General features: G+C 36.0%; 4 protein-coding genes, 1 non-coding gene and 1 pseudogene across 5 annotated transcripts; 5 read left to right on the top strand and 1 right to left on the bottom strand.

Moving 5' to 3' along the window:
* The first annotated feature begins 3,225 nt into the window (after nt 1–3,225).
* On the top strand, nt 3,226–3,332 carry LOC141676175 (small nucleolar RNA R71). Its single transcript, XR_012556779.1, has one exon. It is a non-coding gene; the product is annotated as a small nucleolar RNA R71 (small nucleolar RNA).
* A 4,602-nt stretch (nt 3,333–7,934) lies between these two features.
* On the top strand, nt 7,935–16,705 carry LOC141675020 (subtilisin-like protease SBT2.3). Its single transcript, XM_074481728.1, has 10 exons — nt 7,935–8,473; nt 9,094–9,247; nt 9,444–9,841; nt 10,966–11,061; nt 11,624–11,696; nt 12,331–12,613; nt 14,646–14,974; nt 15,136–15,406; nt 15,530–15,811; nt 16,192–16,705. Exons 1-10 carry the CDS (start codon nt 8,265–8,267, stop codon nt 16,611–16,613), a joined length of 2,517 nt encoding a protein of 838 aa, XP_074337829.1. The 5' UTR covers nt 7,935–8,264; the 3' UTR covers nt 16,614–16,705.
* An 8,209-nt stretch (nt 16,706–24,914) lies between these two features.
* LOC141671709 (gamma-soluble NSF attachment protein) lies at nt 24,915–40,039 on the top strand. The gene is made up of 9 exons (XM_074478025.1): nt 24,915–25,071; nt 26,131–26,198; nt 26,352–26,436; nt 26,526–26,684; nt 27,442–27,579; nt 28,030–28,108; nt 28,716–28,795; nt 36,904–37,033; nt 39,700–40,039. Exons 1-9 carry the CDS (start codon nt 25,025–25,027, stop codon nt 39,802–39,804), a joined length of 891 nt encoding a protein of 296 aa, XP_074334126.1. The 5' UTR covers nt 24,915–25,024; the 3' UTR covers nt 39,805–40,039.
* Nucleotides 40,040–40,792: 753 nt separating this feature from the next.
* Nucleotides 40,793–42,139, top strand: LOC141673840 (limonoid 1-O-acetyltransferse-like). Its single transcript, XM_074480572.1, has one exon. It carries the CDS (start codon nt 40,793–40,795, stop codon nt 42,137–42,139), a length of 1,347 nt encoding a protein of 448 aa, XP_074336673.1.
* Nucleotides 42,140–42,967: 828 nt separating this feature from the next.
* On the bottom strand, nt 42,968–80,109 carry LOC141673839 (lysine-specific demethylase JMJ18-like; annotated as a pseudogene).
* Nucleotides 80,110–86,563: 6,454 nt separating this feature from the next.
* Nucleotides 86,564–87,397, top strand: LOC141673838 (uncharacterized). Its single transcript, XM_074480571.1, has one exon. The coding sequence runs from the start codon at nt 86,564–86,566 to the stop codon at nt 87,395–87,397; it is 834 nt and encodes a 277-aa protein (XP_074336672.1).
* The last annotated feature ends 56,711 nt before the right edge of the window (nt 87,398–144,108 follow it).

Genomic DNA, 144,108 nt, shown 5'->3' with positions numbered 1-144,108 from the left:
ATGTCAGCCATGGAAGCATCTTTAACAGCCATTCATCTTCATCAAGTTCAACAGACAGATTTACTTCAAAAATTGGTGGCTGCTCAAACCCCCTCCTCTACTCAACTTGATGATAACAAAAAGGGGGAGAAAGGACCAAGTGAGGGGGAGAGGCTTCAAATTTAAATCAGCAAAGTAATTGTGCCTTCAATTACTATCTCAAAGCCACTAGTTACAGATAGTATAGATCTGATCAATGCAGCAACATCCAACATTAGAGCAGTTGATAAGGAGAAGTTGAGCTTAGTCAACTGGGAGAAGATTGATGAGGAAATACAAAAGAAGTTTGAACTTGTCAAGGAGCCAGTTAAGTCAGCCATCTATCACTCTCAAGTCAAGCAAATTAGTGTGAATGAGATGAGCATGAACTATTTGGAAAGAGGACAGCCATCCTGCATCAAATCTTCAAAGGCTGAAACAATTCTGAAACCAAGGGTAAACTACTCAAAATCATCATTGAAGAACCCTTTGGATACTGTGTATGAGACACCTAAGCCTGATGAAAAGAAGCTTCTGTCAAGATCAATTGCTTTCTACAAAGATCCGGCTGATTCAACTTCTAAAAGAAGAATTGCCAAAATTTTCAGGAATGGGAAATAAATTTGTGTGGTGGCTGGACATCCTCAATTTGCTCAAGCAAAGAGAGAAGAAAAGGCTAGATTGAAGCAGGAAAAGAAGCAAACTGCTCTGGATGCTAAAAAGACTAAACAAAAGAAAGAGCAAATTGCTATCTTGGCCAAGCTACAAGCTGTAAATTCATCACAACAAATTCCTTCTCAGCCATCTGAAGTTATTGAATCAAAGAAGCAAGTTGAACAACAGAAGAAATCTCCAAGAATCAAGAAATTGGCTAAAAGAACTAAAAGGAAACTGGACATTATTGATAAGGAATTGGAGAATCAGTTTCCCAAGGAATCCACTCAAACTACAACTCAAGCATCAAAACCCTCTGTGGTATTTGAAGATATCAAAGTGGTGGATCCTTACAGGAACATCCATGGTGAACCTATTGTGCCTAAGGATGAACCAGTAGAATGGGAGAACATACCAATTCCTGACTTCTATTTGCCAATCCTTAATAAGCCAAAGAGAACAAAGTCAAGAGCAGTCAAGAAAGTGAAGATGTCACCTCTCAAATCCAAATCAGTAGTCAAAGCTCAATCCAAAGTGAATAGGGGAGATTACATGTACTTGTGTGACATCAAAGAATTTTCTGATCTAAACCTCTATCTAGATGAACTAGATGAAGTGAAAGGAATTGATGCATACATAAACCTACCTGAAAGGTTAGTGTTCAAGTACAAAGGAGGAAAGGAGATTTAGTGGCCACTTCACAGGATCCTTCAAGAAAGCCAAGATGTACTGATTAAAGTCTATTCATCCTTCAAGAAGAACTTTGGGTTCAATATTACTGCAAGAAGATTGGTACTGAGGAAGATTGAAGAGCTAAAGATGCACTCCCAAAGACTCTAATCATCGCTTACATAGGGAGAAGAGTGCATCTAACGCCCTATTGGCTGATGGAGTTCATGGATGACAAAGGAGTGAGAAGATTTTTCAGATTAAAAGACCAATTGAGCATCTCTAGCAATGAGACTCTTTTGGAAATGCAAGGAAAGCTAAATCTCTCAGAATCTGATGAACTGGAATTCCACAGGCAGCTCCAAAATCAGATTGAGGAAAACAACAGAAAGCTTGGAAAGAGATCCAGACCTTCAAGGAACTAGATAAATCTGCTCAGGCTAGAGGAGCATCTTGAAAATGATTGTGAGCAAAACTTTGTACATTGAATCACTTCTCAGTATTATCTACTGTCTTTTAAAAGTTGTATTTTTAAGGTGTTTTGTTATCATCAAGTGTCTCTTAATTTATGGCTACAATTCCAGTAGACATAAATTGGGGGAGATTGTTGTGTATATGTTGTGTACTTGATGATTTCATGAACAAAACACCTTGGTAGATTTTACTTAGTGAAATTATGTAGCACTCGACGGATAAAGTTTATAGTCCCGACGGATGACTTAATATAGTCCCGACGGATGATGATTTATTATCCATCGAGTAAGTAGCTTATATAACAATAAGTCTGTAGCACATTTCTGCATACACATTGTTTAGAATCTGTAGTAGTATTTGAGTCATATTTGACTTTAACTAGATATGCAGAATAGGTTGATTAATTGTACATAGATGATGTCTTATAATTCTACATAAGTGAAATAAAGTCAAGTGCCTGATTGTTACCCGACGGATAAACTACAATGAATTCGACGGATGATCAACAACCCGATGGATGATCAATAACTCGACGGATGATCATGAACCCGACGGATAAAGAATTCAAATATCTGTTGACAGTGACAACACAGTCACACGCGTCGAGTGGATGCAAATGGAATGTGGTAGCCTATTCAACTAGATTTTCGAGAACAAGGAAACATTGCCATTTCCATGCTATTATGAAGATATTCAAAGAAGCTGGAATAGAGTAATGAAGTAGCATTGTAATAGACTAGATAGTTTTTGTTTTATTATCCTGTCTCATTACTTTGTAATCTTGGTGATATATAAACCAAGAAGTAGCAACTAAGGAATCATCTGAGACACAAGCAGAGAAACATTTGTAAGCAGAATTCTTAGTATTTCTCTGTATTCTTAGTTGTTCAATATTTGTAAGCAGCTGTGAGCTTTTTGCACACAGGGTTCTCTCGATATATATTATATATCTCTGGTGGAATTATTCAAATCCACCAGAAAGTTTTTAAAGACTCTTATTTTTAATTACTTGTGTTTTGATTCATTTAAGTAACTATTCCGCATTGTTCTAATCAATTCACACACACACACACACACATATATATATATATATATTCGAGTTAGAACATTTTTCAATCAAGAAAAAGTTTCAAGAATTCCATTCAACCCCCCTTCTGTAATTCTTGTTATATTGTTAAGGGACTAACAGTGATAGTCGTAGCTGTATCCACTTGAAGAACTCGTGCTACCTTTCCCTGTGGTAATCTCAGAGTTGGATACTAATATTTATTAGCAGCCATCAGTTCAATTAGATCTTAAGCTTCATCGTAGCTCTTAGCCCATAAGGCTCCACCTGATGCTGCATCGAGCATGGGTCTGGACTGTGCCCCCAAACCATTATAGAAGTAATTGATGATCATCCAATCAGGAATTCCATGATGAGGACACTTCCTAAGCATCTCCTTGTAGCGCTCCCAAGCTTCATATAAAGATTCTCCTGATTGTTGCACAAATGGAGTAAGAGTATTCCTGATTGCAACTGTCTTTGCCATAGGAAAGAATTTAGTGAGAAACTTTTAAGAAATATCTTCCCAAGTAGTAATCGCACCAGCTGGTAGAGAGTGTAACTAGCTCTTAGCCTTGTCCCTAAGAGAGAATGGGAACAGTCTCAGCTTCACAGCATCTTCAGAAACACCGTTGAACTTGAAGGTGTCGCATATCTCAATGAAATCCCTATTGTGCATATTGGGATCTTCCGCTGGAGAACCCCCAAACTGGATTGAATTCTGCACCCATTAAATTATGCCAGGCTTGATCTCAAAGGTATTAGCTGTGATAGCTGGCCTAACAATGCTAGATTGAATGTCATTGAATCTGGGTTGAGAAAAATCCATCAAGACTTTCGTTCGTACTGCTGGATCTCCCATTGTAATGAGTACCTGAAACACAAACAAATAAACCGTGAAAGTAAAAGAATCTGAGTTAGTAAACTTTAACAACCACTGATGACAAGCACATAAACTAAACAATTAACAACACCGAGTCCCCGGCAGCGGTGCCAAAAACTTGTTAGGGCTAAACAATTCATGCAAGTATACGCGTTCGCAACTAATATAGAATCTTTTCTAGTTCGTTCCCACAGAGACTAGCATTGGCTAACTTTGTAATTTATGCACCTATGCACTGATAATATGGTTATTATCCAATGCTAAGACGATAGCAATTTGAGTTCTTTATACTACGAATTAAACTAATGATTATAAGTAAGAGAGTAAAGAGAGTTGTATATTATATGAGACAAACATGTGATTCTAACTTCATTAAATACTTCATTCAATAGCCTTATTGTTCTTAACCTTAGCATGCAATGGTGATGACACTAATCAGATAACACGAAACTGCTAAACACCAACTTTTGTTGCACGAATAACATACTATCAGACATCCACAAAAGAGATGGAAGCCGAATAGACACCAATTATATTGAGACCCTATATATATAGAGAATTTGACAACATAACGGTTTAAAGCACAAGTTATCTATCATGATTACACAGGGCAAGTAAGATGAGTAAAATTACCTACGAATCATGCATAACAATAATACATGAACCTATGCTAGCATGGCAAGTTCTAAATCCTTAAATTCACTGTCGCTTCATTAAGAATTAACACTCTATCTTACAAGTTCGCGACTCTTATAAGATGAATAAGCACAGCCTATACTAGGTTATCATTCAATCACCACACACTAAGGCATATAAACAATTTAACTAAAGAAATCCATAAATAAATCCGTTAGATACCCACGATAACGATTACCCCATAATCGGACTCATCATCAATGTGGGTTCCGATAAAAGCATGGTATAATAAACGTAGTCTTTATACTTAAATAACAAAACCAAGTTGAAACAAGAGTAAAGGTTCACAAGTAAGAAAACTAGCATCCAAGTTACAACTTAGAACAAAGATTCACAAGTAAAAAACAAGATCTTCTTCGTCTTCGTTGAATCTGTGCTAAAACCGTCTTCTTACGGCTCTCCTTGCGCTCTGGTACGTCTCTCTTATGAAAACATTCTTATTTGAATATATATATATATATATATATAGCAGCCCTAATCAATCTGGAAGTCTCCCAATTAGAATTACATTAGAATCAGGATTCAAAGCTTTCGCACCGCGCGGGCGCGCGCTATCACAGCGCGGGCGCTCTGTCATTCTGGAATCCTGGCGCGGGCGCGCTGTCATTTTGGGAAAAACTCAGATTTCATTTTTTTCCTTGCTGCTTCGAACCGGCTTTTCACGAGCTTTTATTCTAACACCACCTTGACACCAAATTAGCACCAAAACAATGCTAATTCACCTGATTACCTAGCAAAAACATTAGAAAACACATTAAAACACTTAACAACTTGAGTACAAATGCATTAGTTCAAAGTTTATTAGAGCATAATAAAGTGTCATAAATGTCACTCAACATTTACATGTAGAAATGACTTGTCGATATCTCTAAGATCTCTATATGAGGAATTGACTTGTCGATATCTCCAGTTCTCTACATCTTCATTTGACTTGTCGATATCTCTGAGATCTCTACATGCAGAAATGACTTGTAGATATCTCCAGTTCTCTAAATCTTCATTTGACTTGTTGATATCTCGGAGATTTCTAAATGCAGAAATGAGTTGTTGATATCTCCAGTTCTCTACATCTTCATTTGATTTGTCGATATCTCTGAGACTTCTCTACAAGTCACTTTGGACTTCTCGAATACCTTCTCGATATAACTTGATATGTGACTTGTCGATATCTTGACTTAGAATATTTTTCATAAAATAACTTCATTCTACTCCAAACTTCTATATCTTTTCTCTGAGACATGATCATGACTTGATCTTTTTCCAGAGTTTATTCCTTAGCTTTAAACTGTTCACAAAAAAATCCCTCAGTCTAATCTAATAACCATTTTTACAGACTCAATAAATACAATTACAGAATACAGAATTGATTATCAAACAACTTAATCTTATGGTTGTCAATGTGACTTAGTCTTGTTATCATACAAGCATGTCTTGCACAACATTTATATTTAAAATATAGATACATTTGGAAACCTTTTTGAAAATATTTTGCTAAAGATGTCTTTTCACTTTTGATTGTGTTAATTAAATTCATGCCTATTTAGTATTTGGAGATGATATACGTGTTTTAAATTTTATGTTAAATTATGCAAATATCAAAATAAATAATTAATCATAGATGTTCTTTCGTAGTACTCAAATCCGGATTCGCTCTTCCTTCTCCATAACTCTCCTTGACTGCCAGGGTTTTGTATTTTTATCTAATAAAACGTTGTCCTCTTAATAAGCTTCAGGTGAATATATACATGAGAGAAAAAACGAATCATAACCTTAATCTTAATTAAAGTTATATAATGACTGAATTCCTAATTAAGTCTCACTTAATCATCCAACAACTGAATTTTAAATTTAATATTTATAAATTTGAAATTTCATTTATTCTATTAATTTAGTCTAACTTTTTTAATAATTAAGTCTAACTTAATTAATAATAAATATTTTGAATTACTTATTTAATTCAAATCTTAATTTAAATTAAATATTCATCCAAACATTATTTGTGTGACCTTTTATGTTATTATCACGTTTGCAATAATTTTGACATCTCATATTAAGAAGTAATACATTAATGTTACTCATGTAATAATAATTAAATCAGTTATTCAATTAAACTTTTCATGAATAATTTATAATGTTAACAATCTCTTTAACCAGATATTATAGATTAATCTCGAGGCACACAATGTGTCATTATTTTCATAATTTTAATCTGAATTTTCTTGATCGATAAATAGACTATCTTTTCAGACCAACATTTCAGTATGATGATACATTTCTTTACACTTTTTTTTATAAATGTAAATTTTAATTTTTTACATTTCAAATTTTCAAAAGTATTAACATTTTGTAATATAATTTTTTTTCAACATACATTACTTTTCTCCGTTATACTTATTTTATATGTTAAATATTTATTGATTCACTTTTATTACTTTCTTTCAGTAATTTAATTTTTTTTATTATCAATGCGAATGGACTAGGTCATTGTAGTTAGTTATTTAGGTCGAAAAATGGGCTTGCTCTGAGCCTAACAAAACTGAACCACCATTTCGGTGCTTAACCTAACGAACCTGGTTGCCTTACATTACATCTATATATACAGCAGCTCAACAAGAAAGTTAAAGAATGAAACCAAAGTGCATTTGTCACGTGACTCTTCAGTGCCCACCAATATTCAGGTCTCACCTGGCCTGCAGTGCACACATATTCACAGCAATATATCACCACAAAAACAAATAAATTCACGGGTCAAAGCAAATCAACCCTTGTACACAACTCACAACATCACACCTGTGACCTGTCTGCTCTTGTTTGCTTGCAACCTTTTTTTAAAAGAGATCTGGAGAGGTTGAAACTTTAAATATAAATTAAATTTATTACCTTTTTCTCGTTGGAGTATATTTTTGCAAAGGGAAAAATATCAAGTCGATCACTTGTTTCGTCAAAATATATCAAGTATGTCATTACTTTCCAGTTTGACTCAATTTGATCATTAATTTGAAATTTTGTATCAAATAAATCATCTTCCGATGACTAAATCGATACAAAATTTTAACTTTTAAATAACTAAATTGATAAAAAATTTCAAACCGGTAACCAAATTGAGTCAAACCGGAAAGTAATGACCTATTTGATACATTTGGATAAAATGAGTGATCAGTTTGATATTTTTCTCATTTTGCAAAACACTGGTTTATTTCATTTTATAATTTTTTTAACTATGGTATGACCATGGAAGAGACAATAGTGTTATGAATTGACCTACATTTAATACCCAACTGTCACAGACGAAGAATGTACATCAAATATGAGTAGAAGTATTTACAGTAGCAGATTTGTAAGAAATTAAAGTAAGGATACCACAGTTGTTTCAGTCTTCTTCTCTAAGGTAACAATAGTAAACAATGCATTAATGTGCACAACATTCAAGACACTGCTACACTTTTTCTTTACAATTTAATATTAATATATGCACTCTATAGAGAATGCATCTTCTATTTACTCCTCCTCTTTCTGCAAAGTGACAAAAGGAGTCTTCTTTTTATTCACCTAAACAAAACCCCATCATCACTTGCATATTTATTTAATGGCCTTTCTGCACTTTTGTTTTCTTACAAGAATTAGATAGCTTTCTTTGGCTTCTACAGCTGTTGGGTACTTGTCAAACTACTTCAACAATAATATTAAACTACATTGTGTTGTTCATTACTAGTTCTTTTGTCATCTTTTTGTCTGGCTGATTAGGTATTTCTTTCTTGAGAAAATAGTGAAATTCTAACTTGGGTTTTTTTAGTTATATATATATATATATGTATGTTTTGAAAAATGGGGAGGATTGATGGTATGCATTTAGCAGTGGTGCTTTGTTTGGGGATGTTAGTGGGATTGGTCTGGTGTCAAGATAATGTTAGTGCTGTGTATATTGTGACTCTGAAGCAAGCTCCTGGTGCTATTTACAATGCTGAGTTTTTATTAAAGACTAAACCTTTCAAGCAAGATGGAAAAGTAAATAGACTGGACAAGCCATTGGCCAGGTACAATTTTATATATTTATCGTTCTTGCTGGATTAGTATTTCTACCAATATTTTTTTGGATAATCATTATTTTAATCATGCAAGCTATTATTCTCTGGTGTAGGTGTTAGTATACTGCTGTTTTTGTTAGTCCTTGTTTGTAAATACTTATAAACAATACATGTGATATATGTACTACTAATTAGTAGAACAGAAGAAGTGGAATGTACTTGAGTAATTGAATCTTGGTATTTACATTAGATTTTCTGCTACTTAGTTTCTCAGTTTTTTTTTTTGAATTGAAGGTTTGTTTGTGATATTTAGTTTCTATTGCTGATATTTATTTAGTTCCATTGGGGGCGGGGGGGGGGGTGGTTGGCAATATAATATCTATTGTACTTGGCTACTTGCTGTCTGTAAAACAATCCTTTTCTTTGTAGGTGATTTGTAGCTTAGTTCCTTTCGCATGTTCTTTCTGGGTGGAGTTGCAGCATGTATCTATATCACATTTAATTCATATAAATGCTACAACTATGCACTTTGGTCGCTGAGTTTTTAAACTATGTTTGCCTACCTTGCTCTGAATATTAATATATTTATATATCATAATTTTAATAATATAATTATATATTTGATTCAGCAATGTCTCAAGAAAGGGTTGGTATAATGGCCATAACATTTCCCGGTACCACGATTCTATTTTGAGAAAGGTTCTGAAAGGGGAAAATTACCTGAAATTGTATAGCTATCACTACTTGATCAATGGATTTGCAGTTCTTGTTACACCTCCACAGGTACATACTTAAGTTTGGCTTCTTGTTGTTTGTAGTAGACCATGCATTGCTTTCATCAATAACCAACTCTATTACACTTCTAAATTTTAGTCAAAAGATAAGAGCAGTATGTTTACTCTTTGTAGATTTGTCATTTTCTGTTGAAGATTAGTTACTTCACTGTAAGTTACTAATCGGCAATGAATTCAATATGAAGGCAGTGAAACTTTCGCAGAGGAGAGAAATCGCAAATGTGGTATTGGATTTCTCAGTCAGGACTGCAACCACTTATACTCCACAATTTTTGGGCCTACCACAAGGGGCTTGGCCCCAAAATGGCGGATTTGAGACTGCTGGAGAAGGAGTTGTGATTGGGTTTGTTGACACTGGTATTGATCCAAAACACCCTAGCTTTTCTGATAATACTTCCAGAATTCCATATCCGATTCCAAAGCACTTCTCGGGGATCTGTGAAATTACTCGAGATTTCCCTTCTGGTTCATGCAACAGAAAGCTTGTTGGAGCTCGGCATTTTGCAGCATCTGCTGTAACACGTGGTATATTTAATGCATCTAAGGACTATGCATCACCTTCTGATGGTGATGGTCATGGAACGTGAGTATACTTATTAATTATGCCATGCTTGTCAATCTTCTTTATATTAGGTACTGAAGTAATATTATATTGTCAGTAATTAAGAAGAGCTAAATTTGTATAGAGTTCCAGAAAATTTCACCAAGGAGGAATATTTACTAAAATGTTACATATAGGAAAATAATAGAGTAGATAAAAAAAGAAGCAATAAATTAATAATGAGAAGTAAATGAAATGAGGTTTGGTAATTCTGAGATTTTGGATGCATTTTAAAAAAATATAAATACAATACACTTAAAACTTATATATTCATACGGAACACTTGTTTATTATATTTACGTCCAGTTGAAATGAGTTATCGCCTACTGGTTCTGTCAACACTTCATTAAAGAAATAACTCAATTATGTAGTTCTGTACACTCTGCTAATTGATTGGTCTATCTGGAACAACTTCATTCCCTTTTTGACTGCCATGCAGTATTACGTAGAAAAATTTCTCGGTTTCACGTATTAATAATACATTCTCTGGCATACTTGAGGTTGAGGGTTCACAGCTCAGTAGTGTGTATGTGTATGTAACTTTTTGCAAATGACCGTTTTTTAGACAACATTTCCGTGCTTTGTTTAACTCGCGGCACAAAGCAATCCAATTACTTTTTTTAGTACGAAATATAAAACTCTGGGTCAAAATTATCTAGAATTTCTTTTCTTGTCTCAATTCTGCTCCTTGACATATAAGTACAAGTAGTTCTCATTCTTGCAGCATATTGACGGTTGAGTCACAAGGAAAATCCTCCTACTGTTACTCATCGATCTGTTGTTTGCGAACCAACAACTTCATGTTTTGAATGATATTGAGAACTTCAGAAATTTTTATTACAGAAATCTGATACTGAACCCTCTTGGCTACATATCTCTTCTTACTAAAAAGCTTACAAGTGTTCCAATTAAATATCCTATTTAATAGTTTTATGCTACACAGAGAGTACAGATTTAGTTGTTCGTAGCCAAACTTGACCCACTCTGTCAACTTTAGTATCAAAACTTTACCGTGGTTCTGTTAGTACAAATTTGACAAATAAGACTCTTTTATTAGTAAAGGGTGGGTCATATCTTATTTCTGAAATATATAAATAATAATGCAGGCACACTGCTGCAACTGCAGCTGGGAACCACGGGGTACCAGTTATAGTTTCTGGGCATCACTATGGCGATGCCAGTGGGATGGCTCCTCGTTCACAGTAAGTCCCCAATACTCCTTATGTCACTTCATCGGTGGTGTACCAGAACCAACATTTTAAATTATTTTTTGAAGATTATCCTTGCATGATATAATCAGCCCAAACTAGCATAAATTTCATTGGGTACAGACCTCCCTTTGATATTAGATTTTGAGATATAGAATATTTAATATCTTGCTGCCACCTTTATTCTGAAGCTATGTTACTTGGACTCGGCTAAACGTGTCCGACATGGATACCTGTCCAAGTATCAAGTGTAGCATTATTTTTAAAAATGTGCATGTTTTTAGCATAAAGTGTCCAAGTCCGAGTGTCCATGTCAGGCATGGGTACTCAGATGTAAATAAAGATCCGAGAACATAGTTCTGAAGTTGACTCCGTATGCGAAAGAGAGTTAAAATTATTATTATGTTCTAGTAATCATGGATAGGAACCTGTAAAAAAATATCATTTATTTCTTGATGCTCTGATTAGTAATGCAAAAATGAGTATTTTTGTAATATTGTCCCACTTCTTATCTAATATGTATTCTTAGTTGAACTAAATTTCACCTTTTCTGTAGCATTGCTGTTTACAAAGCACTATATAAGAGTTTTGGAGGGTTTGCTGCAGATGTGGTTGCTGCCATAGACCAGGTATTGGCTGACATACTTCTTTGGACTTTCCTTTTTGGTTGCGTGCTATTCGGATAGCTTAATTTTGTCCTCTGTATTATGTTGAAATGCTCTGCTGCATGCACTAGTATAAATACTGGTAATAATATTACAAATGCATGATGTGTTGGACTTTCCTTTTTGGTTGTGTGCTATTCGGATAGCTTAATTTTGTCCTCTGTATTATGTTGAAATGCTCTGCTGCTTGCCCTAGTATAAATACTGGTAATAATATTACAAATGCATGATGTGTTTTTACTTTTTAGAAGTCAAAAAGCTCTGCTACCAGGAGGTCCAAGACAATAAATATGAAGTGCTGGAAGATTCACAAGTGTGTCATGTCGTATGCTAATCACCAGTCAAAGATTTTAGGTACATTATAACAATCTGTGTATAGGAGTCCTAGAAACTAGTAGCAAGCCATATCTTAGAGTCCACTAGAAATATCTGCAAAGGCTACCCAGGCATCAAATAGTCCTGCATAGGACACCACAAAGTTACAATCCACATCTGTGGACCTTTTCTAGTGAATTAGACCCCTGTATCTGTCACAATGTTGGTAATAAAATACCTAGGCGACATGTTTCTAAGTAGCTAATCTAATTTTTGTACACAGGCGGCAGAAGACGGAGTGGACATTATAAGCTTGTCAATCACCCCCAACAGGCGCCCTCCAGGCATTGCAACTTACTTTAACCCAATAGACATGGCTTTGCTAGCAGCTGTAAAAGTAGGTATATTTGTTGTACAAGCAGCTGGAAATACTGGACCATCACCTAAAAGTGTTTCTTCTTTCAGTCCATGGATCTTTACTGTTGGTGCGGCAGCCCATGGTAGGGTCTATAGTAACTCTATTCTTCTTGGAAATAACATCACCATTCCTGGAGTTGGGCTTGCACGTAAGTTGGTGTGCCTAGTAGTTATATAATCTTTACCTTTTATATGGCATACAGTAACTACTGAACTTCTATCTACAGAATACAAGTCTAAAAAAATAATACTTTTGTTTTGTTTGTAACCTTTTTCATTTTTAATACATTTTTTTGTCAGATTTAAAATGAATGTTAGACCTTTGACTCTTTGAGTTACCTGCATTTTCAGGAAACAGCTTTAACAACCCACTTATATCTCATAATAAAAGAAGAAACCCACATCGCTAATAAGGGTGAAAGTGAATGTCTTATGTATGCAAAAAAAAATTTTTGCAAGAGAGTCTTTCTATAAGGGTATGGGGATGGCATTTGCTTGGTGATTTATAGGTTGGTCAATATCGGTGCCAACTGGCCATTTATCTTTCTTTTTTTTCGTTTCTTAATCTGGATAAGTGGCCACTTATCTTTTCGTGCATTGTCTTGTAAGTGTATGTGTATATTAAACTCCCTGAGTTCTACTGACCAAACACAAAGTCTTTCTGATGTTTCTGAATCTTGATAGATGTTTCGGACTTGTTTCTGATTTTCTTAGTGGTTGGTTCATCTGAACATCTATGTTTCCCCCTTGATAAAAAAGACACAATTAGTAGCTGACAGCCACTAGAAGAGCATAGACAAACTTCTGTGCCTTCAAATACCTTCTCAGAAAGATTGATCAATGATACAAAAATCAATTCATTTATCTTTGACTAGATTGGTATCTAGTTTATGCTTATTAACAAATCTAACAACCCATATTATTTAGTTCTCCGGTAACTAAGACAAGCTATTAACTAAATCTCTTATTAAGAAACAGTCATAATAAAATCTCCCAGGATTTAATTTACTAATAGCATTGATCAGTTAGAAATTACATCGACCTTCTAGTCAACAAACACAGAGCTTAGTTTCTTTAGAGTAGGTCAAATATCTTCATAATACAAACTGAAAATATTATATATCTACTTGCGATAGCATATAAACAAACATTTTATGTTGTTACTACTAAAAAATTTAAAGAGTTATGTAAGTTTTAAATAGCAATATGAAGATATCTATTTTATGGTTGTTAACAAGTTGTAACAACCAATTTTTATTTAGTTCTTCGGTACCTAGTACATGCTGTTAACTATATCTCTTACTAAGAAACAGTCATAGAAAAAGCTGCCAGGATTTAATTTACTAATAGCATTGATAAGTTAGAAATTAGATCGACTTTTTAGTCAACAAACACAGAGCTTTGTTCCTTCAGAGTAGGTCAAATATCTTCATAATGCGAATTGAAAATATTATATTATCTACTTGCGGTAGCATATAAACCAACATTTTATTTCATTACTACCAGAAAATTTAAAGAATTATTTAAGTTCTAAATAGCAATATATAATATTGATTAGTAACGGTAACTCATGGGCAGTTGAATTAACCAAGCAAGAAAATAATAATTAATATGTAGCATTTAAGAAATGCAAATAAAACAGGAGAACTGGAGAAGGAAAGAAACTGGGAGTCTGCAGAATTTCCCTTTCTGTAGAGCCTAGACAATTTGGTTCTACTACAGGAAATTTCTTTGCTCTTTGAGTCAGTTTCCCGCACAAATAAGAATCCAAACTGTTATTGCAGCTCATTTACTTTAGGTTACTAACAAGGATGATCCGGATTAATTACTGAACATCCTCTTCTGACTTGCCCCAATTTGATTAAACATAGTTTCTCCTGAATTGCCTAAATTTTAAGATACTGTCTTCTACGATTTTTTCCTTTTTGATCGATTCCATCAACCTACTCGACAAGGTACAGCATTTTATTATACTATTGTCGAAATAGCTAATCAAAATATATCTTTCATATATCTCTTATAACAGGATTGGTGTTCTTATGCTTACACATTTTGTACTTGTTCAGTTGTCATCGTCTTTATTTGTTGGTGATTTTGTTTTTTATATATTTTTATCTGTTTATTATAGAGATACAAGTATCAAGTATGTAAATATATTCTAACATACTTTTATCTGTTTAGCGGGAACAAAAAATGCTTCAATGTACACAATGGTTTCTGCAGTTCATGCTTTAAATGACACAGCAGCTGCCGATAACATGTATGTGGGGGAATGTCAGGACCCCAATAGCCTGAACCAGGACATTATTCAAGGGAATCTCTTAATTTGTAGCTACTCAATAAGGTTTGTTCTAGGGATGTCTAGCATCAAACAGGCCTTATCTACAGCTAAAAATCTCTCCGCGGTTGGTGTTGTGTTCTACCTGGATCCTTTTGTCATAGGTTATCAGCTTAATCCTGTTCCAATGGCGATACCTGGGATTATACTTTCATCTCCTGATGATTCTAAGGTGTGCGTGCATCTGCCAATCATAATTACTTTGTATGTCTGCTGAATCTGTTTAGTTTTTTTTTGTTTTACAATTCTGCAGTTCAAATTAAATTCAGACAACCTTGGGTTGATCATTCTTCTTTATATTTAATTTACTAATTTTTTTTACCAATATTGCAGATCTTACTTCAATACTACAATTCGTCCTTAAACAGAGATGCCCTTACACAGAAGATTATCAAATTTGGGGCTGTTGCATCCATTTCAGGCGGAGTAAAGGCAACTTTTAGCAATTCTGTCCCAAAGGTTATGTTTTATTCTGCTAGAGGACCAGATCCAGAAGACAAATTTCTTGATGATGCTGACATACTAAAACCTAACTTAGTTGCACCGGGGAACTTGATTTGGTCCGCTTGGAGTTCTCATGGCACTGACTCTGCCGAATTCCTGGGTATGTTTATTAAAATTATTTAAAACCTTTCACTATAAATTTCATAAAATATAGGAGTAAATTATCTATAATCTGCTTCTGGAAGATGAACTAATTTGTTACAATTACTGTATTACATCTTAGGAGAAGAATTTGCAATGTTGTCTGGGACAAGCATGGCTGCTCCTCATGTTGCGGGGCTTGCAGCTTTGATTAAAATGAAATTTCCTAGTTTCAGTCCTTCAGCTATCGGATCTGCATTATCAACAACAGCTTCCTTGAATGACAAAAATGGTCAGCTCATGATGGCCCAACGTGCTTATTCTAACCCAGATTTGAATCAGTCTCCTGCAACACCCTTCGACATGGGGAGTGGTTTCGTAAATGCAACTGCAGCACTAAATCCAGGACTTATTTTTGATTTAGGTCAGTTATTTAGTCTTATAAAAGCATCCGTGTCAATGTATTATTATGGTCATGAATTTAAATAAGCATTTACGTTTCCATCATGCAAATATTCTGAAATACCTTGACTCTTGGCCAAAATTGGAGTAGTACAGAAAATAGTCACGTTGTTTTTGCCTTGCTCTACAAGAAAAAGGCAGTGAAGGATAGGGTACCATAGTCATAAAATTGAATGTATTGTACATGCATAGACTTACTGTAATAGTGTGATGTGTTTATGAAAAACAAGCATGCGATGGGAGGACTTCTAAAACTTAAAACATTTTTGATCAAGTATATATATAATTTGTCACTCAGTTACTTGTATCTTAACCAATTCAGACATGCTTTCTGTATTGCAGCTTATGACGACTACATGTCATTCCTCTGCAGCATAAATGGGTCATCACCAGTAGTTCTAAACTACACCGGTTTGAGCTGCAACACATCTACCATTAGTGGCGCAGACCTAAACTTGCCTTCTATCACAATTGCAAAACTTAACCAGTCAAGAACAGTTCAGAGAACGGTGATGAACATTGCCACCAACGAGACATACAGAGTGGGCTGGACTGCTCCCTTGGGAGCTTCTTTGATGGCAGAACCAATGCACTTTTTCATTGCTAGTGGAGAGAAGCAGGTCTTGACCATTTCTATTAATGCCACAGCGAACAGCCCCGTTGTAAGCTTTGGAAAAATCGGAGTCTTTGGGGATAAAGGTCACACTATTCACATACCTGTATCAATCATTTCAAAAAATTATTCTAACAAAACAAACACCTGACAAATTTCCAACTGCTTGTTCTTTGAGTCCCCTGTGCTTCTGTTTTGTAATTATTCAATCATGTATTTATCCTACCTCTGTTATATTTTGTATGTTTTGGAATTAACCATCGGCCTGCAGTGACAACAACAAAAATTGACATTTATTTCGGACAGGACGGAGAACAGACATTTCAAACAACTTCTATGGCAAAAATAGACCAATGATTTTTAGATCACTTTTCAAATAACTTTTCTACCAGTCAAATGCCATAAACAAGAAGATATCCCGTTTGCTTGTTTCTGCAAATGTGTTAATTTCTAGAAGAAGAATGCTAAGAAAGTAACTTCTTTGCTGTGATCAATTCTTTTAATTCATTTACTAATATTATGAATTCAAATGAAAATATGAAACATTTCAATATTCTCGAAAGGGTATTAAGCATTCAAACAGTTATTTGTAGCAAGTCCAACAGTGTCTTAAAATAAAATTTTTACCTAAAATTATAAATGAGAATTCGAACAATATTCTAATGGTGAGTTAAAACGGTAAGACAAGACTTATTTTTAAGCGGGGGCATGTATTTGCAACCGAATAGAAATAACAATTAATAAAGAAACCTATACAAAGCTCTATTCTTACTAAATTTTGTCCTTTTTAACTGAAAACTGAATAAAAAATCTGAAACAAGATCGAAGGAATATCAATGAAGATGTGACGTCTCAATTTGACAGGATACATCATTCTTCAAACATTAAGCAATTAAGTTGACTAATATGCAAATTATATGTAAAACATGTTGTTGGCATGCAAATTCCCCGTTTATCACATGAAATATGTAAAGCTAGTAACATAAAAGTATTAACTTAATCAACAAAACAAACATAATGGGGCCTGAATGGAGACAAAATGTTAAAATGTTAGTTGTCTAATTGCTGAGATTATCTGGAAAGGAAGCAATTTGAAACAAAATAAATATGCAAATTGCGAGATTGGGGGCTGCACACCACAATGGAAAAAATTTCATCAACCGTAACGAAGATGAGGCGAAACTTTATAGTTTAGACAATTATGCGACTTGCGAGACGACTGACTAAATAGGCCATGTTTGCATTATGAAATAAACTCAGGGGTCAACAAACAGGGAAGTCATCCAGAGAAGTATGACATATTAGATTTCGGGCTCAACTCTTTCTTTTTCTTTTTATTATTATTATTTTTCCAATTATATACGAGACGAATCACACATAATTTCAGATCAAATTACGGCAAATCACATCCATCCATGATTTATATAAAAATTTGGTTGTCCAATAAAGTTCTCACTCTACTTTAACTCTGTATTGAATTTATTCTCGCTCGTTCCTGATTTTTGATTCATTCTAGATTCGATTCTCGTTCATGTTGATAATTTATTAGAATAAATGTTTATTTATAAGATTATAACTTAAGTCATCTTTGTCAAACAAAAACTATGTATCGTAGCTAAAAGATCTTTGTGAACATGTGAATGTGAAGTGTATATAGAGATGCACAAAAGGACTACGAGGCCGGATTTTTGACCGGGCCTTAAAAACTCCGGACTTTAACCAGACCGAATTTTTCGGATTTTGACTTTAACCGGGCCGGGCCGATCCGGACTTTCCGAAAATGTTAGAGTCCGTTTGGGCCCTCGAGACAAGCCTAGCCGGGCTTTTCTTCGGGCCGAGCTTTTTTTCTAATTTAAATCGGATAGAGTTTTATTAGAAATTCTGAAGGCTACATACGTTAGCAATTTGATCATCGTAAAAATGTATTAGTTTGGATGAAATATTTTATGAAAACATTTAAGTTTGGCAAAAAATAAATATGTTTATAGGATAATATGTTTTATCAATGTTATCAAAATATATATAGTGTACTTACTATATCTTATTTCATTATTCCTGCAAAAACTTATATAAATAATATTATTAATCACGAATATGTAAATATATATGTGTTTAAAGTATTATTTATATTTATAGTAAATGTAAATTCATAAATATATAAGAAAATATATTAAAATAATCAGATTTTAACCATATTTTTTCGGGATTTTAATCGGGCCGGTCCAAAGACCGGGTCGGGCCGAAACCCGGTTTTTTAACCGGGTCGGGCCGTGCTTTGCCTAAAAATATATGGCCCGTTGAGGTCCTAAGCCCGATCCGGGACCGAGCTGGGCTTTGATTGGGCCGGGACTGGCCAGACTTGACCTAATTTTGACCGGAGCGGGCCGGGACAGATTTTCAGACCCGTGTTTATTGTGCATCTCAGGGTGTACACGATCCACTTGGTACTACCAATTAGAACACATCCCATTTTATTTGTTTAGTTTAATTTTTACACAGTAATTTAAAATAGATTGGTCACATACTTTTGCTAATCATTTTTCAAATTTTTGAATAAAATTTTAATACACAAAAAGATATTGAAAATGGTGAACAAAAATATACCATCTAAGCACTTTAAAATATGCGTAAAAATTAAAATGAATAAGTAATTTGAGACGGAGGAATATTTATTTGATGATACCCTTTCACTTTATATTCCTTATAAATGTATGAATGTAGGTCACTGATCTACATGTAATTGTTATAGTAAAAACTCTATATAGTAATGTCGTTGAAACTGAGAAAAAATATTATTATATAGAAGTTACTTTTTTATTAATAATATTTTTTTTCGGTCCCAACGATATATTATTTTTATATAATAATATTTTAAATATTATTATAGAGAGGTTATTTTTTCACAATAAAACTATTATTATTGTGGGTAGTTTTATGTCTAACATTTTTATATTATAAATTAAACCGGAACATATATTATAGGAAAAAAAGTACTGGTATTTACTTGAAATCGTTAGAAGACAATGAAAAAGTAGTATATGTAAATATAATTTATTTTATAATAAGTATAATGTTTACTTTATTTAAACTAAGTACATACCAATGTAATAAATACATCTACCATATCTGTAATAAAATTTCAAATTTTTACCATTATATTTAGAAATTATTATTGTGAATTGCAAAAGAAAAAAAGAAGAACTTATCAAAATACATTATTTTTTTTTCTAAATTTGATTGTGAATTTATTATCTTTTAAAAATATTTGTCAAAGTTCAGTTTGTAACCAAAAATTATTATAACTTCTTTTACATTATTTGAAAAATAACTGAATTTTTTTGGATTGCGTTCGAAATTACATGTGACTATATTATGTTGCAAAACTATATATTTGCAATTCTTTTTGGAAAATCATGTTTTTCCAAATAAAATCTGAAAATACGTATATTTGCAAATATTACTTTAAATATTTTATTTTTAAATAATGCCCAAGAAAAAAATAGTCACATACATTGTGCTAAAAATTCCCGATTCAACCGATTAAACCACAATTAATTCTCTGCAAGGTACCCAACTGATTCGATTTTTGAAATCTTATTAATCATTATGTAATTTTCTTTATTGGAGTATATGTTTAAAACTAAAATACTATATTCATTTAAATATGAATAATTATAAAAATTGTGATATAATAAATGTATTTGTTAATGAATAATTAATTACAATAATAATAATATATTAAAAATAATAATATTATAATATATCCTATTTTTACTCCGATTAATTTCTGGCTTTTAATTAATTCCAGACTCGACATATTTTTTCCAATTTCCGATTTTTATGGGGAGAAATTATATCCTATATATAATTAGTGTAAAGGAGTTTAGGTGGTACCCTAATATGGTATGGTTATTAGGATCAATATTGTAAATTCCTCGTGTTAATATAGTCTTTCTTGTTTAATAAAAAACAAAAATATTCTAAATGTACTGAGTTGCAAAACTAGAAAAGGTACAAATACAATAAATTACAAAACAAACACTAAATAAAAATTTAAAAAGAAGCAAACATAGCACAAAAATTAGTTTTCTTATAATATATAGAAAAATTCACATTTAATTGGACACCCCAAAATTTACCTATATATTTTCTATTAAAAGTTTTTAATAGAGTTGCAAAACAGAAAAGGTACAAATATAATAAATCACAAAACAAACACTAAATAAAAATATAAAAAGAAGCAAACATAGCACAAAAATTAGTTTTCTTATAATATATAGAAAAATTCACATTTAATTGGACGCACCAAAATTTACCCATATATTTTCTATTAAAAGTTTCTAATATAAAAAAATAGACAAAGTAAATTGAAATTCAAAATATTCACCATTTGAAAATAAAATTATAGAGTGAAAATAAAATAAGAATTGAAAAAATTAAAAATTATGAAAATATAAATTTCATGAGCAAAGCAAGATAAATGATGAATTTCTTGCAAAAAAGAAAAAAAATTCAAAAAAATGAATGAAAGTAATATATAAATCATTTCATGTATCGCACGGCTAACTATATATAATTGATGTAAAAGAATTAAGCGGGGGATCAAAACTTAATCATTAGATATGTTCATAAAAATATAATAGCTAAAATTGATTGTAATAAAATATTTTAATATTAAAATTACAATAACAAATTATTTAGAAGAACACAAAATACTTAAAAAATTCAGTAAAACATAAATTATAAACTAGCAAAAATTGATTGTAATAAAATATTTTAATATTAAAATTACAATAACAATTTTTTTAAAAGAATATAAAATAGTTAAAAAATTTAGTAAAACATAAATTATAAATTAACCCGTATAAAAAGATATTGGAACATCAATTTGGAAGAGATGATGACAAATCCTACCGTGTAATGGCAAATTTCTACTGCTGACCTTGAAATAACTAATGAAATCCACGTGTATGTTACGGTCCGGGTCCCCGTAGTCTACCGCTAGGCGCTAGCTAAAGGAATAGGGTCCGTGGTTTATTACTCCATTTCTTACAAGCTATGTTTGCCAGAATAAGTGATCCTAGACCTAGAGTAACTTTAAAATATTTCATGCTTCTTCCGTCCCGTTTTAATTGTCACATTTTCTTTTATAAAAGTTAAGTTAATTAATATTTGACCAAAAATTATACATTATTTTTATATTATTTTAAAAAACTAAAAATTATATATTAAAGTAGATTAAATCTACTTTTTGGTGATGTATTTTTTTTATTTAATTACGAATTATTAATAAATTTCGTTCAAACTTAAGTCAATTTAACCGACACAAATCCAAATATGACAACTAAAATGAGATGGAGGGAAAATTATTATTCTATAATTTAAAAGGAATGAAACTAAAACATATGTTTCAATAGAATTCTAGGTCTAGTTTGGTTGCATGTAACTCAGTCCAGTAACTCTAAGTTCTTGGGATTTTAGGTAAATTATAGCGTTTGGTTCAATATAAATGAAGGAACCCATACTTTCAAGCTACAATTAAATGTTGATAAATTAGTAATCTCGTTAAATTAATAGTTTCATGTAAGCCCGAGTCGGGCCCTTTATACTAAATTAATAATTCGCTATATTTATAAGATAGTATTTTTATATTAATACATATAAGTCTCATATAATACATAAATTAATAATAGTAAACTTTAATTGTAACATGCTTATTTTTAAAATTGATGTCGCCCTGTACTTCATCTTAAATATTTCTTAATACATTATGAAACTCTGGCGACTATGTTCATGTTACAAGAGAAAATTACGTAATGTAATTGTTGCTTTAATGACATCTTTTCGTTAGAATGACTCCAACTGTCTACCTAGTTAAATAAAATTCCTTTTATTATTGGAAAAGATAGGGTCTGACTTTAACCATTTTGAGAATTTTCGGACATTACATAATCTAATTAAATAAGTGAATTATTTTAATTTACTTAAATTCATAAATATTTCTTAATGTTATTTTAAGTATTCAATACATGAAAATAAATTATTATTCTAAGAATTGTATATGTTAGAAAATTTTAAATAATATATCTCCATAAATTAATAAATTATTAATATATTGATAAATTAATAAATTATTAATTTATAGATATATTAATATTTCAATTAATTAATAAATTTTCATGATCTCAAAGATATTAATTTATTGAGGTTCGTGATTTTTTGAAGTTACTTAGTGATTCAATTTGTATGTTTAATTATGATCTCTCTTTAAATTCTATTTCTAAAACATGGTATATATTTAATAGATAAAAAATTGATATTTTTTATTGATATTCAAAAAATTTGTAGTTATTTTTTTATCTTTAAAAGTTCATATACCTTTTTTATCTTTACTTTATTTTCTATCAATGTGATTTTTTGGCTCTAATATATATAATTAAATGTTAGTTATATCTATTATAGTTTATAATAATTTTATAATTATCATTACAATAGATAATAATGGATTAAATTTTTTAAATAATAATTTTATATACTTTTATTTTAGTTTTCTGTTTAATAACCAATAATAATTTTCAAATAATATTTATATATGTAAAGAAAATACTAATATTATTAAAATTTGATAGTTTTAAAAAAATAACTACCAATTACCTAGTTATAAACCAAACAAATGCTTTTAGGAAATTTAGGATTTTAAAAATTTTAGTAACCTAATTTCATGAATTTTTAAGTTTCATGTATTGGTAAGTTCTCTGTAACTTAAAACCAATAAAACAAACAAGTCCGTAGTGAGTTATTATTTTACTAAGATTTTTCTTTCATTACTTACGAATAACTAACTTACCCCTTCTTTTTATCTCTTCAAGTGCTAACTTTTATTTAATAATATAATATTAGAACACTTTTTTTCTCTGTATAGTGTATGAAAAATATTTTTACACTAACTAATAAAAAAAATATTAAATAAAAAATCAATAAAAAAAATATTGTTAGAACTCAAAATTTTTATTAATATTTTAAATTATTAAAATTGAATATTTTATATTAAATATAATGAATGAAAAGCACTGGTTGCTTTTATATTCTTATATACTATGCGAGGCTATGAGCGCCGAAGCAACCATATATGTTATTTCGATACTTGTTCAACTAGCTATAGACTGCTGGAGCCTATTTAGATGTCATATATCTTCAACTCAGTTGTAGAAAAAAGTGAAAGAAAACTTTTCAAATATACTAATCATCCACAGGGTGGCACAACTCAAAATCTCTCTATATAAACCTCATGCATATTGCAAACATAGCATCCTCAAATTTCTCTCTTCTCTCTCTTCAACACACACACACACACACACTCACAAATGGCCTCTCAGTGTTCATCTACAATGCTGAAAGCCATACTTCTGTTAAGTTTTGTGGTGGCCACAACCCTCATAGGCATGTCTGAGGCCCGACAACTTATCGAAAAACCAGAGGAAAATGGTGATGCAGCAAAAGTGCAGGAGCATGAATCAAATGAAAATGTTGATCATGTAACTCAAAGTTCTGAAGGCTCTTCTCCACCTTCTTTTCCATTTTTACCACCATTTCCCAGGTTCCAAATTCCTGGACTTCCTCCATGTCCACTTCCCACCTTCCCTCTATTTGGTGGTGCTACTCCACCTCCTAGCAAGTAAAAAAAGCCTTGCAGAGAAGAAAGACAAAGTGATGCATGGTTCTTGTAAAATTCATGGTTTTCTTTTACATCTTCATTTGACAGAGTGATTTTAAGATTTGTGGCTAGCTCTTGCTGGCTTTATATTTGTATTATTTTCAAGTGTGCAAATTTGTGTTTAATTGTGGTTATTAATAAAGTGAACATTCCAGTTCTTTTGTTAATTTGTTTGATTATGAGTAGCTTCTTTTTTGAGACCTCATGTTTTGGAATTTTAACTTTTTTCTTCTTTATTAGTGGCACACTTGCACTAAGTGCAAGTTTTATTGTGAAAAGAAATTGTTTACTCTAATAATTACATAATTCATATATTTTTAGCATAATACAAATGTAAACGATCACTAAACGGGACGCAAGACGCTCGAATTTAATAGGGATTCGTGAATCATGACAATATAATGATATGCTCGATCTTTTCAATATGAGTCGAGGTAAATATAAACTGCTTAAGACATTTAAGTTAAAAAAAAAACCCTTATAATGCCAGGATTTTCCCCCAAGTCCGAGGTAATATTTGTTTTTCTCCCTAAAAACATACCTGAATAATGCGTATTCTACCTGATGTACGTGTAGGATGTGTCAACATTTGTTTTATTATTATTAAATAACGCATAAAAAATATTTTATTTTTTAAATGGATATTACTGTATTTATCCGATAACAAATATAAATAACCTGTCAGGTAAATAATAGAGAAAGAAGGTTAAAAGTATAACCCCATTATCCAATAAGCATATTATAAGTTAAACCAAACGCGGCCTTATATAAAAGCATTCAGTTCAGTTTTAGTCGGAGGTGATTTGTTAATTGTTGCAAGTATCAGTCCAAAATTAAAGTGATCAGTCATGGCCAGTTCCGATCCCGAGAAGCTCATAGCTAAAGCTGATAAATTGTACTCTCTCTCTCTCTCTCTCGTTTAAGATGATTTCATTTGAATCAATTCAAGTTGAGAATCACTTGTTCTTTTTTTTTTATAACTTAATTATTTGATCTATGCAATTATAAGTGTATAAGTGTGAACGATGATCATTTCTATACTATTCATATCATTGTAATTAGATAATTTAGTTCTTTTCATGCTATAATAATATGATGTTACCTCCGGTAAAAACAATTTGTAAATACAAGTTTTTTTATTATGTTTTGTATGTGAATTATACAGTAGATGTGTGCTCAAGCAAGCTTAATTATTCTAATTAACCTTTGCGGTTTACTGAATTTCGTTTATTAATTGTTTCGAAGATAGTTAATAAGTTCTAAGCCAAACCAAGAGCATTGCTCAGTTGTTTGAACACTCACATTAAGACTTCAAAACGTTTCTTACATTTCTATTTAAAAACCATTTCATTTGATATGTTCTTATATAGTTATGTTAAATTAGTCACCTTGTTCAGTAAAAATGAAACTTTCCTTATCAAAATTATTGTTCTTAGGAAAAAGTAATATTAGTTCTGATTAATGTTATGGAAATTTATTTTGCAAAGTGCAACATAACAAAATGGTCAAGGCTGCAGAAAATATTGGTTCCACTGTTGTTCAAGTAGTAAAGACTATAAGAGTTTTCATTTGAACTTTTTTCTATATATGTGTCCTATACATGGATGAAAATGGTTACTAAGACTTGACGGACTGATATGAGGTACTAGTATTATGAAAAATTTCAATTGACCTAATTTTGGTGTATTAACCGGGGTTTACATTTGCTTTCGTATTGGTAGAGAGTATATAGCAAGAGTCATCCCTGAAGTGTCGGTGTGAAAAGGAATTGAGTATGTAATTACATTGGCTTATTAAGTTTTTTAGTCATCTACTGATCTATTAGCTCAGCATGGAAAATTTTTGGAATTTGCGTTCTCAACGAGAATAATTTTTTTGTTTGAACCTACAAATCAAATGCTATTGTTAAAGTTACTTCGTGTTCTATGATTGTGTATTTGTAATTTTGCAAAAGGACAAAGCTCAGTATGACAAGATGGAGTGCTGATTGGAAGGGTGCTACTAGTTTATATGAACAGGCAGGTTGGTTGGCTAATTATGTTTCTTTGACTAATTATTATATAGCACTCCTCTAGTTGTTCTTTTGATTTTGTAAATTAGAGAATCAAAAAGAATATAGATGTCAAGTGTATGGTGCTATACACTAATACAAGCAATCCTTATTTTTTATGGCAGCTATAGGGTTTAGACTTGCCAAAAAGTACGAGAAAGCAAAAGTAGCATTTGAGAAAGCTTCAAAAGGACAAGAAATGCTATCCTCGTATCCTCATTATTGTTCCAGATTTTGTCAATTTGATTACTGTCCGTTTGATGTAAATACATAAACTTGAGTCCTTGACAAAAGAACAGACCTTGGGATGCTGCTAAGCATATGGAGTCTGCTGCTGCTCTGGCACAGGAACTAGGCAACTGGAGAGAAGTTGCTGATTTTTATAGACAGGCATCTGTATTTTACATTGAGTGTGGGAGGGCACAACCTGCCTCTGATGCACTTGCAAAAGGTGCTCGGTAGGCATTTCCTTTATCCTTTCTAGTTTGTCCTTTTACTTTCTTTTAAGTCATTCCAGTTCTGGCCGGAATCTAATTTGGTCATCTATGTTTATATCTATACTCTGGTAGATGGTCTATGCTCTGTAATTTTTTTTATTTTTTAAGTTTAACATGGTATTACTACTAAATAATGGTGCATCTAACAGTATTATCAATTTAAAAAAAAATATAGTAGTTGGGTATTTTAAAATATAATTGTAATTGAAATTATGTCAAGGTATTAGTTGCAGTTTAGGTCATTCGAAGGAAGCCTCTTATTAAGAATAAAGGTAAGGTTGCGAAAGATATGAACCACAAAGTTAGGCTGCAGTCGGTACAATCATAAATTTTAAAGTTGCATGCATACCCATTATGTGTTTTAAAAAAACTATTAAAGATTCTATTTCTCTCTCCATTTTATATTTTATTTTTAGTTCTCTCCAATATATATTTTAATTTTAGTAAATAGGAAGGAGTATAAGGAGTACTGTCAGAGATGGAAACACATATTTATGCCTCAAGTTACTAAGAGACAATTTTTTATGTTATGTTATATTTAAGGAGCGGACTAGGAATGTATTAGACTTGCTCTTAGATTTTTTTTAATGTCTTCGGTTCAAAGCTATATGGTATTGACAAGTAACATGTGCAATCTATTTAGATGAAACCAATTTTTCATGTTTTATTTCCTTTTTAAATTGCTCTATCTTATTATATTAAGCTTCAACAATTGCAGTGCACTCGAAGAAGCTGTACCTGATGAAGCTGTTACTTTGTACACGGAGGCTTGTGATACCCTTGAAGAGGATGGCAAAGAACAAATGGCCTTTGATCTATATCGTGCGGCCGCCAGTGTTTATATAAAGCTTGAAAAGTAAATACATGCAACTTAAATATGGACACTTTATTGCCAAGTACGGTAGCCTTATTGTCATCAGGATGTTGCAACTCGTTAGGTTTAAAGTTGAAAGGAAACAGCTATAGTTTATACTTTTCTCCTCGCTCTTTCCAGTAAAACTGATCAGACAGTTTTAAAAAAACAAAAATTCTTTAGGGTAATACATTACCAAACATGGTCTGCTGCTGAAGTAATTTAAGATAACTTGATTCAAGCAGGGTTTCATCAATCGATTATCCCTTATAGCTAGAAGCATGTATGATGCCAGCTAAATTTGTTGCTAATCCTAACTTCTGACACTAAGATCACCTTGTCTGCTCTTTCCTTCCAAGTTGATGATCTATAATATAGAAGTCATTTGTTATTCTTATTTATTATTTGTCCACTAGTTTGGTCAAGTTAATATGATCTTTTACATTTCATAAGGTATACGGATGCTGCAACTTTTCTTTTAAGGTGGGGCTTATCGGCTGACAAGTGCAATGCAACACATAGCCAATGCAAGGTATGAAAGCTATCTGTTTTTCACGCTTTAACCCTATCTTGGCATTATATTATCTTTCCATTATTTGAGGTCTACATTTCCTTCTTGTGATGATAGTATAACAATCCTGAAGCACATTTTTTTACACATGAAATAAAATTTAACTAATTAGTAACCAACTATATTGTTTGAGTTAAAGTATTTCACATGTCGCTATTTCTGTACCTGGTTCTGAGGAAAAAATTTCTAGTTTGTTAGGCAATGAAATTTAGGTATATATCTCATCAAAGCCTTCTTTACTGGGTCAATAATTAAAGATGCCAAAAAAGTAGCGCTTATAATATTTCTTAAAGACTTATATCCTAGGAACCTTTTAACTAGTTGAGCATGAAGATGACGCTTTACTCTTAGATTTTGTAAGCTCACCAATATGTTCCATTTAAATACTTGCTGAGGTACAGTTATCTGTTTCTGCGATTTGTTATGATACCCTTAGTGGTAGAAAGGCTTTCTTCAAATTTTATCCTTAGTGCTTGCAAGTATATCTTTCTTCGTTTTCTTTTTAGATCAAAGTCCAATAACTTCTCTTAGACATGGAAAACTAAAAGTTTTTTTATTTTGAATACAGGCATATCTCAGTGCTATCATTGTATACCTTTATGCCAATGACTTCAACCAAGCGCAGAAGTGTTACAATGACTGTAGTCAGTAAGTCAAAGTTCTTTATGTTTATTGCACTATGTACTTTATGATGAGATTCCTTTCATATCTTATCTGTGATTACTTATTAATTTCTAAAGTATGCTGTTTGTTTGAGAAGGTTTTTCCTCATTTACTTCCTCAAAACATGATTTATTATTTATTTATTTGCATTTATTGGTTTGATCTTGTTAGGCAGTTATGCAATATTGTTTTAATAAAACCCAAAAAGAATGGGTTTCTTTTTTCTTCCGTTTTCAGATGTATTATGAGTTGTGACTTTCTTTCTTGCATACTATGAGCCATGTTCACTTGCATTGTGTATGCTTTAGCTCTTTTGTGTGGGGAACTAGGTTACAGTCTTTTTCTTAATGAAGGGACCATTTTTAAGTAAATGTAAGGAGGACGCGTGAAGAATGCCCCAGGCGTGAGTCCTAACTTTAAAAAAATAAAAAAAAATAAAAGGCGCAGGGATGGACTAGACGGTTAAATTTAAAGAAATATTTAATAACTTAAAATCTGATTTTTTTTGTGAAATTGACAACATTCGATTTCTGATGACTAAACATATGCTGTGAAATCTTGATTCTTTGTGGTATTAGTTAATTTTAAACTTCTATACTGATTGATTGATTAACTAAGATTTGATGCGGAGTCTCACAACTATTGTGATCGTCACTCTTATATCAGATAAACTGCAATCTCTCAAAATGTACAGCCTTTAAGAGGGCTTGTATGTCGAGTCTTCAGTTGTGCTTGACACTCCTTTTCCACTTTCACAAAATCTCATCTAGTTTTCATAGTCATCTTTAGAAGAGGTCTTGCTATGTTAGAGAAGTTCACAAAAAATATGGGCTTGTTAGAGAGAAGCGGGTTTAGATCGTTCATAATGTACATTGTAAAGAGATTATAAATGCTTAGGCTGATCCTATTGTGGATTCAGTTGGACTGTTGCAGAAAACTAATATACAAGTGCGCGGTAGTCGGTGAACATCAGGATGTATGCCATTTTCCTAATTTGTGACAGCTTTCAAAAATTTCTCTCAGTGTGATCTCAACTTTTAGATATATTATAGGGTGTGACTACAATTTGAACCATACTCATAATGAGAAGTGGGGAATTAAAATGTTCCGCTCTTTTATTTATGACACCATGTACTATTGAGCACTTTCCATTTAAGTGCACAAAATTTGGTTCTCACAGTCCGCAAGTTCTCAATAATCCCTGATCATATTAATATATTTATATAATATATTATATTTGCACCAATCAAATTTTAGTTAAATGCAGCTTAGTATTAGTTGTAATTTTCATTTATGTAGCAGATAATTAGCTTTGTTTGCCTTTTTACACTATGTTCTTTGGTCAGTCCAGTCCTAGTGGTTGGAAGCTTGTATGGAAAGAGTTATTATGCAAAATAAGTTATGAAGGTGGACTACTGGACTGTGAATAGTGACTACAATGGCATTGATGCTTTTAAATAAATGAAAGAAGAGATATAGCCCAAGGTTCTGAAAATTGCAAACCTTTTAGTAATAATATTTAGGGATATGCTTCTTAAGTAGTTACTATATTATCTAGTTTGAATATTCATTGTTATATTATATTACTATACATATGATATGATATCAAATTTTGATATAATGTAAAGGGTACTGGTCCCTAACATTCGACGGTTGAAACCGGATATGTGGAAAATTTCTGCGAAAAGAATGAACACTGGATATTTATGTTAATGCAGGGCCACGTCACTCTATGTGCGCATAATTATTTTTAGGGTTTCACCTATAAGCGGAAAATTTCCGCGGGTATATGGTCTCTCTCTATATAAAAATGTATTATTTTCTATACATGTTTTTTTTATAATTTTACATTTGTAACATTTTAGCCTTTAGGACAAAATCAGGTACACAAATGGATAGGGGGACCTTCTAGGGATTAATCGGGAATTTCTTAGGTACTGCGTGTTGCATTTCTAGTCTATAAAAATCGAATTCTTTTGTACTTGGTAGAAAATGATTCTAGATTTTGTAGCACCAGTGCAATGTAAGCTGGCTTTCATGCTTTATTGTTTTTACTTTATGTTTTCTTAGTAAGGTGCACGACTAATGGGAAAGTTTGTTATACATCGCACTCACCAGCCCATGGACTTAAAGACATATAGCAGGCGTAAGAAAACGAGTGAAGACAGTCAAGGGGCAAAACAGTCAAATGAGAAGTAATAGGTGGACTAAATTGAGAAAAGAGAGATAATAAATAGAGGAAGGAAAAGAAACAGAAGGAGGGCCCACAAGGAAAGGATAAGAGGAGAATTGGGGAACTAATTAGGTTATTGATTGCTTTTTTTCATGTTTTGGGAGAGAAGCTTGGTCTCTCGAATTACCCAAGCCAATTTTGTAATATTGGAGTGCTTTTTACATTATAAACAGTCTATTATTATTAATTGAGTTTGTAGTTTGCTTGTTCTTGTTGATATCTGCGAAATAGTGCGATAGTTTAGTTGTATTTGCTAGGGTTTGGAGTCATATACATCGTTTACCATTTCAACTGGTATCAGAGCACGAATCGATCCTTGGTGGACCTATTGCTGTAAGGTCAGACTGATAACGCGTAGAGAAACAATGAGGAAATGGAGTCATTAGTGTCTCGATTGGAGGGGCGAATCTCTCGAGTATGTGAACATCAGGAGGCCCTGATCTATTCAGTGAAAAATGATCAGGAACAGTTCCAATATGAAGTTCGTTCGGCGTTAAAAACATTCAATTCAGTGGCACAACCCACATTGAAGAAAATGGAGTTGATTGCAAGCCATGGTGAGTCATCGATTCGGGGTGCAGCTAGGACCCCTACTTTGGGTGTTCCAGTTGGAGGATTGTTTGGCAGCCCAGGAGGTGAAAGGAATTTTCAGAATGGAGGAGGACCTGGCGGGACGATGGGAGGGGGATGGAGATTTTGGAAGTTGGATATGCTGCTGTTTGATGGTACGGACCTTGATGGGTGAGCGTTGAGGGTTGAAAGGTATTTTAATTTTTACCGTTTAACAGAAGAAGAGAGGCTTGAGGCGGTGGTGATTGCGTTGGAAGGAGATGCCCTAAAATGGTACCAATGGGAGAATAAACGACACCCGATACGACGTTGGGTTGATTTAAAGGGGTTTTCACAACGACAATTTTGTCCAGCCAGTGGTGGCTCTCTGTATGAGCAATGGTTATCAAATGTCCAGACGACCACTGTGGGTGATTATCAAAGGAGATTTATAGAAACCGCAGCCGCTCTTGACAGTGTGAATGAGAATATCTTATTAGGTCTATTCTTGAATGGCCTAAAGGATGATATTAAGGTCGAGGTGCGTATCTTGAATCCCATCAGTCTAGAACAAGCTATGGAGTTTGCAGTGCGAGTGGAGGAAAAGAACAGAATGGTAGGATTGAAGAAGTCTAGTTGGAGCATGTTTCGAGCTGGGTCTTATACATATTCTTCCAAGGGACCGAACCAATCTACACTCTCGTCGTATGGGTCACAGACCAGCCCAATGTCAGTTCGCAGTGGGTTCTCAGGAGGAGGGGAGTCACCAGGGCTTACAGCTGTATCTAAATATTTGAATGGGGGTCAGAGTAAGAGCACAGGAGGAGAAATACGAAGGTTGTCAGAGAAGGAATTGCAGGAGAAGCGTTCAAAGGGCCTCTGTTTTCGATGCGATGAGAAGTGGAATAAATGCTATAAATGTCGAAAGAGGGAGTTGAGCATGCTGTTAATTGATGAAGATGGAGATGATAGCTCGGAGGAAGCAGGCAGTGACCCCCCCCCTTCTCTCACTGAGGAAACACCAAGTGAGGTACATGTCCAATCCGAGGTCTCTTTAAATTCAGTTGTCGGTTTGTCAAGTCCAAGAATTATGAAATTAAGGGGAAAAATTCCGAATAAGGAGGTGATAGTATATCGACCTAGGGCTACACATAACTTTGTGTCGCTGGAAAAAGTAGCAGCCCTGGGATTACCAGTCACGGAGTCGGGAGGATTTGGAGTGTCCTTAGGGAATGGGGAGGCCATAAAGGGGAGTGGTGTATATGAGAATGTAGTTTGGATGGGGATGTAGTAATACAAGAAGATTTTCTGCCATTGAAGTTGGGCACAACAGATATTATATTGGTAGTACAATGGCTTGAAAAACTGGGGGCTGTTGTTACTAATTGGAAGTCACAGATCCTGCAATTCAGTGTTGGCGATAATCTGGTGACATTAGTTGGGGACCCCTCTCTTGTGCGGTAAAAAATCTCTCTTGTTACGAACAAAACAATTAGGAAGGAAAAACAGGGGTACTGTGTGGAGATTAACAGGCTGGAGAAAACAAAGAAAAAGCAAACAAACAAGACTGACTTTGAGGTTCCATCATTTTTGACTGAGGTGGTGCAGCAACATCAGGCCTTGTTCAAGGAACCAAGTGGACTACCCCCAAGCCGAGGGCATGAACACGCGATTTGTTTGAAGGAAGGAAGGAATCCAGTTGGGGTACGCCTATATAGGTACCCCCAGTTTCAGAAAGATGAAATAGAAAGGTTGATAAATAAGTAGAATCATGAATCATCAGGGCATCCACTAGCCCATTCTCTAGTCCGGTGCTTCTTGTGTGAAAGAAATATAATTCATGGCGTTTTTGCATGGATTATAGGGCGTTGAACAAAGAAACCGTTCCTGACAAATACCAATCCCCGTTATAAACGAGCTTTTGGAAGAGTTGCACGGGACAAAATTTTTCTCTAAGCTAGAACTCAAGGCTAGGTATCATCAGATCTTGGTACGTCAGGAAGACACCCACAAAACAGCATTTCGCACACACGATGGACATTACGAATTTTTCATAATGCTCTTCGGTATTATGAATGCACCAGCGACTTTCCAATCATTAATGAATGACATCAGGCCTTTTTTGAGGAGATTTGTGCTCGTCTTTTTCGACGACATTCTTGTGTATAGCAAGACAGAAGCAGAACACAGGGCACATTTGCAGCAGGTCCTGGGTACTTTGGAGAAGCACCAGTTGGTGGCAAATTTTAAAAAATGTGTATTTGGCCAAAGTCAAGTTGCTTATTTGGGTCACACTATTTCAAGTGTGGGGGTTGCAGCCGAGGAAGATAAATTAGAGGCTATTATGGAGTGGCCAACTCCACGCACCTTGAGGGAGCTGCATGGATTCCTTGGACTCACCGGATACTACAGAAAATATGTAGCTGGATACACACACATTGCACGGGTCTTAACTGATCAATTGAGGAAAGATAAGTTTGGATGGACAGAAGAAGCAACCATTGCTTTTAACAACTTGAAACAGGCAATGATTTCTCCCCATGTTCTTGTTATGCCAGATTTTGTTTAGGAGTTCGTGCTGGAAACAGATGTTTCTGGGTATGGGTTGGGCGTTGTGTTAATGCAGCAGAACAGGCCCATTGCGTACTACAACAAATTATTAGGTCCTAAGGCACAACTGAAATTATCTACAAAAAAGAATTAATGGCCATTTGCCTTGCTGTGCAAAATTGGCGCCACTACTTGATGGGAAGGCACTTCGTGGTAAGTACCGATTAACAAAGCCTTCGTCATTTAACTCAACAACGTGAAGTGAGGGGAGATTTTCACAAGTGGATGACTAAATTAATGGGGCATTTCTTTGAGATTCAGTTCAAAACTGAAAGTTCAAACAAAGTGGCGGACGCTTTGTCAAGGAAACAGTGGGAAACGTATTGGCAGCCGTGGTCACGGTCTCAAGGGTGGACTGGTCTGAGCTTGTGGATGAAGTACAACACGATCCATTGTTGAAACAAATCACAGCTGACTTGGAAAATAATCAGCAAGAGCACAAGGGGTTTTCTTTGATTGAGGGTCGCCTGCTGTACTAAATTTAAAAACCTCTTATTACATGAATATCATTGTACAGCAGTGGGGGGACATACAGGTGAGACTAAGACCTATCTACGGTTGAGTGCAGAATGGTATTGGGTCAGAAATCGTAAGGATGTCATCATGTACGTGCAACATTGCGTAATATGCCAACAAAACAAGTTGTCTCAGAAATCTCCAGCGGGGTTGTTAAAACCATTGCCACTGCCAGGGTTTGGGAGGATGTCTCCATGGACTTTATCGAGGGCTTATCACATTCGAAAGGGGTGGACACAATCTTTGTAACTGTGGATCGTTTGTCAAAGTATGCACATTTTGTGGGCTTGAGGCACCCTTTTACAGAAGCTACGGTGGCCGGGGTTTTCATCAAAGAAGTAGTTCGTTTACACGGTTTTCCAGCTTCTATAATTTCTGATCGGGACAGGGTATTTTTGAGTAATTTCTGGCGCGAGCTCTTCAAGGTACATGGCACGGGCTTAAAACGCAGTACCGCCTATCACCCACAGACGGATGGGCAAACAGAAATTGTTAATAAAACATTGGAGACATATCTGCGATGCTTTGTTGGAGGACAACCCCGCACTGGGGCTAAATGGTTAGCTTGGGCTGAATTTTCCTATAATACTTCTCCCCACATGTCTGCTAAATTCACCCCATTAAAATTGTTTACGGACATGACCCACCAACAATCAATTGAGTGGGGAAGGGGCGGACGGTTGTGCATAGTATTGCGGAATTATTACAAGAGCGATACGCTGTGCTTGATGGTTTACACTTCAATCTGCTGCGAGCCCAACAGAAAATGAAACTTAATGCTGATTTGAAGCGCAGGGATGAGAGTTTTGCAGTGGGTGAGAGGGTCCATCTCAAACTGCAGCCGTATAGACAATGTTCCTTGGCAAAGAGGCCTTTTGAAAAGCTTGCTGCTCGTTTCTATGGCCCTTTTGAGGTTTTGGCAAAGATAGGACATGTTGCCTATAAACTAAAACTGCCAGATACAATTAAGTTACACCCGGTGTTCCATGTATCCCAACTCCGTCGTGCAATGGGACATGTGCAGTCTTCTCCTTCTATTCCTCCTGAGCAGCTAGCTGAGCCCTGATTTGGAGTTGCTTGTGGCACCTGCAGAATTGGTGCAAGTTCGTCGTGTAGGTCTTGGTCAAGACGGACGATTGGAAGTGCTGTTGAAATGGCAAGATTTACCAGACTTTGAGGGAACCTGGGAGGAGGCAGCAATGATCAATGATCTTTTTCCTGATTTTGACCTTGAGGACAAGGTGCGTGTTTGGAAGCGGGGTAATGTTATACATCGCACTCACCAGCCCATGGACTTAAAGACATACAGCAGGCGTAAGAAAAAGTGTGAAGACAGTCAAGGGGCAAAACAGTCAAATGAGAAGTAACAGGTGGACTAAAATGAGAAAAGAGAGATAACAAATAGAAAAAGGAAAAGAAACAGGAGGAGGGCCCACGGGGAAAGGATAAGAGGAGAATTGGGGATCTAATTAGGTTATCGATTGTGTGAGTCTTGTTTTTCATGTTTTGGGAGAGCAGCTGGGTCTCTCGAATTACCCAAGCCAATCTTGTAATATTGGAGTGCTCTTTACATTATAAACAGTCTATTATTAATTGAGTTTGTAGTTTGCTTGTTCTTGTTGATATCTGCGAAATAGTGCGATAATTGAGTTGTATTTGCTAGGGTTTGGAGTCATACGTTTAGCATTTCAAAGTTTATCTCCCCAGAAGCCAAACTCTGTTGGAAATAATAATTCAAAATTATTTGTATTGTATTATAAATTTATGTTGATTAGGTTGTTGAACTAGTTTTTGAATAATTATTAGATAATGCAGTGTTTGAAATTCTAGATTAGATTTTATTGGGATAGGGTTATATTTGTAGGTGTGTTTGTTAGATGTGTAGCCTATATAAACAGGCTTACGGAAAGTATTTTGCAACTCATGGCATCTGACAATAAAATAGTTTTGTTTTAGTTTACTTTTTAGTTTACTTGTTATCAATTATCATTTATTTATAAAAATCTAACAGACTCGTCTCCAAACTTGCCAAAAGTCTTTGCGTAACAGTTTTTTTGTGTGTGTTCAAGGATTGAATAGTAAATATTGTACAGAGTACAGACATCTTCAGTTTGTTGAATGTTAATACTCCTAATTTCATACAGTAGTAGCTATTTCAGTTGCTGATTAGGCTCTTCTTTTGCAGGGTTGATGCTTTCTTGAGTAGCGATCAAAGTCGAAGTGCAGCTAAACTTCTTTCAGCATACTTTGAAGGCGTTGTTGAAGAAATCAAGTGTGTAGCTAAGTCAAGCACTATATCCAATCTTGATCATGCGGTAAGTCGTATTATTCTATTTGTCATCTGTTCTGAACATACATTATCCATCTACATGCCATGAAATATAAATTTTATAATATTGATTTGGTGGATCTAATATGGACCTATATAATTTATCTTCGTACTGTACAATGGCTATTTACATAATCAAACAATGAGGAACTTTTGTATATATCTTATAGTGATCTTTTTAGATTAGTCTTTATAAAAGTGGCATCGTCCTAGTGATTTATAGCAATAAATAAAACTACCATTTTTTTGTGGAATTGGCCCACTACGTACCAACTGATTAAGTATGAATTTATATATATCCTGCAGAAGAAGATGAACCTTATAGTTGATACATTGTAATTAGAAAATATGAATTAACTTCTTCAGTGCTTACAATATAGAGAGATTAGTCTATTTACTACCTTGAAAACATTACTTTTCAACATTATATTACAGAAATGTATCTACATATTATTTATCACAGAAATGTATGTACATATTATTTATCAACTCTAACTTTAAAGCTGAATTGTTAAAAGCTGGCATCGAGTTCTTGACTTTAGCTGACCGACTCCCTTCACATAATCACATTCATGGTTGTTTTTTCGACGTCGGCGACTAGTCGACAAGTCAACATGTGGGAAAAAGTCGAGTCTCGACTTGTGAGTTTGAAGTCCATGGGCTTTACCCGGATCCGACCTGGAACCCGGCCCGAAACTCGACCAAAAACCCAACTTGATAAAAAGAGTTTTTTAGATTTAAACTTACATTTTGTTTGTCTCAAACACAAAGATCCATTCAGCGCCGACTTCATCTCATCTCCATCTCCATCTCTGGCCGCTCTTCCTCATCTTCTCCGGTAAGTTTTTCTTCGTATCTTCTTCTTTTCTCTCTTCATCTCTTCTGTCTCATCTTCTCTCTCTGTTTTGTTTCTTCTTCTTTTTCCAATCTTAACCTCTTCATCTTTTTATACTTTTTTTTACGTTGTGCGTATCTATATACTTGTGTATATATACAACAAAAACAATTTTTAACTTTCTTTTTTAAAGTTTTGATTTTGATTTTTACTTTAAAAGTCAAAATAATATGATTTTTATTCTTTACATCTTCGAAATAATTTCATTTTTTGCTGTAAAAAACAAATTCCCCTTTATTTTATAATTAATTAAACAAGTTCTGAATTTTAATTTATTACTTGTTTTTTCAAAAGCAAGTTATCAATATAATATGTATTCGATCATCAAATTTTGTCCATTTAACTCACTATTATTAAATTGCACTGCTAATTTAATCATTTGTACACACTCTGCTGCAAATTACAAAATCAAAAAATAATCCTCTGCAACTTCACTGCTACTGCTTCACTCTGCCTACTATTGCTTCACTCTGCACCACACAGTACACACACTACTGCACCTCTACTGCACCTGTATGCCACCCGAGGATAATACTGAGGGAGAAGGAGATGGAGATGGAGATCATGATGATTCCGAGATGGATGACTATGATGCATGATTGTGTTTATTTAGTTGATTCAACTCTTTGATTATATTTTTATTTGCTTAGACATGCTTGACTTTGGTTATTTGAACTTGTTATCTATTAGTTTTTATTTGAACTATGGAGTTGACTTGTGTTCATTTTATATTATATATTTATTATTATTCTAACTAAGAGTTGCCCATATCCTGAGATTATTGTGCAAGATTATGTCAACAAGCACATTGCATACTCTCAGTTGCTCCTAAAACTTTAATAAGATAGAACTTTCATTATTATTATTTTTGGTAGCACAACTTATTAAATTTTTTGCTGGAATAAATTTCTGATCTCCATTCGTGAAGAGCAGAGTTTGTGCAATTTCATTTGAGAAAATCACTTTGCAGGTTGTGAAATAATATACCGTGCAATTATCGAAATGAGTTTTTTTAAATATTTTATGTTACGAAATTTAAAGTGAATTTCATTAAAAAAATTGATCAATAACATTTTCATAAACATAAAATTAGACCACTTCAACATATTTGTTTTGGACCGAACAATCAAAATTGTGGGGACTGTATTTTAATCTCCTCCATTTAAAAAAACAAAATAGTTGTAGTTTATAAAGGAAAGAGTATATAATATTAAAATAATTAATATTGTATATAACAAAAATTCTGTGTGCGAAGCACGGGCTATATTACTAGTTATTCTAAATATATGTATCTTGACTATTTGTCAACTTTTACGACTAGTCAGACGACTTGTCGACTAGTCAATTCCAAGGTACCCGGGCGCCGAGGCTCGACTTGTCGACTTAACAACCTTGATCACATTTAGCTGAGACTGATCACTTGAATCTGGTCATATCGTCTTTAATAGCAAATTATAACGACCCACTGCATACTTGCACAATTTACAAGTCCACTTCTTTGGTCCTGGTGTGTCGCCTTTAAGTCTTTAACATGTAATAGAGATTCCAATTCATCATTAAACCATCACCCATATATTTTGTTTGTAAGAAAGTATGAATAGCAAAATTACATGACAATTTTATAACATGAAGATACATGGTAGCTAAAGATCTAGAAGATCCTTTGGATGTAAATTTTTGTTAGGCCAGTCCTTGGTGAGAATTATCTAGCAAACTTGGTTTTTGGGCATCCTTAACTTGTATTATATTGGTGATAGATCATTAAGCTTGCCAGAAAGCTACCAACAGGAGATGTGGGCGGATTAAAGAGCGAGGCTGTAAAGGAGCAAGAAGAGCCACTAGATGAAAATGATCTCACTTAGCTTCTCATGTTGGCACCATTGATAAACAACCTTTTACCGGAGAAATCTGTATACTTTCATGAAAAACAAAATTTGTTGGTTTCTGTACAAAAATGCTACTAGTTGACAGAATTGAACACTCAATGAGTTAATAGCATTACTGTATGATGTTAGTTGATGTAATATGCAGTTACAAGAAGCTTGACATGAAAGGGTTTGTTTGAATTAATAATTTTATATATTGGTTTGTTTGTTCCGGTTTTATGTAATGCCAAATGTGAAGTTCCATTATAACTAAGTTTCAGTGTGTTTAAGTTATTAATTAGATATATGAACCGAACAGGATATGAACAATGTTATTACATGGTTACATTTCAATCAACTGGACAGAGCAGGCAATTTAAAACAGTGCCTAGCACCATGAAGGGAATGCACTACACACACACAGCACTTGATACTGAATAGCATGATAAAATATCATCTCACACGATATGTGTAACTTGCCCAAGAACTTTCTTCAACAGTATGCAGAACATTTAAATTACATCAACTCGAAATGTAATAGGTTTTATATGTATGTGGATCTTTATTTTTCCCTCGACACACACACACACACCCACCTAATGTTGCTTTCTTCTAGTAAACCAGTCACCCTTCTTCATCTAAGTATCTTTCTTTCGGCTGTCTTACAAGATCCCTTTTTTATCAACACAAGACAGGTGCAATAGTTCAATGACATGTATATTTTTTGGAAGGACTTGACAGATCAAATTTCAAAGCACAATGCTAATTTACTAGGATTATCACCTAGGCTAGAAGGAATTAGCTTTCGAACATAACGATATCTATGCTGTGCAAGTTCTGTAAAAATCATACTAAACTACAAATTTCTATATTCTTCAAGCCGCCTTTGCATAGATGATCTGTATATGTATTATATGCAATCTACTCATGCATTATACATAGGTTTATGTTGCATTTAACTTCCACAACATAATTAGTAACTGTCATGGCTGTTAGAGTTGAAATTGTGTCAACAGAAACAATCAAACCGTCTTCTCCTACCCCAGATGGCCTTAAAAATTTTAAGCTATCTTTTCTTGATCAATTAGCGGCTACTCTTCCCGTTCCAGTAGTACTGTTTTATCCTCGTAGTACTGATCGTTTATATCAAATCAGTTCTTCGTGTGAGCATCTCAAGAAATCGCTGTCGCTAACTCTAACAGAGATGTATCCACTTGCTGGAAGGCAAAAGAATCAGTTCCTTATCGAATGCAATGAGGAAGGTGCTGAATATATGGAAGCCCGCGTTTTATGTGACATGACTTCTGTGACAAAACATCCAAAACTTGATCATCTCCGGATGTTACTTCCGTACAATCCTCATCAACTTTCATCACAACATCAGCTGAGCATAGATCAAAATGTTCTCTTAGCTGTTCAAGTTAACAGATTCTTGTGTGGTGGAATCGCGATAGGGGTATGCATTCGCCATGTCATAGCAGACGCTGCAGCAACTGCAACATTTTTCAGAACATGGTCCACAATTAATGCCAAGTGTTTCAAAAATGATACAGAATATGTCCCCAAAAATTATGTGTTTGATTGCACTTCTCTGTTTCCTCCACAAGATGTGGCTCTTGCCTTCAGCGCAAGAGCCTCCAAACACAACCAGATAATTCACAAAACTGTGACTAAGAGATTTATTTTGAGTGATTCAGTAATCGCGGATCTCAGAAAGAAATGCAGCATGGATGATAATGATGTCAATTACCCCACTCGTGTTGAGGCTGTCGTGGGCTTCTTGTGGACCATGATCATCCAATCAAGTAGAAAAAGGTTCAAAAGACACGAAATTTTACTAACAGTGAACTTGAGGAAAAGGATGGTTCCATCAATTCCCCTTCACTGCATAGGCAATGTTTTTCAACCTTCAAGAGCGCAATGGGAGGCAGGCGAGGAAAATATCGTAGACTTAAAAGTCTTGACGGAAAAATTAGTGAAGGAGGTAAGAAAGATGAAAGATGGATACATAAGGAACATGTTTGAGACTGGGGGTTTCTTCAAAGGCATGAAGGAAAGATTAAAAATGGCGGGAAATACAAGTGAAGAGATGGGAACTTTGGCAGTAAGCAGTTGGTGCAGATTTCCATTTTATGAGACTGATTTTGGATTTGGAAAGCCAAGTTGGTATGGAAATACTTTAAATTATATAAATTCTGCAATCTTAATGGATACTAGCGATGGTAAGGGAATGGAAGCTTGGGTTACATTACAAGAGGAAGACATGGAAAAACTTGAGCAAAACTCTGAGTTCCTTGCATATTTTCCTTTGATTCTGAGCCAAATTGTTTGATTAGAATTGGAGTTTCTTCTTCTCTCTTTCGTTTTTCCATTTGCCGAAGTGACAATAAAAAATTTGAGTTCGAGAATTCATTGATAGCGTAGTGTGTTACTGCTTAAACAACCCCTATGGCTAAAGGTGGTTTAGTATTTTGGCTCCTTGCTCCCCCCTCTAGAAGTAAAATATGAAAAAAAAAACAAAAGTTGTGTGTTTTATACTATGATACACTACAACCTAAGTTGTTTATTATGTTAATACCAATGTCTTGATCTCTTTTTTTGGTTCATCAGTGCAAACAAAATCATTGTGATATACAACATACAAGGCATACCAATGCCATTCAAGGGGAAAAAAACTTAAACAAAAGTTTCTCCTTTTATGGGAAAAAAAACTTAAAACACAAGTTTCTCCAAGGGGAAAAAAAGCTTAAACACAAGTCTTAATTTGGGGGAGGGGGGAGGGGAGGTTATTTAACCCAAGGTGTCATAAACTTCATTGCGATTTACCATTAATTTTAGAACAACTGCATGAGTAGCATCTGCATTTCATGCTGCGGATCTCTTTTATTTTATGGCAATAATTGAAAGAATAAATCCAATAATGGGAGAAACAAAAAAGTGCGTTAACTTTATAAAAGAATGATGAGCCTCTAAAAGCATTTGTTTTGGAAGAACTTTTATCAATCTCCTCCTCCATGCAACTCCAGGCAGAATACTCACTGCAGTAGATTCAGTTCTTGAGTCACTCCTTGTACCAGACTGATTGTCCTTCATTCCTAGATCTGCCGATCCCATGCTTTTAAGGAAACTAATTTCTCTTCTAATGCTTCAATCAATCTGTTTAATTCATCCATGGTGTACTGGACAAGAAATCTATTATCCTTGCCACAAGAGCATAAAGAGTTGCATGTTTCAGACATGCAAACTGGTCGATCGGGTGAGCACCTGCAGCAGGCAACGGACATATGCAAGTCATAGAAACATGAAAAACATTCACTGCCTCGGTCCAAATGGAGCCACAATTGAATCCCGAGTGATATGCCCTTGGGAATGTTACTACAAACTCCCCAGAATGCTGAACAACTCGATACACTGGCACACCCTCCGACCTTAGAAGTGAAGGAGACAGCTGAGTTACCTGTCAAAAAATGATCTCATAATAATATGTGAATGCATCTAATTCAGAGCACACAGCTCTGCTTTAATCATTTGAAGTACAAGTTATCACCAACCTTAACACGAAAGCAAATAAAAAAAATCACGAAAGCTTCAGAAACAAAGTAGAAGTAATTACGGATTATGGGGTTGCAGCATAAACAGATGGAGGCATCTTGGAGATACACAAAAATTACATAGCCCGCTGTTAACAAAATCGTGATTTGGTATATATATGCCTATCTCTTCAAACAGAAAGCTTAAAAGCAAAGCATACCTGACAAGATAATACACATTCATGTAGAACCACGTAAACTCAAGTACTCTTTATTTGTGTGTGATGAATAAAGGCTAAATTCAGTGTTTCATTCAATTAACAAAGTAAACTGTACATATTGCAATAAAACATTTGGAGAAGTGTAATTCGAAGGACAATAATAATAATGGACTCGAGAAGCACAATTAAACAATGCGCTTATAAAGTGGCTTATGTAGCGAATGTTAGGAGTTGTCCCACATCGTTTGTGGGAGGGGCAGTTTGCTAAAATATAAGCAGCCAAACAACTCCAATTAGTATGAGACCTTTTGGGAGGTGCCCAAAAACAAACCCATGCGGGCTCAGCCCAAAGCGAACAATATCATACTAATGTGGAGTTAGGTCTGCCCAGCAAGCCCAACAAGTGGTATCAGAGCTTCAGGTTATAACGGTCCATAACAATCTCACGTGGGCTCCAGAATGGACCTAGGAAGAGGCAGATGGGCTTGCCCCAGAATGGGCTCAAGGAAAAGGCAGGTGGACCTTCCAGTATGGGCCTAGGGGGAGCAGATAGCCAGATGGACTTCCAGTATGGGTCGAGGGGGAGTCTGGTCACATAATCAGGAGGCAGAATCGACAGGCGTCGGGCCCGATGTGTGAAGGGGGAGATTGTTAGGAGTTGTCCCACATCGTTTGTGGGAGGGGCAGTTTGCTAGAATATAAGCAGCCAGATAACTCCAATTAGTATAAGGCCTTTTGGGAGGTGCCCAAAACCAAAACCGTGAGGGCTCGGCCCAGAGCGGACAATATCATACTAATGTGGAGTTAGGCCTGCTCAGCAAGCCCAGCAAGTGGTATCAGAGCTATGGTTGAAACGGTCCATAACAATCTCAGATGGGCTCCAGAAGTGATCTAGGAAGAGGCAGATGGGCTTGCCCCAGAATGGGCTCAAGGAAAAAGGCAGACGAGCCTTCCAGTATGGGCCTAGGGGGAGCAGATAGCCAGATGGACTTTCAGTATGGGTCGAGGGGGAGCCTGGTCACACTGAAGGAGGCAGAATCGACAGGTGTCGGGCCCGATGTGTGAAGGGGGAGATTGTTAGGAGTTGTCCCACATCGTTTGTGGGAGGGGCAGTTTGCTAGAATATAAGCAGCCAGATAACTCCAATTAGTATGAGGCCTTTTGGGAGGTGCCCAAAAACAAACCCGTGAGGGCTCGGCCCAAAGCGGACAATATCATATTAATGTGGAGTTATGTCTGCTCAGCAAGCCCAACAAGTGGTATCAGAGATCTCCCCCTTCACACATCGGGCCCGACACCAGTTGATTCTGCCTCCTTCAATATGACCAGGCTCCCCCTTGACCCATACTGAAAGTCCATCTGGCTATCTGCTCCCCCTAGGCCCATACTGGAAGGCCCGTCTGCCTTTTCCTTGAGCCCATTCTGGGGAAAGCCCATCTGCCTCTTCCTAGGTCACTTCTGGAGCCCATCTGAGATTGTTATGGACCGTTTATAACCTGAAGCTCTGATACCACTTGTTGGGCTTGCTGAGCAGGCCTAACTCCACATTAGTATGATATTGTCCGCTTTGGGCCGAGCCCGCACGGGTTTGTTTTTGGGTCACTCCCAAAATGCCTCATACTAATTGGAGTTATCTGGCTACTTATATTCTAGCAAACTTCCCCTCCCACAAACGATGTGGGACAACTCCTAACAATCAAATAAATCTGGAAGATGCTTTCTCATAGCAGCCTCCAGAGCAGAAGCATGTGTTCCAGGTACGCCATACCAAATTTTTGGATCACCCCAATGTAGATAATTTATTGAGTAAAGATGGTGGTTCTCCACATGCTAACAACAAGAAATGGCTCAGAGGTAAAAAGAGAGATAGATGTTCATCATAAACTCCAAGAGACGACAATTATCTAATAATGCTTGAGATTATATACTGTTCCACGTAAGTAGATGAAGAGGTTACAGTCTCTGCACAAACTGCTCAGTTTTGTCGTCCTACTTATGTTGGATAAAACACAACATGCGTGAGGAATTTGAGTCACATCCTTCATGTTTCAATATTACACTTCATAATATCAATCTCTAACTATCTGATAATAAACAGAATCTAGATTATCCTTGTAATTTTGTGTAGTGAATGATCATATCTAAATATAAGGACAGTGATCCAAAATTGAAAATAAATTAGAAAAATGCCGCACACTTGCTTGCGAGTCACCAGTTTCACCACCTGTGGCCCAATTTTACCTCCATATCCAAAAATCCTCATTGAAATTAAGAATCGGCTTAAATCTGAAAGTAGTCATTAAATTCATGGTCATATATCAAAAATACCACTCTAGTTATCGGGGACTCAATTGCACTACTCTAGTTGTGAGTAATGACAGCCCCGTTAAATTTTAACTGTTGACCTAACAGAAGTCCATGTGGCATAGTTGACTGTCCTGAAATGATTAAAAAATATATTATTTTGAAAATAGACATCCAGCTAAGTTATGATATATATACACATTATTATACAGACATGTGTGTATATATTTGTAGTGCAGATAAGTGAATGTGGGGGTGCAATCCTTTCCATGTTAGCCGTTCTGCTAACATTTGTAATTATAAGTGAATGTGGGGTTTTATAAGTGAATGTGGGGTTGTTATGGAAAAGTTAAAAGCAATGAAAGAGACGTTGGTCAAGGGCAGGCAAATGCAAGATGATTGTTTTGCTGTTGTAAAGAAGCTTCGTGCTATTATTCACTCAACAGAAGAGCAGCTCCGAGTCCACAAGAAGCAGACCTTGTTTTTGACACACCTAACTACAAAAACGCTTCCCAAAGGTCTTCACTGTCTCCCACTGCGCCTTACAACGGAGTACTTCACATTGAATACTTCTGAAAGACACTTCCCAAATTAGGAAAAACTAGAAGACCCCAAGCTATACCACTACGCACTATTTTCAAATAATGTATTGGAAGCTCATTATTTGGAAGGGAACTAGGCGGTAAATGTGTTCTTGCAGAGAGTACTGTGTATGTTTTGTTAGAAGGAGGCTTAGTTTCTACCCTTAAAAGTTCGTGGAGGGAAAATGAGGGTTATGAGGTTGACAACAATTCGATAGAAAACTCTTGGAGTAACCCAAACTTTGAACTGTCAATCCCCCCTAACAAGGTCATTGAAGAAGTAAATACTCTGCACAAAAATCCATCCATCTTATTCGAATATTCAGTTGAGGATACTGAAGCCTCTAAGCCGTTTGACCTTGAGTTTAGTTGGATAAATCCTGTCGTTTGGTCATCTCCAAAGGCACCATTATCTGCTAGCAGGTTTCTAACAGGAAGTGGGAATGTGAGGGGAGCTATAGCTATCTCCTTGGAATCTAGTGGACGGAAATGTATTATCCAAACTGATGATGTAAATGAAGAAAGATGTGGGTTGCGGGTTTATATCTTTCAAGTTGTCCCATGGTATGTGAAGGTTTATTATCATACTACACAACTATTTGTAGATGAACAAGCCCAGACTCTCGGAGAATTTGTTGAAAAGATGCGTGTTTCATCGTCTGAAGACAAGGTGTCTCCTGGTGTCATGGAGATGTCCTAAGATTACCTTGTGCTGTAAAGTTGAGAAATGCCACCTGAGCAGCCACCTGCTTGTCTTGTTCAGTTTGAGAAATGCTGCTAATATTTGCACATACATCATGGCATTCTCCTTTAATGATCCCATATCATATTCATCCCAACATATATATACAGTATGATTATCTTTTCAGAACATAATCTGTTAATATGGGTTTGTGTGTATCTCTTATATGTATCGTGTGTATGTATCTAATATATGTCTTAAATGGGTTTCAACTGTTATTTAGATAAATGATAAATTCCATATTTATCTAGTCACGTGCCACCTACTCCTTATTTAATTAAATCAAATATGCATGTCAAAGTCAATAGCTTTCCGTTAGGTCAACATTTAAAATTTAACGGGGCGGTCATTACTCTCAACTAGAGTGGTGCAATCGAGTCCCTGATAACTAGAATGATTTTTTTGATATATGACCCTGAGTTTAGTGACTATTTTGAGATTTAAGCCATTAAGAATCTGACACTTAAAACCATATCTGTATCCGTACTGAAAAGCCGAGTTTGGGTAGCTTAGGCTACAACAACAACATATGTACTTATCATTTGTATACTAGCCAACTTTTGGAACTATTGACACATTCTCCTGATGATGTTATCTTTCACTTTTATGCCATTCAAGTACATTTACTACTTCAAAGAAACTTATACATATCAATTTCTAACAGCCAGAGTCCATTTTTGTTTCTTGACGAGAAGATAAATTGTTTAGAGTTAAGATAATTACCCAGCAAAATGATTGTTGAAGATACAATCTATAATATTCTGTTCATATTCAGTTCCCTATAAATGGGGAATCAAGTTGTATAATTGATATAGTTAGATTAATTATAGGCTGACTTAGTTATACAGAATCGTAGGTAGTTATTATTGTATATTCTCTTGTCTGTAGAAAGCCTATATAAAGGCATCATTCTTATTAAATAAGAATATAAGAAATTCTGATTTCTACATGGTATCAGAGCTTTACCTAAGAATTCTGAAAACCCTTATCGCTCACAGCCTAGTTATATTCATGGAAGGCTCTCTAGATAATACTTCAGATTCCACAGTCTCTAAAAACAATTCAGCAGATGCATCTATCCCTCAAAATACTTCTGATGCTTCTCATATGGCTTTTGACAATCAAAACTCTCTTCAAATAACTATTCACAAACTAAATGGCCAGAATTTTCTTCAATGGTCACAATCTGTCAAGATGTCCTTCGGGGTAGAGGACGTTTGGGCTATTTGACTGGATCTATTGTAGCTCCAAATTTTAGTGACCCATCCTATTCCAAGTAGGAAGCTGAAAACTCTCTGATTATGGCCTGGTTAATCAACTCAATGGAGGTAGATATTGGTAAGACGTACTTATTTCTTTCTACTGCCAAAGAAATATGGGAAACCGTTTAGGAAGCATACTCTGATTTGGAGAACTCGGCCCAAGTTTTTGAACTCAAATCAAAACTTAGAGACCAGCGTCAAAATTCTCTTATGGTGACACAATACTATAACACTTTTTATAACTTGTGGCACAAAATTGATATGTTTTATAATCCTGAATGGAAATGTTCTGATGATGCTTCTTATTATCAAAAAATGCTTGATCATGAGAGACTTTTCTATTTTCTTCATGGCCTTAACCGTGAACTTGATGAAGTTCGTGGTCGTTTGTTAGGAAAGAATCCCCTTCCATCTGTTCGACAAGCATTTGTTGAAGTCCGTCGAGAGGAGAGCCGCAAAAGAGTCATGTTGGGATCTCCAATTGTAGTTGATACAGATTAATCTGCTCTTGCTGCTAATCAATCTGCTCTTGCTGCTCATCGTTCAAATATTCATCGAGAACGACCTTGGTGTACCCACTGCAACAAAGTTGGTCACAGTAAAGAAACATGTTGGGTAATCCATGGTAAGCCAAGTGACTGGAAACATCACTCTTTTAACCAGCCTTCTACTGAACGGAAGCCTCCTACACCTAACCAGCCTCGTCCAGGAAATCGTCCAGGAATCGAGCTTTCACTGCTGCTGCCTCCTCAACCGAGTCTTATTCCTTATCTGAAGCTCAAATAAAGCAACTCCGTCAACTGCTCAATCCTTCTTCCACTCCATCAGCTACACCAGAATTTTCTAATCCTGAAAAGCAAGGTATTTCTACTGCCCTCACTGTTCAAAACTCTCATTGGATAGTGGATTCAGGTGCTTCAGACTACATGACTGGTCAATCAGATAAGTTTATCACGTATATACCTTACCAAAAAATTAAAGTGGCAGATGGTTCACTTTCTTCTGTTGCTGGTAAAGGAACTATATTTTTGTCACCTTCCATCATCCTTAAAGATGTTCTTCATGTCCCTAATCTATCATGTAATCTTCTTTCTGTTAGTAAAATAACTCAAGACCAAAAGTGCTTTGCCTCTTTCTCACCACTTTATTGTACTTTTCAGGATATGTCATCGGGGAAGACGATTGGGAATGCGAAGGCATGTAGTGGGCTGTATTACTTTGATACTTCTCCTCATGCTCAAGTGAATAATGCTTTTGTTTCTAGTTGTGTTTCTTTTGGTAATAATGATATTATGCGATGGCATTATAGACTAGGCCACCCGAGTTTTCCATATTTAAAGTATCTGTTTCCCAAGTTGTTTCTGAATAAAAACTTGAGCATGTTTAAATGTGAAATTTGTCAATTGGCTAAACATACTCGTGCTATTTTCCGTTCTATTCCTTACAAATCAACTCAGCCCTTTACTCTAATTCATAGTGACACCCGGGGACCATCTAGAATAACAAACACTTCAAATACAAGATGGTTTATTACATTTATTGATGATCACACACGTGTTAGTTGGGTATATTTTCTTAAAAACAAATCTGATGTTGCCTTGACATTCAAAAAATTTCATTCTATGATAAAAAACCAATTCAAAGAAAATCTTCAAATATTGCACACAGACAATGGAACGGAGTATTTCAACTCCATTCTAGGTGAATATCTTCTCTCTCAAGGAATCAATCATAAAAGCTCTTGTACGGGTACACCGCAACAAAATGGGATTGCTGAACGCAAAAATATACACATATTGGAAACTGCTAGAGCCCTCTTGTTCACAACTTCTGTTCCAATTTTTTTTTGGGGCGAGGCTATCCTTACTGCTACATACCTTATCAATCGAATGCCATCTCGAGTGCTAAAATATCATACTCCACTCTCCATACTTCTTAAAACATATCCAAATACATAACTTATTTCTCAGCTTCCACTAAAAACATTTAGATGTACTTCTTATGTTCATTCACTTGGTCCAAATCAATCCAAATTTGATCCCCGAGTCCTGAAATGATTTTTTTGGGTTATAGTACTACAAAAAAGGGGTACAAGTGCTATCATCCTCCTACTCGTCCTATGTATGTCATATTTGATGTTACATTCAATGAAGAACAACCTTTTTATCCCAACTATTCACTTCAGGGAGGTAATGTCAGTGATGTTTCTAGTTGGAATACTTGTCTTCCTAAAGTTATTCCTAATATCTTAGAAAATGATACAAGTCTTGTTGAACAACTACCACCGTCTCAGTTGTCTAAATAAGGAAATCTTAGTTTACTCTCGGCGACGAAATAATCATAAAGTAATACAGTCAACTGCTACTCCAACATCTCATGAGTCTAACCTAGAGACTAATCCCAATGTAAGTGATCACTCTCTTGTCCCTATTGCATATGATTTTCCAATTAATGAGCCTTTAAGTACAAATGGGCATGAGCTTGAGCTACCAATTGCAAAACGAAAAGGTGTTCGAACTTGTACTCAACATCCAATATCCAAATATGTCTGCTACAGCAGATTAGCCCCCTACTATAGATCTTTCCTGGCCAAAGTTGATCAAGTAGTAATTCCAAAAAATATTTCTGAAGCTCTATCACACAAAGAATGGAGGAAAGCAGTGTATGAAGAAATCAGGGCACTAAAAGCTAACAACACATGGTCTATAGTCAAGCAACCTATGAACAAACATGTGGTAGGATGCAAATGGGTATTTACGGTGAAACATAAAGCTGACGGAACAATAGACCGATATAAAGCAAGGCTGGTTGCGAAAGGGTTCACTCAAAAGTATGGTGTGGACTACAATGAGACATTTACCCCAGTTGCAAAATTAAACATGGTGAGAGTTCTATTATCCATTGCAGCCAATCTTGACTGGCCCTTACAACAACTAGATGTTAAGAATGCTTTTCTTAACAGATATTTGGAAGAGAAATTTTCATGAAAATTCCTCCAGGTTTTGAAAAAGGATATGGAACAGGAAATGTTTGCCTCCTGAAAAATTCTATCTATGGTTTAAAACAATCTCCTTTGGTATGGTTTAAAAGGTTTAAACAAGTGATGCAAAGGCACAAATATAAACAGGCTCAATCAGATCACATCTTATTCTTCAAACACTCAAGTGAGGGTAAGATAAGCATCCTCATTGCCTATGTTGATGACATGATAATAACAGGTGATGATCATATAGAGCATGGAAACCTTAAAGATATGTTAGCCCAGGATTTTGAAGTAAAGGATCTTGGTCCAATGAAGTATTTTCTAGGAATGGAAGTTGCAAGAACAAAACAAGGAATTGTGATATCTCAAAGAAAATATATTCTCAATCTTCTCAAAGAAACTGGAATGAGTGGATGTAAACCTGCGGCAACACCTGTTGAACCTAAAAGCACGTTTAAACAAGTAAAAAAATGGAAATCCAGTTGACAAAGGAATGTACCAACGGCTGGTGGGAAAATTGATCTACCTATCTCATACAAGGTCCGACATTGCATTTGCCGTAAGCCTGGTTAGTCAATACATGCATGATCCTCTGGAAAGACACCAAGAAGCTGTATATAGAATTTTGTGGTATCTCAAGAAAACACCAGGGAATGGATTATTGTTTAAAAAGAATGCAGATCGTAGTGTTGAAGCCTTTACAGATGCGGACTGGGCAGGATCAGTTGAAGATAGAAAATCGATAACTGGGTATTACATTTAGGTCTGGGGTAACCTAGTCACTTGGAGGAGTAAGAAATAATCAGTCGTAGCTCGTAGCAGTGCTGAAGCAGAACTTAGAGCTCTTGCTCAAGGTATATGCGAGTTGATTTGGATTAAACGCTTACTTACGGAGTTAAAAATGCGAAGAACTGAGCCACTGAGATTGTTCTGTGACAACAAATCAGCAATTAACATGGCACATAATCTGGTTCATCATGACAGAATGAAGCACGTTGAAATAGATAGATGCTTCATCAAAGAAAAGATCGAAGAAAAAGAATTATGTGTTGTGTATATTCCGAGCAGATTACAGTAGGCTGATATATTGATGAAGGGTTTGCCAACACACAGTTTTAATGAATTAGTTTGCAAGCTGGGCATGTGGAATCTCTAAGCACCAGCTTGACGGAGGGTGTTGAAGATACAATCTATAATATTCCGTTCATATTCAGTTCCCCATAAACGGGGAATCAAGATGTATAATTGATATAGTTAGATTAATTATAGGCTGACTTAGTTATACAGAATCGTAGGTAGTTATTACTGAATATTTGACACTTATTACCAAATATTCTCTTGTCTGTAGAAAGCCTATATAAAGGCATCATTCTTATTGAATAAGAATATAAGAAATTATGATTTCTATAATGATGAAAAACACATTCCAACATAAAGCCATGGCATCATAATCCCGGAGATGTCACATTCTTCGGAAGAAAGAATAGAACCTGGGAGACGAGGAAAGTTATTCAAATTCCAACCTGAAAATTCACGGGGATCTTATTTTCTCGGGAAACCACTCCCAAATGCTGCAGTTTCTAGGTCAGCTCCATAGTATACCTAAGATATTAAAGGAGCACCGTCATGTAATGTGTAAAGGTATTAAAATAATACAAGAAAAAGTACTAAAATATGAGTTGCACATACTTTAACTTCATCCGCTGGTTTCTCAATAATTCGAAAATATTCACCTTCAATATCTTCGATTGAAGGTTCCAATCTCTTCTTTTGTTCATCGGGACTCTGAGTCTGATCCGCAATTTCTTCCACTGTTGCATCCCTGATCCCAAAATAAGACTCTTTAAAGTTAGATGCAACTTTCTCAAAGTCCTGAAAAGTGTAATATGATCCAGTCTGAAAACCAATTTTTTCCTCTTTATTTGACATAATATTAGATTTAGAGTGATTATATTAGGTCACACACACACTGTAGAGGGGGGTGAATACAGTGTATAGCACAATCAAATTGAACTTTAATAACTCAAGTAACAGAAAACAAATTTTATTCAAAACAATAAACTCTGTTACAGTATGGAACTGTCCTCTCTCAATGATGAACAAATATCACGAGAGCTGCTAGGGTTACAAATGAATAGTCTTCTCGATTGTGATAACACTTCTAGTGTAAACCCTATGTCTGTGTTTATATACTACACAGTTACAAGATAATCGCTAATTGATATGGAATATAATTCTGCTTCCTAAAATATATCAATCAAATATCTTTTCTTCCAAGTATTCTATTATTCATAGAATTCCTTCTTCATGCATATCTCTTCTTATGTTTGTCTCGATCTTCTCTTCCTGTAAATCAGCTGCCTTCCTGATCTGAACGTTTCCTTTAAGTCCTGATATTATCTTCTGATAAATATCTTCTGAACCTTAAGTACTGATGACTTAAGTTCTAACTTCAGTATAAGTGCTGATTTCAGTTAAGTACTGATTTGTCCTGTTTAAGTAAGATCTGTAAACTAAACATAAATCACATTAGTCATGACATTATCAAATATATCTAACAATCTCCCCTAACTTGTAAATTAGCATAATATACAAGTTTAACAGATATTTGATGATGTCAAAAACATTAAGTACAATTGCATGAGAATTTGACTAGATAACTACAACTTACATTCCTTAAAGCTTTACCAATCTTTAACTTCTGATAACAACTTCAGTCTGTATTCATATCAGAATTTAAGTAGTTGTAGATCTTGACTTGGCTTCATCTTCTGATCTCTCTGATATCAGGAGTTGTTCTGAGATAGTTCTTCAACAAACATCTCTCAGCATATCTAAGTTCATCAATCATCCTCCTTTTAGCATCTTTAAGTTCTGCATAATCTTCACCAGTTTGAAAGATTGCAGCCCTGAGATCATTAATTTTAGCTTTCTTTATGTCCTGATCCAGTCTGATCAAATATGCCTTGTCAGACTCAAGATTGAATTCCACAACCTTGTAGCCCAGAAAGGTAGTTATAATCTTAGCAGAGTTGGGCCTCATCTCAACAATATCACCCTTGTGATCTCTGTACTTTGGAAGATATGTGCTGTCAGACTTAACAGAATAAAGCCTTTTCTGTCTCTGAATCTGATTCTTCAAATAGTTTGCAGCACTTTCTGTTATTTTGTCATTCACTTGAAGTAAGAATAGTACATGTTCCAGTTCTTCAAAGTACTTCAGTGGAATGGCATTTTCCCTTATATGATAAACCCTACCATCTGTCATGAAGTACAATAAGATGTGTTCTTTCAAGTAGGTATGGTAAACCATTTGTACAGATTCTAGTTGATTCAATCTCTCAGGAGTTGCTCCAATACCTTGTTCACTTAAGGAAGTTGGATCATTGGTTGTGTTCTGTACTCTTCTTTCATCAGCACTTCCCAATCCGGTTTTATCTCTTGCTTCCTTTCCAGTAACTACTCTTGCTTCAAAACCACTTACAATAGTCTTCAAAGGTTGAGTCTGTTTGGCTTTGGTGAATCCTGGTAGGAGTATCTTCGAAGGTTTAACATGAGCACTGTCAGAGGTTTCCTTTGATTTATCTTCTGATATCAAGTTAACTTGAGCTATGTCAGAGGTTACTTGCTTCTTTGAGATATCAGAACTAACTATCTCTTGACTCTGAAAAACTTGAGCCATGTCAGAGGTTGTCTTAGAAACTTTTCTTGAAGTCAGAGCAAGATCAGCATCTTCATCAGTAATTTCTTCATTCACAGGAGGCACATAAACCTTGATAGGTTCACCAACTTTCTCTTTTCCCTTGGACCTTGGATCTATCTGCAGTTGTGATTTAGCTTTGGTTGCTTCAGGATTTGTCCTTTCTTTTATCACAATGCCTTTGAGCTTTGGAAGTTTCTTTTTGCCAGAAGCTTCAGATTTAGATTTGACTTTTTCTGATTTAAGTCTAGCTTCTTCTTCCATCAGACTCTCCAAGTCCATTCCTGGATTTTCCTTAAGAAATAACTGTCTTGACATTTCTTCATTAAGATCCAAAAGTTCATCAGAACTTATCCTTTTACCAGTAGCAGAAGTAATTCTTTTTCCAGCATCAGAACTTGTCCTGTGACTTGTAATTCCAGCTCCTCTTGATGAGAAACTTCTACCTTGACCATGACCTCCACCCATTCCAGAGTTTCCATGGTCATCTTTTTCATCATCCTTCCCCTTCAGTGTCTTATCAGTTTTGCATTTGGACTTAATTACTTTCTCCCCCTTTTTGGCATCAGCAGGTAACATAAGAGAGACAAGCAATTCCACTGAGGCTTGGATTTCATCGAGTTGAGATTGCTGAGAAGCTTGATTTTTCAAAATATCATCAATCTGAGACTTTTGCTTCTCTTGGGTCTTCTCAATGTAAGCAACTCTGTCAAAGGTAGGTTGGAAGAATTTTTTCTTATCAAGTTTCCTAGTCATATCTTGCTTGAGCAATTCTTCCTTAACTTGACGTAACTCTGCATGAGTTGTTGAATGGAGACCTTGCAGATGTCTAGTACTCAATGCAGTGACTCGAAGCTGTGTCTTGAAATCATCATTAATTAACATTTCATCAGCTTTTGCCAAGTGCTCAGCAAGAATCTTTTCAGATGGAACAAAGGTAACTGAGTTCCATTCCTTAGTCCACTCCCGTCCTCGAGGAGTTTCACTCCAAGGCACTGGTGCTTCTCTTCGAGTAAACTTCTTGACTAACTCACTTTTGTGAACAGTTTGCTGAGGTGCATGTCCTGAAGGACCAGCTGCATCAGCATCTGCATTCATAGCAGTAACACCAGTAGGGTCAGCATTTGAAGCATCAGAACTAACAGAATCAACATCTTCTGATAGAACAACAGTATGAGAAGCAATTGAGGCTTCAGCATCATCCTCTAAGTGCTGATCTGGTTCCAAATTCTGATCAACAACCATATCCTGATGCTCACCTATATTCTGATCATCAACATCTAGATACAGAGAAGGTATAGTAGATAATTCTGGAGTTTGAGCAGCATCAGTAACAAGTGTTGTTGATGGATGAATTGATGTTGGAGCTTCTAAGTAGAGTACCTCAGACACAACCAGGTTCTGAATATCAATTTCAGCACTTGTGCCTGGGTTGACAGGAGATATAGTCTTATGTACAGGAGACACAGATGGTGTGTTGGCCTTTTCTGTAGCAGCTTCATGAGTTGGAGTCAATGGAGAAGCAGTAGCTTCAGCAAATTCTGGTTCTTGTGAGATCAGAGATTCCTGATCTCCTTCCTTAGCTGCTGCTTCCTCATCATCTGAAACTAGCCTTTTAGCTCTCTGTTTCTTGTATCTCTTTGAAGGTGGGGATTCCTTGGGAGGTTCAGAAGAAGTCATTCTCCTAAGCCTTTTGAGAAGCTTAGATCCCCCAATTCCAGAATCCTTCTGAGAAGGAACTTTCTCAGCTTCTTTAACAACAGGTTCTGATGCAGAAACCTGTTCCTCACTATCAGACTCATCTCTCAGAACAATCCTCTTTCTCTTCTGTGGTGTTTGAGGAACAGTCTTTGTCCTCTTGGTCTTGGAAGATGAAAGCTTCACAGTAGGTGCTGAGGATGAAGGTTGAGCTGTCTGTGAAGTTGTGAGATATGATTTGAGATATGTTCTGAGGGAGGGTTGAGGTATAGATGTATGAGTGGTATGTTCTGATGGTTGCTGTGGTTTTTGGGATGTGGTGGTGGGTTATACATTAGGATAAACAGATCTATAGGTTTCAAGATCAGCATTTACCAAGATCTGTTTTACAGACTGAGGAATCTGTAAAGGTCTAACCACCTTTTTCTTAAGATCAGCATTTACCAAGTCATTAAAGGCTCGTTTTGCAAGTTTAAAAGGTGGATATAAGTCAGTAGTAGGTTGGGGTTCATCAGCACAATAAAAATTATATATAAGCTGACAGAATCTAGCAAAGTAAACAACATTCCTATCCTCTGTCATCCTATCCCCAATAAAACCTATCACAACACTTGCAAAATCAAAATGAGTTTGGTTAATAATTGTATACCCGATGTGCTGACTCATTATTGGAATGACATCAAAGTTGGAACACTTATTCCCGAAGGCTTTAGTAATGCCGTCGAAGAAGAAATTCCATTCCTTCCTGATATGTGCCCGTTTCAACTGTCCAAGCTTAGCCAAACTCCTTTCATACCCCAAACTGTCCATTAACTCTTGTAGAGCTGATTCCTCCGGTGTTGAAAAAGCCTTCTGGTAAATGTAAGGCCTTGCGAATTGTACCAGGAGTTACCACATGTTCAGAATCATCCACTTCAAAAACAATACTGGGAGTACCAGTTGCACCACCATTATCAAACTGCCTAGTCCGCCAAAATGTCAGAACTTGTTGGCTTGAAAAGACTGAAGGCTGGGTCAATGCATACCCAATTTCACTGTGTGCAAGAAGATCTTGCACAAAATGCAACTCAGACGGAGCTTCATCATGATCGAGAATTGCAGCATAGTTATTTGGAACGAACTTAGCTCCATCAATGATCAAATCCTTAGGTGCCATGAGAAAAATCGAAAATTAAGAGTGCCTGTTAGGTGTTTGATAAAATGTCTGTATGAAAAACCAACGTCAGGAGATGAGAGAGAGTAAAAGCAAAGAAAGAGAGATAAAGTATAAAAGTAAATAAAAGATTGTATAATCTTCTCTCTCTCTTACTTATTCTTGGTAAAAAAATATAACCGTTGGACACCTGTCAGACATGCAGCAATAATGAATAGTTAATGCACACAGGAAAACAGTAATCATGACTTATCACATGCAGGTTTTCAAGGAAAAACCGTTCCACTTACCCAGTAATCCCATTTGAGGTAAGTCAGTTTTAATTCAAAATTTAAACTGTTCCCACTTATTCAATTATTTTCACTGCAAAACCAATATTCTGAAAATAAATTTCAAGTGTGAGAATGACCAAAATAAATCAAGGAAACAAGTACTGATATTTTAAAGTCAGAACTTAATTTAAATCAATGATTAAAATGATCATCAGAACATGGATATATCAGGATTTAATAGTGCAGTAAATGTGCAAGCATCTCAGAGACAGAATCTTGCAAAAATAAGAAATTTCATTAATATATCAAGAGAATACATTCATGAAATTGAAATTACATCAGAGAATTACAAGACTATCCTAAGCTTCTAATCCTAACATCAACAACCTTAGTCCTAGCTCAAGAAGCAGGGCAAAGCTGACGATGAAGAAAAATAGGAAGAAGAAAATAAGTTATTTCTTCTTCCTACTCTCTACAAAAAGAATAGCGAGTCTGATGATTCGCTCTTGCTGGTGGAGAGCTTCCAGCCTTTCCTCCTCCAATAGCTCCAGATGGCGATGGTAGTCCATGTAAAAGAACAGGAGGTGTTGAGAACCTCCTGGGGAACCGAGTCCCAAATCTCATCAGGAATGACAGTCACGTGCCATTCCTGCTGCCATCCCTCACGGCTTAACTCCATGTTGAAGGTCTCATAGTTTAAAAACATATTGTAGTTAACCATGATGTTGTGTATATGAGGGAAAAGAGAGTAAGTGTTTGAGGAAGGGAATAATGTTTAGCTGGAAGGAGGTGTTTGTTTATATAGGTAATAGAATGCCAGGAGACGCATGGATAATTTAATGCGGACAAGTAGAAATAATTTTACCCCGTCTCCCTAGACTGGGAAGACGAAAAATAGTCATTGGAAGTGTAAGACAGGGTTTAATGCGCACAAGAAACAAGTAAAAATTACTGTGCATGTACGTGTTCTACTATCCCTTATTAGATTGACTGTTAATATTCTACCCAAACATATTCTGATTGAAAAGGAGACTGTTTCAAATTGTAACCACAAATAAGTCAAGTAAAGGATCAAAATTTAATATCAGAACATAGACTTATATCAGAACTTAACAGTCATCATAACATGATTTCTGAACTCGAAAAATGAATGCCTATCTCCGTAATTCTTCACCCAAATTCTGATATCGATTCTTCAGAACTTAATCATCAGAACGTTCAACAGAACCTGTCCTCAGAATTTATGCAATCTGACACATAAACTGTTCATCTACAACAACATGGATCACCACTGAAATTTTCATCATTCATATGGAGTGTTAGTGTGTGCATTAAGCTAAATATCAGACAAAGAGTAAAGTCTGATTCACTTCAGTACATCTTAGAAATAAGGCATAACTAAAACTTTACTTAAAATCTGTCATTATTCTGAAGCCTACTATTGAATGAGTTCATGCATGAGTCCACCTCAACTGTCTTGTGCTAATTTTGTGCATCTTTTTAAATTCCATTTTGCAGTGGCTTCTCAGTGTAAGTGAGTCATGATTGCTTATCAGAATTTATGCTATTATCAGAGTATTTCTCCAGTAATCATAGAGTGTGAAAAGTCACCAAGAAAAATATTTATTTGCTTTTCTGATGCATATTACTTAATAACAGCAATGCACTTGGGTCGTCCCTTCCACATTTTTACTCTAGATCTCAAAGGAGTACCTGATTTTTATTTCTTTTTCTTTTTCCTTTGCTTTTGATAAGAGAAGTTTATTAGCACTTAGTACATTCAATAGATTTACTAGCATCAGAACTTAACAGATGAGAAGCATTATTCTAGTTTTTGACTTAGTAATAAGATAGACGAAGTAAACTCAACTAAGCTCAAATATCAGAATTTACTTGTGTCAATAGATTTCCACATAAATAATTACTTCTAATATGGGATCTCTAGTATATTGAAGACTACTAGGTCAGCATCTAGTATAGGTATCCTCATAGGATTGAATAGTCACATAAACAGACATATCATTATCAGAGTTTAGAAATTCACATCAGATAACAAGCAGTACTTAAGCAATTTTTCAATTAAGCACAGAATACACAAAGAGAGTAATTTCTGTAAATACTGATCATAAAGTCTGATGCACTATGCTCTCTGACTTGGATCCTTCAAAATTTAGATTTTCAGAACTATCAGATCTTGGCTTATCAGAACTTGATGAATCAGAACTTGAAGAGCCAAATGTATGTTCTGATGCTTCTTGAGAAGTGATTGTATCTTGAATATGCTCCCCCTGCATAGGTGCATCTTCCTTTGGCGTAGTCACCACAGTTTCAATAACATCAAAGTTTAATCCATCAGAGTTTGCAGTATCAGGATTTAGACTGTCAGGATTTTCAGTATCAGAATTTAAGTCTTCATTTTCAAATCTCAGCTGCTCATGATCATTGAAATCTTCAAGTCCAGTAATCTTTCTATCATCAAAAGGGACATTGATAGATTCCATGACCACTCTTGTTCTCAAGTTATAGACTCTGAAGGCTTTTGTAGAAAGTGGATATCCAACAAAGATTCCTTCATCAGCTTTTAGATCAAATTTGGATAGCTATTCAGGATGAGTCTTAAGAACAAAACACTTGCATCCAAACACGTGAAAATACTTCAGATTTGGCTTCTTTTTCTTCACCATCTCATATGGTGTCTTTCCATGCTTGTTAATTAGTGTTGCATTCTAAGTAAAACAAGCAGTCTGCACAGCTTCAGCCCAGAAATAGGTTGGAAGCTTTGCTTCATCAAGCATTGTTCGTGCAGCTTCAATAAGAGTTCTATTCTTTCTTTCAACTACTCCATTTTGCTGTGGAGTTCCAGGAGCAGAGAATTCCTGCTTGATTCCATGGTTTTTGCAGAACTCTTCCATTATCAAATTCTTGAACTCAATACCATTATCACTCCTTATTATTTTCACAGAATGTTTGACCAATTTATCCAGTTACCTGACATGATCAATCAAGATAGATGTAGTTTCACTTTTTGTGTGTAAGAAATACACCCATGTGTATCTGGTGAACTCATCCACTATGACCATAGCATATTTCTTCTTTGCAATAGACATGACATTTACTGGACCAAATAGATCAACATGTAGAAGGTGATAAGGCTCAATAATTGATGATTCGGTCTTGCTCTTGAATGAGGATTTCCTTTGTTTAGCCTTCTGACAAGAATCAAAAAGACCATCAGGAGCAAATACTGACTTTGGCAGTCCTCTCACAAGATCTTTCTTGACTAGTTTATTTATATTGTTGAAATTTAAATGAGAGAGTTTCTTGTGCCAATTCCAGCTTTCTTCAATTGATGCTCTACTCATCAGACATATTGCAGAACCATCAGTACTTGTTGAAAGCTTGGCTTCATAGATGTTACCACGCCTGTATCCTTTCAGAACAACTTTTCCTGTAGATTTACTTACAACTTCACAGTGTTCTTCAAAGAAATCCACATGATAACCTCTGTCACAGACTTGACTAACACTCAGCAGATTGTGTTTAAGTCCTGAGACCAGAGCTACTTCCTTAATGATGACATTCCCAAGATTGATATTGCCATATCCCAATGTTTTTCCAATATTGCCATCTCCATAAGAAACACTTGGGCCAGCCTTCTCCACAAAGTCTGATAGCAGGGTTTTATTTCCAGTCATATGTCCTGAACATCCACTGTCCAGAACTAGGATGTTTTTCCTGTTGCCCTGCAATCACAAAGACCACTAATGATTAGTTTTAAGGACCCAGACATGCTTGGATCCTTTGGCCTTATTAAGTCTGTTAACATTTATAGCAGATTTAGCATCAGAGTTTATATTAACATTTTTCTTATCAGAATTTACACTATCAGACTATGAATCATAACTTACACTAGAAGGAACAATGGTAACTTTCTTTAAAGAAGGTTTTATTTGATAATAATCATAGTACAAACTATGATATTCCTTACAAGTATAAATGGAATGCCATAAACTACCACAATGAAAATAAGGATTTTGTGGCTTATATCTAACAGACTGACTCTTAACTCATGACTTTGAAGGTAAGGAGTTTATGTTCTTATTCTTCCTGCAAAAAGAAGCCAGATGGTTAGAACTTCCACAGTTATGACATGTTTTTCTAGGAGCATCAGGAACAGGTTTATAATCATTGCTTTTATTCACACCTTCCTTTCCATTCCTATTTTTCCTAGATGATTTTACCTTGTTTGCATTCTTAACTTCTTTTAGCTTATACTTAAGCTGCTTCTTTGTCATTAAGCCTGCGTTTACTTCAGTTGTCTTTTCCTGTTTTAGTTTGTCAGAAGTTAATTCCTTCTTAACTTCTGATTTCTCAGTATCAGACTTTACAGCTACAAACTTAACAGGTTTTAACTTTAGCTTTTGTTTAACAACTACAGGCTTAATATCTATAGTTCCTTTATCATTCTTATCCTCTCCATAATGTAATAACCCCAATTTCTGGAATTTTTGAAACCCTTATGAATAGTGTTTTGCTGAATAAGAAAAATCTTCATGCCACACTATATAGGGGTTCTTTTATTGATCTTCTGGGATATTATTAGTACTCTATATGGTATATAAGTGTATGTAAAGATCGTTAGAATCCAAATCCGAACGCTTTGATTTTTCCCGAAAATCCACCAGATATCGAAAGAATTGAGTATAAGGTAACAGGATAAAAAGGATTTAAATTAAAGGATTATAAGAGAGGATCATAAGAGGATTATAATGTATTGAGAAAGGTTAAGGAAACCCAAGTAATAAGATCCCGGGTATGATCCCTCAAACAAGAAACGAGAACGAAAGTAAAGCGAACCGTATAACAGATCAGCGGTCATTAGGCAAACAATTAGGAGCTAATCAAAGAGATTAGAGGGGATGATGTCATCAAACCAATGAGAAGAGGGCAAGGGATGATGACATAACAAGGTGACATAAGCATGACATAAGGGGGAAGGAGGTGTGGTTGATTTAAAACCACACAAAGTTCATGGTTAAAAAGGTAATTAACCAAAATCAAGCTAAAACCAACCAACCAACAATCATTTCACCCAAAACACAAAGATTATTTCATTTTCTTCACCTTGCTCTCGGCTTCTTCTTCTTTTCCAAAGCAAGAAAGTCAAAATAATAGTTCCAAGCTTTGTTAAATTACAAGGTAATTATCTAAGACTCCTTATGCATAGTTATGAATATCCTATAAGTTTGAGCTCCTAAATCATCCACAATCTCTTCCTAAAAATCATGGAAGAAGATGGTGAATAGTGTTTTTCAAGAACTAAATTTTTTTGTTCTTGAAGTTTTGTTTAGATTAAGTTTGGATAAGGACTTTAAGGGTGATTCCAAGCCATTCTCTTGATTCTCCACTCTCCAAGGAAGGTATAACCACTCCAAACCCTAACTTTATTTGAGTAATTAGGTTTAGTTTGTTTTTATAATTCATGAGAGGTTTGCTAGTTGTAAATGTAGAGATTAGTTGATTTTGTGAAGTTTTTGGAGTGGTAGTTCTTGGATTGTTGATTAATGAACTTAAGTGTAGTTAAATTCAAGTTTAAGAATAAGTATAAATTGTTGATGTTGAGTTGTTGGGGCTTTTATGATGTAGTATGGATGGAGTTTTGATTGGGTTGTGATTGTGGATTGATTGTGGGTTGAATTGGAGTGTTTTAAATTTGGGAAATCGCGTAAACATAGCCGTCATAATGTCCGATTTACTTTAGGCTGTTTTGTTCTTAACATTAGGACCCGAGAACTCCCTTCTAGGTTTTGACCATTGCCATGATTAGATAGTTCATGTTACGAGCTTCATTTTGATATGTGGTTCGTTTGATTCCGATGTACGGTTTGGGAGAAACGGCCGTTTTAAGTAACGACGTTTCGCGAACGAACCATTACCCCTCGCCTTACTTTGAAACATAGGTTAAAGACCTTAAAGGACTAATTGGAGTATGAAACAATTATGTTAAGTGGATTAGGCAGTTGGTAAGGTACTCGCGAAAGAATCGCCTTAAAACCCATAATGGTTAATTTATTAAAACTGGTGGAGCCGAGGGTACTCGAGCGACTTAAGAGAATTAGTAAGCGCAAAATGAGCGTTAGAGTCTAATTTGGTTAAAGTATAGATTTACAAGTGACTTTGGTTTAATTCCAACTTACATGTTGTTTATAGGTTACCAGACTCGTCCTAAGCCATTTGTAACCCCCAGTCGCTCAGGCAAGTTTTCTACCCGTATAACTGTTGTTGTGATGTATATGTGTATATGCATGATCTTGTGATAAATGCATATTTGTTATTAGCAAATTCTTGCGATATATTGTAGCATGTGATATGGTATATATGCATGCCTGTTCCGTATTCTTGATTTATATATCTGTTGGTTCAAATGCTTATTAGTTGCATAATACCTATGCTAGAGATAAGCAGTAGTTGTTTATACCCTTAGTATAGGGGACCCAAAGGTGAACATTTTCTAAAACCGGGAGTCGATGTTCCCGAGTATATTATATATATATTTAAATATATATATATATATATTGATATAGTTTTCAAAACTATTATTCGAATAAGGTTTATTCGATAACTTTTATTTTATTTAATGAATATTATTACGAATATTCATTCGAGGGCTTATGACTCCTTTTATTTTATTAAAAGAATATTATTTTGAATATTCATTCGAGGGCTTATGACTCAGTTTATATTATTTAATGAATATTATTTGAATATTCATTTGAGGATCTATGACTCCGATTATTTGCTGAGATATATTCTTTATTTTATTAAAGAATAAGGTGTCGATAATCAAACTTATCTTTGATTATTCAAATAAAGATAGTACTTTCGTATAAGTATATCTTTGGTTATTTAATATTCATTTCAAGTATGAGTTTTAACACTTCTACTTCGATTATTTTTATAGAGATTATCCTTTTTGGGAATATTATTTAAATAATAATATTAAGATATTTTCTAATATATTGGGATTGATTTATTTTAATAAATCAGCCGTACTCCAAACATTCTTAAAAATGTTTCGAGTCTTCGAAATGATTTTAAAAGTTAGAGCGGATCCCAAAACTCATTTTTATATTTAAGATCTTCCTTTCGAAGGGGATTTAAATATTCGCTCAAAACCTGAGGGATCCGGCTCTGTGGTGTATTTTATATTCGCAACGAGGTTGCTGTTTTGATAAATGAATTGATTACTTACCCAAAGTTCGGGAAGTAAGTCCATCTATTGAGTCGGCATAAGCAACATGGGCTCAGTGGGCGTCCATGATAGTGTAAGTGGCTCAGTGGGAGTCCATCAAATGCGTAAGTGGCTGAGTGGCAGTCCAGCATAAGGTCCTATTGCGACCAGGGTGATGACCAGTGGGGAATTCGTCCATCTACTAGTAGAAAAGGTTACTTATTGGTATCTTTGCCTGATCAGCAAGATATCAGGTTTATGCCAAGGTTTTCTCCTTTCCAAATTCATTGGATATTGCAACTCTGTTTATAATTTTCATAACAGAGGTTTTCAAGGATTGTATGAAATGTATATATATATAAGTGTATATATATATCGGGACTTAATGAAGTACCTCGTAACTTCATTATTTTTTAATAATATTCAAAGATTGAATCTATTCAAATCTTGTCTTGTAGTCTCATCAGTGTGATGAACTTTTGAAACTGATTATAACTTGAACGATGGTAGTTCAAGTAGTATTTGGAAAAGATATAAGTATATTGGAGTATCTTGTAACTTCATCTTTTAAACTTATATCTGGTTAATGATTATCTTATGCATGACAAAGATTTTCACAAAAACGTTGAGACAAGGTTAGATATATGAGATCACCTTGCAACGATATTTTTATACAGTTATAAACTGGAACTCTGGGTATATTAGGCATGGAAGAGGACTTCCAAGATTTTGAAAAGTATATAAGTATATATACTGAATATTTTGCGACTTCGTCGCATTAAGATATCAAACTTGGTTCATTTCTTCTTGACCAAGACTTTCATGAGTACTATGAGAATGCTCATATATTGTTAATTATTATACATATTATTTCGGTGGGCTTGTTGCTCACCCTTGCTTTCTTCTTCATCACACAACAACAGATAGAAAAGATGAACAGGACCGAGCTCCCGATTCGCAAGCGGTTAGGAAATGTTCCGCAGTTTCCTGTAGGCGTTGATGCCGTTATAGCCGAGGTAGGATCTACCAATAGGCTAGGCTTTCAACTTTTGATGTACCAGACTTATGTATATTTATGAATTGTAATAATGGCAAAGAAATGTAAATTTATTCAGAAACCCTTTTAAGGTGTAATGGCATATAATTGTGGAATAAAGTGACTTGTATTTTTTTTGTATTCATCTCTGAGACTATAACTTGTGGTGTGTGTGTATATTGTGGGGTCACAGTATGTAGTAGTTGGTTGTTTATTAAGATTAAGTGTTATTAAGGGAAATGGAACTCGTGACAACCCGGATCCCCGACCTCGGATTTGGGGGTGTTACAGAAATGGTATCAGAGCGAAGCGTTACCTCAGAGATGATGTGACGTTAAGATAATAATTTCACTAAGATAATAAGAACTCTTGCCAAGTTCATAGTCGGACTACTAACGTAGTACTGACTGTTAAAACCCTTATGGGAACCCTTATAAATATCGTGATAGTAACATAGTTCGTTCTCGTATAGGGCAGCGGGGCACCGAACCCTGAGGTTCAGGAGCATCAGCATGAGGATGTTTTATTACATGTTGGAGATCAAATTGTGAATCTGATAAAGTACCCTAACGAGGGACCGGATGAGATTCATATTGAGAATGTTGCGGTTGAGGATGTTATCCCAGAAGGAATTGTTGCCGAGGAGGATCTCGTGGAGGATCCTGACGAGAATGAAGAGAGGACCGCTGAGGAATTGATGACCGTAGTCAGGGCGACTACCAGAGCAAGAATGGCCGCGAGGGTGGCACTAGAGGATGAAGAGTTACCAAGGGCACAAAGGTTAATGAGGGCAGAAGGAGTGGGGCCTTCCACGGCACCAATTATACCAGTATCAGACCCTCTTCCCGAGGTTCCTGAGGACATCCATGAGGTTCCACCAATTCCTGTTCCCTCCCCTGTACAGAGCTCAACACCTACTGAGGAAATGCCACCTTTATCTCCTGCACCATTGTCACTTGATACCGTGCTTGGTTATCCATTTGGATCCCTTGGGCCTGCACCACCTGCACCCCATGAACTGCTAGATGCAACCACTCAGGCTTCTCTTATCGCCGATTATTACATGACTTTGGGTGGCCTGTCCGATGCCCGTAATGTTAGGAGTGATCTGTTGGATCGACTTACTGCACCAAGGATTGAGGGCGGGGTACTTCCGGCAGGATTAGCTCATAGCATGGAAAGGATTGAGGCTACCACCCGTGTTACAGCTAGAGGCCATCTTGAGGGTCAGATTGATCCAGCTCTACTTGTAACTATCTTAGACCTCATCACCTCTGTGATGGAGCAGGTTAGGGATGTCGTGCGTGCCCGCATTTCTTGATCCATGGTAGTGTGCAAAGCCAGAGCAATCAGACAAGGGTTTCATGTAGCACCGCTTTTGGAGGATTAGCCTAAGTTATGAATGATTAGTTTTAATGACTAGATGATTATCTATGGTAGTACTTTTGGGATAGAAGCGATCAGATCACATGATGTAATTCTTTTTAATGTGTTCAGTTGTTGTACCCTCGAACTAATGGTTATGTATATATTCATTAATTTCAGTTCAGATCAGTTTGTTATGATAAGTTCATATTGTTAATTGCACTATTAACACTTAAGAGAGTGTAATGAAGTTTATAGAACTTGAGAATTCATAATTTGCAATCATGCAAGGACAGAACGAGGGAAAGACTTAAGCAAAGTAAGTAAGACAAATATCCAGAGATTCTCAAAATTTTTCCAAGCATTATGCCCCCATGAGGAATAAGATTAGGGGCAAACCTTGAATGTGATAATCAGGGAGGTCGTAATTAAGATATAAGGAACCCATAATATAATGAAGTGGAAAATGAAGATTTTAAATTAAAAGATGACCCCAATTACGGGTAGTATGAAGAAATATTTAGACTGAGAAAACAGAAGTCGAGCAAGATAGGAAGAACCAGGATGGTACTCCTATTGGGCAATCCATGGACCTGCCTAAAACAAAACTTATACTTTTACCCCTAACCACCACCTTGAGGAAACAATATGGTGTGAAATTCTTTCAGGACCTTTAAGTCGCTAAGCTCTCAAAGTTCCAAGGAAATAGCTGACCCAGTCGAGGAAAGAGCCTGGCTAAAGGAAATACAGGAATCATTTGAGATTCTAAATGATTGACGAATCATAAAAGACTGTTTCTATCACTTACCCTCCTAAGAGAGAGACCACCCACTGGTGAAAGACCAAGAAAGGCACAAAGCAAGAGGTTATGATAAACTGATTAAAGTTCAGTCAATTGTTTTCAGGAAAGTACTTCCCAAGGTTATGGAGATAGTGTAAAAGCCTTAGAGCCAGAACAAAGGCGGACGAGTATGATGAATTATGAATCTAAGCTCTAAAAGTTGTCAAGATTCGTTCTGAGGACACGAATCCAGAATGACGGGATATTTGAAATCAATGCTTATGTTGTGTTGGTTCATGAAATAATGATAAGAGAAAGGAAATTAAAAAGAAACTGAAGTGGAAAGGAATATAAAGACAATAGAGTTTGAGGAATAATAAGGAATTTGGGTATGAGGAAACCCTAAAGACTCGTAGCAATAGAAATAGAAAAGTAAGTAATCGTCAGGATGAGGGTGATTCACCATGAGTTAAATTGATGGTTGAAGGCATAAGAGATACATATATGTTGTACCCCCTTCAAGTTGGAAGGATTCGGGAAACCTTGAGATAGTTCAAAGGATAAATAATGAGATGCGGATAGACCGAGGAGACGAGAAAGTAAGAAATTAGGAAAATTGGATGAAGGAAGTGACCTTCAAGAATGTGGAGTGTGAGACCGGTGGCTTGATACCCAGGAAGGAAGACACCAGGAATGAGAGATATCCCAACATTGAGATGACTGTTGAGATAAATAACAAAAGTAAATACGGAATTATTAAGAAGGAGTTCATGTTGAACACGACCAATATCTTCCAGAATATCCTTGTTATCATTACCGAATCAGGCAAGAAAAGTGGATAACCGTTATTGTCTTTTGAGGCCATATGGATTGACCTCATTTTGGATAATGATATTATTATGAAATTAGGCATATACTATCAAGGTGGGAATGATTGAATAAATACACCCTCATCAGGGATATATGACTTGATTTATCCATGGAAGGATGCATGTACATTTTTAGAGGTGGAATTAAGGATAGAACATCGGTAACTTAAAATGAATCCTAGGGGAATGCATAAGGGTTGGCATTTCACCCTTAATAGGGACAACATGAGTTTTGACAAGTATGAATTGGAAAGGATCAAGGTAACAACAACCTTTAAAGATCAGTAAAGAAATTTTTTAGAAGTACATAGACAATGGTTCTAGTATTAGTAAATGTATTTTGATATGCCCTGTATCTAGGAAATACAGGAGGAACGATTCAAGGATAACCTTAGAGGTTTTACAAGGAGAAAGGTAATATTCAAAATTCTCAAGAATAGAAATATTGATAAAGGAAATATGACGTAATTATAATGATGCCAAGTGGGGCATGTGTTAAACCACGAGAAAGTATGGATCGAACCAGTAAAGGTCGAAATTGTTCAGGGAAATTAGGACCTAAGATAAAAAATGTTCTAAGTATAATTGAGAGTCAGTCGTGACAGTGATTAACCTCTAAAGACTGAGGCAATAACTTATGGAAAAATGGTGATATTTTTTTTAACTCATCAGATTTTAAGGAAAACATCTTCACATAAGCAGTGATTGAAATGAGGTAGAAAATTTATTTGGAGGTGGTTAAAATGACATTGACTGTAAGGAAATTTTACTATCAGGAAAGGCCAAAGAGGTGGCCGATACTTTAAAGGTAAGAGGATAATTATAGGCGCTTGTGCCAAAGGAATACAGTGATGATGGTTAAAGCTGTGAAGGTTGTATTATGGTTTGGAAGATTGACATTCCTTCTGATGACTGTGCAATACCCAACCGTAATAGAAGTTGTTAAAGGTTTAATTCGTGTAATCGCCATGAGCGGGCTATCTATCTCAGAAGGTACTATCTTGAGATAAGCCAGGACCATGTTTCAAAAAGGACTAGACGAACCTTCGAGTTAAGTCTTCTATTGAAGGTATATGATTAAGAATGGGATTAACCTGCTATCGTTGCTTTGATTGAAACTCTTCTGCAATTTTATCTGCTTCATGTCATGTATGTACATCAGGATCTAGAGTGTTCTTCATGAATCATGAATGGTAATTATGTTACCTCCTTAGGAGAATTCTATATGACCTGTATGGAATCCGTATGGTTAGATATTAAGATTTCATGGAAAGTGAATTACGACAGTAGGTCAGTGGTGGACCATAGTAATGCAGCAATGATTCTGCGAGTAATGAGTCGATTACAACCATGAGATTGGGTACCACTAATCGGGTCGTGGTGGTGTATAAGTTATCATTGATAGACTAATTAGTAGATTATCTACCTATTGAATATTTATTCCTTCTTATCAATAGAGAGTCGTATTACTATACGAGGAAGGTTGCAGTGCAAGCATAGAATTCTAGTAACGGTGATGTCAAGAATGAGATCCCAGATTCGATTTTCGATATCGAGGGAGTTTCAAAGGTGATTGTGTATAAGCTCGAGCAAGAGCATGGGTCCATAGAATGATGGATGGAATAGTAAATAATTAAGCATGTGAAATGCGATGCGATAATACTTGATATATATACACATATATTTTGTTCTCTTATGACAAACCTCTATAGTTTAGAGGTAGGTTCCAAGCCAGATATTTTGTGGCAGTATATTTTTTTCATATACACAATTCTCTTCAATTCGTTCTTTTCTCTTCTTTTCATTTCATATAAGCTGAGAAGAACAACCCTTCCAGAAGGGGAGGTATTGCCGAATGACTATCTATCTGTGTGATAGAAGCCTAGTAGGATACCACATGTTGTTTAATTGCTTGTCAAGTACTAAAGGCTGGCCACCTTCTGTACTAACTATGCAATAGAACAAGTGTTCATGATCATAATGATCTCTCAACAAATTCCTTTACTTCTATATGATGGATCAAGCTTTTGAAGATGGAAGCAGCTAAAGGAAGTAGTATCAGTACGGTGGTATTCTGATTCTAACACGTTCGTGATACTAAGGTTGACGTGGTTATTAAAAGGTTATAGAACGCTAACGAGCAAAAGTATAACCAGTATAATATTAGGAACGGAAGGTAGTAGCGATTGTGAACTGGAAAAGAATGGGTATTGAGAAGCAAAAGCTCTAATGCTAAAAGCTATAATGAGAGTCTGTGCAATAGACTTGAAAGAATTTGGAATGATCACTTAACGCGGATTGAGTTTTCTCACGATAATAGATCGTATGTCAGGTATCGAGATGTCGTCTTATGAGATCTTTGAGGGAAGAAAATGTCGATCTCCCTTATGTTAGGATGAAGTTGTAGAGCGCAAGATGCTCGGACCAGCAGTGGTCCAAAGGACCAAGGATATGACGGATCTAATCAGAGGACGGCTGGTAGTAGCCCAAGATGGACATGAGAAATATGTTGATTTGACACGAAAGGACAAAGAATAGGAAATAGGGGACCTAGTAATGTTAAAGGTATCCCTTGGAAAGGATTGATGAGGTTCAAAAAGAAAGGAAAGCTAAGCCTATAAATTGTTGGACCCTTTGAGGTATTAAGACGTATTGGGGAAGTTAGCATATGAGCTAGCCCTACCCCCGAACATGTAGTAAGTTCATAACGTGTTCCACATATCAATGTTAAGGAAGTGTAATTCAGATGCCAGACAAATAGGGGCATATAAGTGCATAGACATGCAACCAGACGTAACCTACATGGAGCAACCAGGAAGGGTTATAGATCAAAAATGGACAAATGCTTAGGAGAAGAGTTATCAAACTAGTCAGAGTTTGATGGTAGAACCACAATGTGGGAAAATTACGTAAGAGTTAGAAAGTGCAATGCTAAGAAAGTATCCCTACTCATTTTCTATCTGATTCCGGGACGGAATCCTTCTAAGGAGGGGAGACTGTAATAACCCCAATTTTTGGAATTTTTGAAACCCTTATGAATAGTGTTTTGCTGAATAAGAAAACTTTTCAAGCCACACTATGTAGAGGTTCTTTTATTGAGCTTCTGGGATATTATTAGTACTCTATGTGGTATATAAGTGTATGTAAAGATCGTCAGAATCTAAATCCGAACGCTTTGATTTTTCCCGAAAATCCACCAGATATCGAAAGAATTGAGTATAAGGTAACAGGATAAAAAGGATTTAAATTAAAGGATTATAAGAGAGGATCATAAAAGGATTATAATGTATTGAGAAAGGTTAAGGAAACCCAAGTAATAAGATCCCGGGTATGATCCCTCAAACGAGAAACAAGAACGAAAGTTAAGCGAACCGTATAACAGATCAGCGGTCATTAGGCAAACAATTAGGAGCTAATCAAAGAGATTAGAGGGGATGATGTCATCAAACCAATGAGAAGAGGGCAAGTAAGGGATGATGACATAACAAGGTGACATAAGCATGACATAAGGGGGAAGGAGGTGTGGTTGATTTAAAACCACACAAAGTTCATGGTTAAAAAGGTAATTAACCAAAATCAAGCTCAAAACAACCAAACAACAATCATTTCACCCAAACACAAAGATTATTTCATTTTCTTCACCTTGCTCTCGGCTTCTTCTTCTTTTCCAAAGCAAGAAAGTCAAAATCATAGTTCCAAGCTTTGTTAAATTACAAGGTAATTATCTAAGACTCCTTATGCATAGTTATGAATATCCTATAAGTTTGAGCTCCTAAATCATCCACAATCTCTTCCTAAAAATCATGGAAGAAGATGGTGAATAGTGTTTTTCAAGAACTAATTTTTTTTTTGTTCTTGAAGTTTTGTTTAGATTAAGCTTGGATAAGGACTTTAAGGGTGATTCCAAGCCATTCTCTTGATTCTCCACTCTCCAAGGAAGGTATAACCCCTCCAAACCCTAACTTTATTTGAGTAATTAGGTTTAGTTTGTTGTTATAATTCATGAGAGGTTTGCTAGTTGTAAATGTAGAGATTAGTTGATTTTGTGAAGTTTTTGGAGTGGTAGTTCTTGGATTGTTGATTAATGAACTTAAGTGTAGTTAAATTCAAGTTTAAGAATAAGTATAAATTGTTGATGTTGAGTTGTTGGGGCTGTTATGATGTAGTATGGATGGATTTTTGATTGGGTTGTGATTGTGGATTGATTGTGGGTTGAATTAGAGTGTTTTAAATTTGGGAAATCGCGTAAACATAGCCGTCGTAATGTCCGATTTACTTTAGGCTGTTTTGTTCTTACCATTAGGACCCGAGAACTCCCTGCTAGGTTTTGACCATTGCCATGATTAGATAGTTCATGTTACGAGCTTCGTTTTGATATGTGGTTCATTTGATTCCGATGTACGGTTTGGGAGAAACGGCCGTTTTAAGTAACGACGTTTCGCGAACGAACCATTACCCCTCGGCTTACTTTGAAACATAGGTTAAAGACCTTAAAGGACTAATTGGAGTATGAAACAATTATGTTAAGTGGATTAGGCAGTTGGTAAGGTACTCACGAAAGAATCGCCTTAAAACTCGTAATGGTTAATTTATTAAAAATGGTGGAGCCGAGGGTACTCGAGCGACTTAAGAGAATCAGTAAGCGCAAAACGAGCGTTAGAGTCTAATTTGGTTAAAGTATAGATTTACAAGTGACTTTGGTTTAATTCCAACTTACATGTTGTTTATAGGTTACCAGATTCGTCCGGAGCCATTTGTAACCCCTAGTCGCTCAGGCAAGTTTTCTACCCGTATAACTATTGTTGTGATGTATATGTGTATATGCATGATCTTGTGATAAATGCATATTTGTTATTAGCAAATTCTTGCGATATATTGTAGCATGTGATATGGTATATATGCATGCCTGTTCCGTATTCTTGATTTATATATCTGTTGGTTCAAATGCTTATTAGTTGCATAATACCTATGCTAGAGATAAGCAGTAGTTGTGTATACCCTTAGTATAGGGGACCCAAAGGTGAACATTTTCTAAGACCGGGAGTCGATGTTCCCGAGTATATTATATATATATATTTAAATATATATATATATATTGATATAGTTTTCAAAACTATTAATCGAATAAGGTTTATTCGATAACTTTTATTTTATTTAATGAATATTATTACGAATATTCATTCGAGGACTTATGACTCCTTTTATTTTATTAAATGAATATTATTTTGAATATTCATTCGAGGGCTTATGACTCAGTTTATATTATTTAATGAATATTATTTGAATATTCATTTGAGGATCTATGACTCCGATTATTTCCTGAGATATATTCTTTATTTTATTAAAGAATAAGGTGTCGATAATCAAACTTATCTTTGATTATTCAAATAAAGATAGTACTTTCGTATAAGTATATCTTTGGTTATTTAATATTCATTTCAAGTATGAGTTTTAACACTTCTACTTCGATTATTTTTATAGAGATGATCCTTTTTGGGAATATTATTTAAATAATAATATTCAGATATTTTTTAATATATTGGGACTGATTTATTTTAATAAATCAGCAGTACTCCAAACATTCTTAAAAATGTTTCGAGTCTTCGAAATGATTTTAAAAGTTAGAGCGGATCCCAAAACTCATTTTTATATTTAAGATCTTCCTTTCGAAGGGGATTTAAATATTCGCTCAAAACCTGAGGGATCCGGCTATGTGGTGTATTTTATATTCGCAACGAGGTTGCTGTTTTGATAAATGAATTGATTACTTACCCAAAGTTTGGGAAGTAAGTCCATCTATTGAGTCGGCATAAGCAACTTGGGCTCAGTGGACATCCATGATTGTGTAAGTGGCTCAGTGGGAGTCCATCAAATGCGTAAGTGGCTGAGTGGCTGTCCAGCATAAGGTCCTATTGCGACCAGGGTGATGACCAGTGGGGAATTCGTCCATCTACTAGTAGAAAAGGTTACTTATTGGTATCTTTGCCTGATCAACAAGATATCAGGTTTATGCCAAGGTTTTCTCCTTTCCAAATTCATTGGATATTGCAACTCTGTTTATAATTTTCATAACAGAGGTTTTCAAGGAGTGTATGTTATGTATATATATATAAGTGTATATATATATCGGGACTTAATGAAGTACCTCGTAACTTCATTATTTATAATGATATTCAAAGATTGAATCTATTCAAATCTTGTCTTGTAGTCTCATCAGTGTGATGAACTTTTGAAACTGATTATAACTTGAATGGTGGTAGTTCAAGTAGTATTTGGAAAAGATGTAAGTATATTGGAGTATCTTGTAACTTCATCTTTTAAACTTATATCTGGTTAATGATTATCTTATGCATGACAAAGATTTTCACAAAAACGTTGAGACAAGGTTAGATATATGAGATCACCTTGCAACGATATTTTTATACAGTTATAAACCGGAACTCTGTGTATATTAGGCTTGGAAGAGGACTTCTGAAAAGTATATAAGTATATATACTGAATATTTTGCGACTTCTTCGCATTAAGATATCAAACTTGGTTCATTTCTTCTTGACCAAGACTTTCATGAGTACTATGAGAATGCTCATATATTGTTAATTATTATACATATTATTTCGGTGGGCTTGTTGCTCACCCTTGCTTTCTTCCTCATCACACAACAACAGATAGAAAAGATGAACAGGACCAAGCTCCCGATTCACAAGCGGTTAGGAAACGTTCCGCAGTTTCCTGTAGGCGTTGATGCCGTTATAGCCGAGGTAGGATCTACCAATAGGCTAGGCTTTCAACTTTTGATGTACCAGACTTATGTATATTTATGAATTGTAATAATGGCAAAGAAATGTAAATTTATTCAGAAACCCTTTTAAGGTGTAATGGCATATAATTGTGGAATAAAGTGACTTGTATTTTTTTTGTATTCATCTCTGAGACTATAACTTGAGGTGTGTGTGTATATTGTGGGGTCACAGTATGTAGTAGTTGGTTGTTTATTAAGATTAAGTGTTATTAAGGGAAATGGAACTCGTGACAACCCGGATCCCCGACCCCGGATTTGGGGGTGTTACACATAACCTAAGCCCTCTTTCCAGTTATCACTACTTAACAAATTCTGAGTTGTTCTGCCAGAGTTAGTCCAAGTCCTGATAATCTCTCTTTCCTTTTCTAACTCAGCTTTTAGAGATTCATTCATTTTAAGCACTTCATCCCTAACATAGAAAGCATCATCTCTATCTTTCTGAGTTTGATGGAACATGACTAACTCTTTTTCTAAATAATCATTCCTCTTTTTGCAAGCAATATTTTCAGAAGTTAATCTTTCACATGTTAAAGTTTGATCTCTATAACTAATGAACATGGTTTTAAGATATCTTCTCAACTCATTAATATCATCAGTATGAAAGGCATAAGTAGTTTGAGGTACCTTTAACTCAGCAGCTTCAGAACTGCTTTCAACACTTGCCGTATCAGCATTTGCCATCAGGGCATAATTCTCCTCACTTTCAGAATCTGAGGTGTCTGTCCAGCTTTTCTTCTTTGTGACAAGAGCCTTGCCTTTGTCACTCTTCACTTTCTTGCAATCAGGAGATATGTGGCCTTTCTCACCACAGTTGTAGCATTTGATATTTGTATAATCTCCTCTGTCAGACTTTCCTCCTCTGCCCTCAGATTTTCTGAAATTCTTCTTATCAGAACTTGCGCCTTTCCTGGAAAACTTCTTTCCCTTCCTGAACTTCCTGTATGCAATCTTTGTGATTCCTTTCACCATAAGAGCACACAGCTTCATCATCTCTTCATCAGCATCCATCTCAGGCAAGCTTTCAGATTCTGAGTCATCATCACTTTCAGAACTTGATGACTCAGTATCAGACTTTGTGAAGAGAGCTTTACCCTTATCTTTCCTTGAGGTAGCTGCCTTGGGGGATTCTTCTTCAGCCTTAAGAGCAACTGTCCTTGACTTTCCTCCTTTCCTCTTGCTTCTTTGTTCCATCTCAAGTTCATGAGTCTTGAGCATTCCATAAATTTCATCAAGAGTTGTTTCATCAAGATTATAGTTGTCTCTTATTGTTGTTGCCTTCAAATCCCTGCATTCAGGAAGAGCTAACAGAAATTTAAGGTTTGAATCTTCAAGATCATACTCCTTATCAACCAGTGACAAATCATTCAAGAGTTTGACAAATCTATCATATAAATCAGTCAATGACTCATTAGCCTTTGAGTCAAAGTGTTCATACTCTTGAGTGAGTATTGTCTTCCTGTTTTTCTTAATCGTATCCGTTCCCTGACATCTTGTTTCCAAGGCATCCCATATCTCCTTTGCAGTCTTGCAGTTTATTACCCTGTTTGACATTACATTATCAATAGCACTATGCAGTAAGTGTCGTACCTTAGCATCCTTAGCAATTGATGCGATATCTTCAGCAGTGTAATCACTCTTCTCCTTTGGTACAGACTTTGCTGCTTCACCTGCAACTGCAACAGTGAGCTTAGTTGGTTTGTGAGGCCCTTCCTTGATTCTATCAAGATATTCTGGATCTGTAGCTTCCAGAAACATGGTCATCCTCACCTTTCATATGGGATATTCAGATGGTCTCAATATGGGAACTCTAATAGTCTCATATCGGCTTTGAATTTGTGTCTTTGGAGGTTCTTCAGCTTTGGTGGGCTTAGTTGGAGTTTCTACTTCAGACATGATTATTTTTGGATCTTAAACTATTTGTGTGTTAACAGATAGGCTCTGATACCACTTATTAGGTCACACACACACTGTAGAGGGGGGTGAATACAGTGTATAGCACAATCAAATCAAACTTTAATAACTCAAGTAACAAAAAACAAACTTTATTCAAAATAATAAACTCTGTTACAGTATGGAACTGTCCTCTCTCAGTGATGAACAAATATCACGAGAGCTGCTAGGGTTACAAATGAATAATCTTCTCGATTGTGATAACACTTCTAGTGTAAACCCTATGTCTGTGTTTATATATTGCACAGTTACAAGATAATCGTTAATTGATATGGAATATAATTCTGCTTCCTAAAATATATCAATCAGATATCTTTTCTTCCAAATATTCTATTCTTCATAGAATTCCTTCTTCATGCATATCTGTTCTTATGTTTGTCTCGATCTTCTCTTCCTGTAAATCAGCTGCCTTCCTTATCTGAACGTTTCCTTGAAGTCCTGATATTATCTTCTGATACATATCTTCTGAACCTTAAGTACTGATGACTTAAATTCTGACTTCAGTATAAGTGCTGATTTCAGTTAAGTACTGATTTGTCCTGTTTAAGTAAGATCTGTAAACTAAACATAAATCACAATAGTCATGACATTATCAAATATATCTAACAGATTAATTCCCAGAGACTTCCTATTGTTCCCCATCTTTGGATGTCTTCCCCTTTTACGCTTCCGCCATCTTTTCTTCTTCACAGGCTCCCTATTTTGAAGCAAGTTCACTTTCTGGATTCCCGTTAAAAATTTAACATTTTCACATATACTCCTTTCTTTAAGAGGGCATGGTGGTTTCCAGGAAGGAGGGGGTACAATCTTACATATACCAAATCCTTCAGCCTCTTGACGTATTTTTTCTATGTAACCGATGGCATCTTGAAATTCCTGATGAGTAAACAATTAGAATAAAATGAGCATCTGAGTTATTTAAAAAATAAGAATAAAAACTTATAAGTTATCCTGCTATTAACTTACGACTTCAGAAGAATAAAATACAGGGGCATCATCAATAATTGGCCTGAAAGACTCAGAAGGACTCCATCCGGTAGATACCTATTCTCACAAATTAGAAACAAACTCGCATGATATCTTACGAGAAGGCATAAATCTTTCAAGCAAACTAGCATACTATAGCACATATTTACAGATTTGGAAACATTAATTAGGTGATGTGTACACAGAAGTCTTTTCAAGAGAAAAGCATCTACATTTAAAGAAGGACTTTACTACACAAACTTACATAGGTAAACCATAAAACTTCACTACACAAAGTTATAAAGGTAAACCATAAACCATAAATCGCGAACCAACTTCATTAGAATTGACTTTCAACTATGGCAAGAAAAAGCTTGCAAAGTCTTTCACCATACGATAGAGCTGAACCTTTCCAAATTGTGATAATGTTATTGCATACTGAAACAGACAGGATAACCATTACTACAAAAAAACAATTTCTTGGGGTTTTTTACGAATAGCTCAAAATGGTAAAAAAAAATTAAAATAATGTACAACAAAAGGTTTTGCACATATCGGTGATATATAAACAGTTCACAAGTTTCGTAAGCGTTCTAAGAATTAACTTAAACCTTGACATATATTTAAAATAAGTAATATATTTAAAATAACTATAAATTCTGGAGGAAAGAAAACCTTGATGTTCTTTTCCCGATCAACTTCTGCTCTAAAGTTCAGGCTGATGGTTGTTTCCATGACCACCTGCACTAACCAAAAACCTTGTCAACTGGTTAAGGAATCTGATTCATACATTTTAATACCAATGCATGACTATGTGAAACATTCTTGATTGAATATAAAATACCTGATTTTCAATCATATAACAGAATAGAAGAGATACATTTATCTACCTACCTCTCATTATATACATATAATGATATATCATGGAAAATTGATCATAAATTCAGGTGCTTGTGACGGAATGTGAAGAAAATTATTTTTCCAAGACAAGCAAATAGCATAAAAGGTGAGCAGCAGAAGTTGGAATATAAGATTTAACTGAAAGTAGTTATCACTTTATTTATAGCAGATTTAAAAAGTCTTTGTTGAAATGAAAAGTAAGAGACGTGAGCCTAGATTAAACACTTGTAATGTAGTGAACTGAAATCGACAAAATATTTAGAATAAAATTAATTTTTGAGACAAATTATCACATTTTGCAATTAATTACTTGTCATTACAAAGGATCCACATATATTGGAGTTATGGAATTGATATACTCAACATTACAGTAGAGAAGATGATATCAGTGACACCCAAGAATGAAAAAAACACTTACTAATCCATCCTCGGAGAAAGAAATATATAGGGAAAGCAATATAGTAATACTGTAATACATTAATTGGAGATTATAGATAGTCAAACAATTACTTAAAAACTAAATATTAGATTAAAATGGATTCCTCTACAATTTAATGAAAAACAGAGAACATTGGAGAGCAACACAAATTATTTTACTATGAAACCACATCAAAACTTACTGGCGCCGTGTGGCGCCCTACAAACCCGGGTCAGAAGTTTGGGGTCCATAACAAAAACACAATATATGAACCTGTATAAGAAATATTATTGATAATGACCCTGCTTCACAAAACCATGGATCGCAACAGGTTAAAGTATGAAAACAAGCCACAATCTTAACCTTTATTACAACGTACCAAATCCCAACTAATTTAACTTACAATTGATAATAAAATCATTCTTACAATCTGATTATCTCTATACCGCATGAAGCTTCTGCTAGCTCGATTCAAATCAACTGGAACCTTAGCCCGCACTTTGGACTGAGGAACTTCACTATCATCTATATTCTTTTCAACTGTAAAATATATAAAAAGATTCGCAAGAGTGAGCTAACTAGCTCAACAAGTCATGATAACGATAATTGAGGTTAAACAATTATCAAATGAGATGATTCAAAGGAATCAAGTTTCTTTTTAACTAATCATTAGAATTGGATATTCATTTGAAGTTTTAAAACCAAGGTTAGGCTGCTGATCAGTCACGCACTAACCCCGAGCAAAGCACACAGCACTGCTCTAATTACTGGATCCAAGACACACATTGGCCTAACTTGACCATTGGTATGGTCTGACCACGAATCTGGTCCACATATATAAAAAACTATCCAATCCTAAAGCAGTTCAATATGATAAACAATATAATTCGATAACACCGGATCATAATCAATGACGATTAAACATTTGAATAAAATGTAAGGAAACTCATGGATATCACAAGGGTATATCAGGGTATGTAAAAGAAACGGCTTTCAATCTGTAAAAGAATCAGGTATTAGACAGATAATGATTTTTCGAGGTATAGTTCTTTGATGTTATAAAGAATGGCTGGAGTATAAAAGTTTCTGTGTTTTCAAACAATTTTCTTCCAGTGTTTGATGTTTGGTAATTATATCTTTGAAGAGTAGTATTATATTTGTATGGTTTGGTGTCTGAGGATCAACAAATGACGGTTTGCAAAGAATAAGGCTTACGGCTCATGATCAAGAAAAATCAGGGTTCAAGGGTAAATAGTTTAAAGCACTTGCAATATAAACAAGAGTTATTTTGAATAAGAGCGACATATTATGAAACAGTTCAAAAATAACCGCGATAAATTTTGAAGAAAAGTTCGGAAGTACTTGCCTTATAAGGCTTTACAACTAATACTGATCAACTCCGAGCCGACTCAGCTGCTCAGGCTCTAACGTCCAACCACTAGATCCCATTGGATTCAACTTCGACACTTAGGTCTTTCTGTAGAAACTCTACTGAACTCATTAATTGACCACTAGGTTATCTTTAGTCCATCGTCCACTTTCAGGTGCTCGATCATAACCTACAGGGTCGAAATGCCCTACGTTAGACGTCTAGGTATCCTTGACATATCCTCGATACTAATTCTTACCCAACGATATTTAAATCCAACTCGTAACACATACAATATTGCAATACAGGCAACAGTTAGGGTTCACGTCCTCAAAAATTGATTCGGTGTTTGTTTTCAGAAAGTACGTATACTTGTTATCGTATGAAATTAGGGTTATTGGTTTTGGAAAACGTTCCACTACAATGTACAATTCAGATTTTATATAAAACTTACGTTTATGTATATACTTATACTCGCTCGACGTCCCGATAATCCCCGGGTACATTCCCATATTTTCGTAGTTCGATTTCCCGAAAATCGGGCAGCGTTCCCTTTGTTTATCGGACTACCCGTCGAAACATCATCGACGTCAATAACCACAAATCACAACCCAGTCACCACAACCAATATTCATAGATTCCCAAGCACCAATTTAATACTATTATTAATTATCATTCGCACTTTTCATTTAATTCACATTTGATTTTCATTTACTAATTTAGGACTCAGAATATGATCATCACGGTCCACCGTTGACTCACCGAAGTTCATCGTCAACGACGGTAAAATTTACGGGTACCCGATTAATTTTGGGTTTCCAACGTAAATTCCACCGATTATTTTAAAATCACTCTGCACGAATAATTAATTTTAATATCACGAATACCAATCATAATTTCCTGCAATTTAATAAAATAATAAGAATTAAATTCGAATTAACCGAACCAACACAACCAACAAGCAACAGGAACACAACCACATGCACGCGCGGCGCGCGCAACAGCATACCAACACAACCCGCCACAACACCCCTCAGCGGAAACGGAAAAAAAAGAGGCGGTGACTGGAAAGATAAAAGGGCAGCACAGGAACAACAATTAATTACACACACGTATACATACATGTATATATATGCATACAATAACAGGAAGGAACCAAAGCAACCGAACAGCGGCCACTCACCGAAAAACAAACCGGAAAATGAACACGACGGTAAAACGGGGAACAGGGGAGGAGAGTGCAGAAGAGGAGCAAGGAAAAAACAAGAAGAAAAAGAGAATAGAGAGAAGAGGGATCAGAGAGATTAAGAGAGATTGAGAGATTAAATTATGAGTAAATAAAATCAAATCGATTTATTCAGGAAATACAGCCACGAGGCAATGAACATGATACGTGTCAATTTCTTTTTTTTTTTATAGAAATTTGACACGTGTCCTGATATATCAATCTGTTCCAACAATTCGTGATTTATGGAACCAAGTTGCCCATAGAATAAATTCGGATAATTATCAAAATAGCATTAAAATTTTCTAAAAATCCCGAAACTAATAAAATAATTTTTTATAATTTTTAAAGCATTTTTGAAACGCTATTCGTACCCGCGATTCACAATTAACGAACCGAGTTGCCCTTAAAACAATTTCATAAAATCATGAGACTAGTCTTAAAATATTAGAAATATCCCGAAGTTTATAAAAACATAAATTTCGTAATTTTAAAATAATTTCTAAAATACACTTTATGCCCGCTTTTATCAATTAAACGAATCGACGTGAGGGTAAAATTAATTTCAAAAATTCCCAAAATAATTTTAAAATTACCGGAATATTTCCAACTTAAATAAATATGAGTTTCATAATTTTTGAAGAATTTTAGAATTAAATATGGATTTTACAAATAAAAGTGATCAGAAAATCATTTAAAAATAAATAAATAATATAATATTGATTTCTCAATTTTATAAAATCCTAAAAATAATTATTATAATTATAAAACCATAAAAACAATTTTAGAGATACTTCAAACATTTATACAAATAAAGTTGCATTAAATCCACTTTAAAAGTGGAACAATTCAATGCAATTCCTTAATTAATCACGCGAACTACCCGGTTCATCATAAACCGTACCTAGATAAAAAAATTAAATAACACATACCGGTCAAACTAATACACATATTTTATGTAATAATTGTTGGATTTTAATCGCAGCGGGGCATGGCAAAACACTTTTACACATATAAAATCCAAATAAAAGCATATAAATCGTGAATAAAAATTCGAGGGATCAAATCTAACCTTTTAAAATAATTCGGAGACAACGATCAGAGATCCTTAGCAGTTGCTCCTCAAGTGTGAAGCACTCCACCGGTATCCACCAAGAAAACGATGTTAAGGAGGAGGAAGGAGGTGGAGAGAATTGGGTTTTCCAAACTTTTTGGGTTTTCGGGTTTGATGTAGGTTAGAATAAAATAGGGTCTATAATAGTGTATTTATAGGCAAAATTTTCAGCTGAAATTTTCCCATAAATAATATTATTATTATCCCATTTATTATTCTCATTAATAATTAAAACACCTTTTAATTATTAATCCTTTTTCTAAACACTTTAAAAATAATTCTCTCTCTTGATTTAATTTCCAAAAATTAAATCCTTAATTAATAATATTAAGAACTTTTCTTAATTAATTTATAATCAATTAAATCTCATTTAATCAATTATTAAATTTTCCAATTAATTATTTATTTCATAAATAAATAATTATTAGCCATTATTAATTAATTCCTCCACCATTAAATCATTCTCCTTTTATGGTGTGACCCTGTAGGTTCAATATTAAGCCAGTAGTAGAAATAAATAATAATAAAACTATTTTATCATTATTTATATAAATTCTCTAATTTATTAAATATGATTAATTAATTAATCACATTTATTCTACATCGTGAGGGATACTTCTCAGCATATCGCGACTATCCGGATAATATGAATTCACTGCTTAGAATACCAAGAACCTATTCAATGAATAGTTACCGTACAATAAACTCCTTCTACCCTACAATGTCCCGATTAAATACAAGGCATGGATCTCGTGTCAAGCCTATCTAATTCAATCACTTGCTTACCATTTACTATGCGTAGTTCTATGCAAATTAGAAACTCCTTTCTAATTTCATTCACTCTGGCCAGAGATTCCTGAACTAGCATAAGTGGATCAGCCTTGAACATTCGCTTTCTCTACTGGAAGGGGTAGATCCTTTATTGATCATACACTATCTTCGTGTACAAATTCGTATACCCAGAAGAGCCCTAATAATTGTCCCTGGAGACTAAGAACTAAACCAAAGCATAGTTCAGTGTACAAAGATAACTATGATGACCTCAAGTCTAAGGATACTTGTACAACTATCACTCTGCGAAAACCGCTGACACGTGAGTTAACTCCATCAGTTGTTTAGCTGTGCGAGTCATGTTCAGTGAACTTATTCTATAATAACCACCTACATACTAGCTATAGTGTCACCACACAAATGTCTATGAGAACAGACATCCTTCATCATGAAGCAAGCATAGTATGTACTGATCTTTGCGGATTATTAATTACCAGTTAGTAATCCTATGACCAGGAACTATTTAAGTTTAGAGTTATCATCTTTTTAGGTCTCACTATTATGATCTCATCATAATCCATAAAAAGCTTTACTCTAAACTATGGTATATCTTATTTAAACACTTAAATAGATAGAGCCCGTAATAAAAACAAAACAAGTCTTTTATTAATATCAATGAAATCAAAACAGATTACATAAAAGTTATTCCTAAATCCTAATACATGATTGGACTTAGGACATATTCCTTTCAATCTCCCACTTGTACTAAAGCCAATCACTCTGGTATCTAATACCCATCTTGTCTTTATGATGATCAAAGTGACTTTCATAAAGTAGCTTTGTGAGTGGGTCTGCTATGTTGTTATGTGTGTCAACTCTAATTCAATACAATACAAGAAATGTTACCGCGCTCCCACTAACCCTTTTGTAGACCCATGGTTCATCTTCGTTTTTGATAAAATCAAACTCTTTGATTGTCTCATCAAAACGAATGTTCCATCTTTCGAGAAGCCTGCTTTAAACCACATATGGTTTGAAGCAGCTTTAAATCACTGAGAAAAGAATCCGGGATGAGGAAGCGAGATTGAAAAGAGAATCCCACCGAATTCACGTTTCTTCGGATTCAGAGCCTGAAAAGGAATCCAAGCAAGAACAAATGGCTTGGGCTTTTCGTGACCTCAAGAGAAAGGTAGAGGGTGACATAGAAGTTGGTGTGGCGGAGACCCCATTTACCAGAAAGTTGGAATCTACTCCCATAAAATCAGGGCTCAAACACTTCAATTTCGACTCCTTCGACGGGTTGGCTGACCCCGAAGAACATTTAAACTACTTCGAATAAATCTCCAATATTTATGATTACATCGACCTCACCAGGTGCCGCTTCTTCGCATCAACACTCAAAGGGGGAGCTCAAAAATGGTTCAGCCGAATTTCATCCCGGAGTGCGGATTCCTGAAAATATTTTCGCGAGATATTCTTGAAAAGGTTCAGGGCCAACCGGATGAATGAACTACAAATGTGCCACTTGGAGACAATCCAACAAAGGAGTAATGAGTCTCTTCCCGAATTCATCAAAAGATTCCAGGAAGCAGTCAACCAACTCTCCAACTTAGAAGAAAAGGAATCGGTAAACATCTTTCGGAGGAACTTACATCCAATATCCTGCGAAGGATATGTCAAAGATCTGATTCACAGAGAACCCCAGAGCCTGGCATCTGCCTATGCCTTGGCATCAAAGTTCATAAAAGAAAATGATTTTCTCAAGTCAATGAAGATGAACAGGAGAATCCATGATGATGATGAGTCTCTGGAGCATCGCTCGTCATCCCGGAAAGATAAAAGATACAAACTGGATAGACATGCCAATTATATTCAACAATCTCGGGGGACCCCACCCCAGGAGAGTTATGCCGAACCAAGGAAGAATGAAAGAAAGCCCAATTCTAAAAGAGAGCCCAAACCGGAACCAAAGTGGACACCCCTCCGGGCCGACATCTTACGCGAAGTTAAAGGTAAGCCATTCTATTATCCCCCGAAGCCTATACCTGCGCCTCCTGAGAACAGAGCCCGGGATAAATATTGCGGATATCATGAAGATCATGGGCATATAACAGAAAACTGTTTCTCTCTCAAGATGTTCATCGAAGATCAAATCAAGAAAGGGAACATGAATCAGTATCTTCAGAGAAGATCAAATGACAAGGACAGGGCCCCGGGAAGTGGCAAAAATGTGGTAAATGTTGTCTTCGGAGGCACGGCTTCTAGTCCCCGAAGCCCGGACCTGGATAATGATGTGATGATGATCCAGCCTTTCGAGGATGAACCAATCTACTTCTCCTACTTTGATTAGCCCGGCCCTGGTGGTAACCCTGGATGTAGCAAATAATGAGGTAAAAAGAATTTTAGTTGATAATGCTTCCTCTGCTAATATTGTATTTGAGCACACACTCAACATAATAGAGCTCGTCCACCTTCGAATGGACCCCTGTCTCGAAGACCCCTTGTATGTATTTGAGAATACGATGATTCCCATCTGTGGTGTCATTTATCTGCCTATATCTTTGGGACTGCACCCCGGCAGGTCTCTCATATAATGAAGTTCTATGTGATAAGCGCAACCTCATCATACAACATGATCCTTGGAAGACCTACAATCACCAAACTCATAGCAATTCCCTCAATAATTCACTTAAAGCTCAAATTCCCCACCCCGGGAGGTATTGGAGAGCTAAAAGGAGATATAGAAATGGCAGGGAGATGTTATGGCCAAGCTTTGGTTATGGCAGAAATAGAACCAGAGAACAGAAAGTGGATAATGACCCTACCTAAGGGGAAAAGCAGAAAAAAGCATTGCGAACACCACAGTAAAAGGCCCAGACTAGACGTGAATATGATTGAGGATTCGGGGTATAGCATAACCAATACAGATGCCTGGATTCAGAAGTTTGTAAAAAACCAAAGAGAAGACAAAAGTCAAACCTGCCCAGTAGACAATAGAAGTAGAGTTGGAACCCGAAAACCCCACCCGGAAGATCAAAATCGGCAAGGGCCTGGAAACCACCTTCCAGAAAGAGCTTGTTGACCTATTGAAAGAATATGCTGATGTATTCGCCTGGTCCCCGGAAGACATGTCGGGGATTGATGAATCTGTGGCGATGCACAACTTGGACGTAGATTTGAGACAAAGGCCCATCAAGCAAAAGCGAAGAAACTTTGCCCCGGAAAGATAACAAGCGATCGATCAAGAAGTTGAAAAGTTATTGAAGGCAGATATCATCTATGAAATTAAATATCCGGATTGGCTAGAAACGTTATGTTAGTCAAGAAACCCAATGAAAAGTGGCGAATGTGTGTTGATTACATAAGTCTCAATTCAGCATGCCCTAAAGACTCCTACCCCCTACCCAACATTGACCAGTTGAAAGATGCAACTTCGGGTCACGTTATGCTAAGTTTCATGGATGCTTTTTCTGGATACAACCAAGTCAAAATGAATCCGGAAGATATCGCGAAGACTGCATTCATCACAGACCGGGTTGTGTACGCCTTTCTCATGATGCCATTCAGATTAATCAACGCCGGGGCAACATATCCAAAAATGATGAACACCATCTTCAAAAGCCAACTGGGAAGGAATATGGAGTCTTATGTCGATGATATGATTTCCAAGTCAGTCATGATCACAGATCACATGAAAGACCTCAAGGAATGCTTTGACAACTTGAGGAAGTACAATATGAAGCTGAACCCGGAAAAATGTGCTTTCGGGGTCCCCTCAGGAAAATTCCTTGGTTTTCTGGTTAGTGAACGGGGAATAAAAGCCAACCCGGAGAAGATCAAAGCTGTTATTGAAATGACAATTCCCTGAACTCAGAAAGACATTCAGAAACTGGCAGGATGCTTGGCAACCCTTCGCAGATTTATCCCAAAATTGGAAGAAAGGTGCCTACCTTTCTTTGAGCTGTTAAAAGGAGCCCGGAACAAGAAGCTAGTCTACTGGACGCCGGAATGCCAAGCTGCATTTGAGGAAGTCAAACAACACTTGATGAACCCGCCTATTCTTTCAAAAGCCAAGCCCAGAGAGCCTCTTTATCTCTATATTGCAGCCGGGGCAAGAGCGGTCTCTTCTGCTCTCATTCGGGAAGAAAGTGGGTCACAGAGCCCGGTATACTATGTGAGTCAAGTCCTCAAGGACGCTGAAACTCGGTACCCAAATTTATAAAAATTCGCCCTAACTCTTGTGCACTCAAGCAGGAAGCTAAGGCAATATTTCCAAGGCCGGGAAATCAAGGTCATTACTGATCATCCACTTCGAAGAATCATTCACAAGCCAGGTGCCTCTGGGAGATTGGTAAATTGGGCAATCGAATTGAGCCAATTTAACATCAAATTTTTCCCAAGGACGACCATAAAAGCCTAGGCATTGGTCGAATTCGTCATGGAATGCACCTTCCCCGAAGTCCCAGAGGTACCAACAATGCAATCCGGAGAAGAAAAGGAGACTAGCAACGATAATTCATGGACATTATATGTTGACGGCTCATCGACAACTGAGAGGTCCAGAGCCAGCTTGATCCTTTCCAGCCCAGAGGGATTCACAATTCAGCAAGCCATAACCTTCGCTTTCAAAGCAACCAACAACCAAGCTGAATATGAAGCACTTCTCTCCGGACTTAGGTTAGCCAAATCCCTTGGGGTAAAATGCTTCATCATCTATAGTGATTCCCAAATCGTGGTAAGGCAAACCAACAGAGAATATATTACGAAGGATCCCAAGCTGGCTCAATATCAAGCAATGGTGAGAGTTATCCTGGAAACCATCCCCGACTCAACCATTCTGCAGATAAACAGAGAAGAAAACTCCAAAGCAGATGAGCTATCCAAGCTTATTCAGAATACTTCAGATCTAAGCAGTTCAGTCTACTTCGAGGAGCTCGGGACACCAAGCACCTATCGGTCCGAAGTCTTGTGCATTAGCAGCCCAGAAAACTGGATGACTCCTTACATAGCTTATCTGAAAGATGGAACCCTACCAGAAGATCAGAACAAGGAACGCTACCTCAAGTGTAAGGCTGGCCGATTCTTTCTGGAAGATAATCAGCTATACAGGCGAACCTTCTCTGCGCCAACTCTTAAGTGTGTTGATCCGGATGAAGCAGATTACTGTCTCCGAGAGGTGCATGAAGGAATCTGCGAGGATCACTTAGTGAAAAGAATATGTCCTAAGTCCAATCATGAATTAGGATTTAGGAATAACTCTTTATGTAATCTGTTTTGATTTCATTGATATTAATAAAAGACTTGTTTTGTTTTTATTACGGGCTTTATCTATTTAAGTGTTTAAATAAGATATACCATAGTTTAGAGTAAAGCTTTTTATGGATTATGATGAGATCATAATAGTGAGACCTAAAAAGATGATAACTCTAAACTTAAATAGTTCCTGGTCATAGGATTACTAACTGGTAATTAATAATCCGCAAAGATCGGTACATACTATGCTTGCTTCATTATGAAGGATCTCTGTTCTCATAGACATGTGTGTGGTGACACTATAGCTAGTATGTAGGTGCTTATTATAGAATAAGTTTACTGAACATGACTCGCACAGCTGAACAACTGATGGAGTTCACTCACGTGTCAGCAGTTGTTCACATAGTGATAGTTGTACAAGTATCCTTAGACTTGAGGTCATCATAGTCATCTTGTGTACACTGAACTATACTTTAGTTTAGTTCTTAGTCTCCAGGGACAATTATTAGGGCTCTTCTGGGTATAGGAATTTGTACACGAAGATAGTGTATGATCAATAAAGGATCTACCCCTTCCAGTGAAGGAAGTGAATGTTCAAGGCTGATCCACTTATGCTAGTTCAGGAATCTCTGGCCAGAGTGAATGAAATTAGAAAGGAGTTTCTAATTTGCATAGAACTACGCATAGTAAATGGTAAGCAAGTGATTAAATTAGATAGGCTTGACACGAGATCCATGCCTTGTATTTAATCGGGACATTGTAGGGTAGAAGGAGTTTATTATACAGTAACTATTCACTGACAGGTTCTTGGTATTCTAAGCAGTGAATTCATATTATCCGGATAGTCGCGGTATGTTGAGAAGCATCACTCACGATGTAGAATAAATGTGATTAATTTATTAATCATATTTAATAAATTAGAGAATTTATATAAATAATGATAAAATAGTTTTATTATTATTTATTTCTACTACCGGCTTAATATTGAACCTATAGGGTCACACCATAAAAGGAGAATGATTTAATGGTGGAGAAATTAATTAATAATGGCTAATAATTATTTATTTATGAAATAAATAATTAATTGGAAATTTTAATAATTGATTAAATGAGATTTAATTGATTATAAATTAATTAAGAAAAGTTCATAATATTATTAATTAAGGATTTAATTTTTGGAATTAAATCAAGAGAGAGAATTATTTGTAAAGTGTTTAGAAAAAGGATTAATAATTAAAAGGTGTTTTAATTATTAATGAGAATAACAAATGGGATAATAATAATATTATTTATGGGAAAATTTCAGCTGAAAATTTTGCCTATAAATACACTATTATAGACCCTATTTTATTCTAACCCACATCGAACCCGAAAACCCAAAAGGTTTGAAAAACCCAATTCTCTCCACCTCCTTCCTCCTCCTTAACATCGTTTTCTTGGTGGATACCAGTGGAGTGCTTCACACTTGAGGAGCAACTGCTAAGGATCTCTGATCGTTGTCTCCGAATTATTTTTAAAGGTTAGATTCGATCCCTCGAATTTTTATTCATGATCTGTATGCTTTTATTTGGATTTTATATGTGTAAAAGTTTTTTGCCATGCCCCCGCTGCGTTTAAAATCCAACAATGGTATCAGAGCATAGGTTGTATGCATATAGATCTGTGGTAAAAATTTCAGAATTTTATGTGCTTGTATGAATTAATTATGATTTTTACAAGTTATATTATGGATTAATTTTGTATGATGAGAAATCGTTTCTCAGAATAATTTTGAATGTTGATCTGGGTTCTACAAGTGTTGTTGATCGTCTGGGTATTTTTTTCATAATTTTAGGATGTATAGATTTTTTATTATGAATTTTTGAAGTTGTATCAATTAAATTCGTAATTAAATAATTATATATATATATATATATATGAATTGTTTGTATGTATATATCTGTACATCTGCAAGTGCTTCTGTTGCTGTCTATTGTGCTGTTGATGGCACGGAGGAGACAGACATGGCAGGTCTGTCATGCACGTTAACCGAGAAGAAAAGTCAGGCGGCGAAAAGAAAATAAAAAATAAAATAATAGGGGTGTAACGCATTCCGGGAATGCGTTACACACCTGTGGCGCATTCACGGAATGCGTTACACCCTTTAATGGCTGAAAAAGGGTGTAACGCATCACCGGAATGCGTTACAGGTCCTGTAACGCGTTCCTGTAATGCGTTACAGCCCTTCTGTTGATTTTAAAATTGATTTTCTGGGAGTTTCGTAACTCCGTTTTAGGCGTACAATATACCGTTGGATTCGTTTTTTCGAGACGGATCTAATAGAGTGATCAATTTTAGTTTATATAAAAGTTTTGAACTGTTTATATTTCCATGAAGTGTTTTAAAGTTGTTTTTGACTGTTTTAATTGCTTTTAAATGCTTCATGTGATACATAGAGATGTATAATGCTTAGACTAATGTGCTAGATGATATAACATGCCTACCTTGATGTTGATTCATGTTGATATATGTGATAAATGCTTAGTTTATCATGCGATGATAGATTTAGGTGAACTTAAATAAATATAAGGCGTTTGTTAGAAAACCTTGTATAGTGAAATTGTTTCATAACCTTAAGAACAATATTATGAATACAATCATGAGATTCTTGTGTTTGTGAAACACGTAATTGAATATGAATTTTCGATATGAGAGAAAGGATGATTCTGTCAACAACAGATTTCTATCTGTAAGAAAGGGTTATTAAGTGACGCCTCTTGACAATGCTCCACCCGATCTGGGAATCATCTGATTATTGATTATTGATTTGAAATATTTAATTTAAAAGGAAGAATCTCTTTATAATATGATTATGATTGTAACGTAATATAATCCCTCTAAAATTAAATAATATCAAGTAGTAATTGGCCAATGACACAACGGGCTTGTGTCGGTCATAGCCTTCCAACATGGTAGAAAGTAGTTCTTATTTTTGAATCATTGTCGTTTCGTGCCACAGCCGAGGGCTTTGATTTCGAAATAAGAAATACTTGTCTATTACATAGAGATGTGTACATTGAATAAGAATCTAAAGGTCGTTACGTGCCACAGCCGTGGGCCTTTGGGGACTGATTCAATTGTACGGAATGTTGGGTTAGACTTGACTTAGAATATTGAGTTTGTCGTGCCACAGCCGTGACTCAATTATTCAAGAGGCTAAAGTTTGATTAGGGAATAACATTAGATGTAATTAACAAGAGTTGTCTGCCTATTGAACATTACATGGTGTTTCGTGCCACAGCCGGGGTTGTGTAATGGAATGTAGGATCCCTATTCCCACTAGCATTACAAATGCTTAATTTTTCATGTAGGGGGTTGAATAAATTAGGAAAACTAGTGGGAGCCACTTATGAATAAAGACCCGATTCATATAGTATTTTGAAATGAAATCGAATATTTGCTAAGTGTTTTTATGTGTTTATCATTTACAGATTTACTTTGTACGTTATGTCTTCTGCACTATCACTCAGGAGCATACTAGATGCTCACAAATTGACTGGTCTTAATTATGCTGACTGGCTTCGAAACTTGAGAATTGTTCTCAGGATTGAGAAGCTGGAATACGTGATTGACTCACCTAAGCCTACTGAACCTGCTAGTGATGCACATAATGATGAACATGTTGTGTATCGTAAGTGGATAGATGATGCAAATGTTGCTCAATGCATCATGCTAGCTTCCATGAACATTGAGCTACAGAAGCAACATGAGCATATGGATGCTCACACTATCCTCATGCATCTACAAGAGTTGTATGATGTGGCGGGGAGGACAGCTCGATATGAGATATCGAAGGAGCTGTTCGGTTGTAGGATGTCTGAGGGATCATCTGTGAATGACCATGTACTTAAGATGATCAATTTGATTGAATGTCTTGGACAACTTGGTTTTGTCATGGATGGGGAGCTGAGCCAAGACTTGGTCTTGCAATCGCTTCCGAGTTCGTTCTCGCAGTTTGTTGTGAACTTTCACATGAATAAGTTGGATGTCAGTCTGCCTGAACTCTACAACATGTTGAAAACTGCGGAATCGAATTTTCCCCCTAAGAAGAGTTCTGTTCTTCTAATTGGTGAAGGTTCCAATCCTAAGAAAAGGAAGAGGAACTCTTCCAAGAAGAAGAAAGTATGTGAGAAAACGCCGGTTCCACCAAAAGCTGAAGACCCCAAGAGCAAAGTTGTTTGCTTTTACTGTAACAAGGTGGGGCACTGGAAGAGGAACTGCAAGGTTTACCTTGCAGAATTGAAGAAGAAGAAGGGTAGTGAGACTACCGCTTCTGATTCAGGTATGTTCATGATAGAAATGAATATGTCATTAAATCAAATTTCTACTTGGGTATTAGATACCGCCTGTGGTTCTCAAATCTGCAATTTATTGCAGGGACCAAGGAGAAGTAGGACTCTTGAGGAAGAGGAGGTGATTCTACTGATGGAAATGGAGCAAGAGTTGCTGCTGAAGATGTAGAATCATTTCATTTACATATGCCTACGGGCAAGACTATTGTTTTAAATAATTGTTATTTTGTTCCCTTGATTGTGAGGAATATTATTCCCATGTTAGACTTGGCTGGATTTTCATTTATTATTGAGAATAATGAATGTTCTATTCTTAGAGATAATATTCTTTATGGACGTGGTGCTTTAAATAATGGTCTGTATATATATGTGACATAATTTGCTTCAGATTGAATAAACTAATAAAAGAAAATGGATGATGAAAATCTCACTTTATAGTGGCACTGCAGTCTCCATTAAGTGGACATGGAGAGAGGGCTGCAGATTTGCTAGGAATGGTACACACAGATGTATGTGGACCAATGTCTACGCAAGCCATGGGTGGATTTTCATACTTCATTACTTTCATAGATGATAGATCTGGATTCGGATATGTGTTTGATGAAATACAAGTCTGAGGCCTTTGAAAAGTTCAAAGAATATAAGTATGAAGTGGAGAAACAACCAAACATAGTATTATAACTCTTCGATTAGATCGAGGTGGTGAATACTTGAACGGAGAGTTTCTGGATTATCTCAAAGTAAATGGTATAGTCTCCCAGTGGACTCCTCCAGATTAGTATCTGAAAGGAGAAATCGATCTTTGTTAGACATAGTTCGGTCCATGATGAGCTATGCAAATCTTCCAGTATTCCTATGGGGTTATGCATTGGAAACCTCAGCATATTTACTGAATAAGGTGCCTTCCAAATCTATTCCTCAAACTCCGTATGAGATATGGAAAGAAAGGAAATCGAGTCTTAAACACGTTAAGATTTGGGGATGTCCAGCTTATGTCAAGAAAGTTGACCCAGATAAGCTGGAATATCGATCCGTAAAATGTAGTTTTGTGGGATATCCTAAAGAGACTTTAGGGTATTACTTTTACACCGATCATCGGGTGTTTGTCTCCAGACATGCTACTTTCTTGGAAAAGGAGTTTATCCTTGAAGGAAACAGTGGGAGCAAAATTGAACTTGATGAAGTTCAAGAAGCACAAACTACTACGGATCAAGTGGAAACACCTGTTCTGACTGAACAACCTTTTGTGGAACAGCCCATTCATAGATCAGGGAGAGTGTCTCGCCAACCTGAGAGGTAATATGGCCTTGTCATTGAGAATGACAATGAGTTGTCGATCATTGATGATGACGACCCTGTGACCTATAATGAGGCTATGAGTAGTGTTGACTCAGAGAAATGGCATAGTGCCATGAAATCCAGAATGGAATCTATGTATACGGTATACAAAAGAATGATTAGAGCAGATGGCCAGGTGGAGACCTTTAAGGCCAGGCTTGTGGCAAAAGAATTCAAACAAAGGCAATGGATTGACTTTGATGAAACCTTTTACCTGTAGCCCTGTTATAATCAGTTCGGATTTTGCTTGCGAATGCTGCTCACTACGACTATGAGATCTGGCAAATAGCCAGATGGTTTTCTTTCCAAGAGAAATGAAAACCTAGTGTGTAAGCTACTGCGAATCATATGTGGTTTAAAGCAGGCTTCTCGAAAGATGGAACATTCGTTTTGATGAGACAATCAAATAGTTTGATTTTATCAAAAATGAAGATGTACCATGCGTTTACAAAAGGGTTAGTGGGAGCGCGGTAAAATTTCTTGTATTGTATTGAATTAGAGTTGACACACATAACAACATAACAGACCCACTCACAAAGCTACTTTCTGAAAGTCACTTTGATCGTCATAAAGACTAGATGGGTATTAGATACCAGAGTGATTGGCTTTAGTACAAGTGGGAGATTGAAAGGAATATGTCCTAAGTCCAATCATGAATTAGGATTTAGGAATAACTCTTTATGTAATCTGTTTTGATTTCATTGATATTAATAAAAGACTTGTTTTGTTTTTATTACGGGCTTTATCTATTTAAGTGTTTAAATAAGATATACCATAGTTTAGAGTAAAGTTTTTTATGGATTATGATGAGATCATAATAGTGAGACCTAAAAAGATGATAACTCTAAACTTAAATAGTTCTTGGTCATAGGATTACTAACTGGTAATTAATAATCCGCAAAGATCGGTACATACTATGCTTGCTTCATTATGAAGGATGTCTGTTCTCATAGACATGTGTGTGGTGACACTATAGCTAGTATGTAGGTGCTTATTATAGAATAAGTTCACTGAACATGACTCGCACAGCTGAATAACTGATGGAGTTCACTCACGTGTCAGCAGTTGTTCACATAGTGATAGTTGTACAAGTATCCTTAGACTTGAGGTCATCATAGTCATCTTGTGTACACTGAACTATACTTTGGTTTAGTTCTTAGTCTCCAGGGACAATTATTAGGGCTCTTCTGGGTATAGGAATTTGTACACGAAGATAGTGTATGATCAATAAAGGATCTACCCCTTCCAGTGAAGGAAGCGAATGTTCAAGGCTGATCCACTTATGCTAGTTCAGGAATCTCTGGCCAGAGTGAATAAAATTAGAAAGGAGTTTCTAATTTGCATAGAACTACGCATAGTAAATGGTAAGCAAGTGATTAAATTAGATAGGCTTGACACGAGATCCATGCCTTGTATTTAATCGGGACATTGTAGGGTAGAAGGAGTTTATTGTACGGTAACTATTCACTGACAGGTTCTTGGTATTCTAAGCAGTGAATTCATATTATCCGGATAGTCGCGATATGTTGAGAAGCATCACTCACGATGTAGAATAAATGTGATTAATTAATTAATCATATTTAATAAATTAGAGAATTTATATAAATAATGATAAAATAGTTTTATTATTATTTATTTCTACTATCGGCTTAATATTGAACCTACAGGGTCACACCATAAAAGGAGAATGATTTAATGGTGGAGTAATTAATTAATAATGGCTAATAATTATTTATTTATGAAATAAATAATTAATTGGCAAATTTAATAATTGATTAAATGAGATTTAATTGATTATAAATTAATTAAGAAAAGTTCTTAATATTATTAATTAAGGATTTAATTTTTGGAAATTAAATCAAGAGAGAGAATTATTTCTAAAGTGTTTAGAAAAAGGATTAATAATTAAAAGGTGTTTTAATTATTAATGAGAATAATAAATGGGATAATAATAATATTATTTATGGGAAAATTTCAGCTGAAAATTTTGCCTATAAATACACTATTATAGACCCTATTTTATTCTAACCCACATCGAACCCGAAAACCCAAAAGGTTTGAAAAACCCAATTCTCTCCACCTCCTTCCTCCTCCTTAACATCGTTTTCTTGGTGGATACCGGTGGAGTGCTTCACACTTGAGGAGCAACTGCTAAGGATCTCTGATCGTTGTCTCCGAATTATTTTTAAAGGTTAGATTCGATCCCTCGAATTTTTATTCATGATCTGTATGCTTTTATTTGGATTTTATATGTGTAAAAGTGTTTTTCCAGGCCCCCGCTGCGTTTAAAATCCAACACTTAGCTGCTAAGGCACTAGCCTACAAAGTCATCAGACAAGGCTACTATTGGCCCACTATCCACACAGATGCAGTTGCATATGTGAAGAAATGTAGCAAGTGCCAAAAGTTCAGCAATGTGCCGAAGCAAAGTCCAAGCCTCTCGGGGTCAGTCCTTTCCCCGGTCCCATTTTCCATTTGGGGAATCGACATCATGGGTCCTTTCCCTCGGGCAAAAGGAGATTTGCGTTACGTATTGGTGGCAATTGACTATATGACTAAGTGGGCAGAGGCCAAGGCCATGAGAACCATCAATCAGCAAGGCTGCATCAAATTTATTGATTCAATTATGATAAGATTCCAATGGTTTTGATCTCGGATAATGGGCCGCAGTTTGTTGGTTCATATTTCGAAGCATATCTGAAAGAGCTCAGGATAAAGCATAAGAAAGCATCCGTAGCCCATCCACAGGGAAACGGACAAGTAGAGGTCACCAACGGGACCATACTCCGAGGTTTGGAAAAGAGATTAGAAGAGTCTAAGAAGAACTGGCCAGATGAACTCCCGAAAGTCTTATGGTCCTACAGAACCACCTCCCGGACTGGAACCAGTGAGACTCCATTTAAGCTCGCCTACGGTACTGAGGCCCGACTACCAGTGGAAACCGGATCCCCCTCCCACAGAGTGGTCAACTTTGATGAAGTCTCCAATATTGAAGGCCTCAGAACAACCTTAGAACTCTTGGATGAAGTAAGAGACCGGGCTGTGGAGAAAATGGAGAGCTACAAGGAAAAAAAAGCTCTATTTTGCAAAAAAGGCCAAGATAAGGGAATATGTGGCGGGAGATCTAGTGCTCCGGGACACTGAGGCCTCAGACCCAACAAACCAAGGGAAGCTGCAGCCGAAACCCAACAAACCAAGGGAAGCTGCAGCCGAACTGGGAAGGCCCCTACATGTTAGGTCACACAACACTATAGAAGGGGGTTGAATATAGTGTTTATACAATCAAATCGATTTCGAACACAAGTATATAACATTAATCAAATATATTAAATAAACTATGTTATAATAGAGCAGTTGTTCTCTCTCGGTGATGAACAATATCACTAAGAGCTGCTAGGTTATAATGTATAATATTCTCGATAATGATAACACATATAGTGTAAACCTTAAGTTGTGTTTATATAGTACACACTTACAAGATGTCTTCTAACTGATATGGAATATAATTCTGTCTTCTAAAATATATCAATCAGATATTATCTTCTACAAGTCTTCTAACTCTTCATGCATATCTTCTATTAATTTCATCATGATCATTTCCTATAAATCAGCTGCTTTCCTTATCTGAAGTATTCGCACTTAAGTCCTGATATAAATCCTGACAGTCTTAAGTTCTGATATAAGTTCTGACTTCAGTAAGTTCTGATTTCCAGTAAGTCCTAATATTAAGTTGTTAGATATATTTGATAATGTCATGGCTAATATGTTTTATGTTTAGATTTCAGATCTTATTTGAACAGAACAAATCAGTACTTAACTGATCAGTACTTATACTGGACGTCAGAACTTAAGGGATATCAGTACTTATGTTATCAGGAGATAAGCATCAGGAGATAGATATCAGAACTTAAGTGCTGAAGGATGATCAGATAAGGACAGTAGCTGATTAAAGTTAAGAAGATCAAGATAAACATAAGAAGAGATATGCATGAAGAAGGAATTCCGTAAAAAATGGAATACTTGGAAGGAAAGATATCTGATTGATATATATTAGGAAGCAGAATTATATTCCATATCAATTAGCGATTATCTTGTAACTGTGTAATATATAAACACAGACATAGGGTTTACACTATAAGTGTTATCATTATCGAGAATATTATTTACTGTAACCCTAGCAGCTCTCGTGATATTTTGTTCATCACTGAGAGATAACAGTTCCAGATTGTAACAGAGTTTATTGTTTCAATAAAGTTTGTTTTCTGTTACATAAGTTCTTGAAGTTTGATTTGATTGTAATAAACACTGTATTCACCCCCTCTACAGTGAAAGTGTGACCTAACAAGTGGTATCAGAGCCTTCTGTTAACACACATACAATTAAAGATCCAAACACAATCATGTCTGACACAGAAACTCCAACTAAGCCTACCAAAACTGAGGAATCATCAAAGACATCAACTCAGAGTCGATATGAGACTATCAGAGTTCCCATATTGAGACCATCTGAATATCCCATATGGAAGGTAAGGATGACCATGTTTCTGGAAGCAACAGATCCAGAATACCTTGATAGAATCAAGGAAGGGCCTCACAAACCTACCAAGCTCGCTGTTGTAGTTGCAGGTGAAGCAGCAAAGACCGTACCAAAGGAAAAGAGTGATTACACTGCTGAAGATATAGCATCTATTGCTAAGGATTCCAAGGTACGACACTTATTGCATAGTGCCATTGATAATGTAATGTCAAACAGGGTAATCAACTGCAAGACTGCTAAGGAGATATGGGATGCACTGGAGACAAGGTGTCAAGGAACTGAAACAGTTAAGAAGAACAGGAAGACAATACTCACTCAAGAGTATGAACACTTTGACTCTAGGACTAATGAGTCATTGACTGATGTATATGATAGATTTGTCAAACTCTTGAATGACTTGTCATTGGTTAATAAGGAGTATGATCTTGAAGATACAAACCTTAAATTCCTGTTAGCTCTTCCTGAATGTTGGGATTTGAAGGCAACAACAATAAGAGACAACTACAATCTTGATGAAACAACTCTTGATGAAATCTATGGAATGCTCAAGACTCATGAACTTGAGATGGAACAAAGAAGCAAGAGGAAAAGAGGAAAGTCAAGGACAGTTGCTCTCAAGGCTGAAGAGGAATCCCCCAAACCACCTTCCTCAAAGAAAGACAAGGGTAAAGCTCTTATCATAAAGTCTGATACTGAGTCATCAAGTTCTGAGAGTGATGATGACTCAGATTCTGAAAGCTTGCCTGAAACTGATGCTGATGAGGAGATGATGAAGCTGTGTGCTCTTATGGTGAAAGGAATCACAAAGATTGCATACAGGAAGTTCAGGAAGGGAAAGAAGTTTTCCAGGAAAGGCATAAGTTCTGATAAGAAGAATTTCAGAAGATCTGAAGGAAGAGGAGGAAAGTCTGACAGAGGAGATTACGCTAATGTTAAATGTTATAATTGTGGTGAGAAAGGCCACATATCTCCTGATTGCAAGAAGACCAAGAGTGACAAAGGCAAAGCTCTTGTCACAAAGCAGAAAAGCTGGACAGACACCTCAGACTCTGAAAGTGAGGAGAACTATGCATTGATGGCAAATGCTGATAAATCAAGTTCTGAGAGCAGTTCTGAAGCTGCTGAAACAAAGGTACCTCAGACTACTTATGCTTTTCATACTGATGATATTAATGAGTTGAGAAGATATCTTAAAACCATGTTTGTTAGTTATAGAGATCAAACTTTAACATGTGAAAGATTAACTTCTGAAAATCTTGCTTTTAGGAAAAGAAATGATTTCTTAGAAAAAGAGTTAGTCATGTTCCATCAAACTCAGAAGGATAGAGATGATGCTTTTTATGTTAGGGATGAAGTGCTAAAAATGAATGAATCTCTAAAAACTGAGTTAGAAAAGGAGAGAGAGATTATCAGAACTTGGACTAACTCTGGCAAAACAACTCAAAATTTGCTAAGCAGTGGAAACTGGAAAGAGGGCTTAGGTTATGGAGAAAATAAAAATGAAAAAGGAACTGTAGAAATTAAGCCTGTTGATAAGCAAAAGCCGAAGTTAAAACCTGTTAAGTTTGTAACTGAAAAATCTGAAAATGAGAAATCAGAAGTTAAAAAGGAATTAGCTTCTGACAAACTAAAACAGGAAAAGACAGCTGAAGTTAACATAGGCTTAATGACAAAGAAGCAGCTTAAGCATAAGCTGAAAGATGTTAAGAATGCAAACAAGGTAAAATCACCTAGGAAAAATAGGAATGGAAAGGAAGGTGTGAATAAAAGCAATAACTATAAATCTGTTCCTGATGCTCCTAGGAAAGCGTGTCATAACTGTGGAAGTTCTAACCATCTGGCTTCTTTTTGCAAGAAGAATAAGAATATTAACTCCTTATCTACAAAATCAGGAGTTAAGAGTCAGTCTGTTAGATACAAACCACAAGATCCTTGTTTTCATTATGGTAGTTTATGGCATTCCATTTATACTTGTAAGGAATATCATAGTTTGTACTATGATTATTATCAAATAAAACCTTCTTTAAAGAAAGTTTCTGTTGTTCCTTCTAGTGTAAGTTCTGATTCAAAGTCTGGTAGTATAAGTTCTGATAAGAAAACTGTTAACATAAAATCTGATGCTAAATCCGCTGCAAATGTTAACAAACCTAAAAAGGCCAAAGGATCCAAGCAAGTCTGGGTCCTTAAAACTAATAATTAGTGGTCTTTTTGATTGCAGGGCAACAGGAAAAATATTTTAGTTCTGGACAGTGGATGTTCAGGACATATGACTGGAAATAAGGCCCTGCTATCAGACTTTGTGGAGAAAGCTGGCCCAAGTGTTTCTTATGGAGATGGCAACATTGGAAAAACTTTGGGATATGGCAATATCAATCTTGGGAATGTCATCATTAAAGATGTAGCTCTGGTCTCGGGACTTAAACACAACTTACTGAGTATAAGTCAAATCTGTGACAGAGGTTATCATGTTGATTTCTTTGCAGAACATTGTGAAATAGTTAGTAAAACTAAAGAAAAAATTGTTCTGAAGGGATTCAGGCGTGGTAACATTTATGAAGCTAAGCTTTCAACAAGTTCTGATGGTTCTGCAATCTATTTAGTGAGTAGAGCCTCAACTGAAGAAAGCTGGAATTGGCACAAGAAACTCTCTCATTTAAACTTCAACAAGATAAATGAACTGATCAAGAAAGATCTTGTGAGAGGACTGCCAAAATCAGTGTTTATTCCTGATGGTCTTTGTGACTCATGTCAGAAGGCTAAACAAAGAAAATCTTCGTTCAAGAGCAAGACTGAATCATCAATTCTTGAGCCTTATTATCTACTTCATATTGATCTATTTGGTCCAGTGAATGTTATGTCTATTGCAAAGAAGAAATATGCGTTGGTCATAGTAGATGAGTTCACCAGATACACATGGGTGTATTTCTTGCACACAAAAAGTGAAACTGCATCTATCCTGATTGATCGTGTCAAACATCTGGATAAATTGATCAAAGATTCTGTGAAAATTTTGAGGAGTGATAATGGCACTGAATTCAAGAATCTGATAATGGAAGAGTTCTGCAAAAATCATGGAATAAAGCAGGAATTTTCTGCTCCTGGAACTCCACAACAAAATGGAGTTGTTGAAAGGAAGAATAGAACTCTCATTGAAGCTGCACGAACAATGCTTGAAGAAGCAAAGCTTCTAACCTATTTCTGGGCTGAAGCTGTGCAGACTGCTTGTTTTACTCAAAATGCAACACTCATTAACAAGCATGGAAAAACACCATATGAGATGGTGAAAAACAAGAAGCCAAATCTCAAATACTTTCATGTATTTGGATGTAAGTGTTTTGTTCTCAAGACTCATCCTGAACAGCTATCCAAGTTTGATCTAAAAGCTGATGAAGGAATCTTTGTTGGATATCCACTTTCTACAAAAGCCTTCAGAGTCTATAATTTGAGAACAAAAGTGGTCATGGAATCTATCAATGTCTCTTTTGATGACAAGAAGATCACTGGACTTGAAGATTGCATTGATCATGATCAGCTGAGATTTGAAAATAAAGATTCATATTCTGATACCTCAAGTCCTGATAGTCTAAGTTCCGATACTGTAAATTCTGATGGATTAAACTCTGATGTTATTGAAACTGTGGTGACTACGTCAAAGGAAGATGCACCAATGCAGGGGGAGCATACTCAAGATATTAACACATCTCAAGAAGCATCAGAACATACATCTGGCTCTTCAAATTCTGATTCGTCAAGTTCTGATAAGCCAAGTACTGACAGTACTGAAAATCTAAATGCTGAAGGATCCAACTCAGAGAGCATAGTTTCAGGGGGAGCATCAGAAAATGAAACCGAAGACAGCATGAATCATGGGGGAGCATCCAGTTCTAGAGAAAATCTTCCATCTGCAAGGAAGTGGACAAAATCACATACACCTGATTTGATAATTGGAAATCCTGAGGCAGGTGTCAGAACTAGAACAGGTACTTCGAATGAATGTCTTTACAATTCTTTTCTCTCTCAGTCTGAGCCAAAGAAAGTGGAAGAAGCTCTTCAAGATGCTGATTGGGTGCAAGCAATGCAGGAAGAGTTGAATGAATTTGAAAGAAACAAAGTCTGGACCTTAGTGCCAAGACCTAAGAATAGATCGGTTGTTGGTACAAAGTGGGTATTCAGAAACAAAACTGACAGTGATGGCATAATTGTAAGGAACAAGGCAAGGCTGGTTGCAAAAGGATATTCTCAACAGGAGGGAATTGACTATGATGAAACATTTGCGCCAGTTGCTAGGTTAGAAGCCATAAGGATATTCATGGCTTATGCTGCTCACAAAAAGTTTACTGTCTTTCAAATGGATGTGAAAAGTGCTTTTCTCAATGGAGAATTGGAAGAGGAAGTATATGTTGAACAACCTCCAGGCTTTGTAGATTCCAAACATCCAGATTATGTCTACAGGCTTGATAAAGCACTTTATGGACTTAAGCAAGCTCCTAGAGCATGGTATGAGACTTTAGCTCAGTTTCTTCTGGAAAGTGGATTCAACAGAGGAACTATTGACAAAACACTGTTCTATCTCAACCATGGCAAGGACTTACTTTTGATCCAGATTTATGTTGATGATATTATTTTTGGGTCTCCAAATGACAAACTTTGCAAAAAGTTTGCCAAACTAATGTAGTCAAGATATCAGATGAGTATGATGGGAGAACTTAGTTATTTTCTGGGCCTTCAAGTCAAGCAGAGTGAAGAAGGAACTTTTATTTGTCAATCTAAGTACACCAGAAACTTGCTGAAGAAATTTGGAATGCAAGACTGTTCAAGTGCATCCACTCCCATGGCCACTGCAACAAAACTGGATAAGGATACTGGTAATTCAGTAGATATTACTGATTACAGAGGTATGATTGGCTCACTTCTCTATCTAACTGCTAGTAGACCAAATATCATGTTTTCTACCTGTCTTTGTGCAAGATTTCAAGCAGATCCAAGAGAACCTCACTTAACAGCTGTAAAAAGAATCTTTAAGTATCTTAAAGGAACAGCTGATCTAGGATTATGGTATCCTAGAGAATCAGATTTTAAATTAATAGGTTACTCAGATGCAGATTTTGTAGGCTGCAAAATTGACAGGAAAAGCACAAGTGGTAGCTGCCAATTTCTTGGAGGCAGGTTGGTTTCTTGGTATAGCAAGAAACAAAAGTCAATTTCCACATCAACTGCAGAAGCAGAGTATATTGCTGCAGGAAGCTGCTGTGCACAGATTCTTTGGATGAAGAATCAGTTACTGGATTATGGGTTAACATATTTCAAAATCCCTATTTACTGTGATAATCAAAGTGCTATTGCTATGACAGGTAATCCAGTTCAACACTCTATGACAAAGCACATCAGCATCAGGTACCATTTCATCAGGGAACATGTGGATGAAGGTACAGTGGAATTGCATTTTATTCCCACAGATCAACAAGTAGCAGATATCTTCACAAAACCACTGTGTGAAGCTACCTTTACAAAATTGGTAAATGAACTTGGAATGATTTCAGGTTCTTTCTCTAAATCTGCTTAAACTTGTTCTATGTTATCAGACTTTATGATCAGTATTTACAGAATTAATCTCTTTGTATATTCTGTGCATTAATTGATAAATGTTTTTAAGTACTGACTGTTGTCTGATACATATCTCTTAACTCTAATAAGTGATATATCTGTTTAAGTAATCATTCTATCCTATGAGGATAATTGTGCTAGATACTGACCTACTAGTCTTCAATAAACAAATGATCCCATGAAAGAAGTAATTATTTCTGTGGAAATCTTATGACACAAGCAAATTCTGATACTTGAGCTTAGTTTAGTTTACTTTGTTCATCTTATTACTAAGTCCCAAATTAGAATAATGCTACTCATCTGTTTAAGTTCTGATTCTAGTAAAACTGCTGAATGTACTAAGTGCTGATCAACCTCACTTATCAAAAGAAGAAGAACAAGAATCAAAGAATAATATCAGGTACTCCTTTGAGATCTAGAGTAAAAATGTGAATGGGACGACCCAAGTGCATAGCTGGTATTAAGTAAATATGCATTAGAAAAGCAAAATATTTTTCTTGGTGACTGTTCACACTCTATGATTACTGGAGAAATACTCTGATAATAGCATAAATTCTGATAAGCAGTCGTGACTCACTTACACTGAGAAGCCACTGTAAAAGAGAATTTCAAAGATGCATAAAATTAGCACAAAAACAGTTGAGGTGGACTCATGCATGAACTCATTTATCAGTAGGTTTCAGGATAATGACAGCTCTTTAGCAAAATTTTAATTATGACTTATTTCTAAGATGTACTAAAGTAAATCAGACTTTACTCTTTATTAGTTATTTAGCTTAATGCACACACAAATCACTCCATATGAATGATGAAACTTTTATGGTGGTCTATGTTCTTTTAGACAAACAGTCACTGTGTCCCTTTGCACAAATTCTGAGGACACGTTCTAGTTATATGCTCTGATGATTAAGTCCTGAAGACTATAACTCAGAACTTGTATGAAAACTTACTAAGATAGATATTCCTTGTTCGAGTTAAGACATTATGTTCTGATGACTGTTAAGTTCTGGTATAGGTCTAAGTTCTGTTTTTTCAGTCTAACCCTTTACTTGACTTATCTGTGAGTAAAATTTGGTAACAGTCTCAGATTAATTTCGAAATGTTGAAGTGGAAGATTAATAGTCTATGGTTAAAACATAATGGCACTCGTCCTTGAATAGTTCACTCTTGTTACATGTGCACATTCCTTTTCCAATGACTATTATTCTTTTTCAAGTCTAGGGAGACGAGGTAGACTTAACTCTATCTGTCAGCATTAAATATCTTCGCGTCTCCTGGCATTCTCTTGCCTATATAATCAGCCACTTCACTTTAGCCCTTTCATCAATTTTTCTCACAATCGTAACTTCATATTCTTTTTCAAAAGCATCATGGTTCGATACAACATGTTTTTGAATTACCAAAATTTTCATATGGAGCTAAGCTGCGCCGACTGGCAGCAGGAGTGGCATGTAACTGCCATTCCTGAAGAGATATGGGGCTCTGTCCCACAGGCGGTGCTGAACCAACTTCTGTTCTTCGAGATGGACTACCAACTTCATCTTGATCGATTGGAGGCGGAACGGCGGGAAGCTATCCGTCAGCAAGAGCGAATCATTCGACTCGCTATCTTGTTTGTCGAAGATAGGAAGAGGAAGATGACTTAATCTCGTCTTCTTCCTGTTCTTCTTCATCCTCAGCGTTGTCAGGCTTCTTAGCTAGGACTAAGGCTGTTGATGTTAGATTTAGAAGCTTAGGACAAGAATGTAAAAGTTCTGATGTAATTTCAATTTCATCAATGTATTATTTTGATATATTAATGGAATTTGTTTTAAGTCTTATGATCTTGTCTCTGAGAAATTTTGATACGCATTGATAAATCCTGATAAATATTCTGATGATCGTATAAATTATGTCTGATTTTAAGTTTTGATAATGTTTTATCAGTACTTACTTAACTGATTGATTTTACTCATTCTCACACACAATTTTTTTTCTCTCGGAATATTAATATTGCAGAGTAAAATATTTGAATTAGTGGGCACAGTTTCAATTTTAAATTAAAACTGATTCACCTTGATTAATGGAATCTAGGTAAGTGGAACGGTTTGTTTTTCCTTGAAAAACTGCAAGTGGGTGGTAATTATTCCTTATTTACCGTGCCCATTACTTTTTGCTTTCTCTATGTAAAACAGGTGTCAAGGTATTTCCCACTACTTTTAAATGCATGTCTGCCATGTGTCCTCAACGGTTACTTTTTGTGTATAAGTAAAAGAGAGCAAAGATTGTCAAATCTTTTATTTACCATTATATTTTATCTCTCTCTTTACTTTTAAACTCTCTCATCTCCTGACGATTTTCTTTTCAGAGGCATTTTCTCAAACACATTACAGGTTACCGTTTTCTTATCAAAACATAATGGCACCCAAGGACATTCTCTTTGATGGAGCAAAGTTTGTTCCTAATAACTTCTCTGCGATACTACACACTACAGAGGCACCCTCTGAATTTCATTTTATTCAAGACTTTCTCACAAGTTCTGATATTGGGTTTGCTCTAACTGAGCCTACATCAATTTCTGGGGTTCAAGTACTGGAGTTTTGGAGGAGTGGAGTATATGACAATGGTGGTGCTCACGGGTCCCCAAGTTTAATATTTTCATCAGGGGAAAATGAGTATGTTGTGACTCTGTCTACGGTTAGACAGGCATTACAGCTTCCTGAGGACTGTGTTTATTCTACTGTTGATGACTCAGTTCTTCAAAATATGATGGTTAGTCTGGGATATGAAGGAACATTGACCAAGCTTGGACAGTTGAAGAGATCCTTCATACGGAGGGAATGGAGTTTCTTCTTTGATTGCATTACCAAAGCTTTCTCCAACAAATGTACAAATTTTGATGCAATTCCCATATTCAGCCAACAAATCGGGTATGCACTTCTAAATCACACTGATTTTGATTATGCACGTGCAGTTTTGGGTTCTATTGGGGATAGGATGACAGAAGATCGCAATACTGTATATTTTGCAAGATTTTGTCAGCTTATTTATAATTTTTGTTGTAATTCCCCCCAAAATTTTGGTGATCTCATTCCATCTTTCAGAATAGCTAAGAGAGCTTTTACTGATTTATTATCTTCTGATAATAAAAAGGCTGTGTTAAGACCCCTCTTAATACCTTTATCTGTCAAACAAGCCTTAATCACCTATGATCCTGTTAAGTACACTGCACTTTATCCTGATGTTCAAACATCAGAACCTGGTTCATCAGCACCTACCATCTCTACTCAGCCACCTCAAACCTCTCAACCATCTCTCAGAACATATCTCAAATCCTATATGAAATCTACATCTTCCAAGCCAAAGAGAACAAAGACTGTTTCTCACACACCTCAGAAGAAGAGGAGGATCACCTTGAGAGATGACTCAGATTCTGAGGAACCGATTCTTTCTTCAGAACCTGTGGTAACTGCAGCTGAGAAAAAGATTTCTCAGAAGGATTCTGAACTTGGAGGATCTAAGCTTCTCAAGAGGCTTAGAAAAATGACAATTCCTGACACTTCCAAGGACTCTAAATTACTAAGGACATACAAGAAACAGAGGGCAAAAAGGCCAGTTTCAGATGATGAGGAGGAAGCAGCTAAGGAAGGGGATCAGGAATCTCTGATCTCACAAGAAAAAGAATTTGCTCCAGTTACTTCTTCTCCATCCACTCCATCTCAGGAAACTGTATCTGACAAGGCTAATTTCCCATCTGTGTCTCTTGGTCATCAAGGCACAAGTGCTGATAATGCTGATCAACACTTAGTTGTGCCTGGAGTAATTTTCTTAGAAGCTCCAACAACAACAAATCTTTTGCCAACAACTGTTATTGATGCTATTAAAACTCCGGAATTATCTAAGTCACCTTCTCTGCATCTAGACACTGATGATCAGACTTTAGGTGAGCATCAGGATTTGGCTGTTGATCAGAACTTAGCATCAGATCAGCAATTAGAGGATGCTGACGCCTCCATTGCTACTCACACTGCTATTATATCAGATGATGCTGATTCTATAAGTTCTGATGCTGCACATGCTGGAGATACTGGTGATGCTGCTCCAACTGCAAATACTGATGCAGCAGGTCCTTCAGGACACATTCCTCTTTCAAAGTCTGAACTAGTAAAGAAGTATGTTACAGAGGAACCACCAGTGCCTTGCAGTGAAACTCCTGCAGGACAGGAGTGGACTAAGGAATGGAACTCAGTCTCATGTATTCCATCTGCGTTGCATCTTACTGAGCACTTTACTAAAGCTGATGAAATGTTAAATTCTGATGATTTCAAAGCTCAGCTTCGTGTCACTGCATTGAGTACTAAAAATCTACAAGGTCTTCATTCAACTACTCATGCCGAAATACACAAAATTCAGGAGAACTTTACCAAACAAGAACAAGTTTGGAAACTTGATAAGAAAAAGTTCTTTCAACCATCTATGGACATGATTGCTTATATTGAGAAGACTCAAGATCGCCAACAAGCACAGATTGATAAAATTCTGCAAAATCAAGCTTCTCAGCAATCACAACTGACAGAAATCCAATCTTCAGTGGAATTGCTTATCTCTCTTCTACTTCCTGCTGATGCCAAAAAGGGGGAGAAAGTGATTAAGTCCAAATGCAAGGATGACAAGACACTGCAAGGAAAGGATGATGAAAAAGATGACCAAGGAAACTCTGGAATGGGTGGAGGTCATAGTCAAAGAAAAAGATTCTCATCAAGAAATGCTGAAATTGCAAGTCACAGGATAAGTTCTGATACTGGGAAGAGATTAAGTTCTGATACTGGTAAAAGAATAAATTCTGATGAACTTCTAGATCTTGATGAAGAAATATCAAGACAGTTATTTCTTCAAGAAAATCCAGGAATGGACTTGGAAAGTTTAAAGGAAGAAGAAGCTAGACTTAAATCAGAGAAAGTCACATCTAAATCCGAAGTTTCTGGTAAAAAGTCACTTCCAAAACTGAAAGGTATTGTGATTAAAGAAAAGGCACAAACTGAAGCAACATTTGCTAAATCACAACCAAAGATAGATCCAAGATCCAAGGGTAAAGAAAAGGTTGGTGAACCTGTTAAAGTCTATGTACCTCCTGAAGATGAAGAAATTACTGATGACAAAGATAATCTTGCTCTGACTTCAAGAAAAGTTCTTAAAACAACCTCTGACACAGCTCAAGTTGTTCAGAGTCAAGAAATTAAAAGTTCTGATATTCAAAAGAAGCAAGTAACCTCTGATACAGTTCAAGTTAACTTGATATCAGAAGGAAGATCAAATACACTCCTACCAGGATTCACTAAAGCAAAACAAACTCAACCTTTGAAGACTACTGCAAGTCGCTTTGAAGCTAGAGTAGTTACTGGAAAGGAAGCAAGAGATAAAACTGGATTGGGAAGTGCTGATGAAAGAAGAGTACACAACACTACCAATGATCCAACTTCCTTGTGTGAACCAGGAATTGGAGCAACTCCTGAAAGATTGAATCAATTGGAATCTGTACAAATGGTTTACCATACCTACTTGAAGGAACACATCTTGTTGTATTTCATGACAGATGGTAGGGTTTATCATATAAGACAAAATGCCATTCCATTGAAGTATTTTGAAGAATTGGAGCATGTATTATTCTTACTTCAAGTGGATGACAGATTGACAGGGACTGCTGCAAATTATTTGAAAGAACAGATTCAGAGACAGAAAAGACTTTATTCTGTTAAGTCTGACAGCATATATGTTCCAAAGTACAGAAATCACAATGGTGATATTGTTGATATGAAGCCTAATACTGCACATATCAGAACATATCTTGGTATTAAGGGGCTTGAATTCAATCTAGAGTCTAACAAAGCTTATGTCATAAGACTAGATCGGGAGTTGAGAAGAGCAAAGATTAATGATCTCAGAGCTGCAATATTTCAAACTGGTGAAGATACTGCAGAGCTTAAAGATGTCAAACGGAGAATGATTGATGAACTCAGATATGCTGAGAAATGTTTGTTGAAGAATTATCTCAGAACAACTCCTGACATCAGAGAGATCAGAAAATGATGAAGCCAAGTCAAAGATCTACAACTACTTAAATTCTGATGTGTATACAGACTAAAGTTGTTATCAGAAGTTGAATTGGTAAAAGCTTTAAGGACTGTAAGTTGTAGTTATCTTGTCTATTTCTTATGCATTTGTACTTAATGTTTTTGACATCATCAAATATCAGTTAAACTTGTATATTTTGCTAATTTACAAGTTGGGGGAGATTGTTAGATATATTTGATAATGTCATGGCTAATATGTTTTATGTTTAGATTTCAGATCTTATTTGAACAGAACAAATCAGTACTTAACTGATCAGTACTTATACTGGACGTCAGAACTTAAGGGATATCAGTACTTATGTTATCAGGAGATAAGCATCAGGAGATAGATATCAGAACTTAAGTGCTGAAGGATGATCAGATAAGGACAGTAGCTGATTAAAGTTAAGAAGATCAAGATAAACATAAGAAGAGATATGCATGAAGAAGGAATTCCGTAAAGAATGGAATACTTGGAAGGAAAGATATCTGATTGATATATATTAGGAAGCAGAATTATATTCCATATCAATTAGCGATTATCTTGTAACTGTGTAATATATAAACACAGACATAGGGTTTACACTATAAGTGTTATCATTATCGAGAATATTATTTACTGTAACCCTAGCAGCTCTCGTGATATTTTGTTCATCACTGAGAGATAACAGTTCCAGATTGTAACAGAGTTTATTGTTTCAATAAAGTTTGTTTTCTGTTACATAAGTTCTTGAAGTTTGATTTGATTGTAATAAACACTGTATTCACCCCCTCTACAGTGAAAGTGTGACCTAACATAAGTTCTGAAACTAAATACAACAGATTAGACATGACATCTCAAATATATCTAACAATCTCCCCCAACTTGTAAATTAAGAAAAATATACAAGTTAATAGATTTGATGATGTCAAAAATATTTAAGTACAAATGCAACTTACAGTCCTTGTAGCTTTTACCAAATTTACTGATTCAATCTGAATCCAAAGTGATTCCTGACAAAGTTTGATATCAACTTTTCTTCTGCATTCCTCAGGACTTGAGCTAGTGTAGCTTTGACTTACTTCAATTCTTCAACTTGAATTCCAATATGGTAGATTATAGTTCTAAGTGCTGAGATATGATTTCTTTCTAAACTATCACCAAGTCTGATCACCCTTGGATGAGAAGAGTCTTCATTATAGTACAGACATTTCTCTTTCAAAATCACTTCAAGTTTAACAGAATTTTTCTTCATTGGAATTTCACTTCCATCATCTTCAACTATGTTTGGAACAAATTCTGTAACCCTTGATCCAGAAATTCTTGCTTTATCTCTTATGATCTTTATGATGAAATTTGATAATCTCCTGGTGATCTCAGATTTAATCTCCAAAAGATAATGAAAGAATTTAAATTCTTTCAGAGATTTGTTCAGCACATATGATTCTGACATTTGATATGTTCTTCCATCTTCAAGAAATAGAATCAGATTTTCTTTGACATTATGCTTATCATGAGCATCCAGTACCACTTGAACAAATATAACCTTATCAAGGTGTTTCTGCGTAACTTCTTCAAGAGGTTTGTCAGTCAATAAAAATGGATCTCTTGTAAGTACTTCAACTCTTGTCTTGATCTTGGCTTCTTCAGAACCTAATCAAGCTCTGTCTCTTGCTTCTCTGGCTTTCGATCGAACAGTCATGAAATCAGATAACAGATGGCTTTTCTTAGGATCTGATGGATTAACATTCTTCCATAGGAGTTTTCTCTTATCAGTAACTATCAATTTGTTCAAATCAACTTGAGCACTATCAGAGGTTGATGTTTTGATGACTTGATCAGAATTTGCTATTTCTTCTTGTCTTGATCTTGGCTTCTTCAGAACCTAATCAAGCTCTGTCTCTTTCTTCTCTGGCTTTCGATCCAACAGTCATGAAATCAGACAGCAGATGGCTTTTCTTAGGATCTGATGGATTAACATTCTTCCATAGGAGTTTTCTCTTATCAGTAACTATCAATTTGTTCAAATCAACTTGAGCACTATCAGAGGTTGATGTTTTGATGACTTGATCAGAATTTGCTATTTCTTCTGTAGCTTGCTGTTCTTCACTCTGAACAAGTTGAGCTGTGTCAGAGGTTATCTTGGATTCTTAAGTTATCTTCCTTCTTTTCAGAGTTTGAACAATTTCATCTACTACAGCAGCATCATCAAATACTTAAACAGTTTGCATACAGGTTTCATCAGGATTTGAGGAATCTTCATTACCTGTGGCTTTGTTGGTTCATCAATCTTTCCTTTCCCTTTATCCTTGGGATCAGTTTTAACTTGTGATCTTGTCTTGGGCTTTGAAGCCTCAGAATTTGACCTTTCCTTGATCACAATGCCTTTTACCTTAGGCCTTGGAGGTTTCTTTGCATCAGAAGCTTTAGACTTTAGATTTGTCTTCTCAGCTACAAATGTAGATTCTTCCTCCTTCAAAGCCTCTAAATCCATTCCAGGATTATGCTTGAGAAATAGTCTTCTAGCAATTTCTTCATCAAGTGTCTGAAATTTGGAATTTTTTTAGTAGACTATAGTCTCCCTTTCCTTGAGCTTCAGAGTATGCAAAAACTTCTGAGAGTCTTGACTATCACCTTGAATGAGAACATCAGAACTTGATATTAGATTTTGATTACCAGAACTTGCTATCGGAGCTTGAGCATCTACAACTTCAAAACTTGTCTTCTTCTGTGTAGAAGTAGAAGATTTTATAACATCAGTATTTAGTTTCCTTGAAGAAACTTTTTTACTCTTCCCTTGATCTTGACCCTTGCCCTTGCTAGGGTTTCCCTGGTCATCTTCATTATCATCCTTTTTCTTCAGTACTTGACTAGTTGAGCATTTGGACTTAACTACCTTCTCCCCCTTTTTGGCATCATCTGGTAGTAGGAGAGAGAGAAGAGGTTCTACTGATGATTGAATTTCATTCAGTTGAGCTTGTTGAGAGGCTTGATTCTGCATGACCTCAGTAATTTGGGCCTGTTGCTTTTCTTGAACCTTCTCAATAGCTTCAACTTTCTTATGAATAGGTCGGATAATTCTTGACTTGTCTAATTTGAGAGTCATATCTAGCTTTTCAGCTGATTCCAGAAGTTATTCAACCTTGGCATGAGTTGTGGAGTGCAGACCTTGCATATTTTTAGTACTTAGAGCTGTGACTTTGAGTTGGTGCTTCAAATCAGAGTTTGTCAACAGTTTATCAGCTTTTACAATATGCTCTGTCAGAACTTTAGAGCTTGGAATGAAATCAGTTCATTCCACTTCTTGGTCCACTCAACTCCTCTGTGAGTTTCTTCCCAAGGAACATGAGCTTCTTTTTTAACAAACTTTTGAATCAATGACTCCTTTCCAAGAATGGGAGCATTTACTGGAGCACTGTCTCCAGAACTTGCTAGAATCTCCTCATCTTCTGATAACACCAGAGTTTGTGTAACTGAAGGAGATTCTGTAGCAGCTTCATCTAAATTCTGATGTTCAGGTTCCAGATCCAGAATTGGTGTAGATGGTAACTCAGCCTGTAAGATTGGAGAAGTAACAGTAGATGACTGAGCTGCAGTTGGAGCTTCCAGATAGAGCACGATTGGAATGTTCAGCCTTTGGATGTCAATTTCAGGAATTAATCCTGAATCTTCAACTGTTGTTTCTTTAATAGGAAAGACAGGAGGTGTGATCACTGTGTCTGGAACAACGTCTTGAGCTTGAGGAAGGGCTTCAATGATAATTGGTTTAAATGAGATCAGAGATTCTTGACCCCTCTCCCCAGCTTCTTCAGTATCCTCAGAGTGAGGTTGTGCCAAGTGCCTTCCTGCTCTCTGTTTCTTAGATCTCCTGGATGGTGGAGAAATATGATTTGCATCAAAAGTTGTAGAACTTTTCCTTTTTTGAATTTCAGACCCTTTAGCTTCTATTTCTTTCTGAAAAATCACATTTTCAGCTTCAACCCCTATAGGTCTGATGTGGGAACCTGTAACCGTACATCTTCATCAGGTTCATCCCTTAGAATGATCCTCCTCCTTCTCCTTGGTGGAGATTTAGGCACAGAAATAGTCCTTTTAGGCCTAGAAGATATGGTTCTGATTGTAGGTGCTGATAGTTGTGATTGTGAGGATTGTGCTGGTTGGAAATATATTCTGATGGTAGGCTGTGATTTAGGTTGAGAAGTGGTAGGTTGTGTAGGTGCTGATGGAGGTTGGGATGGTTGTACATCAAGATATATGGCAGTATAGGTGTTCGGATTAGAGTTTACTAAGATTTGTTTGACTGATTGAGGAATTTGGAGGGGTCTTAGTACAGTCTTCTTATTATCAGTAGATAATAAGTCAGTGAAAACCCTTTTAGCAAGTTTAAAGGGTTCAAGTCTCACTAAAATTCTGAGGTGCATTAGAATAACATAAACTATATATAAGCTGACAGAATCTAGCAAAATAAACTATATTTCTATCTTCTGTCATCCTATCACCTATGAAACCTAGCACAACACTGGCAAAATCAAAATGAGTTTGATGAATTGGAGCATACCTAATTTACTGACTCAAGATTGGTATATCATCAAAGTTGGAGAACTTATTGGCAAAGGCCTTGGTGATGCAGTCAAAAAAGAAACTCCACTCCCTCCTGATGTGGGGCCTCTTCAATTGTCCCAACTTGGACAAAGATTTTTCATAACCAAGGTTTTCCATCATCTGTTGAAGAGCTGGTTCCCCAACTTGTGAACTGTAAACACAGTTTTCTGGAAGATGTAAAGCTTGTCGAATAGTTGACAATGTAACCAAGTGTTCATCTTCCCCTGTTGTAAATATGATGCTTGGGAACCCATATTTTCCACCATCATCATAAACACCACTCCTCCAAAAGTCTAGTACTTGAGTTCCTAAGAGTGCTTCTGGTTGGGTCAAAGCATACCCAATCTCACTTCGAGAGAGAAAGTCTTGTATGAAGTGAAGATCTGATGGAGCTTCGTCCTTGCTAAGTATGGCCAGCTAGTTTTTGGGGACAAACTTGGCTCCATTAAAAATGATGTCCTTTGGTGCCATTTCTGTGAAAAATCAAGTGAGAAAATGTGTGTATAGAAGGTGTTTGATAAAATACCTATTAGAAAATAGCTTCAGAGAATATTAAGGAGAGAGAAAATAAGAGAGATTAGAGAATTAGAAAAGTAGGTAAAAGATTGTAAAATCTTTTAACTCCCATATATATACTCTCTATTTGACAACGGTTATAATTGAAGCAGAACCAACATTAGACACCTGTCACGCAGTAAATAGTCAATACAATAGTTAGTGGGCACGAGAAATAAGCAGTAATAATTGTGCACATGCAGTTGTCAAGGCAAACACGTTTCCAACTAACCAAATGATTATCACTGTTTTACCTCACCTAATTACTTTCTGATAAATATGACTGTTACCGCAAATACCACAAATAAGTCAAGTAAATAAATAATCCCACGTAAGCATCAGAGTTTCCATCAGGATTTGCATCAGAACTTGACTATTATCAGAATTTAACGGTCATCAGAACATGGCTTCTGTACTCAAAAAGTGAATGTCTGTATCTGTGATTCTTCATACAAATACTGACTGGTTTCTTCAGAGTTTAATCATCAGAACTTTCATCAGAACTTGTCCTCAGAATTTATGCAAATAATACTTAACTGTTTGTCAAAAACAACTTAATCACCACAGTAATTTTTATCATTCATATGGAGTGAGAGTGTGTGCATTTGCAAATGATCAGAAAATGATTAAAGTCTGATAAACTTCAGTATATCTTAGAAATAAGGCATAACTAAGAAAAATGCTTAAAACCTGTCTTTAATTTTGAAGTTTACTATAGAATAAATTTATGCAAGAGTCCACCTCAACTATTTATGCTCATTTTATGCATCTTTTGACATTCTTTTTACAGTGACTTCTCAGTGTAAATGAGTCACAACTGCTATCAGAATTTATGCTATTATCAGAGTATTTCTCCAGTAATCAGAGAATGTGAAAAGTCACCAAGAAAAATTTATTTAGTTTTCTAATGCATATAACTTAATACCAGCAATGCACTTGTGTCTTCCCTTTCACATATATTACTCTAGATCTCAAAGGAGTACCTGACTTCAATTTTCTTTTCTTTTCTTTTCTTCAGATAAGTGAGGCTTATCCAACATGTAGTTCATCCTTAAGATTTACTGACATCAGAATTTGACAGATAAGAAGCAAGAATCTAGTTTGTGACTTAGTAATAAGATACACAAAGTGAATTTGAGTAAGATCAAAATCAGAATTTGCTTGTGTTATTGATTTCCACATTAACAACTAATTCATACATGAGATACACAGTTTGTTAAAGACTACTAAGTCAGCATCTAACAAATAATCCTCATTGGATTGAATAGTCAAAGAACATTCAAAACACTATCAGAGTATATAGAATCATATCGAATAACAATCAGTATTTAATATATTACAATTTAAGCACAGATTACATTGAGATAAGATAATCTGTAAACACTGATCATAAAGTCTGATGCATGAGAACAAAAAAACTAAACATAATTTGAGAAAGAACCTGAAACCATTCCAAGTTCATTTACCAGTCTTGTAAAAGTAGCTTCACATAGTGGTTTTGTGAAGATATATAATATCCGGGATATATCGTGTAATTATTGTTGCTAATAAATAATTATTATATGTGTTCCATATTTATTCTGTGAATTATTTGTTAAGTGTTAAATGTGTTTGGATGTTTAAAAATATTATTAATTGAGTATTTTAATTTTTATATGTCCAAAATAAAATATAGATAATTGTCATATCTTCCTAATTATTTTTATGCTGATTTATAAATTTATAAGAATCATATGAAATTTATAAAATCTTTTTCCGGGTATTTAAAATCTTATTTATATAAACGGGAACCAACCGACGTTATCCGTTGTTACGTTTTTGGAACCCGAAACTCTTCCGAGAACTCTTTCCTAACCTAATTGTAATATTCCGAGCATATTCCATGTTTCGACTTTTTCGATCCGGCGTACGGTTTGTCCTGCGCGGGTCCCGGCGTAACATTTTCGATACAATATTCATTTCGGTTAATCAATAAAACTCGTATTTTTGATAAACGGGAGCTTTTTATTAAACTATCCCAATTATCACCTCGTAGTACGTGTAACCAGGCGCTGAGACCAAGACCGCATTACAAATTGTACTGATTTGGATAATTATCCCGAAAGCTGATACCGTTTGGATCAGTTTTTACAAATAAACGTACCGTTTCATATCGGGAATGATCCAACGGGATACTAATTTTCCGTAATTATAAATAGCCTTTTTCTGTATTTTATTTCGTGTCAAAATCATTTGCAGTCAGTAATTATATAAATTTCCAGAGAAAATCCTTATATTCATAAACCCTTCTGAAAATCAAACCACAAATTGAAGGTGTTATTGATCTCCGTTTGGAACACTCGAGTAATCAAAACAGAGGTTTTAAGGTGTTCTTTCAGTTTCTTCAAGTTTCAGAACTGCAGAAATCAAGGTTATTTTTCTATATTTTTATTTAATTTCGAATTATTTTTATTAAAAATATGAATTTTTGTTCGGATGATTTTTTGTATGATTTGATGATTGCATGTTGTAGAGCTTTTTTTTCCGGATGATTTTCATATGTCATACGTTTGATTTGGAGTTCAATAACATGCTCAAAAGTGGGTTTAATTCTCGAATTTTAACATTAGGGTTTATAACCCGTATGAATGTTTTCAATTAAAATTTGGGGATTTTTGATTTAGGGGTTATTAGCTGTTGATTTATAGTGGATTATGTTCCTGATGAAATTTGCAATCGATTGGTTTATAGCTCGTTAACAGAGGATGCTTTATTCGTAGGGAGTTGTCTTTTTAAGTTTTCGATGTTTCGCCGGAAACCGGCGATGTTCTTGGCCAATTTCCGGCCAAGTCTGGGGTTATTAATATATTTTGATTGCATGAATCGATTCCTGGTTGTCTGTAGATGTGATCTGGAGCTTGTGGTGGGGTGAGGATGCCGGGAACGTGTTCTCCGGCCACCCCCGACGTTTTCCCGGCGACCCCTGTCAAAATTGCAGTTTAGTACCTTATCTTTTGAAAACGATGAAGTTCAGTCCCTGAACTTTCCCGAGTTTTCAAAAATAGGATTCCTGTTTTAAAATTATTCAAAAATCATATTTCCTATTTATTTTATTATAAAAATTCGATTTTAATTTCTAAAAACTCCAAAAATTATTATTTTAATTCGAAAAATTATTTTTAATTTAAAAATAAATCTGAATTAATTAGTTAATTAATTTTAGTTAATTTTTAATCGATTAATTGATCAATTAATTCGAAAATTAATTGATTAATTGATTTAATTAATTATTAATTGATTTTAATTAATTATTTAACTAGATTTAATTATTTAAAACTGATTTAAAAATTCCGAAAAATAGTTTCGAGCTTTAAAATATTATTCTAAATTATTTTCAAGGCTTGATAATTATTATAAAATTGTTTTGAAGCCAAAATGGGCCAACCGAACCCTGTTTATTACTCCGAAATTGATCCAACGACCCATTTTAATTCCGAAAAATGTTTTAAAAATCATTTTAAATATCCGAAAGCCTATTTATGACCCGAGACTTCTTTATAAATGATATACCATTGATTATGTGACGTGTTATGTGTTATATGTGACTTGTTGGTTAACTGTCGGTCTGTATATTCGATGTTTACTTGTTTATTGCAAAACTTTTAATCCGTTAATCGGATTTGGGTGAAACGAAGGGTAGATAGAAGTATGTTTCAAATAGAATCGTATGAGTTGAATATTGACAGATGCTTATGATATGTGAGCAGAAGAGACAAGGCGTAGGAAAGGGAAACAGGTAATCAAGGAGTAAGACAGTGGTAATTGAGAGCAAGTGCAGTGTAGTAAGCTAGTACCAGGCAAGTGTTTTTAACTTTCTCGAGATGTTGTATTGATTGATAATTTTATTTTATATTGCAAGTGCTTTGAAGCACTGAACCCAAAACCCTGATTCTAGTTATTGAACTTTAGCCATAAACCTTATTCTTTCCAGACCATTGATTGTTGTATACCCAAATACGAACCTCAAATATACGATACTACTCTTCAAATACATACAAACTAATTATCAAACACTGAACCAGATTGCTTACACACTCAAACCATTGTATCTTATGCTTTGAAAGGCCAAATCCTTGAAACCCTGAAACACTGATTCTTTTGTTATCCAATTCTTTCACTACCTAACAGCCAAGCTTTGGAAATGCCCTGTTGAACTTTATGCAGATTGAAACCATTTTCATTATTGAACGTCCAATGTTGTTAATGATCCTGTTTATTATTTATTACTGCTTATTCTGTTATTATGGTAGAATTGGATTGTTTTTATAAAATTGTGGACCAGATTCGTGGTCAGACCATATAATGGTCAAGTTAGGCCAATGTGTGGCTTGGATCCAGTAGTTAGAGCAGTGCTGTGTGCTTTGCTCGGGGTTAGTGCGTGACTGATCAGCAGCCTAACCTTGGTTTTTAAAATGAAAATATAATATCCAATTCTAAATCATAATCCATTGTTCACTTGATATCATAACCATATTTACCTGATGATCATTATTCTCAGTTTTGTCATTGTGACTTGCTGAGCTAGTTAGCTCATTTGTGCGATGTTGTTTATGTTCTTTTCCAGTTAAGAAGGAATCGGTTGGTACCGAGGATCCCCAGTCCAGCGCGAGAGTTAGGGGTTCAGGTTGATCGAGTTGAGCTAGTAGGCTTTTTTTTGGAATAATTTAAGTTTGTAAAAGTTTGTAATAATGTTTAATACTCGGTTCTGAGTTTGGATAGTTGGGATTTGAACGGTTTGTAATATAAGTATGTGTTTGGCTTGTGTGCATACTTTAACCTGTTGCGGTCCGTGGTAGTTGGTAAGTTGGGTCACTGCATATTATTATTATCTTTATCATTGTTATAAGCAGGTTATTAATAAGGTGTGTGTGTGGACCCCAAACTTCTGACCCGGGTTTGGAGGGCGCCACAGGTTTGGTATCAGAGCTACAGGTTATAAGTCACTGACACAAGCCTAGGTTGATGGGAATGGGTAGAGGGTTAGGATTAGAAGTAAGGAATAGAAAGATAGAACGTCGAGAGGTTGAGTGCTTCGATATAACAGGTATTAGTGTAATTCGTGTCATGCTTCGAGATTCTTATATTGCGATATGATTTCAGATAGCAGCGATGGCCGACTCTTTTATCCCCGTATTAGCTGATCACTCAGAGCCTTTAGTTGGAGTACCATCTTCAGATCCACGTCCTGTTATTCCACCAGTGTTGGCTATTCTACCTCCACTTGTGTTGCAGCCTGTACCATTGCAGGCTATTCCACCTCCAGGCATGAGGCCACCTATCAGAGGACCCCCACCAGCTGATTCAGATTCCACTGGGCATTCAGTTGCGAGTGCCCCATTCCAGTCTACATTGCCCCCAGTTCCTTACTACCGGTATGAGGCTCTTCTACTGGAGCATGATTCCTTGTTGGCCCAGATTCGAGAGCTACAGCATATCATTAGGACTATAGATGTTGATCGTGGTGTGAGGGAGCTTCGAGAGGAGATTCATGTGACACGGAGGGTTCTTGAGGCTAGATTACATGGAGCTACATTACCTGGAAGAGGCCTTGATGCATTAATGGGCTGGGCTACTGAGGTGATGGAGGACTTTGAGAGGCTGGCAGGACCAGAGTTTCCTTGGAGTTGAGTCAGAGATCCAGAGACAGAGATGCTGAGCAGTATTGTGATGGTTATGTATTATATACAGTAGTGTGTAGTGTGTATCAGTAGACTTTTGGGTTGTATTTATAGACTAGCTATGCTGACTAGTGAGTAGGTTGTTGTACCCTTTTTATTTTTACTTCCGAAGCGTCTTTACGCTTGTACTACCCAAAACTTTTGATCTATATATATATCAGTACCTTTTGCTTTCCAGCACTGTCATTTATTTTACTGCACCTGTTTTACTTTATCTTATTTATTGTACCAGTTATACCCCTGTGATACCATGTACCCTGTTTTCCATAACTGTTTATATTATATAAAGAAGAATGCAATTTACTTAGTTCAACTGTTACAACTGTTTTCAAAAAGAGATATTTATGTATTATAAAACTTTTCTTTTATGCAAAGAATTTGATTTAAAAACTAAATAAGTTGTTTGATTCTTTACAGAAAATGCCTCCCAGAAGAAATACCCGCACCAACACCCAGAATGAAGAAACCAACAACAATAATAACAACCAAGATGATACAAACCCGAATGTGAACCCAGGACCTATAGACCCAGCAATAGCCCAGATTCTTCAAATCTTAGCCCAACAAACAGTTCACCTGGCATAACAACAACAAAGATAGACCAATCCCCAGGTAACTTTCAAAACTTTTCAGGCAGTAAACCCACCAGAATTCAAGGGTTCCTTATAACCGATTGAAGCAAATGTTTGGTTAAAGGAGATAGAGAAGGCATTTGCCTTAGTAAAAGTAAAGGATAAACAGAAGGTTGAGTTTGCAAGTTACTATTTGAAGAATGAGGCCACCTATTGGTGGGAGATGGTGAAGACATTGGAAGGTACATATGTTATTACTTAGGAAAGGTTTAAGGAATTGTTTTTAGAAAAGTATTTTCCTCAGTTTGTCCAGGATCAAATGGAGTTGAAATTTTTAGAACTAAAGCAAGGAAACATGTCGGCGACAGATTATGAGAGTAAGTTTGAGGAATTGTCAAGGTATGTGCTGTCATATGTGGATACTGACAGGAAGAAGGCTTAAAGATTCCAGCAAGGTTTGAAGCCATGGATCAGAGGGAAGGTAGCCATTTTTGAATTGGATACCTATGCAAGAGTTGTACAGAAGGCTATGATCGCAGAGACAGAGAGTGAGATGTTACAAAAGGAGAAAGAAAGCAAGAAAAGAAAATTTGAAGGAATGAAGGTCAGTCACAACCAGGGAAGTTTCCAAATTTTAAGAAGGGCAAATTTCAGCCAGGAAGAAATTTTAATTTCAAGAGACAAAACGCAGGCGACGGAAGCCAGGGCAACCGTCCAGTTAATGCGAATCAGCCAAATCAGTTGATATTAACTTTTCCAGATTGTCAAGTATGTGGGAAGAAGCATGAGGGAGTTTGTAATAAGTTGAATGTAGTTTGTTTCAAGTGCAATCAGAAAGGGCACTATTTAAGGGAGTGCCGAAATCAGCCAGCAAGAGAGCCAGCAAATAAGGATCATCCTATCCGGAATCTAGCAGTGAAGGTTCCAGCCATTGGATTTACGTGCTTTAAATGTGGGAAGCCAGGACATATAGCCAGGGATTGCAAGACACCAACCCTAGTCAGTAATGCATTGAGGATTATGGGATCTACACCAGCAATGAATGAGACTCCAAGGGCCAGAGTTTTTGATATGTCTGTAAAGGATGTTATCCAGGATACTGATGTCGTGGCAGCTACGCTTAATGTGAATTCTTTATGTGCCAAAGTGTTAATAGATTCGGGAGCAACTCGATCGTTTGTTTCATAAGATTTTGTTAGTAAGCTAAATTGCCCAGTTGAATATTTAAATGAAATAATGACCGTGGAATTAGCAAATCAAGAACGAGTATCTGTTAATCAAGTTTGTGGGAATTGTGAGATTGAGATTTTTGGTAGTAAGTTTTGTGTAGATTTGATACCATTTAAGTTAGGAGAATTTGACGTTATCTTAGGAATGGATTGGTTATCTAAGCACGATGCCCAGATAGATTGTCAAAATAAGAAGGTAATGGTGAAGACGCCAGACGAAAGAATAGTAACGTTCAAGGGCCAGAAACAAGTAAAGAAGTTCTTAACGATGATTCAAGCCAAGAAGTTACTACGACAAGGATGCGAGCATTTCGTGGCATATGTGATTGATAGGAGTCAGGAGCGAGCGAAACTTGAAGATATTCCAGTAGTGAATGAATTTCTAGACGTGTTTCCCGACGAGTTACCAGGACTTCCTCCAGATAGAGAAATTGAGTTTGCAATCGACTTAGCACCTGGAACAGAACCGGTATCCAAGGCCCCATACAGAATGGCGCCCGTTGAAATGAAGGAGCTAACGAAGCAATTGCAAGAGTTATTAGAAAAAGGAGTAATCAGACCTAGTGTATCCCCGTGGGGAACCCCGATATTATTTGTCAAGAAGAAAGATGGAAGCATGAGACTGTGCATCGACTATTGGGAGCTCAACAAGCTTACAATCAAGAACAAGTATCCGTTACCCAGAATTGACGATCTATTTGACCAATTGAAGGGAGCCAAGTTTTTCTCCAAGATTGACTTAAGATCGGGATATCATCAATTGAAGATTAAGCCAGAAGATATATCGAAGATAGCTTTCAGAACAAGGTATGGACATTACGAATTTTTAGTGATGTCTTTTGGATTGACCAATGCCCTGGTAGCGTTTATGGACCTGATGAATAGAATCTTCAAGGAATACTTGGACACGTTCGTTATTGTATTTATAGACGATATTTTGATTTATTCAAAGACGAGGGAGGATCATGCGGAACATTTGAGAACCGCTTTGGAGATTTTAAGGAAAAAGAAGTTATATGCTACATGAAGTTCAGTTCTTAGCACACATAGTCAGTAATGAAGGGATCAAAGTGGACCCAGCAAAGATTGAGGCAATTAAAAATTGGGAAAAACCAAGAACACCCACCGAGGTAAGAAGTTTCTTGGGATTAGCGGGATATTATCGTCGATTCGTTCAAAAATTTTCAAGGATTGCAATACCATTGACAAAGCTTACACGGAAGAATGAAAAGTTTATATGGAACGACAAGTGCGAAGAAAGTTTTCAGAAATTGAAGCAACGATTAATCACAGCACCTGTTTTGTCACTTCCAGACGATCAAGGGAATTTTGTAATTTATAGCGATGCTTCTCATAAAGGACTAGGATGCATTCTAATGCAGCACGATAAGGTGATTGCGTATGCGTCAAGGCAATTGAAACCACACGAACAGAAATATCCTCCTCATGATTTGGAGCTAGCAGCCATAGTTTTTGCTTTGAAAATTTGGAGACATTATCTGTATGGAGAAAAGTGCGAGATTTACACGGATCACAAAAGCTTAAAGTACATATTCACACAGAAGGAGCTTAATATGAGGCAAAGGAGATGGTTAGAATTGATCAAGGATTACGACTGCTCGATTAATTATCATCCCGGTAAAGCGAACGTTGTAGCAGACGCGTTGAGTCGGAAGGAAAAGTTAAATGTGTTATCAGTACCTGAAGAGATATATAAGGAATTTCAGAAACTGGAATTGGAGATTAAAGTTTGCAGGCCTAATGAAGCAAAAGTGTACAATATGACTTTTCAGCCGGAGTTGCTAGGGAAAATAAAGAAGTGTCAGGAAGATGTAATGGATCAAGATATAAATCATTTAGTAGGTGAGGAATTGTGCACGCAGAAAGATGATCAAGGTATTCTTAGGTTTTCTTCAAGAATTTGGATTCCACCGGTGACAGAGCTGAAAAATGAAATTTTACAGGAAGCACATAATTCAAGATATTCAATCCATCCAGGGAGTACCAAAATGTACAGAGATTTAAAGGAGAATTATTGGTGGCCAGACATGAAGAGGGAAATTGCGGAATGGGTTAGCAGATGTTATACATGTGAGAGAGTTAAAGCAGAGCATCAGAGACCAAGTGGATTGCTACAGCCATTGGAGATTCCAGAGTGGAAGTGGGAATATATTGCCATGGATTTCATAGTTGGATTACCAAGGACAAGGGCTAATCATGATGCCATTTGGGTTATAGTGGATAGACTTACCAAGTCAGCTCATTTTCTGCTTATAAATGAAAGATTTTCACTCGACAAGTTTGTCCATATGTACCTGAAGTAAATTATAGTTCGTCACGGAGTCCCGGTGTCTATCGTATCTGATCGAGATCCAAGATTTAATTCAAGATTTTGGAAAAGTTTTCAAGAATGTTTGGGAACAAGACTGAATATAAGTACAGCTTACCACCCACAGACGGACGGCCAAAGTGAAAGAACGATCCAGACAATCGAGGACATGTTATGTGTTTATGCTATTGATTTCAAAGGAAGTTGGGACGAGCATTTACCTCTGGTTGCTTATAACAACAATTATCATGCAAGTATTGGGATGCCACCCTATGAAGCCCTTTATGGACGCAAATGCAGATTTCCAGTGTATTGGGACGAAGTAGGAGAACGCAAAATACTTGGACCTGAACTAGTACAGCAGACAAAAGAAGTGGTTGAAATTATCCAAAGAAGATTGATAGCCGCATAGGACCGTCAAAGGAAATATGCAGACCAATCAAGGAAAGACATGGAATTCGAAGAAGGAAGCTTGGTATTACTGAAAGTATCACCGTGGAAGGGACTAACGAGGTTTGGAAAGAAAGGAAAGCTGAGCCCAAGATATGTCGGACCTTTTGAGATTCTAAAGCGCGTTGGCAAAGTAGCTTACGAATTGGCGTTACCTCCGCACATGGGCACATTCACAATGTTTTTCACGTATCGATGCTTAAGAAGTATAATCCAGATTCCAGGCATGTAATAGAATATGAGCCAATAGAGCTTCAGGCAGATTTGTCATATGTAGAAAGTCCGATAGAGATTCTAGAGGAAAGAGAGAAGGTATTGAGGAATAAAATGGTAAAGCTAGTAAGAGTGTTATGGAGAAACCCAAAGGTTGAAGAGTCAACCTGGGAGTTAGAAAGTGATATGAAAGAAAAGTACCCTCGTTTATTTTTTTAGGAGATTCTGAGGACATAATCCTTTTAAGGGGGAAGGATGTAATATCCGGGGTATATCGTGTAATTATTTTTGCTAATAAATAATTATTATATGTGTTCAGTATTTATTCTGCGAATTATTTGTTAAGTGTTAAATGTGTTTGGATGTTTAAAAATATTAATAATTGAGTATTTTAATTTTTATATGTCCAAAATAAAATATAGATAATTGTCATATCTTCCTAATTATTTTTAGTTGATTTATAAATTTATAAGAATCATATGAAATTTATAACATCTTTTTCCGGGTATTTAAAATCTATTTTATAAAAACGGGAACCAACCGACGTTATCCGTTGTTACGTTTTTGGAACCCGAAACTCTTCCGAGAACTCCTTCCTAACCTAATTGTAATATTCCGAGCATATTCCATGTTTCGACTTTTTCGATCCGGCGTACGGTTTGTCCTGCGCGGGTCCCGACGCAATATTTTCGATACAATATTCGTTTCGGTTAATCAATAAAACTCGTATTTTCGATAAATGGGAGCTTTTTATTAAACTATCCCAATTATCACCTCGTAGTACGTGTAACCAGGCGCTGAGACCAAGACCGCAGTACAAATTGTACTGATTTGGATAATTATCCCGAAAACCGATACTGTTTGGATAAGTTTTACAAATAAACGTACCGTTTTATATCCGGAATGATCCAACGGGATACTAATTTTCCGTAACTATAAATAGCCTTTTTCCGTATTTTATTTCGTATCAAAATCATTTGCAGTCAGTAATTATATAAATTTCCAGAGAAAATCCTTATATTCATAAACCCTTCTGAAAATCAAACCACAAATTGAAGGTGTTATTGATCTCCGTTTGGAACGCTCGAGTAACCAAAACAGAGGTTTTAAGGTGTTCTTTCAGTTTCTTCAAGTTTTAGAACTGCAGAAATCAAGGTTATTTTTCTATATTTTTATTTATTTCGAATTATTTTTATTAAAAATATGAATTTTTGTTCGGATGATTGTTTGTATGATTTGATGATTGCATGTTGTAGAGCTTGTTTTCCTGATGATTTTCATATGTCATACGTTTGATTTGGAGTTCAATAACATGCTCAAAAGTGGGTTTAATTCTCGAATTTTAAAATTAGGATTTATAACCCGTATGAATGTTTTCAATTGAAATTTGGGGCTTTTTGATTTAGGGGTTATTAGCTGTTGATTTATAGTGGATTATGTTCCTTATGAAATTTGTAATCGATTGGTATATAGCTCGTTAACAGAGGATGCTTGAATCGTAGGGAGTGTCTTTTTAAGTTTTCGATGTTTCGCCGGAAACCGGCGATGTTCTTGGCCAATTTTCGGCCAAGTCTGGGGTTATTAATATGTTTTGATTGCATTAATCGATTCCTGGTTGTCTGTAGATGTGATCTGGAGCTTGTGGTGGGGTGAGGATGCCGGGAACGTGTTCTCCGGCCACCCCCGACGTTTTCCCGGTGACCCCTGTCAAAATTGCAGTTTAGTACCTTACCTTTTGAAAACGATGAAGTTCAGTCCCTGAACTTTCCCGAGTTTTCAAAAATAGGATTCCTGTTTTAAAATTATTCAAAAATCATATTTCCTATTTATTTCATTATAAAAATTCGATTTTAATTTCTGAAAATTCCAAAAATTATTATTTTAATTCGAAAAATTATTTTTAATTCAAAAATAAATCTGAATTAATTAGTTAATTAATTTCAGTTAATTTTTAATCGATTAATTGATCAATTAATTCGAAAATTAATTGATTAATTGATTTAATTAATTATTAATTGATTTTAATTAAATATTTAACTAGATTTAATTATTTAAAACTGATTTAAAAATTCCGAAAAATAGTTTCGAGCTTTAAAATATTATTCTAAATTATTTTCAAGGCTTGATAATTATTATAAAATTGTTTTGAAGCGAAAATGGGCCAACCGAACCCTGTTTATTACTCCGAAATTGATCCAACGACCCGTTTTAATTCCGAAAAATGTTTTAAAAATCATTTTAAATATCCGAAAGCCTATTTATGACCCGAGACTTCTTTATAAATGATATACCATTGATTATGTGACGTGTTATGTGTTATATGTGACTTGTTGGTTAACTGTCGGTCTGTATATTCGATGTTTACTTGTTTATTGTAAAACTTTCAATCTGTTAATCGGATTTGGGTGAAACGAAGGGTAGATAGAAGTATGTTTCAAATAGAATCGTATGAGTTGAATATTGACAGATGCTTATGATATGTGAGCAGAAGAGGCAAGGCGTAGGAAAGGGAAACAGGTAATCAAGAAGTAAGACAGTGGTAATTGAGAGCAAGTGCAGTGTAGTAAGCTAGTACCAGGCAAGTATTTTTAACTTTCTCGAGATGTTGTATTGATTGATAATCTTATTTTATATTGGAAGTGCTTTAAAGCACTGAACCCAAAACCCTGATTCCAGTTATTGATCTTTAGCCGTAAACCTGATTCTTTCTAGACCATTGATTGTTGTATTCCCAAATACGAACCTCAAATATACGATACTACTCTTCAAATAGATACAAACTAATTATCAAACACTGAACCAGATTGCTTACACACTCAAATCATTGTATCTTATGCTTTGAAAGGCCAAATCCTTGAAACCCTGAAACACTGATTCTTTTGTTATCCAATTCTTTCACTACCTAACAGCCAAGCTTTGGAAATGCCCTGTTGATCTTTATGTAGATTGAAACCATTTTTATTATTGAATGTCCAATGTTGTTAATGATCCTGTTTATTGTTTATTACTGCTTATTTTGTTATTATGGTAGAATTGGATTGTTTTTAAAAAATTGTGGACCGGATTCGTGGTCAGACCATATAATGGTCAAGTTAGGCCAATGTGTGCCTTGGATCCAGTAGTTAGAGCAGTGCTGTGTGCTTTGCTCGAGGTTAGTGCGTGACTGATCGACCACCTAACCTTGGTTTTTAAAATGAAAATATAATATCCAATTCTAAATCATAATCCATTGTTCACTTGATATCATAACCATATTTACCTGATGATCATTAATACTCAGTTCTGAGTTTGGATATTTGGGATTTTAACGGTTTGTAATATAAGTATATGTTTGGCTTGTGTGCATACTTTAACCTGTTGCGGTCCGTGGTAGTTGGTAAGTAGGGTCACTGCATATTATTATTATCTTTATCATTGTTATAAGCAGGTTATTAATAAGGTGTGTGTGTGGACTCCAAACTTCTGACCCGGGTTTGGAGGGCGCCACAAGATATCTTCTAGTTGTTGATCTGTTGAAACAAAATGCAATTCCACTGTACCTTCCATCACATGTTCCCTTATGAAATGGTACCTAATGCTGATGTGCTTTGTCATTGAGTGTTGAACTAGATTACCTGTCATAGCAATTGCACTTTGATTATCACAATAAATGGGTATTTTAGAAAATTCTAACCCATAGTCCAGTAGCTGATTCTTCATCTAAAGAATCCGTGCACAGCAGCTTCCTGCAGCAATATATTCTACTTCTGCAGTTGATGTGAAAATTGATTTCTGTTTCTTGCTAAACCAAGAAACCAATCTGCCTCCAAGAAATTGGCAGCTTTCACTAGTGTTTTTCCTATCTATTTTGCATCCTGCAAAATCTGCATCTGAGTAACCTATTAGCTTAAAATTTGATTCTCTAGGATACCACAATCCTAGATCAGCTATACCCTTGAGGTACTTGAAAATTCTTTTCATAACTATTAGATGAGGTTCTCTTGGATCAACCTGAAATCTTGCACAAAGACAGGTAGCATATGATATCAGGTCTACTTGCAGTTAAATAGAGTAAAGATCCAATCATACCTCTGTAATTAGTAATATCTACTGATGCTCCAGTATCTTTATCTAACTTAGTTGGAGTGGCCATGGGAGTGGATGCAGTTGAACAGTCTTGCATTCCAAATTTCTTGAGTAAATTTCTGGTGTACTTGGATTGATTTATGAAAGTACCTTCTTTATTTTGCTTGACTTGAAGTCCCAGAAAATAGCTAAGTTCTCCCATCATACTCATTTGATATCTTGACTGCATTAGCTTTGTAAACCTTTCACAGAGTTTGGCATTTGTAGAACCAAAGATGATATCATCAACATATATCTGTACCAAAAGTAAGTCCTTTCCATGATCGAGGTAGAACAATGTTTTATCAATTGTGCCTCTATTAAATCCACTTTCTAGAAGAAATTGAGCCAAGGTCTCATACCATGCTCTTGGAGCTTGCTTAAGGCCATAAAGTGCTTTATCAAGCCTGTAGACATGATTTGAAAATTTTGGATCTACAAATCCTGGAGGTTGTTCAACATATACCTCTTCTTCCAATTCTCCATTGAAAAACTTTAAACTTCTTGTGGGCAGCATAAGCCAAAAAGATTCTTATGGCTTCCAATCTAGCAACTGGAGCAAATGTTTCATCATAGTCAATACCCTCCTATTGAGAGTAACCTTTAGCAACCAACCTTGCTTTGTTCCTTGTAATTATGCCATCACTGTCAGTTTTGTTTCTGAACACCCATTTTGTGCTAATAATTGATCTTTTCTTTGGTCTTGGAACTAGGGTCCAGACTTTATTTCTTTCAAATTCATATAACTCTTCCTACATTGCTTGTACCCAATCAGCATCTTGAAGAGCTTCTTTCACTTTCTTTGGTTCAGCCTGAGATATAAAGGAATGATAGAGACATTCATTTGATGTTGCTGTTCTAGTTCTGACACCTGCTTCAGGATCTCCAATTATTAAGTCAGGTGTATGTGCTTTAGTCCACTTCCTTGCAGATGGAAGTTGTTCTCTAGAACTGGATCCTCCCCCATGATCCATGCTGTCTACATCAGCATTTTCTGATGCTCCCCCTGAAGTTATGCTCTCTGAAATTTTAGAATTTGAGTTGGATCCTTCAGGAATTGAAGAATCAGAGTTTCCAGAATTATCAGAATTTGGCTCATCAGAACTTGATGAATCAGAACTTGAAGAGCCAGTGACAGGTTCTGATTCTTCTTGAGAGTCTTGAGATGTGGTAGGATCATTAGCTTGCTTCCCCTGAACAGGTGCATTTTCCCTTGGAGTAGTTATCACAGTTTCAAAGACATCAGAATTTAACCCGTCACAACTTACAGGATCAGGATTTAGGTCATCAGAATTTACAGAATCAGAATTTAAATCTTTATTTTCAAATCTTAGCTGATCATGATCATTAAAATCTTCAAGTCCGGTAATCTTTTTATCATCAAAAGATACATTGATAAATTACATGACAACCCTTGTTCTTAAATTGTAGACTCTGAAGGCTTTTGTGGAAAGTGGATATCCAACAAAAATTCCTTCATCAGCTTTTAGATCAAATTTTGACAGCTGTTCAGGATGAGTCTTAAGAACAAAACATTTACATCCAAATACGTGAAAGTATTTTATATTTGGCTTCTTTTTCTTCACCATCTCATATGGTGTTTTTCCATGCTTGTTTATGAGTGTAGCTTTCTGTGTAAAACAAGCAGTCTGCACAGCTTCAGCCCAAAAATAGGTTGGTAGATTTGTTTCATCAAGCATAGTTCGTGCAGCTTCAATGAGAGTCCTGTTCTTTCTTTCTACAACTCCATTTTGCTGTGGAGTTCCAGGTGCAGAAAATTCCTGCTTTATTCCATGCTCTTTGCAGAACTCTTCCATGATTGAATTCTTGAACTCAGTTCCATTATCACTTCTTATGATTTTAACAGAATCTTTAACCAACTTATCCAGCTGTCTGACATGATCAGTTAGAGTAGATGCATTTTCATTCTTCTTGTTCAAGAAATACACCCAGGTGTATCTTGTATACTCATCCACTATAACTATAGCATATTTCTTCTTTGTAATGGACATGACATTGACTGGACCAAATAGATCAACATGCAGTAAGTGATAAGGCTCAAGAATTAATGATTCAGTTTTGCTCTTGAATGAAGATTTTCTTTGTTTTGCCTTTTGACATGAATCATAAAGACCATCAAGAGCAAATACTGATTTTGGAAGTCCTCTCACAAGATCTTTTTTACTATCTCATTTATGTTGTTGAAATTTAAATGAGAGAGTCTCTTGTGCCAATTCCAGCTTTCTTCAATTGATGCTCTACTTAACAGACAGATTGCAGAACCATCAGAGTTTGTTGAAAGTCTGGCTTCATATATATTACCATGTCTGTAACCTTTTAGAACCACTTTGCCTGTAGAATTACTTATAACTTCACAGTATTCTTCAAAGAAATCCACATGATAACCTCTGTCAAAAATTTACCTCACACTTAGCAGATTGTGTTTAAGTCCTGAGACAAGAGCTACTGATTCAATGATGACATTCCCAAGATTGATATTGCCATATCCCAGAGTGTTTCCCATGTTGCCATCTCCATAAGAAACTCCCGGGCCATCTTTCTCCACAAAGTCTGATAGCAGGGCTTTATTTCCAGTCATATGTCCTGGACATCCACTTTCCAGAACTAGGATGTTTTTCCTGTTGCATTGTAATCACAAAGACCACTATTGGTTAGTTTTAAGGATCCAGACTTGCTTGGATCCTTTGGCCTTTTTAAGTTTGTTAGCATTTACAGCGGATTTAGTTTCAGAGTTTATGCTAACATGCTGTTTATCAGACTTTATATCAAACTTTGCATCAAACTTTACACTAGAAGGAATTACACTAACTTTCTTTAAAGAAGGTTTTATTTGATAATAATCATAGTACAAACTATGATATTCCTTACAAGTATAAATGGAATGTCACCTAACAGACTGACTCTTAACTCCTGATCTAGGAGGTAAAGAGTTTATATCTTTATTTTTCCTACAAAAAGAAGCAAGATGGTTAGAGTTTCCATAGTTATAACATTTCTTTCTAGGAGCATTAGGAACAAGCATATAATTATTGCTTTTATTCACACCTTCCTTTTCATTCCTATTTTTCCTAGCTTCCTTGACCTTGTTCACATTTCTAATCTCTTTCAGCTTATGCTTAAGCTGCTTCTTAGTCATTAAACTTATGTTTACTGAAGCTGGTTTGTCCTGTTTTACTTTGTCATAAGTTGACTTTTCTTTGACTTCTGTCCTAGAATCTATCATCTTTTCAGAATCAGACATTACAGTTTTTGCTACAAACTTAATAGGATTAACTTTAGGCTTTTCAGCTTTCTTGGTAAAGTTTGGTTTAGATGACACAGTTTCCTTTTCTACTTTATCATCTTCATAACCTAAGCCCTCTTTCCAGTTTCCACTACTTAGTATATTCTGAGTTATTCTGCCAGAGTTAGTCCACGTTTTGATGATTTCTCTTTCCTTTTCTAATTCAGATTTAAGAGATTTATTCAATTTTAGCACTTCATCTAACATACAAAGCATCATCTCTTTCTTTCTGAGTTTGATGGAATATAACTAACTCTTTTTCTAAATAGTCATTTTTATTTCTAAGAGCAAGACTTTCAGATGTTAATCTTTCATTTATTAAAGTCTGATCTCTAAAACTAATGAACATGGTTTTAAGATATAATCTCAACTCAGTAATATCATCAGTATGAAAAGCAAAAGTTGTTTGAGATACCTTCAATTCAGCAGTTTCAGAACTGCTATCAGCATTTGCCATCAAGGCATAGTTCACCTCATCTTCAGAATCTGAAATGTCTGTCCAACTTTTCTTCTTTGTGACAAGTGCCTTGCCTTTATCACTTTTTCCTTTCTTGCAGTCAGGAGATATGTGGCCACTTTCACCACAATTGTAGCATTTGACATTTGAGTTGTCTCCTCTGTCAGACTTTCCTCCTTTGCCTTCAGAATTTTTGAATCCTTTCTTTTCAGAACTTCCACCTTTCCTAGAAAAGTTCTTGCCCTTTCTGAATTTCCTGTAGGCTATCTTTGTGATACCCTTTACCATAAGAGCACACATTTGCATCATCTCTTCATCAACATCCACTTCAGGTAAACTTTCAGTTTCTAAATCATCATCATCAGAATCTGATGATTCTGAATCAGAATTTATGATGAGAGCCTTTCCTTTGCCCCTCTTTGAGACAACAACTTTAGGAGATTCCTCCTCAGCTTTAAGAGCAACTGTCCTTGACTTTCTTCCATGCCTCTTGCTCCTTTGATCCATCTCAAGTTCATGAGTCTTGAGCATACCATAAATTTTATCAAGAGTAGTTTCAGTAAGGTCATAGTTGTCTCTTATGGTAGTAGACTTCAAATCCCAATTTTCAGGAAGAGCTAAAAGGAATTTTAGATTTGAATCTTCAAGATCATATTCCTTGTCCACCAGTGACAGATCATTCAAGAGTTTGGCAAACCTGTCATATAAATCAGTTAATGACTCATCAGCTTTTGAGTCAAAGTGCTCATACTCTTAAGTGCGTATAGTCTTCCTATTCTTTTTAATTGCATCAGTTCCCTGGCATCTTGTCTCCAAAACATCCCATATCTCCTTTGCAGTCTTGCATCCAATTACCCTGTTTGACATGACATTATCAATTGCACTATGCAGCAAATGCCTTACCCTTGCATCCTTGGAAATAGATGAGATATCTTCAGGTGTGTATTCATCTTTATCCTTTGGTATGGTCTTTGCTAGTTGATCAACAACTGCAACAGAGAGCTTAGTAGGCTTATATGGTCCTTCATTAATTCTATCAAGGTATTCTGGATCTGTAGCTTCCAAAAACATAACCATCTTCACTTTCCATATAGGATACTCAGATGGTCTCAGTATGGGAACCCTAATAGTCTCATATCGACTGTGGGTTGAGTGTTTTGAGTATCTTGAGTTTTGGTGGGCTTAGTTGGAGTTTGTGTTTCTTCAGACATGATTGATTGTTTGGATCTTACTGTATGTGTGTTAATAGAAAGGCTCTGATACCACTTGTTAGGTCACACAACACTATAGAAGGGGGTTAAATATAGTGTTTATACAATCAAATCGATTTCGAACACAAGTATGTAACAGTAATCAAATATATTTAATAAGCTCTATTATAATAGAACAATTGTTCTCTCTCAGTGATGAACAATATCACTAAGAGCTTCTAGGTTACAATGTATAATGTTCTCGATAATGATAACGCATATAGTGTAAACCCTAAGCTCTGTTTATATAGTACACAGTTACAAGATATCTTCTAATTGATATGGAATATAATTCTGTCTCCTAAAATATATCAATCAGATATTATCTTCTACAAGTCTTCTAGTATTCTAACTCTTCATGCATATCTTCTATTGATTTAGTCACGATCCTTTCCTGTAAATCAGCTGTTTTCCTTATCTGAAGTATCCGCACTTAAGTCCTGATATAAATCCTGACAGTCTTAAGTTATGATATAAGTTCTGACTTCAGTAAGTTCTGGTTTCCAGTAAGTCCTGATATTAAGTTCTGAAACTAAACACAACAGATTAGACATGACATCTCAAATATATCTAACACTACATAATCAAGGAAGTGCTCCAGCCAGGAACTTACAAGTTGAACTACCTCAGCGGAATCGAGGTCCCAAACACCTGGCACGGAGCCCGGTTAAGGAATTTCTACCAGTAAGAGAAAGGTGCACATTCTGGGAACATCTCTTCATTTATGATATGATATCTTGATGTAAACACTATTCTCATTCACCCCAGAATGTAATTTTTTCTTTCAATTTAAATGAAAAACTCTACTTTAAGCGTCCCATAGCTTGAATCAATTTCATTATGTTGTTTGTTTATTGTCATCATATTACTTAGAAAAATTTCTATAAGTTAGAAATTAACCCCATCCCGGGGTCTGCAAAAATACAGCCCATGTGTACTTGGAAAAATTTCTATAAGTTAGAAATTTACCCCATCCCGAGGTCTGCGAAAACACAGCCCATGTGTACTTAAAAAAATTTCTATTAGTTAGAAATTTACCCCATCCCGGGGTCTGCAAAATATAACCCATGTGTACTTAGAAAAATTTCTATAATTTAGAAATTTACCCCAACCCGGGTCTGCAAAACATAGCCCATGTGTACTTAGAAAAATTTCTATAAGTTAGAATTTTACCCCATCCCGGGGTCTCCGAAAACACAGCCCATATGTACTTGGAAAAATTCCTAAGTATTTCTAAATTTCTAAGTTAGAAATACTCATATGCAAATCAAAATGACAAGTGAAAAAAAGAAGAAAAGCAAAATACATTAAACTACCCCGGAGAAACACACCCCGGGGGGGGGGGAAACCACAATATTTGGATTACAAATAAATTATTGAAGCCAAAAGGCTTAGTTCGGAATTACATAAACTGAAAACAATAAAAGGAAATTACATGCCAAATACGGCAAAGTCTTCATTCTTCTACTGCCGGCTCGGCGGGAGGGGAATGAGGCTGCTACGGATCGTCTTGAGGAAGAGGAGGCTGCTCAACAAGTGGCGATTCGGGGAGAGGAGGGGCATTGCTGGAAGTTTCGGCTCCGGACTCCCTTGCCAGGACAGCTGCAGCCTCTTGCTCCATCCGGATCTCCTCCTCGATATACTTCTCAAGGAAGACATCGATCGTACCCTGAGGATTTTCGCCAAGGTACTTGGAAGCAACCCTCCAGCAAATCTGGATCTTCTCCAGCGCCTTGTCGTTCAACTCCTCAAAGTACGCCGGAGTACCCCGGAACCCCGCCAGGACTTCTTCGGGAGTGGGCCGGGCAGACAAATCATCTTTCAGTTTCTTATTCTCCGCCCTCATTTCCCGAACTGAAGCCTCGGCACGGTCCTGCCTCTCCCGGATTTCATCCAGAATCTTCTTGTGAGCTGCAGCCTCCTTTACATTAGCTTCCTTCAATGACTTGAGCTCCCAGGATAGGTTCTCGGCCTCAGTCTTGGCAACTTCGGAAACATCATCCTTCGCTTTTAAACTACGGGCAATGCAAACCAATCCAGCAACCCGGGAGTTAGCCTGAAATAATTATATATCAGAGTTAGACGATATAATGCAGAAAAAAGACAAGTACAAAATATAACAAAGATGAAACTTACATCAGTCATCTCCTCTTGAAGTTCAACCAGGAAGTCCTCAAGGGGTTCCTTCCGGCACTTCTTCCTTTCAGCAGTGCTGGCGTAGTTTTTAAAGAGCTCTTTCCGGCGAGTCTCCGGAGTAAAGCTGGCCGGCAAGGCCTTTAGAGTTTTCGGGGTGTCCGGAGCCAATTCAATAGCAGCTTTCTTGAAAACTTGGCTCTCAGACCCCTCTCCATCCTTTTTCCCGGATTCCACAGGGGCACCCTTCCTCTTCCGGGGTACTGGAACCCTCGTCATCTCCCTCTGTTGCACGTCCTCAGCCCGAGGTTCGTTGATAACAATAGTGGACCTCCTCGGCCGAGTCGGTGCAGCCTTTCGGGCCGCCTCTTCACCCTCACCAACCTTCTTTTTCCCGACATCCACGCTGGTCATACCTCCAATCCTTCGCAACTTGGTTGACAAATCCTTAAGTTGAACAGACATGTTTGGGGGATAGGGAATTAGCTTCGGAATACCTGAAAATAAAGCAATAAAATGTCAACTCCGGATACAGACAAACAGAAAAAAGTTAAAGCAAGAAAATAAAGCTAAGGCAAAAGACTTACAACCAGTAGCATGCATATTTTCATTGTTATTAAATGTATCCCGGGTCCATTGCGTCCCGAGTGCCTCACAGAAGGCATAAACCATCGCGAGAGCTGCTTGCCCGAGCCGCTGGACCGGAAATTTATCTGTTTTAATTTTAAGTTTATGGAGCGGCATGAACTCCAGGTCCCCACCCCGAACAAAAATAAACTCCCAGTGCCAACCCTTAAGTGAGGTCAACATGCTAACTGGAAGCACCATCTTATCGGATGGATACCCACAATCCTCAATCCGGAATAAAAACTCGTATATGGGCCGGGATGTGGATATCTTGATTTTAAAGATATGGTGGAAAATTTTGAAGGTGGGAAGGTAATTTTTGGCATGACAACAAGCTAAAAACCAACTTATCCACTTCACCGAATTCGGGGCTAACTGGGTGAAGGGAATACACATCCCGGCATAGAGACTTCGTGAATTGGTGTAATCCGAGGCGCATACCCCAAAGATGTTCTAGGGGTATCCCTACATAGCCCCCCGCCGGTCTGTGGTACACCCTCTCGTGCTTCTCGGGCCACCTCCACTCATATTTGTCCTCAAGGTTAAAGGCAAGCCTAAGGGCTCTATCCACCTCGACGTTCCTGTACCTCTCTTGAATTTCCTTATGAACCGCCCCACACTCATACCGGGTCCCCGGAGCGGTAAAAAACTTCCTATCCATATCAGCCTGATCATATGGCTCCCTACCATCTACCCCTTCCGGGCCCCCATATACCTCAGATAAATCCCTATAGTAAAAGCCCAGAGGCTTAGGGTTTACCCGACACTGGACGAAATACTGGTCTACGTCCTCCCAGGACCCATCCATAGTCGACAAAGTACCCCCGGGGCCAAGAACTAAAGTTTGGGCCAAGACTTGGGCAGGTGGTTCAGCTTGGGGAGGCATCTCTGAGGAGCTACTACTAGAAGAAGAAGATGAGGGGTAGGCTGACAACAGTTCACCTAAACCACTGGGTCGCTCGGGATACCAGATTCTAAGTTTAGCAGTATTCTTAAAGTGACTACCTGACATATACTATATATATACATACATATGTACCCCGGAGTCAATGCCAAACCCCGAACCCAAACACAAGAGCAAAACAAAAAATAAGAGAAGTTTAGAAACAATTTATGAGAAAGCATAAGCCTAGAAACAAGATCTGTGCAATATACATACATTTATAAACCAAAAACATAACCAAGAACACACCCCGGGCTTAACACACTTTTACACTAGCACAAACCCATGTTTTTACACAAAAACTGGCCAAATCGATGTTGTTTATGCAAATCAAACGCAAAACAACCACAAAAACCACAAAAGAACTACAAAACTACACAGTTCAACTTGGAAACTTTGAAACAGTTGCAAACCTCAAACAAAAACGCAAAAGTATTGAACAAAAATACCACGAAAAGGACGCATGCATGGAAAAATAACGAAAGAGAGAGCGAGAAAAACAAAATGAAAGGACACGAGAATCAAAAAACTTACAAGTAGCAGGAGAAAAAATGAATGCTTCAACAAGAAATGCTCCAAAAATCTTTGTGAAATCTCTCTTTGCTCTCTCTTTGCAAGTGTTCGTGTAAAAGAAAAAACAAGGGAGATAGGGAGGTATTTATAGGAGATAGGAGGGAACTGAGCAGTTTTTCTTTTTACAGTAGTGGGGGGACAACAGTGTCACGTGGCGACCCATGAGTGGCTATCACAAATTAACTACACAACAGTTATTGCACGGTAATTATGGTGTGGGCGCGCCTTTTCAGGAAAAGGGGGAAAATTAACCGTCTTTACACTCAAATATATATACATATATATACGCATATATCTTTGACCCCGGCTGGAATCCCAACAGTCTTCTGCCACTCCGGTTTTTCAGCATCAGCTTTTCAGAGTCCGGTCAAATCAAACGTCAATTTGTCCTTATCCACCAAACCTTATCCAAATTCAAATTTCAAATCAAAGAGACTATCTAAGTCAACCCCGGAGTCTCATCCCCATTAGACCCCGGGGTTCGGGGGCAACAAATCAAAGAAAACCCCCAAAATTTTTCTAAGTAGTACAAGGAACCCAACCTTGGACTCAAATCAAAGAGACTATCTAAGTCCACCCCAGAGTCTTATCCCCATTATACCCTGGGGTTCGGGGGCAACAAATCAAAGAAAACCCCCAAAATTTTTCCTAAGGCGTCACAGCACATCAATAATTAATCTACTCCCCCATCTGGACAAACCCGCATAGAGGGGGGGCAAATGATAGCCTATATTAGTGCAGGCCCGATAACAGAAGCCCATGACCCAATAAGAAGAGCCCAGGAAGCATTCAACATTAACCCTGGAAAGCCCATGACGCGTGGCAATATCACCACCGTCCAGGTAGCCCGGATCCAGAACGTTCCTACGGTCCGGATTCGGTAGTACACCGGCTCATCAGGGGCGTCCACACGTCCTACAGTCCAAAAAACACACCTACGGTACAGATCAAAAGATACAAATCCTTACACCCTAATGAGAAGCCTATAAAAGGCCGAACAAAAAGGGTAAAAGGGGTTACTTTATCTCTCATATACACACACACCACTATATACTTGCATTATTCCCATTTTACCCCTTTCTCCTTCAAAATCCTTTCTCATTCTCACGCCGGAGGTGCCGCGGGGACACCACTCTCTCCAGTTCTGTTTTGTAGGTTCCCACCCTACAGCTACACCGCACGCTATCACTGCTACACCGCACGCTATCACTGTTTTAGTTCAAACGAAGTTTGAGCCCGCGCCCAGCAAGGAAAAGACCCTGGGGCAAGATGTATTTATATTATATTTCACATAAAGAATTTTAAAATCGGCCCACCTAATAACCTAATTTTAATGTAAATAATATGAATCCAAAAACAAGTCCTTCGTAGAATCAAGAAATGATTTGGATAGAACATATCACTTGACACTACAGGGTCCTATTGCGACTAACTGACCTGAATCATTTTCTTTAGAACTAATATAAGGCAACTCATTGATAAGTTAAATGGCGATACAGGAAACATGGCTTAAGAAAAGCTTTATTTATGACGGTTTAAAATTTTAATCCATTGTTTTTACTTCTAAATTTTTTCCCTTGTATTAATCATCTTATTTCAAAAAGCTATTACTGCAAATTTAATTGGAAACTCTAACACTTGTATAGCCATCTAGATCATGTTAGGCTGTGAAGAAGTTTTCCAAGAACTGAAAATCTTGATCATACTAAAAAAACAGTGATTACTACCAGTCCCGATCATACCCAAACAGTGATTACTAGCTACAAGCCTACAACTGAGCTAGCAATAAAAACATCACTGGCTCTTTTCTATCCTTATTTTTTTTGGCTGTAGGGAGGAAAGATAGTCATTGAACATTTAACTTAAAAATATTTAGCTGCTACATGCTCAAAGAACAATAATAGCTTGTCACCTGATAAGTTGTCGATTAGATTAGTATATCAAGAGTACTACCAACTCTGGTACAAGGTATGAATCGTTTAAACATATTAGATGGTCAAGTCATCCAATCTGTACAACCACATAATAAAGGAAGGCCGATCCTGGTGGCAGAAAAAGATTGCAGTCAATTTAGTAAACCAGCTACATATAAAGTCATTAGTTCTACTTTTTTGTTAAACCAATGTCAACATAGAAAGGGTTTCATTACAAAGTTGTACTGAAGTAGAAGCAGATAGATTGCAGTCAGCAACACATGAAGTGATTAGTTGTACTTTGCTTTTGATAATGTAAAATCTTACAGAGCTGTACTAAAGCCGAAGCTGGTAATGAACAAGGACTAAATATCGCTAGATAGAGAGCAAAATAAAGAGATTACCCTAATACATAAGAGATAAGCAACACTACCATTAACAAATACTTACTGAGACAAGGAAAAAGTGGGAAGAGTCCATGCAACCAGCCGGAGCTAAACAAACTTGTCCATTGTTCCGCTCTAATAACATAGAAAATGGTGAAACATCGGAATGAACCAGTGAAAACTGTAAAAGCAATCATCATCCTCCATTCCTCCCCAAGACAAAACTAACACAGAACAAACAGTGATTATGCTATCAAACTTAACCAAAAAATCATTTTTGCTCTGAATATACTGGTAAAGAAAAACATATTCACTCTGTATTAAATTATTAGCTATAACAAAGCATATACTACAGTAGTTCAAAAAAAAGAAGCAGCATAAAATACAGAGCCCCACACACACACAATCATAGAGTACAAGCATTGCATATTCATTTACAAGAAACCAAATTAAGAGAGAATGTGATATTGGGAAAATATAATTATACATACGTGTCTTTGTAATAATTCATAGCCAAAAAATTAAAAGGAAAATATAATATCGTAAGTTGATATTAATCGAAAGAGGAGAAAT

This window comes from Apium graveolens, chromosome 7 (genome assembly GCF_009905375.1).
Source record: "Apium graveolens cultivar Ventura chromosome 7, ASM990537v1, whole genome shotgun sequence".
Classification (NCBI taxonomy): Eukaryota; Viridiplantae; Streptophyta; class Magnoliopsida; order Apiales; family Apiaceae; genus Apium; species Apium graveolens.
Note: the sequence above shows the minus strand (reverse complement) of the source record. Positions and strands in the feature narration are given on the sequence as shown.

Excerpts from the sequence above, each read along its gene's own strand:
- LOC141671709 (XM_074478025.1), top strand. The coding sequence starts at position 25,025 with ATGGCCAGTTCCGATCCCGAGAAGCTCATAGCTAAAGCTGATAAATT. Across the intron at positions 26,199-26,351 it reads TAGTTTATATGAACAGGCAG|CTATAGGGTTTAGACTTGCC; the intron begins GTTGGTTGGCTA and ends TTTTTATGGCAG. Across the intron at positions 28,109-28,715 it reads CAACACATAGCCAATGCAAG|GCATATCTCAGTGCTATCAT; the intron begins GTATGAAAGCTA and ends TTTTGAATACAG.
- LOC141673840 (XM_074480572.1), top strand. The coding sequence starts at position 40,793 with ATGGCTGTTAGAGTTGAAATTGTGTCAACAGAAACAATCAAACCGTCT.
- LOC141673838 (XM_074480571.1), top strand. The coding sequence starts at position 86,564 with ATGTGCCACTTGGAGACAATCCAACAAAGGAGTAATGAGTCTCTTCCC.
- LOC141675020 (XM_074481728.1), top strand. The coding sequence starts at position 8,265 with ATGGGGAGGATTGATGGTATGCATTTAGCAGTGGTGCTTTGTTTGGGG. Across the intron at positions 8,474-9,093 it reads CTGGACAAGCCATTGGCCAG|CAATGTCTCAAGAAAGGGTT; the intron begins GTACAATTTTAT and ends TATTTGATTCAG. Across the intron at positions 14,975-15,135 it reads CATCTCCTGATGATTCTAAG|ATCTTACTTCAATACTACAA; the intron begins GTGTGCGTGCAT and ends CCAATATTGCAG.